At 47.8% G+C, this 144,179-nt stretch overlaps 3 protein-coding genes across 3 annotated transcripts; 1 reads left to right on the forward strand and 2 right to left on the reverse strand.

Moving 5' to 3' along the window:
- Positions 1-18,742: 18,742 nt before the first annotated feature.
- On the reverse strand, positions 18,743-21,900 carry mc4r (melanocortin 4 receptor). Its single transcript, XM_037279362.1, has one exon. The coding sequence runs from the start codon at positions 21,805-21,807 to the stop codon at positions 20,851-20,853; it is 957 nt and encodes a 318-aa protein (XP_037135257.1). The 5' UTR covers positions 21,808-21,900; the 3' UTR covers positions 18,743-20,850.
- A 3,906-nt stretch (positions 21,901-25,806) lies between these two features.
- On the forward strand, positions 25,807-68,964 carry drosha (drosha ribonuclease III). Its single transcript, XM_037279360.1, has 32 exons — positions 25,807-25,969; positions 26,335-27,151; positions 27,233-27,301; positions 27,391-27,664; positions 27,734-27,875; positions 27,971-28,131; positions 28,220-28,300; positions 28,494-28,580; positions 28,659-28,745; positions 29,726-29,797; positions 30,041-30,122; positions 30,267-30,341; positions 31,254-31,423; positions 32,271-32,395; positions 34,707-34,806; positions 36,674-36,781; positions 38,975-39,082; positions 43,357-43,495; positions 43,573-43,633; positions 44,168-44,227; positions 45,828-45,927; positions 46,840-46,942; positions 51,758-51,828; positions 55,704-55,748; positions 58,790-58,947; positions 61,494-61,599; positions 62,711-62,852; positions 63,735-63,817; positions 64,908-65,011; positions 65,858-65,950; positions 66,442-66,488; positions 68,646-68,964. Exons 2-32 carry the CDS (start codon positions 26,337-26,339, stop codon positions 68,774-68,776), a joined length of 3,999 nt encoding a protein of 1,332 aa, XP_037135255.1. The 5' UTR covers positions 25,807-25,969; positions 26,335-26,336; the 3' UTR covers positions 68,777-68,964.
- Positions 68,965-69,163: 199 nt separating this feature from the next.
- cdh6 (cadherin 6) lies at positions 69,164-98,425 on the reverse strand. The gene is made up of 12 exons (XM_037279361.1): positions 98,225-98,425; positions 81,015-81,373; positions 78,360-78,654; positions 77,629-77,748; positions 76,034-76,201; positions 75,480-75,667; positions 74,653-74,906; positions 72,966-73,102; positions 72,695-72,810; positions 72,237-72,354; positions 71,911-72,162; positions 69,164-71,371 (listed from the first exon to the last, which is right to left on the reverse strand). The coding sequence occupies exons 2-12, from the start codon at positions 81,246-81,248 to the stop codon at positions 70,869-70,871; spliced, it is 2,385 nt and encodes a 794-aa protein (XP_037135256.1). The 5' UTR covers positions 81,249-81,373; positions 98,225-98,425; the 3' UTR covers positions 69,164-70,868.
- Between the last annotated feature and the right edge of the window lie 45,754 nt (positions 98,426-144,179).

The following is a 144,179-nucleotide window of genomic DNA, read 5'->3' on the forward strand; positions in this document are numbered from 1 at the left end:
TTCCCTAGTCGGAAATCATCAAAGTTCAAGTACTGGAATTCAGTCATGACTGTATTAAAGCAAAATGGCTGACATGGAGACCCTCAGAATAGCAATTTCTTCCAAGTGATGTTGGAGTAGGGGTCTACAAATAAAGCTCCTGTTTCTGCTAAGTAGGGACGAGCTTCTTAGTGGCCCGTGTCCAACGTCTTGCGTTCTGCCGCATTGTCTCCATTGTTCTCAAGGAAGCTCCCTGGAGTCGCACTCGGGATGTGCTAGCAACGCACCGTTAGCTTCCGGGCTCTGCGCCAAGTCCACTTAACGACACCACTCAGGTAAAAATGGATGAAGGTCTTACTTTTGCCAACATGTACAAAAAATGTTTTGACAATGGAAACAAAAAAGAAAAGAGCATCAGAACTGCTCGGAATAAACGTCAGGCACAATGTCCAAATTGGTGATTTTTGGATTGTGGGAGGAAGCTGGAGTAGTCAGAGAAAGCCCCCGCCGGCAGGGCGGCTGAAAATAGCCACAGCGCTGCGCTATATCAGCATCACGGAAAAATTCGATTGCTAAATATTCCATCTCAACAGTGACCCTAAACAGTACAACAGGAAGTGAACAGATGGATTTTCGCCAAGAAACTTTTACGGAACACAAGTTGGGCATTACAGACGTGCCCTGGAGGATGCGGAACAGTTTGGGCATCCATGGCTAGTTTTCCGTGACGCCAAGCCACAAGACTTCTTCCCTCAAGTCCTAAGGCACAATACTAACATGTTGGATATCGATCGTCCATGCTCTCATGTTGATTTTAATCGCCTGCCTGGCAACTGGTGGAAGCGGCGCGTCAGGAATGAGAAGGAATTAAGAGCAAAAAAATAAAAAATACAATGTGCGCCTTAAGCGGACTTGTATTGTCGGCAATCAGCTTGAAGCACCACAGCAAATCGATAGACACAAAACACAACCACGGGCGATCCAGCCTGGCGGTGGTGATTTTTTATTTTTTTTCTTCCTTGAATGTTGTTTGACAAAAACAAGTGTGAAATGTTGGCGAGTATAAACTACACAGCTAGAGGACATCGATGGGATTATGTTAACAAGGCGGCCATCTGCATGCTGGCAACCCTTTCTCAATGGAAGCAATTCAAATAGATCACAAGGCTATGGATTTTATTTTTAAGCCTGATGTGCTAAAAAAAACAGACGAAGAAGTGAAAAAAGGTCTCGGGATTGGACTTGATTCCCGTGATGCTTTGTGACTAGACTCCCTTTCATGCAGTCAGCCCGGTGAGCCATTGATTTCTGGGCTTTAGCCTCAGGAGATGAGACAGTTTGCATGTTTGGCCTCCAGGACCCATAAATCACATTGATCAGCTGCCATAATAAGGCCATGCCAACACAACCCCAACAGAGGCTTTAGAAAACAATTAGAGACAAAGAAGAAGAAGCATTAAGGAGGTCAAAAGGCTTGTGACTCTTAAGCCAATACATTCATTAGTATTACTCTAATAATCCATAGGTGGCTTGGAGAAAAGTATTGGGACATCTCCATGAAGACTAAAGGAAGAATATGTGACAGCGTTTTCTATTTTTGGAAAATCTTTAATGTCTGGTCACCAAACTCATCCAAATATACCTTTGCAATAGAAAAGGAGCTCGGCCAAAATCTCTAAATTGGAAGCATACAATCGTCCGAGACTAAATCGATTTACTCGAGCATGTCGCACCGAGTTTGTTCAAGTTTTTTGAATTGTTGTCAAAAGTTTGTCAAAGGTGTCAACGCCGAATGCATGATTGATGTGTTTTGACCGTCTTCTCGGCCAGCGTGGCATTTATTTTTAACAATCACTAAGTATTCTGTATGTTGCTCTTGCCCTGATGAATAATTTGAGTTGCCGGTGAAGCGAAACATTGAGAACTTGACCGCGGGGCGGCGGAGCCTCCGAAGAGAAGCGAGCGGTTTGATCTTGACCGGCTTTTACAGCTAATCTATCTCCAACGCGAACGCGCAATTGCATGTCAGTCAGCGGGTTGGTGGAGTGGATTGTCTCGTAGTTGCTCTGTAAAAGACGCGTGAGTGCTTCCCAGGTGGGTTTTTTGCGGGAGGATGCACAACAAATCCCACGCGGACCAATGAAAGAATGCAATTTAAAGCTGGATTGAAAGTACAGATCTCCAAGTTCCTCCGATTGTCGAACTGCATCACAAAGAAGCACGTTTTATTTGTCCGCCATCATGAAAGCAGATATAGTGACGACAAGTCATGCGGATGACCTCATTAACTGTTTCCGGATCTCGGTTTTCGACCACAATCCGTTCCAGAAGGCGGTTCGAGAAGCGAAACGTTCGAATTCCGAATCTATTCTTCCCATTACAAATAATGGAAAGAATTTTAACCCGTTCCAAGACTAAAAAAAACAGAATTCTTTAAGCATTTTTTCATTTGCGCATTTTTGTCCGATCGCGCAACTGCAGCGCACCGCCGAACGCGCAACCGTAGCGCGCCGCCGACGCGCAACTGCACCGCGCTGGTCGCATTATTGTGACATAGTCCTCACTGAAATTTAGAAAATATTTTTTAAAGTCCTGATGTACTTTCCAAAATTTAAGTGGACCTCAGTGCGCAGGGAGCTTAATTTGGTCCGATCGCGCAACCGCAGCGCGCCGGGCGCTCACTGTCGCATTGCTTTCTTTGGAGGCATGATTAGGGGTTAATACAATCCTCAAAGTAACGAAAATATAATAACAACGGAGTCAGTCGGCATCCGGGCCGCGTGGTCGGGTTTTCTCGGGTCCTCTCGGCTCATCTCGCGAGGTTCGACCTCCGAAATTTGTTTGACAACCGAAGCAAAAAAATCGTGATTTTTTTTTTTTGTTTTGTTCGAATTCCGATTTGAGAACCGGGACGTTCGAAAACCGAGGTTTGACTGTAATTAAATTCTCAACCTCAAAAAGTATTGATGCTGTTGTTCAGCCGAATGAATACGACGGTATCAACACCCTATCCGACCTCCCCGCGGCCGACCGGCCCCCTCCTTCTACTCCCCCTCCAGTTGTCGTGTGGATATTAGAAGCCAACAGGATTTGAGGGCGAGTTCGTGGTTGTGTTGAGCTCCTCCTGGGATTACCCATCTTGGCTTTCTGACGCCACTCTGGAGAGCTTCTGGCTTTTACTCTGCCACTGTGTGTACACACATCTGCCACTTCCTCCCAGGGGAAGCGTAGCACACAGGCTTTAGCCTCTTTGCAGTGCCAAACGAAAGCCACCAGGGACAATTTGTTCGCACAGAATGATTTTTTGGCACCTTAACGTCGATTGTTACATTGTGACAAATAGCGTTATTTTAGAGATTCCGACAGCTAAAAAGGAGTCGTCATCCGATATCGGGCCTTTGCTGAGTTTGATCAGATTTGAGGGAACTAATATCTATCAATCTTGGATTATTGGATGTGTGTACCCAGTTTACAAGGCAAAAACAAGCCTTATTCAGATGGGTGAAGATATTTTTTATTTTTTACTGAAGCCGCCATGATGGCTGGTTATAATGATGGATTCTTATCAGGCGCTCGGCTTACGATCGATTGGAAGTCATCAGATGTGAGGAGATTCGAGTGTTGCAAAGCAAAGTCACGCTTGGCGCCGGGCTTTGATTTGAAGTTAGAGCATAGTTAAGGAAGCAGCGCTCTAACGAGGCCGAATAAGAGAAGCCGACGATGCCGTCGATATTTGGTGTAATTACATCCTGAGAAGCATCCGTGCGGCGTTCTTCCCGGCCAGAAAGACGAGAAATGTTTTTCTTTCTTTCCATCCGCAGTTGTAATTATTCGTAAACTCTTTCTCGCGCCCCCCTCCCCCGTGGCAAGAGATTGACGGGAAATTAAAGGTTGTTGTTGTGTTGCCGGCGTGCTTCTTGTGCAATTAGAACAAATGTCAGACGTGTAAGAAGAAGAAAAAGGAGGCGCTAATTGAAAACATAAAAAGATTCCTCAATTAACTGCGGAGGCGAGCGAGCGAGCGCGCGGAGGCGAATTATTTGCATTGTTAGGCGGCGGGCAAATGGCGGAATGTGCCGTAAGCCGAGCAGAAAAACCTCGCGGGGAGTTGCACCCGACTTCAAAAGCAGAAAAGCAGATAGCACCGCCTGCCATCAATAGGCGCTAATTCACCCAAAGCTGACGCTTTGAAGGAGACGTGAGCATTTTTCTTCCAACGGTTCCTAGCAATCCTAATAAGGCGTCTCTTCCATGCTTTCTTCAAAATAGCCAACGATCAACAATTTGAGACTTTGAGATTTTTTTTCACATGGGACAAATTAGCTCATTGTAGGCCACTGGTGTCAAACTAAAGGCCCGGGGGCCAGATCCGGCCCGCCACATCATTTTATATGGCCCGCAAAATCATGTGTGTCAATTCAATGTTTCTTAAAATACCAAAACTGTGAGATATTGCAACATTTTTTGTTATAATCCTCATTTTTTTATAATAAATTAGAAAATTGTTAATATATTAAAATTGATAATAGCCACCCATTCATTTCTATTTAAGTCATTAATGGCCCCACGAGGGAAATCATAACCCCGATGTGGCCCGCAACAAAAATTAGTTCGACACCCTTGTTGTTGTCGGATTGATCTGTTTAATAATTTAGTTTTATTTCATCAATGAAAATATATTTTTTATTTTAGTTCATTTTGTTTGTTTTGACTATAACCTTGTTACATCACTAAAATGGAATTGCATCAATGAGTCACTAAAATACACCAAAAGCAGTTAAATGACATACATGTTTGGGGATAACTACCGAAAATGTGCAGACTGAGAAAGCTCGAGAACTGAGTTGTGGAGACACAGGATTAAAATAGTTTTTCACCAATTTTTTTTCTGATTGTTGGAAATTGAACTCTCTAAATAAAAGAAGATGGATGGGGAGCCATGGAAGGAGGACACCAGAAGTAATAAAACAGTCGACTTAAAAAAAAAATCTACACAAGGCAGAGAAAATAACTACTTTCAAGAAACAACAGCAATTTGTCTCCCACCATTAAAGAGTTGCATTTTCGTAAAATGTCCCCTTTAAATTGCCGTGGCCATCGGAGGAGAACCTTCTCCTGACTTATCAGGCGAGACCTTGTCAAGAACACAAGCCGGGAAAAGCAATTTTCGTCCGTCTTCCAAGAAACAGGAAGTTGCTCACCTGTGGAAGGAAACAAAAGAACAGACGTTGGCGTCACGTGACTCCTATCACACGTTTGCTCGTCTGTGGACTCGTGTTCACCTCACCAGAAAAAAAGCAAATGATGAACGCCGGCTTTATTTGAGCGTGTCATTCATTCTCCGTGTGGATCTTCAGTTTTAACGGCACCGCATTTGTAGGTGACCTTTCCCAGGCGAGAATAATTGCAATAATTTTTTTTTGTATTGACATTTCCTCCAATGAGCCGCTTAGCGTTTGACATCTCACCGTGGCGCGAGTGACGACGGCAACACCGGCGATAACGAGCCCGAACACTCTCGTTCACACGCAAATGACAAGAAATGAAGAACACACACTTCCCATTATACTATAAATGTTACCATCTAGTTTGGCGAGTCCTAAAAGGGACATCGGGATATTGGGCTTCGATGTGAAACTTCACGATGGACTTAAAATGCTAAGCAAGTGAGCTAGTAAAAAAAAAGGGAGCAATCAGCCAATCAGAAGAATTCCTGCTGTCACCTGTCACGCTGAGACGCTCATCAGAGGAAAAACTTTACTGTTTGTGATGGAAATTCAAACTTAGACTGCACTCAGCTCATATTCTTTCCTCCTGCAAGTCCACGGAATGTTCTGTACGCTTTTGAGTGTCACTGCTGTTTGCGTGGAGCTCCACAGTCAACTTGCATCCTGGTCTTACACTCGAAGCTCAGTGTTCTTGGCAGTTGGAGCGCATCAGAGTGGACTTTGCTGACTCGGAGCTTGGCAGGGAGAACGGCCAGGCTCTCTGGCATGACAGCTGAGGCTTGGAGGTCTGCGTCCGAGATGATCCCAGTCCAAATGTCTCCCTTTTGTGTAAACAAAACCCGGCATGGAGGGAAGGAGCTGCACAGGCGGCACATTTCTCCCACTAAAGCTTTTCTTCGCCTTGCCTGCCACTGGAAGGACATGAAAGCTCTGCTTGGCATCATTCGTGTCCTCTTTCTTGTTTTCTTCTGGTTTTCTTTTACCCTTTTGCCCAGGGAGTTGCTTTTGTCCCGCCCCAAAATGTGTGGCATGGAAGTTTGAAGTCTTAAAATGTGCATCCAAAGAGACACTCGTGTGGATCTGGTCAGTCATCAGTGTGGACTCATCTCTGGCTGCTTGATGAGGTTTTGTAACCTCTAATGTAGAAGCTTAAACATCTAACAAACATCAACACTCACCCTTCCATCCAACCCAACCAAACCAAACCAAACCAGAGGAGCTACCAATCAACAATCACACAAAAACGTATCCAACCAACAACAGTAAAAACAAATTCCCAGAACTGCCACAATGTTTGCTTGGTGGCGGTAACAATTGTAGTAATCATTGTCTAGCGTTGAGAGGCTTTTGAAAGATAAAGCACAATCAAGACTCCGGTCAGAGGGGATTGAAAATGTTCAACTCGATTTATCATCTTTGCAACTCGCTCACGTTCAACGACCCAACACACACGCGGAGACCTCTCTGAAGCAACTGAAATAATTGTTCCTTTGAGCTGCTTCGTGTCCCTCAGAAATGCCGACTTGCTGTCAAGTCTGCTCGATGGCAACGTCATTGTGGGTTTGTTTGGCCTCTTGAGCTGACGACACGGGATTCATTCTTTGGTGGGCACTGACTTTCAGGTTGGAGAATAATCAGCTCAGCATTGACTGAGGCAGGGGTGTCAAACTATTTTTTTTCACGGGCCGCATTGTAGTCATAGCTTCTTTCAGAGGGCCATTATGACGGTCACCCCAAATAAATGTATGAGCACCTCATATACAGTAAAAGCTACAAAACAAACTGACAAATAACTCGTTTTTTAAATCAGACAAGTAAAAACTGGTCAAATATTTAAAAAAAAGATATTAAAAGTGAAGACAATTTGCAATTCTAGTAATGACACACGAATTTGATGCACAATTTGTCTTCACGGGCCACATAAAATGATGCGGCGGGCCGTATCTGGCCCCCGGGCCTTGAGTTTGACACCTGTGGACTGAGGGATTGAGAGCATGGTCCTCCTCACATTGCGCTTCACTTGTTAAAATATCAACTGGAATGATGAAGGCGTCACACACAGACACAAGTTAACGCCCGAGTCTTGTCACACTTTTTTAAATTTAACTTTCTTCTCTCCGTGCGGTCAAAAGGATCAAATCAATAACGCTGTGAAATTCTCTCTCTGGAACCTTCTTTAATTGTCCCCATGCAGGAAAAGAGCACATTCATGGTGCTGTCGAGACGAGTGCAGAGTAAATAGGGCCAGCCGTCACCTTGCACTCACGCGCAATTTATTCGCCTCGCAAAAGCACTCGCCGCCGCGCCGCTCTCTATATCGCTCAAGATTTTTTTTTACTGGACTTAAAAGAGGTTCCCAAGGGGGCAGCGACATGGACAGTATTTCAAGCCGCCACGGTCCTAGTCAAGCCTGCACGGGGCTGCTAGCTTTGAGAAAAAACTTGAATGCTTAACAAGAATATTCATATTGTCTTGAACAAACCATGTGACTTACAAAGTTCTACCAACTTTGGGTAAACGGACACCCGGGTTTTGTCAAACACGCTTTCTGAGTGCTTAAAGTTTGAAACTCATCTCAAAAGAGCTCATTTCAGCCGGAGTGGCTCTTTTGAGAAAATGGAGGGCCTCCAAGAAAGGTGGGCGACGGCTAATGAGACGAGGTTGTAACCAGGAGAGGTCACGCCTGTGCTGGAGAGGAACTCATTAGCGTGGAGAGCGTCAGCAGAGTGTTTGTCAAGATGGAAAAAATATGTTATTTTGCATTCAGGTCTGCAGGCCACCAAGAAACTTTGCCGTCAGCGGGCCCGCCGAAAAAACTTCCGGTAGTTTTATCAGCGGGACCCGACAATCGCTTGTCTCTTGACGAGTGACATCATGTGCCCGCCCAGCATGCATCTACTGACGGAGCACATTTTGTCTCCCCGCTGAAGGAAGTCAAGTCCAAAAAGGACGCGACGTTCCCTGGCGCCGCTCCAGCGGGATCAAATTGGGTGACAAAGTCATTCCGCTAAGTCAGAGCAATATCCTCTGACTCACCAAGCCAAGAAACGAGTCATTTTGTAGCTCTTGTCGTGTTTTATTGAAAGGTTGAGTGCTTGTGCCTTGATTTGGAGGCAAATGAGAACTTGTAATGCTCCCTGCAAGAAAAATAATACACTGCAATCATATTCGTGTATTTTACAAAAAGACAGCTGATGTTTTGGTTTTGAACTCCGGACTCTCATGAAGAAAAACGTTTTGCATTATTAGCACTAAGCTAGCAGACTGCTTTCATTCTCTTTTGATTATTTGTCAGTTTCTCAATGACTAGAACTAGAAAAATCAAAAGCTTAAAGCAAGCACGCTTTGCTTCTTAATTCTCACAATCTACATATCCATTACTGTATGTCCGAAGCAAAAAATATTTCTGAGATGTTAGAAATCAAGCGTGTCGAGCATTAGCATGTGTTTGTTAGCACGTCAAGTCTGAGCGGTTTGGAACATATTTTCATGGCGGCGACACCGCATTGTATCGTCACCTCATTAGCGACGTGAGGTGGCAGATAACGATCTTCTCCCCACGTGGCCAAGCGCCTCTTTAGCCGCCACACGTGTCATATCTTAAATGACATCTGATTGCGGGATTTCGCCGAAAGGCTTCAGCGTCAGCCATTATCACCATGGCGGGGAAGCACAAAAAAGCCCCGTGGCAATGAGACAAAAGTGGACTTAAGTACAAAATGGGCGAGCGAGGCAAATAATGCTGAAAAGTCGGCAGGCTGGACGGGCGTGAGGACGCTATTACGTGGCATTGCTGCCTCAGTCGGCTTTTATGTGTGACTTGAAGGCGCAGGAGAAGATAATGAGCGCACTTATTGGCCATCCGTGCCATTAACGCGGCGGCCCACAGCACTGCTTTCTTGCCGCCACAAAGAAGAAGATTGCATGACGACAAAGGGAAAAAAAAAGAAGGAAAAAGAGATCTTCAACAACAAAAGCTTCAAAACTGACAGTGGGGAGAAATAGAACTCAATATGAGACCTAGTTCTCGAGCAGCCAAAATCCTTAAATGAGCGGTCCTTAATTGTTCAACAACAACTTGTCAGGGATCAAGCAAGAACATTATCAAACTGTCAAAGCTGTCCGAGGCAAAATATTGATCAAGCTTAAGGTCCAAGGGAAAGCTGACCAACAGTTCTCGTTAGCACTTGAGCAGCCAAACGATCAAATAAAGGTCAAACTCTCCGGGATCAAACAAGAATATTTATTGCACTTATTTAATATTATTCAAGGTTTGAGTTGTCCGTTTTGTAGCCATATGCTAAGCTGCCAAACAGTTCTAGTCAGCCCTCAAGCAGCCAGAACAGACTCATGACCCATCTTGTTCAGAATCTGCTCATCTTCAGTCTACACCAGCTGTCAATCACCTCATACCATGTGATCCCCATGAGACCCGAGGACCAAATTCAATCGTGAAATCGATTTTTTTGCCCACCTCGTCAGATGTCATTAGCTTTGCGGGATCCCTACCTACCAAAGTCTGCTTGCGCCAGAGGACTTTCATCACCTCTGACATCTTTCTCCATATTTCAGCCTAATTGCTCCCTGCGTTAGCCGTGCAGAAGTCGGCAGCCGAGCTTTGATGCCGGCGTGTTCGTATTTGAAGCGCTAATGCTAATTTGGCACGTTGCACTAATGAACGCGGGGAAGATTAGCAGCGGTGGATTGAGCTAAGCGGATTCCTTCAGACCACCCCCCCGCTGACAAAATCTCTCACCTGGAAAGATGAAATCAAAAACGTGTCTACGCCAAAACGTAAAGTGACACATTGAGGTGCGATTGCGCTTTCAAGTCAACTTTGGCTCAACTTTTACTCGCTAAAACTTGGCCAGTGAACTTCCGAACGACAGCTAAATCTGCTTCATTTCCCTTGCAAAGTACCCAAAATGTGACAAAATTTTGACCAAAAATGGAATTTGTGAAAATACGGACATACTATTATCGATTGTCATTTGACGAATAGTGCCATTAGCTAGCTAGCTTGTCACTGTGAAAATATATTGAGTCAATTTGTAGTTTTAATCGCTGTCATGTCAACACGGCGGGTAAACAGCGGCATCGGCACGCTACGCTAATGAGGACGTTTGCGTTTTTTGTTTGCGCGAAGGCCAGTCGCGGCATTGCTGAGGTTATAAAGCCGTCAGCGCCTTTCGGAGAAAACAATGAAGATGAAGAGCAAAACAACGGTGGGAGGAGGAGGAGGGGAGGAGGAAGAGCAAGCAGCGGGGAGCCTCTCAAGACCCGCAGGGCTTTATTTTTAGACCCAGCGCTTGATTGTTTGCTAACCTCGAGATGGAGATGGAGCGTCTGGCGGGATCTTGACTGGAAATTCATTAGGACAGGAGACACCTGCCCGACTTGCAGACACCCTTGTGTATTGATTGGACATCAGATAGTACACTTGATGAGCAGTGTGGCCTGTTAATGACTTGAAACGCTTTCATTAGTCGACCAGACCCCTTTATCAGTTTGCCCACGTAACGAGGTGTGTGACTACTCGATTGATTCCAAATGCTTCCATTCATTTTCATTAATTTACCTTCCACCCTCCCATTAATTTATTTGCATTCATAGGCCAAGCTCCTCATCAAATTGTACAAGGAGCTATGAATTCAAATTTGTCATTAATATGCTTGCAGCTAATTTAAGTTTTTGCTAATAGGCCAAGCTCCTTACAACAGGTCTCATTGAATGTTTAGCGATGACATCGTCAGCGAAACCTCACCCGGCGAGTTCAGCTTAGACATTTTTCAGATCTGGGTCCCCATTCTTCCACCGCCACCCAAGCAAATGAAACTCCCAGCAGCTCAACAAAGAGGCGGGATCAGCACCTTTGTGTTGGCGCCGCCGCCGTTTTTGACAGGGGCGGCGCCAAGTCAGCTCACGGGGTAGATGGTGCATTCAGCGGCGATAATGGAAGCAGAGGCGCTCGCTCCACCAAAAAAAAAGCCGCAAACATATTCCGCCCCCTCCGCGGTCAGGATGAGCCAGGATGAAACGCTCCAGAAATGGCTGTCGGGCCCAATGTTTACCCTGTGAATTATTGCTGGCATTATCGGGCCGGAGGAGACGCGCGCGAGCAAGGAAAAACCATCCGAGCCATCGCGGCGGCAATCTCGCCTTCATGCATAATCTCCACCTGATCCGGGAAGAAGCGCTTTCAATATTCCGTTGACGTGCAAATCTCTGCTAAATTGTTTATTGTAAACAAACCACGCCTGCTCCTCACCAGACTTGAAGAATGTTGCTAATAAATAGTAAGATGAAGAGGAGGAATTGCGTGGAATGCAAGAAAAAATAGACCTTGAGTGCAGACGACTCCTAAAAGCAAATACGCAGCACATGTTGTCCGTCTTCGTCTTCCTGTCACATTCAAGTGAAGAAAAAGCACAGCGGCGTCGTGCATATTTTAACACGGCTGTGACAGGACATTAAGTACAAGAAGCTTGTTGAGTATGTACTGGATACCATCGTAAAATCACACAAAAAAAAAGATTACCGTACGTCTATGGCATAGGTGTCAAACTCAAGACCCGGGGGCCAGATATGGGCCACCACATCATTTTATGTGTGTTGTTCATCGACTTGGGTCAATACGGAAATGACAAATTGTCTTCACTTTTTAAATAATAGAGATATTGCCAGCAATTTTTATTACCATTCATCTTTTTAAAATATCCAAACAGTTTTTACTCTTCTCTCATTTCAAAACTAGTTAGTCATCAATTTGTTGTGTAGTCTATACTGTATATACCGTATTTTCCGGACTATAAGGCGCACCTAAAAACTTAAAATTTTCTCAAAAGCCGACAGTGCGCCTTATAGTCCGGTGCGCCTTACATATGGACCAAATTCCTAAATTTAAACTGGCATTGTGTCATGAAATCAATCATAACTGGCCGCTGAAGACTATGAATCATGAATCAAAAAGACTATGGATCATTATTTTGAGATTATAAAGTAATTTGTTGCGTCTGAAGTTAAAATAAAAAAGATAAAATGGAGAATGATTTTATTTGGATTAAAAATCTGACATGATGCATTAATGGTGCGCCTTATAGTCCGGTGCGCCTTATATAAGGACAAAGTTTTAAAATGGGCCATTCATTGAAGGTGCGCCTTATAGTCCGGTGCGCCTTATAGTCCGGAAAATACGGTAATATAAGGCGTTGACAGTCATAATGGCCCTTTGAAGCAAACTGACTACAATGCAGCCCGTGAAAAAAATATATAGTTTGACACCCCTAGTCTATGGGAACCGGCATTTTGCGCACCGTTCTCATGCCGGGCCACAAAATGGCCGCTTAGGCGCCAGCGTTAGCTCGTTGCGGCTCATTGAGCGCTCTGTGATGAAATTGGCCAGACCGAGGTTGATGAACTCCGGATACCACAAATATCAGAGCCTCAGGCCCCGCTGACTTTTCAAAGGCTGCTGATGAATTCCTGCACCTTGGGGAAAAAAAAAGTGTCAGTCGCCTTCACGCTGGAAGAAAAAGGCGCTCTTTGGCGCATCGGGTTGAGGGAAGAGGATGCTCCAATAAGAACAAAAACAATCATAATAATCCTACAGACTTTATGGAAGAAAGCGCTTCCCCCGGCAGGTAAAATTAATCGGTTTATTTTAGGTGTTTGCTGCTTTGCGCTCGCTCGTGCCCTCGGAACATGTCGGAAATATCTTTTTAAATGTTTTTTTAACACAATATATATCCCAGCAGCCCGAGAGCAAAACAGCATAAAAGAATCTTGAAACTAGTTTGTCCTCAAGAGGCATTTGAGGTTTAAAAAAAAAAAAAAAAAAAAAAGTTCAAGAAAATAGTGGAAATGTAAGTGTTGAATCCATCCATCCATCTGCGATACCGCAATCGGTTCAAAACGAGCCATGATTTAATATCAGGCTAAGTAAGGACACAAAAAGCGAGCATTGACTCGAGGCTGCAAATGACCTCACATGAAGCGAGAGGACACTTTTTGATGATGAAATGACAAAGTCTTTCTTTGTTGTACCCCACCAAGAAAGCAGCCAGGCTCTTACGCCATCAATTCTGTAGATCTTTGTCACACAAAGACCAACTCTTGTCAAAAAAGGCAGTTTCATATTTTCACGTGAATTTCACTCACATACATGGACAGAATATATTTATAGATATGTACGTATTTATAAAGTGAGGGCTGTGAGGTCACGCACCATCAGATGTCCTTCGGCGCCTCTTTCATCCCGTTCGTCTCGATCCTGACTCAACGGCAGACAAAAAGGTTGCTTGTGGCAAATGCCCCGAGGCCTTCCGCTTTTCCCGCCCCCCCAAAAACCTCGTCATCCATCTTGAGGAGACATCTTTCACTCGGGTCGGCCTTGAAACTTTTTCAGGCGGGATGCTCTCTTTTTCGCCGCCTCGGCCGACCTCCTGATTTACGAAGGCAGACGAGCGTGGCGCACGGCGCGCATGAATCACGTTTAGATGACAAGCGGCGAGGCGCCCGCTGCGGCAAAATACATCACAAGTGCTTAACTACTCTGCTCTGTGATGGCCACCTGACGTGTACTTCCAAAGAATTCTAATAAACACAAACACCTTTTGGGCTTGCTTTCATTCAACAACCCGTTCACCTTGTCCGGGGCCATTTTGTTTGCTTCTTTTATAGCTTTAAGAGCCTTCCCATCATGCATCTGAAGCGGTAATCAAGGCTACGTGACACGACCGCATGCTAGCACGTTAGCGTCCCAGAGTGCCTGAGCACGCTAACGGCCGAATTTGGTCAAGGGAAGACTGCACGTGGCGTCTTCCTAATTGCTCTTTTTGCTATGATTGCAAATTAATGAGTCAGGCACGAGCGACCGCTCCCGTCGCCACAACGCGGCGGACGCCCGACAACTACCCGTAAGGCCGAGCGGCTGTCGGGCTGATTGATTACCCGCGTAAATGTCGAAAGGTTGAACTTCTCACCTCGCGACATTTCACGCCTTTTTCGTTTGGAAAACTTTTCTTATGGGAGAAAAAAAAAGCAAAGTGGGGAAAAAGCAGAAGAAATGCCACAATATGTAATAGTCCAGGCAACAAGAAGACTTCTGAGGACAAACCAAAAAGTCTTGAACAGGAAGTCGGCCATGTTGCTTTGAAGGGAGCAAATTCCCGGGGTCAAATTTTGACTTCACAGCTTTGACTGCATGTCCCTAAACCTTTGTTGACATATATTCATCTTCACACAACCTCAGTCATTTTTTTTCCGTCCCCGTCTCGTCCACTATTTTGCAATCAGATCACACTCCGGTGAGGAGACGGAGGGGCTTATTCCACGGGACGTCGGCTCCCGAGATTGCCGAGTGGGAAGTACGTACGAGTAATCCCGAGTCACCTTCATGAGGTGTCAGAAACCAGTGATATTCTCCAGCCGTGCAAGTCCCATGACAACATCCCAAACCAAGGGCCCCGCAAACTACACTGCTTTCTGGGGGTCCCCATACTGCAGTTTGAGACTCACCCCCTAAGCTAGATGAGTACTGGACGTGTCTGCAAGCCGTTCAGCCTCACCCCGGTTGCCGTGACGACCCGCCAGCATCTTCATCCCTCTCGGACGCGTCACAACACATCGTGTGCCTTCACGACTGACTTGCTGAGTAAAAGTGAGTGTTGTGTGATTACGCACACGCACACGCACAGTGAGTGAGTGTCCGTGGAGGGATGCATGCTGGGTAATGAATAGTTTATTACCCCGTGGAGCTTCGCCCCCGCTTCGTCAACACACGCCGTGTGTGGAAAGCTCCTTCAAAAGATGGATGTTCAATTCTGCTGTGTTTGGTTTGCTACTGTGATGTGCTTGTTAGACACTTTTATTCACGACTTTCCATTGATGACTGTGCTCTCCTGCCTCCTGCTGGCCGTTAGAAGCGCTACAAGTCTTAGTCAGTGCAAGCCAGTGCACGACACAAGACGCGGTTCAAATTTTGAACAATAGAGGTCGCCACAACACATATCTTGACGTTATTGTGACTTCATCGGAAATAATAATGATGATGATGATGATGATGAACCTACTACTAATAAATAAGAATAATCAAAATGATACTCATGGCAAACTGTGTCAGTGTCATGAATATTGAACTTTTTATACTTAATTAGTCTGGATGTCAGGTTGTCGTGATCACGGAGGTTCAGGTAGTTGACTGCGGTGCCACGAGCTCTTCAAATCAACAACCAGAATGTTCTTGATGGCCTTCAGACTGACGTTGACATTTTCTTAAAATTGTGCCATGCATACGGTTAGAACTTCTAACAGCTTGAAGATTGTTCCGCAACATCTTACTCTTCCACTTAGTATTTTTGCATGGCTGTGTTTCCAATATTTACATATCACGCAGATGTTTGTTGCCGCGTCGCTAATAGTTAATTACAAAAAAATTACAGTCGAGACTTCTTTTCAGGGAGAAATCTTTATCCTTTCCCGCAGTGCTCTTGTACGTTTCCATAGCAACTCAGCAGGACCGAGTCTAAATTGAATTATACACGTAGCAAGCACACAAGCGTATAATGATCGAATCCTGTGGAATTATGATGATGATGATGATGTCTGATAATTGTCCATTGCGTCTTGCGTGTGGTGCGCCGCTGCAGACACTGAGCAGTGTTCCTCTCCACATTTCAGTATTGGTTTTGTTATTAGCTTATTGTTGATCAAAAAGCCAAAGATGTCAGACTCCCAGTGTTGTTGTTATTATGAGTCAAGCTGTCGGCCAACAACGCTGCTACCACAATTGCGGTTAGCTAAGCTAGCAGAGGCGCGGCCGACGATACTTGATTCCAATTCCTTGAGCAGTATGCAGGTGTTTGTTGTGCCCGGCGATCGACTAGTCCAGGGCGCGCCCGAAGTCATCAGGGATCAGCTCTAGCTTAGCCGCAAGTCCAAAGAGTGATAGAAAATGGGTGTTTGGATGAAGGAGCCGCTAAGGGACGCTGACATTTCAAATGAACAAGCTGAGGCTTTTAAGCACTCAGCTTCATAGAACGTGACTTCACTTGAAAACATAAAAGCGTTTGCCATTTGCCACAAACACTTGACTTGTAACAATCATTTCCATCTAAAGCGGTGTCAGTATGCATGGCGCATTCTTGCACTTTCAATTTCATGCTTCCAAAGTTTTAAAAGGTTCCACTCCATTAATCTTCACTTGCAGTGTCCATGCCGATTCTGATCCTGGTTCTGACCCCGATTGTGGCTAAGATGGTCATAACAATTCCGATACTGATTCCGGTTGTGTTTCTGATTCTGGTTCAGTTTTGTTTTAAATCCCGATGGTTCTGAAACGGTCTTGATTCTGATCCTTATCGCCGTCCTGCTCACCATCCTGGGTCTAGTTTGACGTGCAATCGGTACACATGAATGTTTTATAATCTGTATTTTGTGCCTGGAGGGCTCACAAAGTGTCACGTCAGCCCGGGCCTCGCGTTATGTTTGTTGTGCCGACTTTTTAGTTCAAAAAGTGCAAGTGTGTGCGCTCCGGTTGTCTCTTGTGTGATTTGCGCGCCATGTTGATAGCTTGTTTTTCCCCCTGAAATGCGAGCAAACCTGAGGACAGGCAGGAGCCGGCCGCTAATCAGGGTGAGCACAGCGGGCCCATGTCAATCAGCGCCTATTAGCCCCTCTCTGGCGCACTGGACGCACGTCGCCATTTACCGCATTTATGAAACGGGCCGCGCTCATGCATTAGCATTTGATTGGTTTGCATGGAAACAACACACCCGCCGACCCAGAAGGTCACGTCCACCGCTGGCACATCGCAAATGCTTGGGCGAATTTTTCAGGTACAATACTTGAGCATTGATATTTTTTACTTATACTCTATCTATCTATCTATCTATCTATCTATCTATCTATCTATCTATCTATCTATCTATCTATCTATCTATCTATCTATCTATCTATCTATCTATCTATCTATCTATCTATATACACAGTGATCCCTCTCTTATCGCGGCTTCACTACATCGCAGATTTTTTTTCCAAACTAAAAAACAATTTAAAAGTCAAAATGAAACTTCTAGATTGAGGAAACATGTGTCTAACCTTTAAAACAATGTAGTATTGCTCCAAATGTTCCTTTACAGTCCTTTAGAAGTCTGTTTTCGCGTGTTAGCACGATCGCGAATTAGCATCTGACCTCCACTGATGCGACGTAATATGCTAATCTCAGCAGACAATTGTCACTTTAATTACCTTTTGGGCCTTTTATTTTCCCAAGTTCTGACTGAGTTACTTCACCTCCCAGTGACAATGTCCCCCCAAAACTCATCAGCTTGTTTAATTAAAAGTTTATTTCACTAACTTTGGGCCACGAGCAGACAAAAGGAAAAGAAAAAGTCCAGATGTTCTCTGCGAAAGCTTTGATGAATTCCTGTTGTTAATTAACTTCTCCATCTGTCATAATCAATATTTTTTAATGCGCATTCTGTCCCCGATTGATCATTTGCTTTCCGCCCGCTGGTCGCTCAGCTTTTCTCTGTCGCCGTGGAAACCAAAATATTGCAAGGCTGCAAGCGTCATTGCGGGATCTCATTCAAAAGGTTTGACGATTCCGTTCAGGAAAAATGCATTTTGAAAACCCTTTTAATACTTTCCTATCTTTTATGTCAGAGTCCTGTTTGCCTCACTTCATCTCCGGGCAAGGTGAACCTTTTGTTTGTTACATCCACATGTCAAGTAAATGGCTGCATTTTTGATTTTCATAATATTTTTTTTTTTTGCTTTCAAATAAGTTTGGCCTTTTAATTCCTCTTACTGAGATTTGCTCAACTTTGTTCTGCTGCTTTTGTTGCATTTCTTCTGGCTTCCAGAAGGCAAAAGTGGATGGATTAGTTTCTGTCCAATCAGATTTCAACTTGTACGTGTCGCCACGTCAATCTAATCTGCCGAGCCTTGAGAATCATTAGTACTGTATCTTCTGCAATGCGACCAGTAAATTAATTGCAAAGCTACATCTTTATTGTTTTCTGTGCTTTGTTGCAGCGCTTTATAGAGAATATCAAAGTCAAAGTCTGCTTTATTGTCAATTTCTTCACATGTCAAGACATAAAAAGAGATCGAAATTGCGTTTCCTACTATCCCACGGTGACAAGACATATTACACATTCAAGTAAAGAATACAAAAAGTAAAAACAAGAAGGCACATCCAATCAATAAATAAGAGCAATGAATAAATAAGAGCAACTTGGTGGAAATGGTGCAATTGTGCATACAGCATACGGTCAAATCGAATTACGCAACATTTATCTTCAATGTGCTGCATACAAGTGAAATAAATGAACTAGACGAGCGTACGTGACTGGGATTTGATCTCCTCTGCCCTGCGCTTATTACTTTATTCGTCTTAATAATAAAAAAGATTGATTGCCCCTTAGCGTAGATGTACATTGCTAGCAATAAATCATAATTGCCAAACAACTTTTTAAAAAAAAAAAATCTTTGCTCAAAAGAAGCCGACTCAAAGACTCAGGCAAGAAATATTTCGAGACACAGGCGATGCTGTATTAAAGTTTCCAGCAGCGGCTCACGTTCAGGAACACTTAGCAAGAAAACACCAAATACAATTTGACAACACGTTTGGACATGACAGAGCGGGTTAAAGGCCAAGATACTAAAAGCAACTTGTAACATGCCAAAAAGTCTCCAACAATTCCCAAATTTCAAGAAAATCCGCAATTCCCGTGTTAGTCACGAACTATTTCCAAGTCTTCGGCAAATCCAAAACTCGTTGTGTCCAATCTTCCATCAAGTCCCAAGTCTGAGGTCAGGGAATCTTACGTAATGACCAACGAGTCCAAGTCTCTGATGTACTCAAATATGTTTGCGGGAAAAATCTCAAGTCTGGTCTTTTCAGTTTCTCTGTTTGCCACATCAATCCCGAGAAAGTTTTGACATCCTGGTATTTACAGATGCGATTGACATTTATGCGATGCGGACTGTTACCATAGCGACCATTCAGCTTGACAAACTAGTTTAACACCACATGAACGTGACACGACATAATCAACACAATTACACTTCTTCACAGTTAGAACGATGTCACTCAAGTCCGCTTCAACACTGACACTGCGGGTGTGCGCAAGTAGATCATGTACACACTCAAGCCCCCCCACCACTGATTGCGAGCGTTTTGGAAGGCAACGGATGGTGCGATCTCGTCAGAGTTTATCAGGAGAACATTTACTGGCTTCGAAAAACGCTCGCAATTGTTGGGAGAGGCTCTTAAAGCTCGGATATCATTCAAATGTATACAATCGCATGAATGTGACATTATTTTTAAGGTGTATAATTATATTTTTTAAATTGCAAGGTGTTTATTATTTTATTTATTTATTTGAAAAACAAAAAGCATATTCATCTGAGACTCGTCTTTTTTTTTTTTTTTACAGAGTAAAGGCGTGTTTTTCTTAATAAAAGACGTAATAGTTACAGAATAATGTATTTTTAAAATTCATATGTGACTTTCTCTTGTTAAACAGCTGTGATTTAATCTCGGAAAAATACAACTTTATTTTCAAAATGTTGCAACCGCTCCCCCCCCCAAAAGAAAAATAGGTGAATTTGTCATGGTAGCATGAGAACTTTTTTTTTTTTTTCAAACCAAGGCAGTCATTTTAAATTCTTATTTCACGTGTTTAATTGACGTTTTGATTATGAGAGGGACCTTGGAAAAATGTATTCCTTGTACGGGGTTCCTGAACCCCAAATGTTTGTGACCCCATTGTTTTTTTGATGTTGACTTCATCAGGCTCAGTCGGGCGCTTGACAAAAACTTTACATAAGTGCAACAATCTCTCAGTTGTGCGCTCTCTGGTCTCATGATTGCCCGAGAGCATGTTCCTGTCTTTTTTTGGAGCTGCAGCAAAAGCGGGGGGCGGCGGGGGATGGCAACGCCAGGGACACTTCAAGTCTTTGTGGTGAATGTATGTTTGTGTTTAGATGTTGCGCCGATTTTGGCGGTCACGTGCAATCAGCCCTTTTTTTTTTTTTTTTTCTGCCATCAGATGACTCGACATCCCCTCTGTCCTGTTTCTTCCCGCACACTCACTCAGGGCTTGGGGGGCAAAAAAAAACTGAAGGGTGAAACTGTAATCTGGACAAAAGTATTGCGACGCAGTAAATCAAGCACGAGTCGGAGTGGAGCTTTTAGATCTTCACGGCTCTTCTTTTGGGAGGGAGGATGTTCGGAAAGGAGATAGAGTCTCCTTACCAATGTTTTCTTGGATGAATGTGAATTTAGAAGAAAGTAGAAGACACACATTTGCAGGTGTCTCGGCAGTGGGGGTTGATGACATTTAAGGCCGTCTTGTGCAAAATATATCAGCATATCTCTGTGATCTTCACTTTATAAGATTTAGGATTAAGATTTGGGAGTCAACAGTCGTCCCCGACTTTGAAGGAAGGCGGCTGGTTCCCTTGGAGAAATCGACCTTGGTGCAGTCCAAGTTGACAGGCACAAGCATGTGGAAAATCTCCTTGAAGATCTCTCTCTCATCTCCTGAAGGCATTGATGATGGCGTTGATGGACTTCATTTCAAACTTCATGATGAACGCACGTCAGTCTCGGTGAAAGGCGCCCACGGCTCAAAGTTCAGAGGCAGGCGAGGCCGTGCGAGCAGCAGAAGATCTCCTTGAAGGTTTTCCTCATCTCCTGGCTCCTGAAGGCGTAGATGATGGGGTCGATGACCGAGTTGCACATGATGAGGATGAGGTACATGTTGAAGTGCGACATGAAGCAGGTGCAGTAGGGGTTGCGCGGGCAGCTGATCATGAGGATGAGGTGCAGGAAGAAGGGCGCCCAGCACACCACAAAGACGCCCAGCAGGATGGTGAGCGTGACGGCGCCCTTCATGTTGGCGCGCTGCCTCAGCGGCGGGCGCCCCGGCAGCGCGGCGATGCGCTTCATGTGCAGGCGCGCCAGCAGGAACATGTGCACGTACAAAGAGGCCATCAGCACCAGCATGGTGAAGAACATGCCGATCAGGCAGACCAGCACGCCCGTGCTCTCTGAGTAGACGATGAAGAGCACGCCCGACGCGATGCAGCAGGTCCAGATGCCGGCGATGACCATGGCAGCCCTCCTCAACGTGACCATGTTGTGGTAGCGTAGCGCGTAGAAGATGGTGATGTAGCGGTCAATGGCGATGGCCAGCAGGCTGCAGATGGACGCCAGCAGCGAGCTGCAGATCATGGAGTCAAAGACGTTGTCCAGGTTCTTGATGAGCCGCACCGGGATGCGCAGCGTGCCGCCGTTGATCAGGGCGATGACCACCGTCTCGGAGGCGTTGGAGACGCTCACCAGCATGTCGGCCACGGCCAGGCTGCAGATGAAGAAGTACATGGGCGAGTGCAGGTTCTTGTTCTTGACGATGGCCACCACCACCAGGACGTTCTCCAGCAGGCTGATGATGCCAAGGGTCAGGAAGACCTCGGTGGAGATCAGCAGCTGCTCGTAGCATCCCTCCGAGGACTCTCGCTCGGGAGTCCGCCGGTCCTCGCTGCGGTTGCCGTAGCCCGCCGTCGGACCTCCCCGCCCCGTGGCGTTCATGATTCCTCCTCCTTTGTCTTCTCCACTCCTAAAAACTCTCTTGCGTGCCCATTGTCAGGGGCCGCCTGGAGTTCTACAGCGAGCGATTCTGCTCTTCGTTTGTTCCTCACTCAGAGCAGGCAGGAGGAGGACAAACCAGAGTGAGGGAGGGAGATCCTGCTGCTTGCCACTATTATACGTCCTCGATACGCACGCACGCACACGCACGGAGGCAGCGAGCCCGTGCTCGTCTTTCCCATTGGCTGATGGTGGAGGTGAGGCAGGACCCAAAAGGAGAAGGATATTCATGAATGAAACCAAGCGCTTATCGAGGATGTCAAGACTCCAAAGTGCTGATGAAGCCGTCCACGGTGGTTGTCAATCATCAAACCGCTTTGCGAGGACAAAGACTTTTCGCCTCTTGAGAATGCATTCAAGGCCCCGCGGGGGATGAGCATTTCCTCCATCGGCGGTTCTGCCTCCAAGGACGAATTATTCAGTCAAAGGCGCAACTTGACCAAATTCTCATCATCCTTCCTCATGAGAGCCAAGAGCAGAAGAGTGAAACAAAAGCCGCTGGCAGAGCGAATCGACTTCACATTCACTTGGAGTTATATAACAAACAAAACAACTCAAATGAAATGGTTGAGGAAAAAAAAAATAGAATTGAAAAATCAAAGCAAGACTCTTTAATGTCAACTTCATTTTCAAAATGTTCCGATGACGGCATTAAGAAGTCCAACAACAAAATCTTGCCTAAGGAACAGCAATTCTATTCCAAGAGTGTGGGTACATAAAAAAACAACAACAAATCGGCCCTCCGACCCCGATTGGCCGTGCGCTGTCCTTGTGGTGGCGGCCTCCTGGGGGTTAGTGGACGCTTGCGGCCAATTAGAACGGACGTAAATAATTCTTCCGTTCACACCCAAGTCAGGCCTTTCAATTACTATTGGCAGATTGCATGGCTAGGGCTAGCATCTCCGAGGACAGGAAGCACCGAGGGTAATTTGTTCACTCGTCTCATTCTAATTTAATAATAATAAAAAAAGAACAGCCCCTGTAACCTCAGCTGGATAAAATCGAGTATGCACAACATATCTATCAAGTGTAGAGCCACAAAAGATGTACAGTAATCCCTCGTTTATCGCGGATAATTGGTTCCAAAAACCACCCGCGATAAGTGAAATCCGCGAAGTACGGTCACCAACAAGAAGTACTGGGCAAGCTAACGAGTTAGCGGAAAGATGCTAATTCGCGATCGTGCTAACACGCGAAAACGGACTTCTAAAGGAATGTAAACAAACATTTGGACCAATACTACATTGTCCTAAAGGTTAGACACGTGTTTCCTCAATTTAGAAGTTTTATTTTGACTTTTAAATGTTTTTTTAATTTGGAAAAAAAGTCCGCGATGTAGTGAAGCCGCGATAAACGAAACGCAAAGTAGCGAGGGATCACTGTAATCTCATAAAGCCATGCCAAGTCCGCCATTTTGCTTTGAAGCAGCCATTTTGAAGGGGGTCTTGCAGGAGTCCTTCAAAGATGAATGTTGTCCTCCAGATTTTATTCCATTGCTACCGAGTTCAAACCTCGTTTACTAGACAGATGGATGAAACTGAATAGCAACAACAACAAAAAAAAAAAAATTTATTCACATGGAGCACGGGAGTGAAGTTTAACGACTTGCTGTAAAAGAGTAACGCCTGACAAGCGCTTGTTCCGAAGGCTCGTATATTGTTGCTTACCTGATTGCTTTCTGGTGGCCGCCCAATTTGTCATGAATTCATCACAATTATTGCGTTTTAAGGACAAACAAAAGCAATCGGCCGGCGTTCACGAATTACAGTGAATCGGGATGGCTGATTCGGATCTTATTCAAAATGCAAATTTCCAAGCAGCGTCACTCGCGTTAGTGCAAAATAACATTTGTTTGAAAGATGTTGTTCGAGGCCAGGTTGTGCTAAATGTTCTGTCGCTCACTAACAAGCGCGTGGCAGCTTTAAGTAGCGGTTCATGCATACGAATTTTATGTTCCGTGGCAGGAAATAAATTGGTGTAAACTCCTTAAATCATCCCACAAATAAGTGCAAACCGGCGAATATGAGCCAGCGCACATGCGAGACGCGGCTTGATTATCCTTCACTCGCTGCGTTGGCGGCGGTTGCCGGGTGACGAAAAAATCAAGACGACAATAACACCGAGATACCACGGTTGCATTAAAAATTCGGATCTTTTTTTTTGCCATTTGAATTGAAACACAAAAAATCCACCCTCCCATTCAATGAAAGTTTGCAGAAGCCCCATGATTGTTTTCTGTTCTTTCATCCAAGATGTTCACTTAAGGAACTCTTCACACGACTCAACCTTGTAAACACAACGTTGTCACGATGCACTTGCACGCGGCGGGCACAGTGTGTTCCGGCTTTTACTCGGTCTGATAACAAAAAAAGAAAAAACATGGGGCGGGGGTGTTTTGTAAACGATTGTAATGAACCCGGGACTCAGGTTGGAGCATCGCCTGGAACATTGGGAAAATGTTCAACAAGCACATGTTTGTCATAACAAGAGCTATTTTGGAAATTGAGCAGGAAGTCCCTTGAGGGAATTTGGCCAAGTGAGGCCCGCCCGTGTGAAATCATTGATCTGTGTGCTGACTGAAAGGAGGAAGGTCCTTATTTCACTTGGAATATTTAAGTTGTAAAAATAGCCGCTAAAAGCTTAATTGTGTCTAATTAATTGTTGAGTATGTGTGAAGTTTGCGCTTTGGCAACATGGCGGTAAGACAATTTCCAACGATGACGCACATCAGAGGATGAGCAATCTCACATTTATTGAGAGGCCTTGAGATGATGATATTTTGATGGTGGTCAATATTTCTGGGTGGAGGGGATAATTTCCCAGTATCTTGAGTCAACCCACAGAGGAACGCTTTGATTTTTGTTCTCTTTTTTCTCTCGGGGAAATTAATTTCCTTTGCTCAGCACTCCAGTTGAGTCATTATGGGCGACCATCTGAGAAATATAATCCAAAGAAAGCTCCAGAATTGAGTAAGCACAAAAAAGCCTGAACAACAGTTTAAAAAAACAACAACAAAACATAGGCTGCACATGTATTTATTTGACTACACGTGTTCATTGATCAATTCATAACATGCAATAGAACTAAAGATTAGATTGAATTGTTTTATGATTACACTTATAATACACCACACATTTGAGTTTTTGTGAATGTCTCTCTGTCCTTGACCGCCCGGGGTGCAGATTGACTATTCTGCGAGAGACTGCAGAAGCTCATGACTCTTTTTTGGGTTTCCTCATCTTACCTATCTTTAAAGATAAATTACTTTGATTTGTTTGCTTGCTTTTGCTGTGTACTTTTATGGTTGAAGTAAAAGCGCACAAAGATGCATGAGACCGTTTGTGACATCATCATGATTTCCACCACTCTTCAAGATTCATTTTGTCAGAGTGTCTGCCATCCGAGTTAATGCTGTGAGGCGGAAATTCAGAGCATCACCTGTTGAGATGGATCAATACGGAGCACAACGAGTTAGATTTCCGCTGCAAATAATATGGGGCGCATTAAAGCCATCTGAGTACATCAAGATTGCCCAAAACAACTTTAGCCTGAAGAAGTTAATGGACTCATCTGCTTTTGTGGAAACCATGGGAGTTGCCATGGTAACACAGCTTCACGGATGCAATATTTCTCTGCTACCCTCTAGTGCCTACCAAGTGGAACTCCAGCTACATGACGTTCAAATTTCAACTAATGTGCGTCACTGCAAACATCGTAATTATGTTGATAGTTTAATTAGAATTATAAATTGTTATCGTCAACTAGGTGTATCCAAAGTTTTGTCCGTCGATCTAAAATTCAGTAACAGGGATATCATACTGCATTTACACTCTCGATAAAAATACAGGAAGTAAAACTTGACAACGCATTTTCATTGGCCAGTTACCACAACCTGTGATTGGTCCAGCTATGTGTTTACCGTAACTATTCCGACTAGAAACACGGACCGCTCGGCATTTGCACACACTGTTTTACGCCTCGGATTGTCAAACATTTTCATATCCTGCTTCATTTAACTCTGTATGCAATTGCAAGTTAGACGTGTTACGACAAGATTTTGATGAGGCGGAGTTACAGCTGTTCGTCGTGATATTTAAATTTGAAGGTAAAGTATTGCACGTATTCGTGTTCGGTGGTGCGGCGAGCCTGCTAGCATGTTGGGTCGCAGAAATACCAAAGATGTTTAGTGTTATTTTATGCCACTGCGTTGGAGCAATATGTCAGCGTTTACCCAAATAATGTCATTTAACCACTGCTACGCTTGATTATTTACGTATTTATGGCGTTTTGATGGTGCGTATTAATTCATGAATTGGTCGGTGCAGTCCTCCTGCCACACGTGATTGTCAACTAGGGACGCTCAAACTATTTACCTTACAAACATTTCTATTGCTGTGTTGCATGCCTGACATTTATGACTTGCTGTTAATTAATGTATATTTCAATTTGCCCCCCACCCCCACCCGACAGTCATGTCTTTTCACCAGGACCGCGGGGTTCCCAGGGGTGCAATGCCCCCCGGGCAAAACTACCGCGCCACTAACCTGAGGCCCCCACCACCTCTGCAAGTTGCACCCCCGTACGCCTACGATTCTCAATCTTCCGCCCCGCCTGGGTACCATGGGAACAGTAGCACCTACATGCCGCCGCCGCCGCTGCCGCACTCTGACTTTGTGTCATACCCGCCGCCAGCGCCACCCTCGACGCCGGGCTCGCTTCACCCATGTCCGATGCGTCCGCCCTACACCAAGCCACCTAATTTCCCGCCTCCGCCCTTGCCCGGCGCTCCCATGCCCAGCTCACCGATGCCGCAGAACGCCTACCACCCTTACATGATGCCGCCCGTGCCCCCGCCGCCTTTGCCACACCCTCCCATGCCACCTCCAAATCCGCCTCCGTCTATGACTTACCCCCCTCCGTACCACATGGGCTACCCTCATCCTCCCCATCCCCCTTTCCCTCCGCCTCCCTTCAACCCGGGATACACCCAGAGCCCCGGCTCATTCGCACCCGATCAGAGCTTCCACCACGGGGGGCAGTACAAATACGAGAAGCCCGGCGGTGGCGGCGGCGGGCGGTCCCCTGAGCGAGGATATCGCCATGATGACCACCGAAAGCGAGGCTACGTTGGCTACGGGGACAGGCATCGCCTGGACGTTCCCAGAGAGCGCAAGGACCGCGGCAGGAGCCCGGACAGACGCGGCAGGACTGAGGGTGGGCGCTACAAGTCCGAGTATGACGCGGGACGCTCCCCCTGCGGCGCACGTGGAAGCCGCGATCGCAGCAGGTAAACGAAACCTCCCCCGGGACTGAAAGGTACGGTCACTTCATCAGTTGCTTCGTTTTTGTGCTGTTTGTGTGCACACAGGGAGCGCTACCGCTACCGTGACACTCGAAGATCCCCGTCGCCTGATCGACACCGAAAGAGGCCTCGCAGGTACGCGACATCTGCAGGACTCGTCATCGCTCTCCATATTTGAGAATCGGCTTTGATCTGGGATTGATTTCATGTTTCCGCCTTTGCAGTCGCTCGACCAGCAGAGACAGGAAGCGCAGCCGGTGGGAGGACGAGCGGGACCGCCGGTCCGAGTCCTGGTCGGCCCTGAGCCGAGATCGCGGCTACTCTTCCGCCCGTAGCCGAGATTCCGAGGAGTGCGGTGGCGAGAGAGAGCAGGCCGAAGCCGAGCGGCACAAGGACAGGGGCGAGGATGAGACGGAGGAGGACGACATGCTGAAGCCCGCCTGGATCCGTTGCACCCACGCTGAGAACTTCTACTCCAACGATCCCATGGATCAAGTGGTATTTACTCAAGCGGGAACCGTTGCGTCTCTCCCCCCCCCCGCCGCTTTGACTGTGATTCCCCTCCAGGGAGACTCCACTGTTGTCGGCACGAGTAAACTACGAAACCTCTACGAGCGCTTTGAGGAGGAGCTGGGAAGGCGGCAGGCGAGAGCCAAGGAGTCCCGACCCAAGTGGGACCCGCCAAAGACCAAACTGGATGAGGACCCCGGTGTGCTAATTTAAAAAAAAAAAAAAAAAACTCCCAAGCACTACACAATCCTATTTTTGTAAGTTCTGCCGTTAATACTAACTTGCGCGTTTCAGGCGCCAGCAGCAGCGAGTCGGAGTGCGAGTCGGACGAGGAGGCAAGTTCTTGCTCCAGCAGCTCCGACTCAGAGTTGTTTGACGTCATCGCTGAAATCAAGAGGAAGAAAGCGCATCCCGACCGGCTTCACGACGAGCTGTGGTACAACGACCCGGGACAGGTCCGCTGCTCCTCCTCCTGGATTCTGTAATCTTGTTGGAACGGTGGTGGGGCTTGCGTGACGGGTTCGGTGTTTTCCCTTCTTCCAGATGAACGACGGCCCCCTGTGCAAGTGCAGCGCCAAGGCCCGTCGCACAGGCATTCGTCACAGCATCTACCCAGGGGAAGAGGTGCGAGGAACATTTCACACCTATCACACTTTTTTGTCAGTGGTGTGGCAGCTCCCCCTAGTGGTAGCCCGACAGAGGCTTAATATAGGGCATCCTTTCCACAGCTGCTCATGGATTGATTTAATTCCGCTATCGGGTCAGTCTTGTGTTGACTTCCTCCCGTGTGACTTTGGTCAACTTTTGTGTCTTGCAGCCTGTGGAAGTATGTCGTGGGATGAACAACAACACCGGCAAGTTGTTCCACTATCGGATCACCGTGTCTCCGCCCACCAACTTCTTGGTACCCGCACACACAGCTTTTCCATCGCCGTTCTCGAGTCCGACCCGTTTGAGACGTAGTCCCGTTCTTGCGTTCCAGACGGACCGTCCCACTGTGATCAACTACGACGACCACGAGTATCTTTTTGAGGGCTTCTCCGTCTTCTCCCACACTCCCCTCACCAGTGTGAGTGTACAATGTGGAATTACACTTCCTGTGCGGTATGTTGCGGAAATGCACGAGGTGATTTTATTCCTCCTGCTGCCAAACTGGGTGATTATTGTCTTCCAAACTTTATATTCCCCTGTAGATTGGCAAATTCACCTATTTGCAGATTTTTTTCTCAACCTATTCCGTTTGTGCTGGGCCAAAGCTCTCTGCTGTAAAAGTAGATCTTTGGCGCCACCCTTTGGCATCTTGGTGAGGGAAGGAACTTCATTTCTGCCAAACACAAAAGTAGTGCTTTGTCGCTGTCGTGTGCAAACAATGTAAATCTTTTTGTCTGTAATGATTTTGTGATATTTTGGTATTCGCGGGGAACACGATACTGCTTTTTTTTCTGACTGCGAAGAATTTTGTTTTAGTGATGACTCCAAATGTGTGAGTGCAAAAGCGTTTGATGGAGAAGCCTCTCGATCACGCGACTGAGGTCATCTGAGTACGGTAGAAGTTTATAAGCTGGCGTGTTTGAGTGGCAATTTGAATGTTAAACCTTTCGGGTCAAAATGTCCGGCACGTCCTGCGCATTAGCCGCCATTTGAACTGGATCACTTCAGCCGTTGCGCTTTTGAAACGCTGGCTAAACGCTTCGTGGCGGCTCGGGGATTAAAGGACCGGGAGCGCCGCGTTATTCGCCCGGCTGCCGGTTTGCGCCCCGGATGTGTCTCACAGGTTAATCTCTCAAAGCGCCCCCGCTCGGACAAGAAAGCGGCTGTAACCGGGAGATTAAAGCCCCGGGGGCTGGGTGGGGGGGGGCTGCTTATCTGTTTAGTGATATTTGAGGTGTTAAAACGCCGAGCGTCTCTGCCCTCGGTGGCGCGCGGCGCTTTGCCCAAGTGGAGCTTTTAATGAGTTTGCCGGCAAAGCCGTCACCTCGGCCTAGCGCGGCGCTAATGAGTCAGCGCCTCCTTTGCTCAGCCTCTCTTCTGCTCCTTTCATCACGGCAGATTCCATTGTGCCGCGTGATCCGCTTCAACATAGATTACACCATCCACTTCATAGAGGAGATGGCGCCCGAGGTCAGTGCAAGCTCTTTTTATCCCGCCGCTCCTCTCGCAGCCTTTTTTTGTTTTTATCTGGAGCGTCTGAGCCACGCGTCCCCCCTCACGCCTCCTGAGCCGAGGTGCTAATCCTTTTGAGAAGAGGCGAGAGGGACGATGGCGCGGATAAGGCGGCTCGGATGATAACGTCGGAACGTCGCCCTCGGTTGCGTAACGGCGCTCGTCATTGCGCCGGCGCTGACGCCGGTGTGGCTTCTGCAGAACTACTGCGTGCAGGGCCTGGAGCTCTTCGCCTCCTACCTCTTCCAGGACATTCTGGAGCTGTACGACTGGAACCTCGCAGGTATCTCCGAGTTGGGCCTCACATCGTGGCCTTCAAATGACTGTGGAGAAGCGCCACCAAACGACTATCAAAACAGTCGTTTTGTGTGAAGCTCTTGTGATGCTTGCTTTCTAATCGTCCTTCTTTTTCGCAATGGCGTTGCAGGCCCAGATTGGGAGAATAAAGGCGGCGGATGCCAGCGCTTCCACTTCATGCCTCGTTTTGTGCGATTCCTACCCGGTGAGTGGCAAACGTCACGTATCCGTCTTTGCGGTACCCCGAGCCTCAATCCCGTCGAGCAAACGTGCCAACAGTGCTACCCTGCAGATTTTCCAGTTTCAATTCCTGAAAAGGCTGCGTCGCCTCCCTTGTACACCAGATGGCGCAGCTGTACTGCCAGACTTCTTTCCCCCACTGGCTGGTTGTTATGGCAGCAGAGCCACCGAGCTCGCTACCTTCCATCGATAAACAATTTGCGCACCCCCCCTTTTAGCTGGATTTTCACTTGTATATGCTTCTTCCCCCCCCCCCCCCCCCCCCCCACCAAGAAGCACAAAACCACTCCAATGCAGCATTCCTCAGTGTGTGTGTGGTCATGTATTTATTAGTGTGCTAATGCATTTCCAGTAGCCAGTCTCCAGCGTGCAGGCTATACACTGGATGCAGGTCAATCAATGTTGCATGAGTGTCTATTAAGTCCGTTCGACTCGACCCGCGTGCACGCTGCGAGCATTTTACCACTCCCCCCCCCACATTTCATTTACGTTTGTGTGTGTGTGTGAAATCATCATGAGGTTGACATTGCGCTTGAGCTCACACGTGCGTGCGCTTGTGAATGTGCAGCGGAATGTTCCACTCTGGTGGCAGGCAGCGACATCAGCCTTGATTCGGCAAAGTAATAATATGTCGTAAAACAAAACAAATGTGAAGAAAAAGCAAATGCCGAAGCCTACCAACTATTTGCTCTTGTTTCTTTTAAATTCAATACGTTGCTTCTCACGCTGGTGATTTATCTCAGCCTCATCATATTTGATAGCTATTTGGACAGAGGAGAAGTCGACTTTCTATAAGTTGCACTTTTTTCGCCTGCTGTGTGTCTTTGCAAGTTGCGCCGCCGCGTTGGGATTGCGGCTAACGCTTGCGATTGTGCAGATGGTGGGAAGGAGGTGCTGTCCATGCACCAGGTGCTGCTCTACCTCCTGAGCAGCAGCAAGCCGCTGGTCCCCGAGGAGCAGATCGCCGACATGCTGCAGTGGGAGGAGCTGGCGTGGCAGAAGTATGCGGAAGAGTGCAAGGGCATGATCGTCACCAACCCGGGCTCGGTGAGTCAGGCCTTTCCCCCCTCCTCTCCATAGGACGGTGGTCCAAGGGCATCCGCAACCCCCCGTGTACCGTTTGGCACGCTCACCTAATATCCCCAAGGGCGTTGCTTGTCACAATCCTTATGCACCCCCCCCCCCTCCCCTTCAGCCACGTACTCATGTCACCGTGACGCCGGCTCACCTCTGTGTCGGACCCGCCTTTGAGAGGCCGTACAGTAATTGTGTCCGGGTGAAGGTGATGCGATGTCAAGCGCCGCATAGCAACGACCTTTAGCGAGCGTGACTTATTGAGTCGGCTCCTCCCCGAGGCAGCTCTGAATGGTCGCTGTCAGGGTTGTCAGGTGGTGGTGGGGGGTAGATCATCATCAAACCAGCCGGGAACACACCCCATTAAGTCGATTGTATGAAGACATCACTTCCACTGCTTCTATTTGTCGCCATTGCCAGGGTGATAGTCATCCGTTTTCCATGAACATCTTTCTTTTCCAACTATCGCGACAGACACTTTCTAGTAGGCGTACCTACCCTACTTTCTTTATCAAATACACTCGCGCCTTAAAAAAAAAAAAAAGTATTTATTTTTTTAATTTGTCGCGAACGTGGCTAATGTCAAGGTGAGCGACGGGCCTCCAGCCATCTGCCACCGAACCGAGCACATGATGTCGAGGTCCTCGCGTCCGATCCCGCCAAAGGTGCTACCCGAGGACGCTCACGTACGAGTGTCTGCAGATCCGCTCGCCGCCGGCGTCCCGTGCGGCGAATGATTGAACGACGGCGCCGGCTTGTCGAGCTTGTTTACACTGCTAATGCGCTCACCCGCCCTGGCTTCCGTGTTGTCGCTCCCCAGAAACCGAGTTCGGTGCGGATCGACCAGCTGGACCGGGAGCAGTTCAACCCAGACGTCATCACCTTCCCCATCATCGTTCATTTCGGGATACGGCCTGCCCAACTCAGCTACGCTGGAGACCCTCAGTAAGATCCGTCGCTGTGAATATCTCGGATCGCTTTGTATTCACTTGGAGGTCCTCGATTTACAATGGGGCTGCCCCCCTATGTTGGCATGCAAGGGTCGCTTACGAACACGTGGTCACACGGCAGCGGCACACGCTGCCTTTTCTCAAATTCCCATCCTTTTCAAGTCATTTATTCGGAAGGGTGAAAGTGGACTCGAGGTGATTCCATAAGTCATTCATGATCATCATTTCACGGAATCCGAGAAACAATGTGGTTGGACCCGAGATAAATGTCATCCAACTCCTTGTAGCCCCCCCCCCCATGTTCCATGAGGGTCTCCCGGGCACGTCCCCTTGCGTGCCACGCCGCCGCCAGAAGCTGAAGAGTTTGCGCAAGGCAACATGCGGGCAGATTTATGGATTAGAAGAGGGAATAAATGGCGGCAAGGACGAGCGGCGTGACATTTTCGCATGCGTCGTCACGGGTTCCTCTGTCGGGCGGCTCAGCCACGGGAGCCCGCGTGGTTTATTTCCTGCACATAGTGATGCTGCGCACGCCACGCAGGGCCCGCAGGTGGGAATTGTGTATTGTGCTGCTGCATAATTAACTAAAGCGATGTCGAAGATCATCACAGTTGCTACCCCGTGGGAGTTTGGATCCAAAAAGGTGTGCCAGTTCATGTCTTGGCTTTGTAAGGAGACAATTGTTTTCCTCAATTGAAAACAGCTTGCGGGCATCTTGACAGCATATGCGGAATGTGGCGTGAACCTCAGAACTGCGGGCCAGACGTGCTGACCACTAGGTCACCGTGCTGCGCATTCTCTTCTTTATTTATAATGAACGCAATTTCTCCACCCTGGCCGCAGTCGGGAGGCAACATGAGGGTGCAAACAGAAGGTCCAGGAGTAATTGTCGCTCCCACCTCGCCAGTGTCCTCACCCCTCGCCGCCTGCCCACCGAGCGCTTTCATCCGTCCCACGCCCGGGGCCGTCATGCCAAACGGCTCCAAGTGGCACGCGGCGACAAATTTATGGGCAGACTGGGATGTCATTAGTGGCGCCGGCGCATCGGCTTTACCCGCCACTGATAATGATCTGCGGCGGGCGCTGTGGAGTGCGTCACAGTCGATTGCGGCGGCGGCCAGTCCGTGGACGCGGCATTTGCGATATTAATTCACTCGGCTGAAGACGCCCTGGTGTGCTGTCACCCTCGCCGGACCCTCGAGCGCCTTTGCGGCGTACGCTGAGGTGACGAGTTAGAGGCCAGGGAATAATGAGGAGGAGGTGGCGGCGGCCGCGTGGGAGCATGAACATCTAACATTGCAATCATTTAAAAAAAAAAAAAAATCTGCAGCTTGATTCGCGGAGTCATACTTTCTCATAAAACACGTCCTATCTGATCTCTGACGTTACTGCCGAGCAATACTCAAGATGTGTTCCACAGCCTCACCTCGTACCCAATAAGAGTGGACGCGTACAGGGAAAGAGTTAGCACATGCTAATGCAAACCGAGAGGCCAGCGTGCCGCAGAGCGATCACGTCGGATCTCCGGGAAAGGTCACCGACGCAGACTGGGGACGCGTGGGCCGCGCAGGTTGGATATTCGACCCCTCTCTGGCTCCTCCTTCGCGCAGGACGCTTCCGCGCGGGGGCGGCGAGCTGATAATCGTAGCCGTTAAGCCGTCTCATTCCCTCGCCTCGCTCTCTAATGAAGTCCCCGGTATTAAAGCTCTATAATTCCTCTATTCTGCGGCGGCCCCCTCACCTCCTCTCCCGTCCCCGCCTCTCTCTCTCTCGCTCACTCACGCACACACTCGCAATATCTCTGCGTACGTCTCTCGCCCCTTTCACTCAGTCCGATCGGCCGAGCCGCACCACCTTAACTGGCCACCCCAGCAATCATAATTGAATAATTCTGGCTAAATGAGGAGAAAGTCTACTGAATGGGAGCAGAACGGTCACACTCAGTGCATCAATCAGAAGGCCTGATTGAAAATGTGGGGGCACGGGGTGTGGTGGTGGTGGCGGGGGGCTCCGCGGCGGCTCCATGTCACCTTGCCGATAACACCCTTGGCCCTCTTTTCACATGCAAATGAGAGCAAAGACAACGGAGAATGAAAGCGAGGAGCAGGCGAGGTGGAAAAAAAAGAAAGTCCGAGGCAGGTGAACCCGACTTGGAGTTCAAGCGCTCATATCTCCGACGTTTGCCGCCCCGAAACAAAAGCACCTAATGGAGCAACGTCTCCAATTACGCGCGATGAAATATTGACGTGTTTTTGCAGACTCCGAGTCGGAATCCTTTTAGCCTCATTTGCTTCTCTGCACGGCAGGTACCAGAAGCTGTGGAAGAGCTACGTCAAACTGCGCCACCTGCTGGCCAACAGCCCCAAGGTCAAGCAACTGGATAAGCAGAAGCTGACGCAGAGGGAGGTGAGTTCGACAACACAACTAAACAAAACGTGCCGGGGCGCTCGCCCAGAATTTTGTTGAGTTCCATTGACAACGAGATCCCCCCCCCCCCCGAATAGTTTTACCGTGGTGTCATTTGTCATTTGCGGCGGTAACGAGCTCTGCGGCGAAGGAAACGTGCTAAGTGCCAGCCCCGCTGCTTTGGATGAAGGAACAAATGAAGGTGTTTGCTCTTCCGTGGACTTTTCCAAATGCCAGCAGCTCATTTCCACTCTTCTTCTCTCATTTACACGCGACAAGCTTGGCGCACTCGAGCGCATCTCGTAAATATCGCTTGGCTCTTTTCAATTAATTGTCGCTGCTCCCCCCCGACTTTCTTCATTCTCATTCATCGCGTACGGCTCCGCCAAGTGCCTCGCTCACCGGCTCGTCATTTTTATATGCGTTTAAAGCCTCCTGTGCCAAGGTCACGGAGATCGTTTAGTTTGGGTGATATTCACAGAACCCCCCCCACCCTACTCCTCTTTCGGGGAGTCCTTCAGCGGCGCATACACATCCCGCTTGACTCAAGCACAACCAATAAGGAGTGAGAAGTTGGACTCAATTAGTTGCTTTCCTGTCTGGCCAACTTGGCCTGAATGTCCTGTTGTCAAACCGCAGCAATTACACACATGCACACACACACTGTGCTGTGTTCAGCTTGCGTGCTTTAGCAGCCCTGTCTGGACTCATTACCTCCCCCAAGGAAGCTATTTTTGGCCCAGTGTGTTTCTTTGTCACAGTATGTATTGTTTGGATATGTCAAGAAGTAGCAGGCAAAATTCCATCTAACATTGTGAGCAGGGCAAAAGAAGAACCCGTTAACCTTTGCTGACGCATTCTCTGAACTTCACAAGCGATGACTGTCAACGCGAAGAGACAACGAAGCGCTCTGTAATGTTTCATGTTTGGTTTTCTGTGTCTCGGTCTTTGTGATTAAAGTTGTTTACGTTCACCTTGTCGCCACAATCGGGTTGTGAATGGAAACACGTTCTTATGGCTTCTTTTCGGGACCGCAAATTGGGAACCCGCAGTCCAAAGACTTGATGGTTTCTCTTGCAGCCTTGCGCTAAGTAATGCGTCCTCAGCACCTTGGCCCTGACCACACAGCGCGAGCCTTCCCGCGTCATTTGCAACCTTGCGGGCTAAGCGTGTGTGTGAGCGCGCGTGCTCGCGGCGGCGTGGGCGAGCGTGTTCACTTTGATGCACAGTTCAAAGTCGGTCGACATTATTTATTCATGCCTTTGTTGTTCTTATTTCCTCTGTGAGGCAAAAATTCCTGGCGTTCCATTTGAGGCGGCTCACCATGAGTCGATTGCGTCTCGGTTCTACGCGGCGCGCACACGCACGTAGATGTTGACATGCTCGTGTGTTTCCCCGAGGCTGGCGGCGAGGTCCGACGACCCAGTCGTGCGTCCGACCGCCTCCGCCGGCGGTCCTCAAACTTTTTTCACCGTAAAGACTGACATTGATGCACTGGCAAAGTTAAATACAACTGAACTCTATTCAACAAAGATATTCTAAAAAGTTAAATCCACAGTTGAAAAAATAATAACACAAAGGTGATGTTTGACATTCCTCACCTTACCACACTTAAAAATCCTAATCCAAGTCAACTGGGGACTAGGAAAGCAGAAGGCGCCTCCGCTCCAAAGCCCAAATATGAAGCCTCGGACGGGCCGAGCTGGCGAAAGGCCAGGTCTCGGTTAGCCGCGATGGGTGCGCCACCCATGTGGCACGTGCCATCTGTCAGCCCAGCGGGAGGGAGCCGTTTGCGTCTGGGTTGCTGTCTTGTCTCCACCGGCTCGGCTGCCATTGATCAATAATTGAGCGGCTGCTTGTTTGGCAGGAAGCTCTTCAGAAGATCCGTCAGAAGAACACCATGCGCCGCGAGGTGACGGTGGAGCTCAGCAGCCAGGGATTCTGGAAGACCGGCATTCGCTCCGACGTCTGTCAGGTAACACGCCCGCTCGTGTTTACAGCTTTCCAGTGGAGCATGTGACACGAATAGGAAAAAATACAATCGTGTGTGAAGGTCTTGACAACAAACTGGTATTGCCATCAAAACAACTCCAGAGGTCCGGTGGGGCGCCCCACGCTGCAAATAACGTCACGCTTGGTGGCAGTGAGACGAGGTGACGCGGGCGGGTGGCCCGAGGTTGACTGCACAGCCGCATCGGAGACACTTGCCATGTTGTTGCCGTGCGTTGCGTCATGCCCTCGCTCGATGTGCGCGTGGCCAAAGTGGACTGCCCGTTGCAACCGTCCGCCTCCATTAAGGTCCAGCCGTACCTCACACATCGACGCGGGTTGACTCCGCTCGAGTCCGTCTCTCGCCGACTCCACAATCTTTTCCAATTGTTGTTCGATGGAGTCGACAAGACTTGTGGGAAGCTCAAGCGGGTTTGCCATCAAACCGCTTGAAGCTTCAAATGTAAAAAATCTTCATAGTCCGTCTTCGTAGTGAGAGGTCACCACCCGGTCGCGTCGAGCGTCACTTTGATTCCAAACTGTTTCAGAACAAAAACCGACAACAGCTGATGAATTTACACGTGAGCTGCGGCGGCGCTTTTATTTTGGACCGTTCTCTCCCCGGTTGTTTTTGTCCTCCGATTGTGCCGGCCGTCAAGTGTAAAGCGATAATTGGCAGCCCGGCGCATCGCCTCCAGCCACCGCTCGCGTTTGGAGAGGCATGACAGGAAAGTTCGAGTCTCATAAGCCAGACCTCTCTTGCAGCAAGGTCTAGCAAAGAGGATCCGATCCATAATTGCCACCCAATTATATTTGCTTCAAGCTGGACTGCTGCGACTAATTGGTTCATGAATAATTTCAGGCGCTCCACTCTGCACCGCGCGTCGCAACGCCGCCGACTGATAGCGGCGGATCTCGAGCCCAAACTACCTTTAAAAGAAAAAAAAAAAAAAGAAAAAGGAAAACTGTCCGCTTGTGAGCGACGTGGCTTGACACCACCAAGGTCGTTTCTTTTGAAAGTCAGAGCTGGGGAATTTGCAGCGTTATTCACCGCCGTGACCTTCACAGGCGCAAATGCGAAGGCTGTTTGGCATTCACGGAAAAATGAAAGAAAAAGAAGCTGTTTAGTTTTGTTGCGCAGGCTGAAAAAGAGGCAAAGATGTAGCCACAATGTTCCGTACATGAGTTTCCCGTGTTTTACAGCAACGCCACTTGTATTTACAGCTCGTGTTGAGCTGGATGTCAGGGTCAACCTTAAGCGTATCGGTTAAGCGGTCGCTTCGAGATGGGAATCTGGCCTCGTCCAAATGTGTCGAAACATCCAATGAGTATTTCTTAATTCAAACCACATCACGTTTTCCGATGAACTTTCCGCAACGCAGAATTCTGGTTACGGTAATCCGTCTTCAGATCAAAAGAAAAAATGTTGACGTCGGAGGCAGAGCGTGTGGTGTCGTCCAGGTCTGGCCAAAAGCTCTCTGGATGGACACCACATTAGAAATTCAGTTTTTGGGCCACCAGACAAGTTCAGGAACCCGTCGCGGCTTCGTTAATTGGCTCTTTAAGCGTGTCGGTGAAGCGCGGCACCCACGCGGTGCTCCCTGACGCCCTCCGGGTTTCCTTGTCAACACCTCTCGGTGCGCTCGGGCCCCCGGCGTGGCCTCGCCCCGTAGCGCTAATTAAAACGAGGACGGCGGGCTCCTCGCTCGGGGTTAACGTTGTGAAGAGCGCCTCTGCCATCTTGTGTCGCGCGGCTAATGACGGAGCCCGCCGGCCGAGCGCCGTTCTTCCCGCGCTCTCCCCGCAGAGGGCTGTCAGCGCACGTGGCAAAGTAAGTGCGTCAACACGGCCAAATGGGCTTCGATCCCCCGCCGCCCTGCCCCAAAGTGAATTTTCCCTCCTGTCCGTCATTCTCCTCACGCCGCCGCCGCCATCGGGTTTGTGATGATTCCATCTATGTGTTGCCTCGCGCCACTTAATAAATAATGAGCGTCTGATTGATTTCTGCCCGCTATCAGCTCTCAGCCCTTGCTTCTGACAATCCCTTCATCACACATTCCCCTCCAACATGTTCCCGTCACTCCTCTTTCATATCAGACACGATCCCCGCTCAGGTTGCCTACCCCCCACCCTCCCGAGCCACCTCCTTGAGAATTCTCTTTGTGCCCCCCCCCCGCAGCACGCCATGATGCTGCCCGTCCTCACCCATCACGTCCGCTACCACCAGTGCCTCATGCACCTGGACAAGCTGATTGGCTACGTCTTCAAGGAGCGTTGCCTCTTGCAGGTAAGACGCACGCCACAAACAACATCCACAAACAGAAGCGTCGCCGCAGCGGTGGTGTCCGTTCATGTCCCGGCCATGGATGCAAAAGTTCAGGCCGCAACGACGCTATCTAGCTATAGCTAAGCCAAACGCTCCAGCTAGCTACAACAGTTTTTTCCCCTCGCAATTTCTTTTTCTCTAAGCAAAGGGGCCAAAAAAAAAATACAAAATCGACAAAGAGGTTTATGTCGGTTCAAAAAGTTCTATAAGAAAATGCCAGTCCCGCTTCATGTTTCCAAAGGCCACTTCTTTTCATCCATCTCGAAACGTTTGGTTTGCATGGGGCGGGTCATTCCCGAGCGCGCTCCTGGCCCGAATTGCAAATTCCACGTCAATTCCATTTTACTGCAGGGTTGAAATAAAAGTACCTTTAAAGCCATCTTGTGGTCGTCGAGTAGTCGCGTCGCGTGCTCGGAATGCGCTGGAGTGTGGCCGCATTGGCCTTGCGATGAAGTTGGATGGCCGGAGTGACATAGTGATGTGACACCGACGTGCCAGCGCTGTATTATTTAAAGGCTGGCATAGTTAAGAAGCGGGAGGAGACAAAGCGCCGCACGCTGGTTTGAGGCTGCCTGCCTGCTCGCCTGCCCGCCTACGGTGAGATGTGGGCTTGTGGGAGGCAGCAGACTCCTCATTACGTGGACCCGCGCCGCCTCTACTCCGACAGTTCAGGCGGAAAGAGCGCCGCGGGAGTCACTTAAGGTGGCCGGCGCCGACCCAAGTCACAACTTTGCCGGCTCCGCTGTGACTCGCGCTGACAGAACAGTCCTGCCAAATGCTAGCTCTGCCCTGTCACGGCCTGGGGGGTACCCCCCCCCCCCTCCCCCAGCGAGAGTAGGAGCCGCCATCAGCGAGGCATTAGAGTTTTGATCGTTAAACTCGCACCTTTCTTTGTGTGTTTGCGCGAGTGCTCCCCGGCAAGCCGGAATTTGCACATATCGATCGGCCATTTGTCAAGCGTAGCGTGACGAGCTGTCATAATGAGCGACGAAAAGGAAACACCGGCCCGCTACGAGGCTCGCCGGCGGCTGACAAGCACTCATTCGGAGCCTGACATCACCTCCTTCTCTCGCTCTGTCAGGATCGTCGACGGCGCATCAATTCATAGTTGATAGAATGCGGAAACGTGGCCCTGAATTCATACAAACAAAGTCATCCCGAAGCAAATGTCGTTCCACTTTTGAGGTTTGGGTCTAATTACTCGTGTTCGGGGAACAGCCGATTCCAAAAAGAACAAAGTTGAGTCATAGCGAGCGCGCCCTGCCGCTGGCTATTTGTGTGGCGGCGGGCAGCATTGTCAGCACAGCGGGGAATAAAGTGGACAGAAAATCACCAGCACACGCTGCTAGCAGACCTTTTATTGCTGCATAAAGTCATCTTTTTTTTTTTCTCCCCCGTCGAGCCTTGTTGCATCTGAAATGGCGTCCCGAGGCGGCCCGCCTTCCATCCGGTCTTCCGATGACCGACAAGAGCGGAGTCGCGCCATCAAAATGACTCAGCTTGAATTATTAATGGCAATTTCATCTGGTTAATGCGGGTCATTCCAAAAATTGTAATCAGATGAGCAAAATTTAATGAGTGTTTTGAGAGAGTCCAATATAATTTTTAAATTTCGGATTATTTTTTCATAATGTTTTTTTTTTGGTCACGTTTTGCGGTTTGGCGAGCAGTGCTTTACAATTGCTAGTTTTGGACGATCCTCACTTGACTATTTCCTCCCCCTCAAGTTGTAAACAATCCGCCGTTAGCTGCTAGCGTGACTTTTTTGTCGCAAAGCAATCTTTCAATTGGACGTACAATCAATTGAAAACTAAAAGGATGGCGGCGTGTTGACAAGAGCCTTTAAGACCCCCCCCCCCGTCCATGTCCCCCTCCCCAAACCGCCAGTCACCCTCTGTGGGCTTTGAATCTCCTCTTCTGAGAGGCCGTTAAACATTTAACATGGAAAAAGTCGGGGGCGGTTATCGCAGTGCGTTGATGGCCGCTCCAAGCACGAACGCCAGCGCACCCGTGGAGGACGGCCTTAATCCTGCCCCCGCCCCCTGTTGATTCAGCCCCCGCCCCGCGGCCCCCCCTTTACTTTGTAGCCTCGCCGCCACAACGAGAGGCATCACAGAACATCTCAATAATTCAAGTGTACAAGTCCCCCGGCCCGCTTGTGTTGTCACACGCCCCGGCCCCCGCCCCGCCGTGCGTGCATCACTATTTCATTTGTTGTCTTCTTCACGGCCACGCCGGCTCTCGCCACGACATTCCGGCGGACCTCTCTTTTGGCCCGCATTACATTTTACCGCATTCCGCTCTTTTCTCCGTCTGTCTAAATGATAAATGGCACTCGACGCCGTTTCTTCGCCGAACCCGGGCGGCGTGTGGTCGCTATGGCGACCATGTTACATCGGCCGCGCGGTCGTCGCCGGACTGCGCATCCTGTACGACATTGAAGAAATAACTAATTCATAGACATGTCAAATTGTTATTGCGAGCGTGGATTCGCATGGAATGCGCTCGTGGCTACTCGGGATCTAAAGTCACGGGAGTAGTTGGGCGCTACAGTAAAATACTCAAGTCATCCATATTTATGCGTGCTTGTGTTATTAAGTCATGAACTGACAAGTCATTGGAGCAGTCACGTCATCCAGTTCTAAGGAGCGCATGCCTTTAATGGGATGTTTTGCTCAGAATATACAATGTCATCAGCATCACAAGGAATTTCCAGCTAGTAGCTACTCCCTCGAGTGCTGTGGGAAGCACAATGCAGTGGGCGCCACTTCTCCATTTTCCCAGACACTCAATTCTCTCTAAAAAAAAAAACAAAGGTGTCAAGTTATTTATCGTGACCCCCCTATTTAAGTTTACGATCAAGCTAAATATAAAACACAGCCTTAAAGTCTGCTAGATTAATGCTAACACAAAATGGGGAATACCATAGACAGGCTAACGAATACAACAGCTATTTGAACACAAGTGGTGTCGCAACACATGCAGACAAGCAATAGAACAATACTCGCAGTTTGTTCTTACAAAGGGTGACGTTCCGTGTGAAGGTTGCGAGTAAATACGATATGACTGACGAGGGACCGTCTTGTACCATCTAGTCCACCCGTCGCTCGCCATCCGTTCCGATTTCTTATTCACACATTTGCCTCGATGGTTAAGTCGAGTGGAACGCGCGTCGGCGGCCTGTCTGTAAAGGACAGCGATGCTTTGAGACGTCGTCCTTAAGTGCAAACAAGGCACACTGACTGATGTGTTTTGTTTGTGCGAAGCTGTGACATGGCTCGGCGAGGGGGCGGACGGCAACTTGGGACGCCAAAACAAAAAGTGTTTTATTTTCAATGGTCAATACAAAACCGAGGCGCCAAACGCATCTGCTCGTCTCGCACGACAGCAAATTCCACAGAAGTACTTTTTGTCATCTGTGGAATTTGTTGTCGTGCGCGTTCACAGTTGGGAAGCAGAAGGCCGATCGCGCGCTGCTAAATATTGAAGCAGCCGTGTTTAGCTTTCACATCTACATCTCATTGGAGCTTGAAATTGATCTGAAGTTGTCTGAAAGCAGACGTGCCGACGGAGGAGGGCAGCTGCGGCGTAAGTTTGCCAAATGTAAAATTGATAAATGCTCATCGCATCTTTTTTCTTCTAAGTCTCACACGCTGGATCGCTTCGGTTTTTGTCGCTGGTGGATAACAAATGAAATTAGGCGGATAAAACACAAGTGCAGTCAGACAACAGCAAATTTCTCTTTTCATCCCCATTCTGTGAATCTTCCTGATATTAGACACTGTGCTTGAATTCTTGAATTGCAATGACACATTTGTGTGTAAAGTGACATTTCCAATCAAGGGCCCTTCGTAGGTCTCATTTGCCAGAGGAAAAAAAATGGCTTCTGTAGCGAAGCTCAAGCTCCGAAGAGGAAATGAGTCGATTTTTTTTTGCAGCCGGTGTGCTTAAAACTCATTCCTTTGCCATCAGCACATTCGCACGTGTCAAAAAATGGAGCTACAATTTGTTCCATGACTATATTCTGCCCCCCCCTGTGTCATTTTGCATTTCTTCCACAGAAAGCAAGTCGGCTAGCGTTTCTTTTTGACGTGGCTCTCAGAAATGCCGGCTTGTGCACATATCACGGTGTCCGCCCGTTTCTTTTGTAGACGCTTTCTCCAGCCTCAAAGCGAAACGGAGCGGACTCAAGGCTGGCGTGAACGTAAATTCCTGTTCCTGTTGCTCTTGTTCAGTTGGCCATGACGCATCCCAGTCACCATCTCAACTTTGGGATGAACCCCGACCACGCCCGCAACTCCCTCTCCAACTGCGGCATCCGGCAACCCAAATATGGCGACAGGAAAGTTCACCACATGTACATGAGAAAGAAAGGTGAGGCGCTTTGTGGCCTTTATTGCTCCTCCTCCCTTTCCTCGTCCTCCTTGACTGAGCCACCCTGCTGCTTTCAGGAATCAACACTTTGATCAACATCATGTCCCGCCTGGGCCAGGATGACCCTTCCCCCTCCAGGTAGCCCGCCCGCCGCCACACAAATGCGTCTTCACGCTATCGCTAGCCACGGGAACGATCGAATGTAGCCAGCCGCCTCGTGATTAAGATTCCCTGCAGGCCCGCTGAGAGGAAAATTAACTTGTAATCACGGAAGCGCGGGAGATCTCGGGGCAAATGAAATGAACTCGTTTCCAGGACGTGCCGATGCCTGCTCGGGATTACCTTCGCCGCCGAGTTTTGCTTTTGCGTTCGATTGCAAGATTGCAAACAAAAACATTCCAGTGAAACCAAAAAGTCTGCTTCTGCGATTATTATTAATTATTATTATTATATAATATTATTAATTATTATTGTAATTATATTATCATTATTGTTAGAATATTATATATTATATTATTATTATATTTTTAATTTACGCAACATTTAGGAAGCAGCCAAACTTAGTTATTCCAGCCACCTGGTAGCAACATTGGAATGGTGTTGAGCATCCATGCGCTGCTATTCTGGTTGCCTTTTTTTCATGTTCTCTCTCACCCCCCCCCCCGTCCTCAGGATCAATCACAACGAGAGGTTGGAGTTCCTGGGCGACGCCGTGGTGGAGTTCCTCACCAGGTGAGAAGAAGGTTGCGCCGCCGCGCCTGATGGACGCGAGCGCTAATTGAAGTCGAGCTCAATCCCGTCAGCCGTTTTCTTCCCACCGCCTCGGAGCACTCGGCTCCCTCGTTCCTCTCATCGTCTCCGTCTTTGGGTGTCTGTCACAAGTGTTGGAGGTGCGGAGACAGCGATTTCCTGGTAATTGGAAGCCTGGATGGAAGTTCTCCCTCCCCCAAGCACGCGGCAATCTTTTTTTCGACGGCCCCGAAAGCTGTCATGACAACTCGCAATTAGCTGTCGGCAACGCTCAGCGTGTTATTGACCGCGGCCCGTGCGCCACTTAGCCTAGCCCGGGACTAATTATACGTGGACATTATTAATTGAGCGCGCCGCCAACGTCCAGAAAGCACCCCGCGCTCTCGTGAGTCCTCCCCGAGTAGGATTGAACCGCGAGGAACTGATCTGGTCCGGGGCTTTTGTGGCAAAATCAAATCATTTTTCAACAAACCGATGCTCGGAAAAGGATTGAATTGGAAAAATAATGGAATCTGATTTTAAGACTAAAATCGAATCAACGTTAGCAGTGCGAGGCAACACAATGCACATGGATGAAGGAACCCACATAAGAAATAGTCTTTTTTTTTTTTTTTTTTTTTCTCCTGTGCCCGGCTTAAGTGCAGACGGGGGGAAAAATGAAGCATGTCTGATTGGTTCACAGGCTCTCACAAAGAATTGGCCAGCACTCCCCCGTCTTGCCATCCTCTGCCCACGTCTTGGATTGTTAGCCTCGGATGAGACACGCTCAGCCTGCGTTCTGCCTCTCTGAATTATTTATCGGCCTCTTGTCCAGTTAAATGGCTACAGCAGATCCAACCAAATGCCAGCCCCCACCCCACACAGCAATCTGCCCCCTCGGCGCTGTCCGGCCAGCAGAATATTCTGCGCATGGGAGCGGCAATGTGGAGCTGGCCCGTGCGCCGCCGCTTCTGGTGCTGCGAGAGGACGCCTTTAAAAGCAGATGATGTAAAATAAATAAGTCGCCCCGCAATATTTGTGAGTAAATATTTTAGAGGAACCAGCAAGTAAAATTCACTCACAATCTTGGACGAGTTCCTGTGAGCATCCGAGAGCCGATTCATCTTTTGCGAGCTCGTGTGAGTGTTTCGGTTTGAGCTTATTCCAAAAGCGTCCTTCTGCACTAAAGTCATCCGAACTTTCTAATCTCAACAACACGATTCGTTTCAGGCTCTTCGTTTGCCGCTCGAATTTGGGCACGGGAACGCCACCTGCGTTCCTGCGCCCGCCATTCATTTCAAATGGCGCAATTAAACGGCTGTTTGTGACTGGGATGAAATCAAAATGACACGCTTCAGCTTTGGCCAACGCCGGCTGCTAATGAAAATGGAAGCGGGCGGCGGCGCAAGCCAGCTGCCAAATCGCTCGCACGTCCACTGGTGGGCTCCAAACGGCTCGGGCCTGGAAAGGCCTTGAAAAGTTCAATGAATGATTCATGAGGGAGAAGAACTCATTCGTCCGCCTCCAAATGGCGCGCGACAGTTTTGTGTCCATTGCGAATTCCGAAGAACTAGTTGCTCATCCGTGATGTTTGTGTTTGCAGTGTCCACTTGTATTACCTTTTCCCCACTTTGGAAGAAGGAGGCCTGGCCACCTACAGAACAGCTATTGTGCAAAACCAGCACTTGGCCATGCTCGCCAAGGTAAGCCCCCCACCTCTCGTTTTTTCCGCTTATCGTTTTGTAATTGGAGTTAGTCGTTTTAAAGGATGAAACCGCGGATCCCGGCGGGCCCCCGGAAGTCTTGCGGAAATCGCGCAGGCTTCAAACCTCGGCGACCCCCTCGTCCCTCTCCCTGCTGGCTGAGCTTGCCGAAAGAAAGTACGCAACGGTTCGAGAAACCAATTAAAAGGATGCGTCTTTCATGCGGCTCCCCGCCGAATACAAAAGACGCGGCCGTTTGTGCCGCGGCGCTGTCGGCCTTCACCGCGAGCGCCATCCAGCGCCTCGCCCGTGCCAAGTTGTTGAACACTCGTAATTATCTCTTCACAAATAATATATGCGTATTTGTCGACGCAATTGGACTTGAAAGTGGGGAAGGCGAGGGAACGCGCTCTCAGAGTTGGAGCCTCGGTGGAACGCGGCGCTTGAGTCTCCGGGGGTGGCGTACCCCCGACAGTTATCAGCCGTAATTAAGTGGCACCCTGGCTCTTTGTTTGCACGGCTTGGACTTTGGATGCACTATAGAGGAAGGCAAGTTGCAGTTTGCAACTTTGCAAAAAATGACATCATCTTGTACGGCTGAGCTCTTTGTCATTCCCACCATTGAAACGAAAAAGAAACTAAATAAACGACTTTTTTGTTTTCTGGATAGCTTTAAAGGCCTTGTGAGCGACCTCAGGAGCTGCTTGCTCCTTGCGTGTCTGTCTACATGTGCTGTTCCACCATGTGTGTTCAAATATCGCTCGCTTGAAGGGTTTTGAAACTGTTACGGTAACTGTTAGCATGCCAATAGCATTTTTCATTTCAACCCCTCTTCAGATGGCTAAGCCATTTTGTCTGGCTTGTAAGAAGATTCCAGAAAATGCCCTCTTTGATTCCAATGTTCCATTCCAGAAACTGGAGTTGGATCGCTTCATGCTCTACGCTCACGGGCCGGACCTGTGCCGGGAGTCGGACCTGCGGCACGCCATGGCCAACTGCTTTGAGGCCCTCATCGGTGAGACATTTCTTGAATGTTTTGAATCAATGTTTTTTTTTTTCTTATTCTTTTAAGATCTTGATGGAAATGGAATTAAGTCAAGGAGGAATATGCACGGTAATCTGCTCCAGTTTGCTTTTGGCAGCAATTTCAGTCTTTGTTCCCTCGTTACAAGCTCCGTCACATCGTGCTGTTGTCTTGATGTCGGATCTTTCTGTTCCCTTTAAAACCTTACTTCCTTTTCGCTATTAAGATCTTTATCTGAGCAGAGGTTCCCGCCGAGGTGTTAGATCCCGGACGCGGTACGGACCTTTATTGACCTCGGGAGATGGCCAACAGCCGGGCGGGCAAGCCCCCTTATCGGCCTTACTCTGTTGCCTCGCACGCACACGCTTTGTAACTTTGCCGTGCGCCGGTCCCACCGAGCTAAGCCCCGGCTCGTGCGGAGCTGCAGCGTCTGCAGCTTTTTCTTATCTTATCTCTATCCTGATTGCCACGCTCGAGAGAGAGCGCAGCGGCTTTCAAGAGATCTTCCTCCTCCTCCTCCTCCCGGTGTCAAGCGGCGGGCGCAAAGTGCTGACTGGCACCGTGGCCCCCCCCCCCTGTCGGCCCCGGGGCCCCCGCACTTGTCACAGGTTCATTATCGGCCTAGACAAAGTAGTAATCTATTCTGTCCCGTGGCTGTCGGCGCCGTTCTCATTGTGGCGAGAACGCCGTGCTGGAAGCCTCCTCGCTTTCATCACCCCCCCCCCCCCCCCCTCCAATTTCAACTTCATAAAAGTGATGAATAAACACGCTGTTCTGAGGGAACCTGCGCGAGGAAAAGTGCTGTCAGAGACATACTGCCAAACAAAAAAACAAAAAAAAAAAACAGCAGACGCGAGGAAAAAGTGACGCGCCTTTGAAAGCGTCACTTTCCCCGTCTGATGTCGGCTTTTTTCTCTCGCCGGGACTTTTTTTGTCATCTTCATTTCAGTTTTGGCGCTCAAACGGCGGCTTCAAGACCTTGTTAGCAAGCCGTCTCCGACTGGCTCGGCGTTTCTTTTGCGCTCCGGCTCGGATCGCCTCGTTTCCGGCTCTCTCATCTCGTCTCGACTTTGGCTGTTATTAGCCGAGAGACTGCCATGTCGGCCTCGAGTCACGCTGTCACTGTCGCCGCCCCCCAAATAACAAAGAACACTTCCCCAAGTCTTGGTGCAAGACTTATTTATTTTCCCAGATATCTGAAATGATTTTTAATGGCGGAATGTGCTAAAGTATGTCGCCATGCGCGTCGCTGCCCCCTATAGGAGCTCGGCATAACCCGACTGGATGTTAACGACCAAAATTTGAATTCCATTCTACACGATGGACACGATTTCTAATTCCTGCATTGATTTGTCAAGCCTGCCCTGGCTGCCAGGCAAATAACGTGAAGAAGTGGAAACGCGCCTGGCACTTTCCTCCTCTCCGTGTCTGCCCGAATATGACGCAGTCATAATATTGGGAGTTGCCTGGCGGCGCACGCTAACGTCTTAGCGTGCTTGTTTTTTGACCTTTGTTTTATTTGTTTCTTTGGCGCGGTGACCGCTGAACCTGCGCCGCCTCGCAAGTGGCGGATAATCTGCTGCTTTGCATGGGCGCAGTCGAGAGCGCGTCTATCTCCCGAGCCGGCGGCGGGGCAATTCTCTGGCGGAGAGCGAGAGAGCGGCGGCGAAGGAATGGAAAGGCATCTGCAATGCAAATGGCTGCCCTGCAACCCTGAATAATTCCAAGTGTTGAATGGAAATCTTGCTTTTCTGATCCTCTGTCATTAACTTGTGCCAGAGTGGGCCATTCTCATTTGGGCTCTTTTGGCCTGCGCACCTCCTCTTCTCGGGCGCCCACTTTACCTCTTTGCTCTGCAGAATGATAACGAAGAAAAAACCCACTCGCCGTCTTCATAGAAAGCGCGGCCCTGCTGGTTTGCCTCTCAGGTCCTCCCCCCTGAGAAGCCCGCCGCGACTTCCTTCCGACTGAAAGGAAACGCAGGCCAGGCGGCGAGCACCAAAAGAGGGCCTCTCTCTGTTTTGATGGCCCTAATTTCCTTGTACGGTTGATCTGCGGATTATACGCCGCCGGCAGCCGTGGGGATGCAGATGGTGAACCTTTTGTGAGGCTCTCTCTAAGCTCTTCCTATTAAAAGAACGCAGGGAAAGGATTATCTCCCGCTCGCTGAATATCAGATCCTCCCCGCACAATGCGTGCGGTGTGTTGGCGGAGCGAGCGCCCTTTCCTTTTGTTAATTGCCGCCATTGCTTTTGAAAAAAAGTTTCTGAAAAGTAAGATGTTTGATGTCGCCCCTTTTGTCGCTCGCTCGCAAAGTTTCTCCAATGTGTTGTTTTCGCCGTCCGTCTGCCGCTTCAGCCCCCGTTGAGCTGAGAGGGAGCTTAATATATTATTTGATGGATTAGAGTCTGAGCGTTTTTGAATAATTCATTCCGGGTTATTAATGTGACTGTCAGCCGCCGGCGCTCGCTACGCCCCCGACACGCGCATTTTAGTGGTCACGCAAGGCTCTCAGACGTCGCAATTCCGCCGCCGATCATCTCGCGGCCAGACGTGGCTTTCGACAGATGCGGACGTTCGTTAGAGGCTTCAGCCGGCGCCTGGAAAAATTGTGCTAGCTTCTCACTGACTTCCATCCAACATCCATGCTGCACTTGCTGTACTCTACTGACGTTGCTAGCTAGCTAACCGCACGCATCGGGTTCTTGTCGGACTTCCGAGTGCGCTGCCCCCCAAAATAGGAAGCAAAAGGTGAAAAGTACAAATGAAGAATGTTCAATCTTTGAACGTCTTTCAGCAATTTCTCCTCAAAACAAAGTTGCAAATATTTATGCCGGAGACATTTGCTTGCTAACGGCACAAGCAGACAGTCGCGACCTGGTCGCGTAAGGCAACGCTTCTCGTGTGTTTAAAAGGATTTTTAAATCGGGCGCATATTTCCGCAGCGCACGAATGCCAGGGGAAGTCTTGTGGCGCAAACGCGTGCGGCGCTTTGGCCCGGTCACACCGCCGTCGCTGCGCCATCTTAATTGCCGGGCCTCTTTTGTGGCCGTCGGCAGCCTGCCGGCCCGTCCCGAACGCTTTTAATGATTCCACCGAGTTGTGCAATTTATTGGATGGCTTCGGGGCACCCTTTTTTTTTTTCTTGCACCGAGAGCCTCCTTGTCAGGCCCGCTCATGCGTGAATTAACTTCATATCTCGCTTTCTTCATCCAAAGACTCTTTGATTGACACCAAAAGTGTTGCTTTGAGATTTTTAATACCTTTGCAAACCCTCGCGGGGTCTCTGCTGATTTCTCCCTGTCCCCCTTCTTCCAACTTGCCTCCCCCCCCTCCCTCTGGGAGAACTTTTGAAAATGTAATCAGCGGCATAAACTTTGTGTTTCAACGACTTTGACGCATCCGTTTGGGAGCTTTCCAAATGCGCCGTGTCATCATATCGTGAAGTGAAGTGCCTCCCGGACACACCCTCATCGTCTCGGCCCCTCCCGCACACATTTGGAGCGGGTAGTTAAAAGCCATTGAAACGTCGCCTCCCAGCTGCTCTCCAGAGGCAACATCTGTCACGTAGCAGCAGCAGCAACATCTCCAACTCACAACTTGCACAAACCGCAAATCCCCAGCGCCGGGAAGAAGCCCCGGAGAGCTCGCTGCGCTCGGCCCTCACGCCCTCCCCGGCGGCCGCAATTACACTTGACTCGCGCATCTGAAAGGACTTAAGAGTGAGCTGCCGCACGTGCCGCACGACTATTTATAAAAGCAAAAAACACGATTTTTCCTTTCGAAAACTTCAGCCCCGATCCAGTTTTCCAATCAAGAGACCTCAAAGCCGAGGCCACATGACAATTATGCTTTTCAAGACGGGTGCCGACGCGGTGTTGAGCATATATAGACGACACGCGCTGACCAAAATGAGTCGTTTTGCCTTTGGCGTTTTCTTTTCTGGCTCCCGGCGACTGACTCGCGTCCGGCGCGCAACCCATCGGCAGATTTAATCACATTTGAGCAACATTTGTTCCGCGCCAGCGAAGGACGCGGCGTGCACAGGCGCGGGCGGGCGTGCGCGCCTCTATTAGCGTTTGCTGTGGTGCCTTTGCCATTTGTTTGCATTTGTTTCTGTGCTTTTGCAGCAAATGGCCCGTTTGCCATCTGAAAGCACTTTCCCTTCCCAGTTGATGAATCCCTCATATGTTTTTGATGTCTTCCATGAAAGCCGCTCGCGCCTTTCCACTCGCCTCATTTATGCGCGTAATAAAAGGGCCCGCGTGATTGTATACCCAATTTGCCAGGTGGTTATTACTTTCCAAATTGAATGAGCCGCCCCGAGTGCGATGCTTGCGAGCGGCGCGCCGCTTAAAGGCACTTTGATAGTTGCAGCCAGTTGAGTCAAAAGAACAAAAGACGCAGAGGAGAGCGAGCCGACTTGCTGCTAGTAAAAAAAAAAAAAAAAAAGAGCCAGATGCCGCAAATCATTCCCACAGAGAGCCAACGAGAGAGCGAGCGAGAGACGCATTTGTGATGTCGGCCCTGCCGGCAGCGTCGCTGCATTCTGGACCGCTCCTTTTGTCCAATTTATTTTCCCTTCCTCATCTTTTTTGTGTGCTTGGATGTGCACCGCTTGCATAAAAAAAAAGTCTTTTGTTTCCAACGCGGATAAACAAAGCTGTGTGACCTGTTTCAATATTTGTTATAGTTTGTACTTGGACAAAACCACTGTGTGTGTGTTGGGGGGGGGGTTATGATTTCAACAATGTGCCTCTTGATGAAGTTGTCGCGAGAATAACGTGTAGCTGTCGTTTGACGCAGGTGCCGTTTATTTGGAGGGCGGCTTGGATGAGGCCCGGCAACTATTCGGACGACTGCTCTTCAACGGCCAGGTGAGGTTGGACGCCCCTTGGTTTTCTCTTCATCTTGTCCGCCATGTTTGCTTTCAATCAAACCCGACGGACAGACGGACGTAGCCCTGTCTAGCTCACAGAACCATCATCAACATTCCGAGTCAAACTTCACAGGGAGACGAAACGTTGACGCGCGCTCCGATTTGTCTGCTCTTATTATTTTAAGCAATCTGTCCTGACATGAAACATGCCTCGTATTTGCATATTTATTTTCAACCGACGCCGTTCGACTGCTGATGCGCTCGGAGGAAAAAACAACCAGGCGGCTGAAATATTCGCCACTTTGAGATGGAGATTTCATTTAGCGGGCCCTGCTTTGAGTGGCTTTCAATGCGCTTGTCATTAACGCCACAGCACACCAAAATATTAGGCACGGCTCGGTCGAGTCTACGCGCCGGAAATGCACGGGGACAAAAGAAGTAGGACGCCTCCGAATGGTCAGATCGGCCCGCAAAAGGGAAAATGCTGATTCGGGTGTGTTTTCCCAAACACATTTGCATCTTCCTCATAAGAGACCGATTAAAGTTCTGATCAAGTTACCAAACTGGCTTCAGGGGGGCCCCAAAAAAAAAAAAAAGATCCCGGTTGCAAAATTTGTTGAGCAAGCGTTCAAAAGGCAGTTCGTAATGAAGAGCAAGAAATGAAACGGCCAGATCTGGACTTAATAAATGATATGAAACTATGGAATAGAACCTCCGCACGAGCGGATCTCATTAGATGGCGCCTGGCTCGCCAATCTCGCCACTGCTCGCTGCAGATTGCTGCTCGTGGCTGCAACGCCCTGGCTGCCAAAGTCAAATGAAAAAACAAAAGATTGTCTCAGAAGCAAATAGTTGTTTTTTTCACCCCCCTCTTCCATTTATCCTCGCTTGCTTGGACTTCCTTGCCAAACTAAAACATCAAAACGGGAAGGAGCACAAGAGTCAAAAGTGAAATATAGATGAAGTGCAGCGAGAACATTGCCAGACACCTGCTGGTGCGCGCGCGCAGGTGCGGGTGGGTGCGCACACTCGTCAAATGAATCATTAATGAATCCTTGAGCACTTGCATTTATGTTGGCCACGAATGTTACGGGTCAATTAAAAGACCGCAGCGAATCTCAAGCAGGCACGCGCACGCTAAGACGCAGGCGGGGCGGTCCGGCCCGGTCTTTTGATCCAGACCTGAGAAGATGTTTGACGGAGCACATCAAAAAAAGTTTGAGGACTAAATATTTGAACATCTCACAGCTCCAAACTACGGGGGGAAAGTGATCATGAATTATGGATCCACAAAAGTCAGAGGAGTTGGAGATGGCTGCAAGGATTCTAAGTCATCAAGGCAAATGCTTCAATTTACCCGGTTCAACTCCCCATCTTCATTATTCGCTTCTGGCTCGACTTTTCTATCCGCACGTTTGAAACTTTCAACGATTCAATCTGCGCCGATTGACGGCGTTATTGTTCCGCTTGCCTCCGCGCTGTCACAAAGGTAATCCCCTTTTTAAAATGGCCGCTTTTAATCTGACGGCGATTAGCGTGAGATTTACCGCGCACAGCGTTTAAAATAGTTTTTAAAAAAAAAAAAAAGGCTCTTTAACCTACTTTACTGAGATGCCGTCTTCATTTTGAAACAAAAACGTGCGCTCAAAAAGCCAGGTGGGACGCAATCGATTACGAATCGTTTTATGCGCTTGCTCGGTTCGTAAAAAATCGTGTTGAGGAACTTTGAAAGTTTTGCGTCCGCCCCAGCCGGTGGATCGAAATAGCTCGACTTGTAACCCGCAACCCCTCGCCGAATCCTCCCGATGGCCGTCCTGCTGCACAAAGCTGCGAGGAGGAGACAGATGGAGGCGGCGAGCGAACAGGCAAGGCGGCCGGGTGGCGCCACGGGCGAGGCGGCTGGGGGGGAAGGGTGGGGGAGGGCTTGGTTGGAAGAAGAAGCCGACCGTCTGCAAGATCTATTGTATTTTTTAAAATCATCCCAAACGATTCAGCAGCTCTCATCATTGTGCGTTCAACATGGCGTCACCATTTTGTTTCCAAGCAAATTTTGCGAGGCGCTTCGGTCCGACCTGGACTCTCTTGCTGCTATTATTGCAGAGGAGATGTAAATGCCAGCATGGGCTCCTTAGGGAATTCCTTCTGTGGAGGAGCAATCATCATCCTGATGAATTCACTTTGTGCCCATTGGCCAATCTGGCCAAGCTTTCATTAATTCTCACACACACAAGCGGGGAAAGTTTTCTTCGACAACTCTGATGTACTTAATGACACTCGCCGGCTATGCCCCTCAGACAGACATCTTCTCCGTCGGCACCAAAATCACCTTTAAAGCCGTCTCGGGGGAACATTTAGACGACGGCCACCTGGGAAAAACAAAGTCTTTTTAGTCTTTATGACGGCACATCATAAAAAAAAAAAAACATGGCGACATTTTCTTGCGTGCTTACAAACATCTCGTTTGTTTAAAATAGGACTTAACACTTGGGCCGAGTGGAAAATTCCAGATTGCGAAATGCTTTGTTAGTGTACGTAGGTTTAAATGTGAGCAGCATTTTAAAAACACCTTCCAAAAAGTTTCGCTCGACTTTGGTGCTCATTTATTAATTACCAACCTTAACATTTGTCCTGTGATAAAAATCGAACATTTGCACAGTCGCAGTGAGAACTTGCGTCCTTGCTTTTGTAAAAAGAAGGCGAGCGGCGTCATCGGCCAGCCATTCCTGTTTCCCCGCCTACGCGGCGACGCAAAATCGTTTTCACCTTGATCATTCGCCAGGGGTGGCTTTCATGTGCTTATCGATCAGCCGGGCTATCTCTTATCAATCGCTCTGCCGTGCTACTATATTTGATGGATTGATTGGCAGCGTGCGGCTCGAGAGCAATTTGTCAGCGAGCGCGGGAACTTGTCAGAGACAAAGTCCGGCCTGCCTGCTCATCCTCGCGTGCGGGCAAGATCTCTGATTAAAGACTTCTTTGATTGAAGCCCGACTCGACACGTAGCGAAATTCCAGCTCCTATTGAAAATGCTGTTGAAGCACACACACCCACACACACACACGGACGGACGCTCTTGTTTCTTCTATTTTTTTGTGTAGTGCGTCTGGCAGCTGCAGATGATTTGTGCACCCGGTAATTACAGCAGTCGCAGAGAGGGAAAAAAAAAAAGAAAAAAAAAAGAAAACATGTTCTTTCTTAAATCCCCACTCCACGCCGGCTTAGTCATTGTCTGCCTCGTCTTAGCGAACGGCTGTAATTGAAACATTAGCTGTCGGAGTCCGCGCTACCACTTCATTAGGCACACCTACGCAATGGCGTTCCCGTCGCTAAGCCAAGTTTAGCGACTCCCAAGCTAAGTGCCGGTACGCCGTCCAAAAAAAAGAATCTCGACACGGTATCGTTTTCGCTCTCCCACTCCCCAAAGTTAACCAGCGACGTTCGAAAATTGCGTCTCACCTTTTCGGTTCTCACGTGGATGCTTGCAACCTGCCGTTGTCCTTGGCAACAGTCTTACCTCCTCGGCGATGGCGACTTTTCTTCGGTCTTCGATACGGTGTCCGTCGGCGTACCTCCACTTGCGCTCCCCCACTCCGTTTTTATTCTCCTGCCCTGACCGGATTTGAAAATGAGCTGGCGAATGCTTTGTTGTGGTTTCGCCCCCACTGGCACCCGCCCACCCATTGCTCCCGACGCTATTGCTCACCTCATCACTTTTGATACAAGTTGAACCCTCAGAAGGTCAAGCAACACATTTCTTGGGATTGACTTCTGCATATTTCTATACTCTGATGATTCATTGGCCGCATCCTTTCTATAATTTGACGTATTAACACCGGCGAGCCTCCTTTTGACTTCCTCTTCTTTTCCTTGCAGGACCTGCAGGATGTTTGGCTCCACTACCCGGCGCACCCTCTGCAGGTAACCTCATCCTGCCATTTTTTTTCTCTCAATCTGCTTTCCAAAACGTGGCCGTGAGCTGGTGCCGACCCCCGGCTGACATCTGGTCTTCTTTGCCGATATCACGGGTGGCAACCGTCCTGGCTTTTTGCATCATCCGCCACGTCGAGGGTGTTTGTTTTGAAATTAGGATTGGGGAGAGCAGATCAAAGATGCGCTAACGGGATTACAGTCCCGAATGGCGCCGACCCCACGGGGGGCGGCTGGGCCGGGCTTCCTGCTCTCTGATGTGCCGGTGAGGAGCGAGCCTTTCTTTGTATCTCTGCCGAGGCTCGTCTTTAAGCGCCGCGTTCTTCCTTTCATCTCGCCGCCGCGTGCGTTTTTCCGCGCTTGGCCCGGAATAACACGACCAATCGTGAAAACCGAACGTTTCTTCGCCCAAATAATCTCTTAAATGGCAAAAGTTGGTTTCTAAGCCTTGAGAGCCATTTTCAATCTCGGCTGCCGACTTGCAGCGTGTTGCTCGTCCTGTTCCATTTTGTTCCCTCAGATCAACTTCCGCAGCTTGTCTTGTTGCTGAACGAACCGATGATTTATTGAATAATTGATGAAGGCCTCGCCGTGTTTGCGGTTGAACGCGTCCGCACCTGTTATGAGCGCCGAGCAGGCGCGGCCCTCCTCCGGCTCTCGTCGGGAATTAAGCGAGACAGGTGAACGAGGCTTTGCCTTAACGAGCTTTGAGGCTGCTCGCCGCGGCGTCAAATTACGCCGTACGTTAGCTTAGCATAGCGACGTGCTCGACGTGTTCGTTCTCATCAACACGTGCAGCTCTCCAGGAGATGATTAGGCGCCGACACGCTTACCTGCGCCGCCTTTCCAAACGTCTCCTTCGCTTTTGGAGGCGCGCAAGCAGCGTCGGAACTTCTCAAACGTGAGCAGAAAATGCTCGGCTTTTTTTTTTTTTAGCAAGTTACGATGACATCCTGTCTCAGATTGACTGTCAAGCAAGAGACAGTGACGGCTTTGACTGTGGGCCAAAAATAGTCGCTCTCCCTTCAGTTTTGATCAAGTGCATTTTTTTTTTTTTCCTCATCGTTTCAATGCCGTAATGAAGAGTCCCGGTTTCCACCAAAGTCCTTCAGGTGCAACGAACTGTTGCCGACTGTCACAACAAATCCTGAAGACGAAATGACTCGGAATAAAAATCAATTTAGTGGTTTCACATTCTCTCTGAGGAGATGTTATGAGCCAAAAAGCTCTTCAATTTGTGACTCAGATTGGCGCTCACTCACGAGATGGACTGATTTCATTTTCTGTTTAGCCCTTGACGTGGAACTCTTTGCTAAATGCAAACAATAACGTTTTGGCTAACCGGAAATCAACTTGGGCCAAAATTTTATTTATTTGCTCAACTTTTGCTTTAATCCAAACATCTCTTTTGACGAGTGTTGCATTTTTTGGAGCGTGGCTCCCAGTCTGGCCAGATTCTGGGCTGAGCTGAAAGTGAGGCTTTGAAGCCCTTTCAAAAGTGTCTTTTTTTTTTCCTTTCCCCATAACTGCCGTTCGCCCCCCTCATCCGTACCTCAGCCAACGCGTTTGAAGCCTCGGTGCCGGCCATTACCCCGAAGGATAGCCGACGCCCACGAGCGCTGAACTCCTCAGATGTCCTTAGTTGTGATGCATGACATTTCGACGCGTTCCGTTAATTAACCGAGGGTGGAAAAAAAGTGGCGGGAATGAAATGTTTCTTCCGACGTGTCGGAAGATGGAGTCGTGACATCATTACCGGCAACGTTCCAATTAAAAATATGCGGTGGGAAAATACGTCGCGTCGTTTACGCGCAACTTCCACCTGAAAACAGAAAACCCGAGGATGAGGACGAGGGGAGGCGCCGGGCGGCGTTTTCCTTTCCATGGCAGCGCCGTTTTACAGCTAGCGGCTAATGAAGCGAGCCAACAAGGTCGCCAGAGTGTGCCTTCTCGGATGTCTCGGTCAAACTCGCCGTTGTAGTACGCCGAGACCAATTAAACGTCTCTCGTAGCCTAATTAACGCGCCGGGCATCTTGATAAAAACAAACATGCATATGCATATTTACTTAGCATATGACTTCTTTTTCTAATGAGTGTGAGCAGCTTGCTTTTCCGTCCAGCGGGCCCCCAAGCGGACGTTGAAGAACAATCCGCAGCGGCGGCCGGCAAAGCGTCCTTTCAAGGCCGACCAAGGCTCTGATCTCCTCGCTAACTGAGGCAACGGCCATATTAATGGAGCGCTTGCAGTCCGTGGCTGCGGCCAAAGTGGAAAGGGAACGGTTTGCTATTTAATGAGTAGCAGATTCCATCTGCTGCCGCCGCCGATCTTTGGAGTTTGTTTTGAGGCGGAGGCAAAAAAACACACTCGAGGCGGCGCATGTTTGATTTAAGGACACTCGTAGGGGGAATTAAGGCACTGAGGAACTTGCTTCATCGCCGAGTGGCTTACCCGCTTGTGACGAGACACTTTTTGGCCCCGTTGGGGGGGAGGGAACCAAACTTGAAGCACAGTGTGGTTTGCCGGAAAGGATGCGGGATCCGCGTTGTCTTCTTCCCCTCGTCTTGTAAATAGTAGCTGCCTGATGACTACCGTATTTTCCGGACTATAAGGCGCACCTAAAAACGTAAAATTTCCCTATAGCTGACGCCTTATAGTCCGGTGCGCCTTATATATGGACCAAATTCCTAAATTTAAACTGGGCCGAAGGATTGTGTCATGAAATCAATCATAAGTGGCCCGCTGAAGACTATGAATCGTGAATCAAAAAGACTATGGATCATTATTTTGTGATTATAAAGTAATTTGTTGCGTCTGAAGTTGAAATAAAAAAGATAAAATGGAGAATAATTTGATTTGGATTAAAAATCTGACATGATGCATTAATGGTGTGCCTTATAGTCCGGTGCGCCTTATGTAAGGACAAAGTTTTAAAATGGGCCATTCATTGAAGGTGCGCCTTATAGTCCGGTGCGCCTTATAGTCTGAAAAATAGGGTAAGTGTATCTTGTTTGTGGACTCAAACGCCCCCAGGTACAGGAGCCCCAGACGGACCGGCAGCTGATCGAGTCCTCGCCCGTCCTGCAGAAGCTGACGGACTTTGAGGAGTCCATCGGTGTGCTGTTCACGCACGTCCGCTTGCTGGCCCGAGCCTTCACGCTGAGGACGGTGGGCTTCAACCACCTCACGTTGTAAGTTGATCTCATTCGCTCGCTATAATGGCAACAGTTACGATTATTCACCGTTAATGAACATTTCCTGGTAAGATGGAGATTTCTACAAGCACCATGTATGGATTGCGTAGCGTGTTGGAAAACTGATAATGAGACGGTTGGCGCTTGTTTGCATCACAGCGGCTGCTTAAGTTGCCGCGCAGTCGTGACTTTGACAGCTAAAAGCAAATTAGCGTTCGCAATACACCTGAAATCTTGACAGACGGCCGCTCTTCTGTGTAATTGCTTGCCTTTTTTTGTTCTCCGCTCTGCTACTCTGACGCTACCTGCATCACACCTCGGCGGGATTTTCCGCCAGCGAGAACCCCGTGTTTCCTCTTTACACGATTATTTTGTGTTCATAGGCTGATTATTTGGCTAGGTGATATGTTCTTAAAATCTCAGTTTTTCTTTTTTAATTCCTCCACATATAATAGTATAGTATGAAATAGTTGAAGTAGACAACTGAGACCATGCGGTTGCACAAGTGTACACACCCTCTTACAACTGGGAGCCACAAATAAAGTGCAGCTGTTCGAATAGGCTTTTCCTGATAATTGTTTGCTTTCAATTAGAACCCGAAAGATTTGCTGCTGGCCAAACGTACCTCACGGCCAACAAGTTCAATCTTGGTTTCATTCCAAACGATTGATTGGAAAACAAAGGCCCTAATGACTTTAATGACCATTCTTGCTTGACACCTCTTACAATTTTCCTATGAAGCCAGCACTTTGGCAACAATTCGTGCCATTTTCCGTCTTCCACAGAAAAAATAAATCAGGCTTTGTGAATCGTAAAATGCGAACGGACATGGCTCCACTTTGTTTCTTTGTGTTCCTTCGCACTCACTCCGTTGGCCTGAGCTAGGTCGACCTAAATAGAGGAAATTTTCTTGAAGGCTGCGCACCTCCCAAAAGAGCAAAGGTTAGCGTAAAGTGGGTCGAGCCGCAGTGCAGGCGAGCGCAAGATGAAGAAGAAGAGCTAGAGAGGTGAGATGAGACAGCGAGAGGTCAGACAATCAGGTAGGCGGCAGACGCAGAGACGGGACGCCGGCTGACCCGCTGACCTCTCACCTGGCACAGAGGACAAAGTGACCTCGAAAACGGCCCCGTGGGCAGCTCTTCTTCTTGCCAAGGGTCTTCCGAGCTCACCGTCAAGCTCCGTGTTGGCACCCACTCTGTAATGTTTCTTGCTGCCACCTACAGGGCTGTGGTGGAACAGCCTGACCCGGGTCTTGGCGGGCTTCTGCCATCTTTTTGGTTCCAATTTATCATCAAAGCTCGTCGTCTTCCTCAGCCAACTTGTAAAAATGGCGACGACTGCGGCGAACCGCCTGCCTTCTCACCGACTTGGTCCTTTTCTTCTTGTTTTTCTCTTCACCCGAGCTGATGAAGGTGTTTCACATCAAAGCGGAAGCGGCGCACTTTCCCCCCATCTCTCCCCTCCAGCTCGCTTCCACATTGAATAAAGGACGAGCGTTGGCGCAGCAAAGCCTTCCTCTCTGATCCCCCCCCCACCCACCCCCTGGTATGTTGCTGCTGCGCCTTCCTCTCCACTCCATTGGAGACATTTTGGCAAAGTGGTGACAAAGTTCCAAAGCTCAACGTATGGCCCACTCCGTCCGTTCTTGAAAATGCGATATTACTCTAATGAACAACGTAACATTTTATCAGTTTGTTTCCCTAAATAAGGCCTTCACTAATTACAATTGAATAATTAGAACGAATAAAGATAAGATCAAAATTGAGCAAACGCGTGGCTAAAAGCGGAAGCCTCAAGGTGATGACGAGGATGAGCGTCAACCTAAAACAAAAATGAAAAACAATTTGAGGGTCTTGCGAGGCGCGACTCACCGGGGACGTCGATATGATACAAAGTAAATCATTTTGAGCTGTTTTTAATTAAAAAATCACGCCGCCCTTAGGAAAACTCAGTTGATGGTCGTCCTCCCCCCCCCCCCCCCCCCCTCCCCCTTTCTAAAATAATAATGGACATTATCAGACTTAATTAAAGATGTGGCAAGCAAATGGAAGCCTGGCTATTTGTTGTCAGATTCAAAAAAAAAAAAAAAGGAGTAGAATTATTCATATAAATGCAGAGGGTGCTACATTTGTTTTTCCCGAGGTAAACGGCGGGAACCTCATTTGCGGGGGATTGAATGAATTCCATTTCTGTAACGGAAGTCATTTACATACGATTGACACGGGTACACGGCTAACGGCCGACCCGAGCCTCGCCACCGCTACCTTCGCAGTGTTTTATTGAGCCGAGGCCCATATCCGAGATCGGGAAAAAAACAAAAAGCAAATCGTTCACCATGATTTTCAGCTGCTTCCGATGTGTCTGTCTGGTTGCAGTGCTTGGTGTCCTGCTCACATTTGGACAGCCAACAAGCACTTCTGACATGTTTCTCTCTCTGATGTTAGCTTCCTGTTCCTCTTCCTCCGCATCCTGTTCCTCTCATGCTGGAAACGTTTCAAGCCAGCCGATTGTCTCGTTTATGACTCCAGGTATTCTCATTTCAGGGGCCACAACCAGAGGATGGAGTTCCTGGGGGATTCTATCATGCAGCTGGTGGCCACCGAGTACCTTTTCATCCACTTCCCCGACCACCACGAGGGACACCTAACCGTAAGCCGCCCGTTTGAGTGTCTGTAGCCGCCATGTTTGATGACATCACATACTGCCAGTCACGGTCTGTTTAACGTTGAACTTTCCGTCAGATGTCGGGCGCGGGCGATTTCGCTAAAAAAACGCGTTTTGTCGCCTTTGTTGATCTGCCGACATCTTGTCGTTGCTCACTTCTCGACATCCCGTCAGTCTTTTTGTTGTCACTCAGGTAAGCGTTCTTCCTCACCGGCGTGCCGTGTTTACTTAACTCGTCAATTGTGGCGGGACAGAAGCCTCCCGAGGTTCGCGCGTCTTTGTCGGCACTTTTTCCCTCGCCGAGGCTGTCGAGTGTCTGGCAGATAAAGTCGACACAAAAGCGAGCAGTCGCACCTTTTGAAAGGCGCGCGAGGCCATTTTTATGACGCAGCCTTCTTTTTACGGCGAGCATCAGCATTTCTCTTTTTGCTTGCGCGACGTCGACTATCAGCCGCGTTGGCGTTTGAAGTGGGCTGAGAGCGGCGGGCGAGCGAGAGCTGTCGTTGGGAGATAGAAAAAGGCGTGACGTCAGCCATGTTGAAAGGCCCGATAGCCGCGGCCATCCAGATAAGCTACATCTGAAATGGATTTCAATAAAACCGCCCATTCAACTAGTGCGAGAGGGAGAGAGAATGAGCGAGCTTGACATCATCTCGCATTCTCTTTGCTCCCCCGCCACCTCCCTCCCTCCCTCACTCCTTCCCTCCCTCCCCCCTCCCTCTTGTGTACGCATCTTGCAGCTATATTTAACATGTTTTTTTTTTTTTTTCCTTTTGGGGGCGCGCAACACGGCAGAACACGACGCCGTCCGCTCTGCCGCGAGTCAAGCATGCAATATTTACCAGAGCCATGCAAAACATTTAATGGTGGATTACCATTTCTGTCAGTGATGAATTATTTCACGCAAAGCGTTGTTCGACTCTTCCGCTCGCGCACCTTTCCCGATTCAGGAGCCGAGCCGGTCGACACCAAGGCCAAGTTGGCAGAAAATTCGTCCGGGCTGCTTTAGAACGCCACGTTGTCCGCTGCGAGCATTTTGCAACTCCAAACTGGACCAGAGTTGCTTTCTCGTAATCGCCCGTGTGTTTTGTGGTAGCTTCTGCGCAGCTCGCTGGTCAACAACCGCACGCAGGCCAAAGTGGCGGAGGAACTGGGCATGCAAGAGTTCGCCATCACCAACGACAAAACCAAGCGGCCCGTGGCGCTCCGGACCAAGACCTTGGCCGACTTGCTGGAGTGTACGTACACGCACACAGACACACACAGTTTGCAAGCGACAACTTTTCTCCATTGTGTGTGGAAGGAAGGCTTCGATGCATTCATTACTCCATTTTTTTTTCCACTCAAAACGATTTGGCCGGCGCAATAAAGGAGATGCGGCGGGTGATTCGCGGACAAATAAGTGCCCAATTTATGCCGCTGATGAGAAGTGTTGTTTCATTTTTTACCGCATGTGAGACTTGCGTCACGTCGACGACGCCGTTGTTAGTTGTCTTGCTTTCCTTTACAATTGCGCAAAAAGAGCAATCACGCTAATGACGCGCTGTCTAAAAGTACTTTGTCTTTGGAGTGGGAATAAAATACAGGCGCATCAGCAAACACTTTTTCATCATGCCGTACCGAGCTTATTATAGATGTTCTCGCACGGTCCCTGCGAAAGGCGAGGAGAAAGGCCGTCATCAAGCGCCCTGCTGAGAAGCAATCTCTGGGCAAGTGCGGCCAGAGAGAAAGTCGCTATCAGCCATGCGGGAAAGGATGCAAACAAAACACCTACGAATCTCCCGCCGAGCGGGAAGGAGACCTCGCTCGGCTGGGAAAAAGCGGCGTGCACGCGGCCCCGCCTCAAATATTACCCATCCTTCTTCTAATGGCTAAATGCAGCTTCCCTTTCAAGTAGGCCGTACAATCTGACTCCGCTTTGAACTTCGATCGAAACGCTTCAACTTGCTCCGACGTTATCAACAATTGCATTCCACCCATCAAAAGCAAAGACAAGCCGTCCTTTGTGGCTCTGTTCCCCCCCCCGGTAGCGGAATCCCACCATCTTTGGCGGGGGCGGCAGTTTCCATCTTTGGCAGCGAAAGCCCTGCAAGAAACATCTTTGCCATCTTCTCTTGCAGCTTTCATCGCAGCACTCTACATCGACAAGGACCTGGAATTCGTGCACACCTTCATGAACGTCTGCTTCTTCCCTCGACTGAAGGTGAGCGCCTCGTGATAGCCTTCCACCGCCGGCGCCTGATCAATGAGCCGCTGAGGGCGACCAATTGGGTGAGGGGCTTCATGGCGCTGGCCTAATGGCGCGAGCATTGACGCACAGGCTCCGTGCGGCGCCCAGATCGCTATTTTAGTCATTCTCGACGGGGATCGCAACGGTGTCGGCATTCTGCTATCGGCTTGTTAGTCGCCTTCCCCGCCATTGATTCACAAGAGTGCTTTGGTGTGCCGTGCGAGACGAGCCCCCCTTTCGTTGGACAAAGTCACATTAATAAGATATAAGCTGGACGTTGAAAATCTTCAGCTACTCACGTCGCGTTTTGTCCGGAACCCAGACGTTGGGGACCGAGCGTCACGCATGAGCACCGGCGGAGGCCGCCTCCGACTGTGACACCTCCGCCGCCGTCTGATGCGCCGACCTAATTGCCGTCTCGGCGAGCTTCTCCAGGGAGGAGAATCCCGGACTCTGGACGAGGCCGGCTCCGCATCGCCGTCGCCTCATTTCCACTTCCGAGAGAAAAAGTTGCGCGTTTCATCCAATTTGGGCGGAAAGAGAGACGCAAGGAAGGGGCCCGCCCTCTTAATGACTTTTTCGTTTTCCCCGCACTTGCGCACGGAGCCAACGTCGTCCGATCTGCCACGTGCCGCCCCCAGAGACCAGGAAGTGGCGAGGAGGAAAAGGGGAAACAAAGTGCGCCGAGGCAACGTCTGAGAGGTTGCGAGCGATAAAGCGAGAGGGCAGGCGGCAGAAGCACTCTTTGTGGGAAATGAAAAGCGGCAGACAGTTGCGGCCTTTTTATGACAAGGCGGCTCGGCTGGGCTGTTAATGGAAGAGCTTTTAGAAGTCCCCCCTGGAGAAGGGAAATGGATCGGGGCGGCACACCTGGGAGCTTCCCGCCCGCTTCCTCCGTATTTCTGGACGCCGATTGGCTTTTGTCTTAAGTAGTCGCCGATTTGTCCCGCTCTCGGTTGCGGGGCAGAAATGAAATAAAAGCCTTGGTTATTTCTTGCGTGTGGAAAGCGAGGCCGCCGTGATGAAGCTTTCGCCCTGCTGGCCTCGTGCCGGTGTCTTGCAGGAGTTTATTCTCAACCAGGACTGGAATGACCCCAAGTCGCAGCTGCAGCAGTGTTGCCTGACGCTCAGGACGGAGGGCAAGGAGCCCGACATTCCGCTCTACAAGTAAGACCTCAAAAAGCACACAAAAAAATCTTCAGTGAATTATTCAACAAAACTTTTTATTTTTTTATTTTTAAACGGAGCTGTCAAACAAGTACAAAAAGGCTTTTGTATGATGAAGGTCCCCGTAGCTTTGATAAAACAACACCCCTCCCATCCCTTGGGGGAAAAAGGTCAAGGCGTTGCTTGACAAAACCGACGCTTTCTGAGCGCTGCTGTCGGCGCCGATTTGTTGCCATGGTGATGGACAAACGCGGTTTATGCTCGCTCCGTCAAATTGCATTTCGTCAGCTACGAGGCTCCCAAGTTCTGCTTTCAAACTCGCCTCTTGGGGTTTTAAAGCATTGTGAGAGACTCAAGTTTGTTCCTTATTTGAAAAAGAGGGATTTGAAGAGGTTTCAAAGTCGGGGCTTTCGAGCTTTGATTTCGGCCTTCGTCGTGAACGCCCTTTCCAACAAGCGTTATGGCCGCAAAACGACATTCGGGACTTAAAATGTGCTTTTAAGGCAGCTTTGAAACAAATATAGAGGCTAGTTTTGTGCTGACGCGGCATTTGAATTATTGAGCGGGTGTCATAAGCAACCAGGTTGCATTCGAAATTGATTGCCCGCACTCCTCCAATTAGTCAATTAGGCCTGAATAATTCAGGTAGCCGCGCGGTGCCTGTTTATGCAAATGTTAACATTTCAAACATCGCCTGAGTTTATTTCGTGCAGAAGAAGCAGCAGCGTAACTGACGACTCTTTCCTTTTTTCCTCCCGCCGGCGTCTTCACACCTTTTGTGTTGTGCGACAACGGAGCTCGGCTGACCGTGCCCGTTTTGGCCTTTGTGTTTTTTTTTTTCTTCAGGACGCTGCAGACGGTGGGGCCGTCGCACGCGCGCACCTACACCGTGGCCGTCTACTTCAAGGGCGAGCGCATCGGCTGCGGAAAAGGACCCAGGTCAGTCAGTGCAAGCGCCGCGACTTAGCTTGCCTTAGTTTGGAGCCCCGTTTCAAAGCCGAGAGCCGTGCTCTTGGAAAGCGGGAAGGATTGCGTAACTCCGCCTCTGAGGTTGAAGGTGAGGACCGGAGACTTACTCCCTAACCGACTTCCTCCTTCCCGCCTCCGCCGTCTCCTTCCTAATGGGCCGCAGAGTAAGCGCCGCCGTTTATTACGCCAATTAAGCCCTCGTCGGCCCCATTCTGCGGGGAGACACGTTATGCACAATGAAAATGAATCGATTCATTATTGATTTGACGTAAATTGCGTTATGGAGAAACGGGAGCGGCGGGCAGATGGCGAGAGCAGCCGGCCCGACTTGGCTTCGTCTTTCCGCCGGGCTCCCGGAAATGCACAAAATCAGCCTTTCGAGACCTGCTGCCATTTTTCCCCAGCAAAGAAGAAGCACCTTGTTTACAATCTGCTAAACACCTTCCGTTTTCTTCTTGCAGCATCCAGCAGGCCGAAATGGGAGCTGCCATGGACGCACTTAACAAATGTGAGTTTTTTGGCACACACACACACACACCTTTGTTGAGTGCGTGTGACATTTTTAAAGTGCCGGTTTAGGCCGTCAAGTTTTTCCAATATTCCCCAAAAGTCAACGGAGTGTAAATTCTTTTGCGATAAGCCATTTTTACTTTCCACTTGCAATCGTGCAGGAAGCATTCCGATATTAATTGGAGACTTTTACTGCATGCATCTTTACGGCTAAGATTTCGGGACTGTACCACTGGACCGACTTGACCATCCGCGCTCTCGAAAAGATTTCCTGCCTAACGGAGCGCGGCAAGCACAAACATGTGATGTCACACGTTTCATCTTTGTTTGCTTGAATCATTAACACGGCGAGTCGCTAATGAGCTGCCGGTGCACGCGGCCCAAATAGAGGTCAAGGTCTGAGTGGATTTGTCTTGTTAAATGAGGCCTCAAGCCGCGTTTGATTGATGCCGTTTGCCTGCGCTCCCTTCACGCCGTGCGTTCCTTTCAGTCGGGCAACGTGGCCACGCTTAAACATGACAGCGTGATATTAGCGCTCATCACTTAGCAACACCACCGAAGTAGCAGAAGTAGCCACCCTGCTAAGAGTGTTGTTGCGCAATGTTACTGCATCGTTTGTGTGTGCTCGTGTTGTTGGAGGCGTCATTTGTCAGGAAAGCGTCTCTAATCAAGGACACAGGTTTCGCTGTCACCGGGGGAGCCGACGTCCGCCTCACCTTACACGCCGGATCGACCCAAACATGGCTGCTCGGCGTATCAGGATTCATTTCCATGTTTTATTTAAGCCGTCTGAGTCGGACTCAAGTTTTTCGCCGGCTGACAGGATATGCCACCGCGGCCGTGTCAAAGGTAGAAGACGGGGATGAAGAAGAGGCCGACAGCTGCGGGCTCATTAAACGGGCCTTTCTCTATTTTCGTGCGTGTGCGCGCGCTCAGCCGGTCCACCGGTGGCGCCCTCCGATCCATGTCTCGTACTTTGACGGACCGTGTTTTGACGTATGCTGCCCGCACCCGTCAGGGCGGAATTAAATGTTAACCGGGCCGACAGCAACGTGAGCGCAAACAAACGGAGGCGGAAGGCCGGGCGGGCGGAGAGCTCCGAAGGCCCGCCGAGAGCGGCGAGCCTCAAAATAGGCGACGGCTGCGAAAACAACAAAGAGCGGACTTGTAGGCGAAGCGACGAGCGGCACACCGCGCCAAGAGCGGCGAGCTATTCTGGCATCAGGCGAAGGCGTTGGCGCCCGATCGCGACGAGACCCTCGGGCTCTCTCCGACTTAAGATGCCGTGAAAATCACACGAGATGCTTAAGCCGCTGCGGTTCACGGCTCGCCCGCTCATTTCCCGACAATGCGGTGACGGACGCAAAAGGGGCGGCGGCGTCTCCGTGTCAGCCCCGAGGTAGGCGCGTTGGCAGCCAAGCTCCTAATCTGCAGATGAAAGCGGCTGATGTAAGGCCGGCACCGCCGAATACGGAGGATCGCTCTTTGTTTGCCCTCTGCCGTGGAAGTCAATCCCTGCGTTGTGCTTGCCGTGCTTTTGCCCTGCGTGTCTTTGGCTTGCGGCAGCGCTAGTGGAGAAAGACGGAGCTTTTCTCGTTTCTTGCCCACACGCGTTTATCGTCTCGGGAATGAAGTACGGCCATTATTTGTTTTTATCAGCTATCAAGCTAGTGGGGGCAGCATGGTACCTCGGCGTTCTTAGGCCCAGCTTTAGAGTCTCATTTCCAGACTTGCCGTGTGGCCTATTTGTCCGTGCGGACTTATTTCCTCGACGCTCACGTGAGTTGTCGTCGGTCGGCCAAAAAAAAAAAAAGCTCAGCCGAGTTTCACCTTCACACGTGGTCATCGATTTGGATGGAAAATCGTTGGTCCTCTTCAAGAGCACGAAACGCACGCGCAGCTGGCATGACGACATCATGCGGCGAATGAAGAAGTCTTCCCTTGTTAATTAATGATGTCTGACACCAAACAAGCTCGTCTAATTTCACGGCGCCGTCATTAATAAGCAAAGAACAAGGTGGCGGCGCCGCCTCCAATCTTTTTGCTCACTGGACCAAAGTGAGAGCGCCGCTTAACAGCTCTTTCTGATTTTTTTTTTTCTTTTTGGCACGTTCCTCTCGGTCACCCTCGTCTCTGTTCTCTCTCGCCGCGGCAGATAACTTCCCGCAGATGGCCCATCAGAAGCGCTTCATCGAGCGCAAGTACCGGCAGGAGCTGAAGGAGATGAGACGCCAGCGCGAGCGCCAGGAGAAGGACGCCGACGAGCCCCACGCCGGCAGGAAGTGAGGCGCCCGGGCCGTGTTTGTTTTGGCGCCCAAATCTGTGAGAAACCCAAAAAGACACGGACACTGCTTTTTCAGCCTAATGCCGTTTTTGCTCAGCAGGAGCGAGCGCAGCCACCACACCCAAACAAAATGTTTTTAAGCTTGAATGTGGACGTAAATAAATCGAATGATAATGAAGATGTCTGCAAATCAAGTCAATAATTCAAGTTGACTGCTGCCGAGAGTTTAACAGGCCATCAAATGGCCGACAAGAAGTCTTCGGAAAGCTGACTCGCATCTCCGATTCCCAAAAAATGTGACCTCTTGTGACTCACCTTATTGTTTTTCCACCTATAAGTATTTCAACTAGAGCTTAAACGTCCCGATCGCTTCGACGTAAGCAGAGGAGGCAGCTTTTGAAGATATTTAATCGTGTCATATAAATATCCAGTACAAAATGTCACGTACAAAGCAGAATTGACGGAGGCCCGCCGGGGTACGGCGAGCCCTCCCGACACATTTTCTACGCTCACAGAGACTCCACCACGGTTGTCACCAACGGCCCAACGGCGTCTACACATCGACAAGCACACGTCTACTTGATGGCGCCGCGTTTGCATCGGGAGGGGGGAGGGGGGGACCCAAATGACCACGTGCTTAACACTCCACGTAACAAAACGCCCACTGTGTGTCGCTTGGCCGCGTGGCTAATGCTAAAGTAGCGCGCGTGTCTGCTTCATTCTCGCAGTTTTCTTTCTTCCGTCATCTGCTTGGATCGTACCGTCTCTTTAAGGCGGTCACTTTTTTTTTCGGTTAACTTGCTACTATGAGCTGAGGAGTCTCTTTCAGCTCCTTGTTAGCTGTCGACACCCAAGGTTAAAAGGCTCATTGACGAGCGTTTTGTGGAAAAAGGCTGAAGGAAACGAAAGCTGCAGTCAGGACTCGGTGCCTGCCACACGACTGGGTCGTTGGTGGTCTTTTTTTTGGACCAAAAACAAGGTCTACAAGGTCCATCATCAGAATCTGGACCGCTTCCTCGGTGGACGATCTGGCTCGTCCTCAGGAAAGATCAGATCAAGTCTGTGAAAGCGACTTGATTCTCCATCATCTGCACAAGTTGAATGGCGACAACCTCTTGGTTGTTGAAGACGTTTCAACCTTTAATCCAAAAGGCTTCTTCATTTTGAGAGTCCTTCTATTTATATCTTTGGTGGGTGTGTCCCCTGGGAAATCATCTTTGTCCTCACTGCTTGTTTTCAAATCTTGATGGTGGGATTCAAGTGTTTTGTGGAGCTGGTACTTGTCATCAAGAATTTGAGAACCACTGTACTAACACCATGATTAAAAGGAGAAGCCTTTTGAATTAAAGTTCAGCAACCAACAAGAGTGCAGATGCCTCCATTCAACAAAGCAGAATTTTTCCACCTCCGTCGATGACATTGAGGAAAAAACATTTTCTTGGCTTTAGTCGCCCGCTAGTCGTGACAAAGTGGACCGCAACTCGGCGCCTTTCAAGCGTGATGACAGCGCCGCTCCTAAAGGCTAGGGGGCGCTGTGAGATGACCAAAATGTAGGAAGTGGCTGTACAGTGTGTTGTCTCGTAACGTACACAAGCAGAAGATCACAATATATGCAGCGGGAGTTCGGCGCGGAAACACTGAAAAGGACGCCATCGCACAGCGTCTGTCGCAGGCAGCCGCACGACAAAAACAACAAAAAAACAGCGGTAGATATATGCGGGCGTGACCCTAACACAGGGGTGTCCAAACTGTTTCTATGGAGGGCAGAAAAATCCAAGAATGCCAGAGCACTTTGACATTATCCAACACGCTAAGACTATTCCATCAAGCAATTTGTGCCATGTCACAGCTTTCTGCTGAATGTGATTTTTCAGGATTTGGGGGCGAGAATAGATCAGACCCCTCTCATCTTCACATTCAGAAGCAACGCAAGATCGGTCTCTCGTAAAAGAAGAATTTTTCAAGCCGCGTTTGCAAATCAAACAGCCCTCAGCCCGCAGTTTGGACACCCCTGTCCTAACACTGGACGGGACACACAAGGCTCCAAAGGCTTCGCCCGTACATCCTCCCGCCACGGAACGCGGCGACACGTCGTTAGGAATCCCGGTCGCTGTCGTCGGCGCCGTACATGTCGGCCAGTTTCTTAAAACGCGGGCCCCACTCGCTCAGGTAGTTGTAGTCCTGCTCGCCCTCGGTAGTGGCCGACTCCAGCGAGCTGAGCGATTCGGCCACCGAGCCGTTGCCTTCGTAGGCGTACGTGGCCAGCGAGTCGTAAGGCGGCGCCGTGGGGTCCACGTCGTTGTCCTGGATCTTCTGGTTGATGAAGTCCCGCACGTCGCCGTTGTTGTCCCGCGCCGGGGGAGGCGCGGGCCGGCGCACGGGCGGGTAGTAGGTCTCGGGCACGATGTCCCGCCTCTGCTTGCCGTCCTCGATGGCCTCCGGGTTGCGCAGCGTGCCGATGTCGAAGGCCTGCGTGTCCTCCTCGCCGCCACCCTCGTCGTTGTAGCTGACCACGTTATCCCGCACGTCCTCTTTGGAGATGATCAGAGGCTCCTTCTTGCGTTGCCTCCTCAAGGCGGCAAACAGTACCACGATCACTGCGGGCACAACAGAACAAACTCAGAGCGGCTGGCAGTCCCGCAGGACGCTTGGCTTGTTGATGTGGCGACTCTGGTGAGCGCTCACTGATGTTTGAGGACTTTGTACAGCGAGCAAGCGAGCGCCAGGATGCATTATGGATTTGTCAGGCTGCCGCTGCTGCAACATCACGATTGAACAAAGCGCTCCTCTGATGAGTACGAGTCAAACACGGAACATCTTAGTTCTGCTCAACTACTGCACACGCTATCAATATTTATGATGTTTTTTTTTTTTTAAGAAAAAAAAAAAGCTGCTGCGCTTAAATCTTGATTGCTCATGAGAACACCATGTGGGTGTGCACTAATCTTTTTATTTTTTGTTTCTACTCTTAATTTATAGTTAATGTTAATCCCACCCACGATTACTCTTGGAAAAAGATTGACTTAAAAATAGATCAATTATAATTCTCACAAGACTCTGACTTCGCTTTTTTTTTTTTAAAACTTTGCCTTTTGTGGATGCGGTCAGCATTGAACCAAGTGTGCTGTGTACTCACTAAGCAGGATCATGACGCAGAGCAAGATGGCCACCAGCGCCCCGGTGCTGAGCCCGGCCCTTGCCGTGAGTGCCTCGGCGTTGCACAGCTTCATATTGCCTTCGCGGTCGCACGTGCACACGCGCACCGTCAGCGTGTTGGTGCTGCTCTGCACGGGGTACCCGTTGTCCGAGATGACCACTGGCACGTGGTAGACGCTCTTCAGTAGGCTGCTGTAGCTGTTCCTTCGCGTCAGGATCCACGCCGTGTTGTCTGAAAACACGCAAGTTTGCGACTACTACAACGAGCTCTTTTCGCGAAATAAGAGAAGATGGATGGCGGCCTACCTTTATTGTCGCGGACTGAGAAGTTGGCCTTGCCGCTAGCTTCCTGGGGCAGACTGAAGAAAAAACGATGTCCTCCTACTGGCTCGTCCGGATCTTTGGCGCTCACCGTCTGGATTCTCTGGAACCACAATGAACATGGGTAAGAATATGGGTGTCCCTCAGGGATCAACCTTGGGGCCTCTTCTTTTCTTAATGATCTTCTCTGTATTTTCTCAAATCGCTCTGTTTAGTTATATTCTAATGATGCTATTTATATATAATTCTTTGTATCCTCCTCTTAAGCAGTGCCAACTGCAACTTATTTGCATCCTCAATGATGTCTGCAAAAAGTCTGAGAAAACGTTACGACCAAGTCATGCTTATGTTTCCACGCTACAATATCACACTGTCACACTGACTCCAAACCTCACCAAAGTGTGTATGCGTAACCGTGACGACGGCGAGGGCAGCGTACCCACCTGGTTAGCTTTGGCGTTCTCGCACACAAACGTCTCATAGTTGGTGGCGAAGGTGGGCGCGTTGTCGTTGACGTCCAGAACTCGGATCGACACGCGGCTCATCTGATACAGGTGGTCTGCCAAATGCACAAACTTGTTGGGAGGACGTTTTATACTGTGGCACGAGCCTGCCGCGCGGCATTTTACGTTGAATTCCCACCATATGCCGAAGTATCGGCAATAGTGGCCTCGTCTCATTTAATCATTGAGTCTTTCTGGAGGTCCTACTCACTGAACTCGGAGGCGATGACTGAGATGTTGTGCCAGGCGTTCTCCTCACGGTCCAGCTCCCGAAGGAGGAACACGGAGCCGTTGACGGCGTGCACGCCGAACACGCGGTCCAAGTCGGTGAACCGGTCGATTGCGTACCTGCCGCAGAAAGCCAGTTAGAAAAGTAAGAAACTGAAGTTTTTTTTGAGAATTCAATTTTTTTTTTTCAGCACGAGCTGGAGTCGAGGACAGCCGACGTTGTCATGAAGTCAGTTGCCAGTCAACGGCGGAGCACAGATTCCAACCTTGAACCTCTGAACTGTGAGTTAAACATGCTAACTACTTTTCACCCTGCCACCTTAACATTTTTATATATATAAGATATTCCAAAGTCCCTTTGTCCCATATGATGTCCCCTTTAAACGTGATTCACACAACCTTGCCTTTTCTTTTCTCCCTGCCGATTTCCGAGCGGAGAAGCGAGAATACAAAGGGAAAAAAAAAAAAAAAACGAGAGACTTTGTTTGCATGGAGTCATCTTTGAAAGGAGAGGCCATGTTTGTTGAACAGGGCGCAAATTGCTTTTTACAAGTTTAAGTGGAGCTGCGCAAAAGACTTCATCAACACTTTGCTGCCTCCGCCGCTTAAACGCTTGCAAATTCCAAACGGGATGCTTCAATTACCGAGCGGCTGGAAACGCACACGCACACACCAACGGGTTAGTTATGCAGTCCACTTATTTCTATCATTTTAATTTTGGGAGGGAAAATGGGCCTCCGAATTAAAAAAATATATATATAGCAGTTAGAGAATAAGATGGATGGATGCTTGAATTGAAATCGTATGTGCTATGTCCTATCTATTCATCCCCCAAGCAACATGTTAGTGAGCTGAGCGGTGCAAAAGGTCAGCGTGATAGCTTTGTTCAAGTGCGAATGATGAAACAGAAGCCAACTCTGTGACACCAGTGCGAGCGAGCCGATAAAGAAAACGACTCTAAAGAAGCAAAAGTGAAATTTTTCAAAGTGGGAGACGAGTGTGGTTTCTTAAGCCTCGCTCGTCATCCTCGTAATAAAGATAAGGTCCTCTGCGCCAGGCAGCCGTCCCCTCCCCAAGCGTCGCAGGCCCAGACCCGCCCCCCCCACCCAAATGCCACGGGCCAGCTAGCCTGCTGATGATGGCCGATAAAAGAGAATCATATCCTATTTGACACTTGCAATAAAGTGTGAGAACTTCAACCTTGAGAGCCAACTCCCTCAGTGCATCATAAAAAAGAAAAAGCCGAGGTGAAGATTGCCGAGTGCAGCCCCCCCCCCCTCCTTCTCCACTATTTCCTGAAGTCAGTGAACTCTAAGTCAGTCGTGTCCTTCTGAAGCCTTTATTTGGGCGCACTTTTCATTTTAATGACTCACTGATTCATTGAATTTTTATTGAATTATTTGATGAAATTTCCCCTCGAGGGTTCAGTCACACTTCTCAATTAAATTATGCATAGAGACGTGCACACGGCCATCTTCTGTGTCTCTAAGAAATTTACGGACCTGAGCCAAATATTGCAGTACCTCCATGTAACTGCGGAGGCAGCGTTGAGGTTGGATTTACAAAAAATCCTGCGAGCGAATGGAAGCACATTCGACTTATTTTGACTTAGTTGCGTTTATGCTCTCCAACTTGCGTTTTCTATGATGACGTAGGAATTGAGGGGCTACCTGATAGGACTCTGCTTGCCGTCCGGGTCGGAGGCGCTGACGCTTCCGATAATTGTGTTGGGGGCGGCGTCCTCGCGGACCTCCATCAAGTAGCTGGGGCGCTCAAAGACGGGCGGCTCGTCCACGTCTTCCACCGTTACTTTGATGGACGCTTCGTCCCGGAAGGGTCCCATGGAGAAGAAGCGAGGATTGACGTGGAGGTTCTCCACCTGAACGCGGAGGCTGAATTGACGTTTGCGCTCAAAGTCCAGTGGCTAGGAAAAAAAACAAAAAACAAGGTTAGCTGACGTCTTAAGAGGAATCCATCAGAGATCAATAAATCCCAATAAATGCTGGATGAGTTGAACTGAATATCACGGACCGTTCTTTGAGCCCCTTAATCTGACTTCATTCTCTCAACGGGAAATATGCACAAATGTCTTTCTTTCTGAATTCCCTTCCAAATCCATGTGACAAACAGATGTAAACACAAGCTTCCTGGTGGAGGTAACTGCAGGCACTCTTGGCACGCCCTTTATTTGGCATCTTTCAAGGTCCAGATGGGACTTATTCCCACTCCACCAACTAGTTTAATTAGCGGGTTGAGGTGCAGGGACACACGCGAGCATGCTCTGCCCGCAGTGTCGCCATGGCAACAGAGGGCAATTATGTCACGGTGCTCTCACGTCCGCAAAAGAAGACAAATGCAACCGACTGCATGCCTTACATAAATGGCCGCAGATCATTTATTCAAGAACAACACAAATCATGTCATTATTATTAAGCAAATTATCAACAAAAATGCGCAACCATGTTTGGTCTTGATCAGCCAAGAAAGTGTGGCTCACCTTCCTGAGCACGATGACGCCCTCCTGCGTGGTGCGATTGGTCACAATGTCGAACATCCCGGGCCCGTCGCTCCCGATGATGCGGTAGTCCATTTCGGCATTCTCGCCGATGTCTTTGTCTACGGCGTGGATCACGCCCACCGCTGAGCCCACCGCGGTCGACTCGGGCGCCTTGAACTCGTAGAGGGCTGACAGAAAGGAAAAAAATGTTTTCCATATTCACCATTAGTACTCGTTGATTATTATGATTCAATTTTCTCATCCGGGTTGGTGCTTGACTAACTTATGTATTTTTGGACAACGGAGGTTCGCGCCACTTTCGGCACCATCATCATCTCGGCTAGCCTTGTAAGACGCTAAGATTGATCTTTGCCGCACAATCAATTTTGTCCCAACATGTGGATTGATTCTTCTTTTATTTGGACTTTTACAGGAAGCGTTTGTGCTCAAATCGATGGCCGCCTGTCAACCGCGTAAACCAACAGCAGTACCGGCGCAATCATAAAGCGCAGCTGATGGCCGTCCGGGTGTTTGCAGTCGATATCGGAACTCACTCTTGGTGAAGCGCGGCGGGTTGTCGTTGACGTCGGCCAGGGTGATGCTGACCGTGGTGGTGCCCGAGAGGCCGCCGTTCTGTCCGGCCATGTCTTTGCCCTGGATCACCACTTGGTACTTGTCCTTCACCTCCCGGTCCATGCCCGGCAGTGCCGTCTTGATCATGCCTACCACAAAAAAAATAAAAATAAATAACAATACAATACTTTGTTTCATTTGCAAAGAAAGTTTTGTACGTAAAATCAGGCTTGTAGCCATATCCCGCAGCCCTCCTGATTAAGAGCAAAATAAGAAAGCGTACATAAAGTCAGGAGCTTGTTGTTGCTCGGCCCCCGCCGTCAATTTCGAAAGAGTCATCGTAAAGATAATGAACTTCCTTTCCGGCGCATCAAACATCCCAGCGCGCACCTCAAAATAGTCATCCCGAATTAACGACGTTTCAGCCGGGAGATTTATGCGCTGCGTAATGAAGTCGCCCAGACGCCGGCGAGGGCCTGTAATTCAGGGGTCGTCGCCGAGTGATCGATGCGCCTCGTTATGCGGATCGTTCCCACAAATTAAGATTTCGGATCGCTAATTACTTTTTATTGTCACGCCTTTATTTGACAAAAATCAAAAAAAGCTTCCGAGTTCAGCAAACGTGACCTGAATGCGCGACACTGAGATGATAGCTTGTTATCATGTTGTCATGACAGGGAAAGAAAGAAGTCAATAAATAAAGGAATGTCGATTTTGTTTCGATTCCCCATCCAGTAAAGCAAATGTGGGCGTGTGGAAAGCGTTTGCTTTAAAACTGGTTTGCGTATGAGAGCTGAGGAGTGGCCAAATCCGGCCGCAGTTGTGCTGCTTGTTTGTGTTGTATGATGTCATCCATCTTTGAACACAGTGTGCATGCACATCCATGTGTGTGGTTCATGTTGGTTTATACGTCACATGTGGCCTAAAACATATTAATGCTAATCCGGTCGCTAATCTGCAAATAGCTCCCCCCTTTTTTTAATTTTTTTTTATTCCAGTCCTTTTGTTTGATCATCAGGATGGGATCCAAGCGCACACAAATGATTAAATGAAGCAAGCGGCTACGTTTCATTCGTGTGTGTATGTGTGTGTGTGTGTTTGCATGCTTCAAATCTCCAGCATGACCTAATCCTAACCTTAATCCTAACCCTCAGATGCCGTTTTGCTTCCGCCTCAAGGAACATGACAGCCACTTGATTTCTGAATTTTTATATTCCTGTCATTGTTTATTATTTATTTATTATTTTATTATTTGTTTTTTTATTTTCATTTCTATATTATTTTTCAATTGTTTTGTTATGTTTATTTATTTATTGTTTTTAATTTCATGATTTGTTTATATCTTATATATTATCTATGTATTTATTTTAAATTTGTACTTTTTATTTAATTTTATTATTATTTATGATAGGGTTAGGGCTAGGGTTTCTGATTTCTTTTATTATTATTATTATTAGTTTTTAATTTCTTTTATTATATATATATATATATATATATATATATATATATATATATATATAATTTAAATTACTCTACATGGTCATTTTCTAAATCCAAGTCATGAGAAGCTACAGACCGCTTTCGGGGTCCACCGAGAAGTAGGGCTGCCCCTCTAGGATGCTGTAGACCACCTTGGCACTGTTCCCGTAGGTGGCGTCGTCTGCGTCCAGCGCTGTCACCTGGATGACGGGAGTGCCTGCGGGATGAATCAAAACCACGTGGCGTCAAACAAAACGATCACATTTGACATTTGTCCATGCGGGCCCAGCTCGCTTACCCTCCTTGACATCGCCATTTCTCCATCCTCTGATTGGATAGTCGGAAAAAAACTGTTCGACTAGCAAAATATACTATGTGCACATAAATCGCGTCTCTGGTGAATATGATGGATTTGACTACAATGTTTTATGTCCTGAATGAGAAATTTCACTCTTATATTGTGTTGGTATGCTATTGACAGTTTCTACGATTGCAACGAGATCGAAGTCCCCGCGAGGGCCCCGCTAGCCAAGTGCTAGCTCCCGCGTGGCGCCACCGTGTTGCCTCATTACGCACGGCGCTAAATTAATTGAGGGGAAACATTTAATGGGTGAGAAGTTCAAAAACAGAAGCACGCATGAGCGCCGACATCTTGGCTCATTTGTTGAAAGTGCAAGCGTTCAATCCATCAGGCGAGATGCTAGCAAGCGAATGAGCTCGCGTCATTTGAAATGACAAAATGGACGCAAGGTGTGGGAAGTATATACATGTATGAGTTAGGCTATCTTGGTCCAGCACTTAAAAATGCAAAGATGCACATTTCCTTACCGATGTCGGCCATCTCGGGCACCCTGGCGACGTAGGGGTCTTTGGTGAAGCGCGGCTCGTTGTCGTTGATGTCATGGATCTTGATGATGAAGTCGGACTCGCCCTCCAGGGCCTCGTTGGTGAAACGGTCCACGGCCTTGGCGTGGAGCATGTAGTAGGCCTTCTCCTCGCGGTCCAGACGCTTGGTGGCGTGGATGTCGCCCGAATCCTCATCGATCCTGAAGAGCGTGCCGGCGCCCTCGCCTGTCAGCACGTAGCGCACGCTGCCGTCCTCGCGGTCCGAGTCCGAGTGGAGCTGAGAACGAGAGCGTAGCGCCGTCACCACTTCCCGCAAACTCCGCCGTTTTTGCGTTGAAATCCTGACCTCTAATTTGAAGGCCTACTTTGAAAGCTTGGCTCCGCCCCGACGCGCTCTTCTAAGTTCAAACGAGCGAGACTCAAACGAACGTCGGGCCCCCCCTCTGCACCGGCTGCTCCATCGATCCCCTCGATGCCCCGCTCGGCCAAAAGAAGCGGCACGCAAATCAATGCGGCCGCGTTCGCAAGGTCGCCGCGGCCAACATCCGATCAATTCCGATTGAAAATACAATTCGAGTGGCACAGCTGTGCAAGCGCGTTACGGGTCAGGCAAAAATGTTTCTCAAGGATGGTGTCCGATTTTGTTCGAAAATTTCAGAAGTGTGTTGCGAGAATGTCAAGTGGCATTGAGCCCTTGCGTTCTGTGCGGCAGCCGTCTTTGTTTGGGGAGCAAATGTTAGCGGCCGATCGATGTAGGCGGTGCTCAGCCATGCCGGCCGGAAAGATGGCGCGAGAAAGGACCAGTTGGGGGGGGTGGGGCTCAGGGCAATTAGCCAGTTAGCCTCACAGGCCTCGTGGAGAACTGGCCTGTGGCCTTAGAGTGGCCAGATGGTCACCTCGCTCACAAATGGAGTGAGCAATGTGTGCTGATGTCGGAAAAAAAGGAAACGAGGTGCAACGGAAGGCTTGTTCTGGTGAAGCGAGATGAGTTCACGTAACCACAGTCGGAACCCGGAACAAAAAAAAATTCAGGGCCCGGTTTCCCAAACCTTTGGCCCAGCTCGCTCGCTGGCGTCACCGAATGTGCATTTTGATGACGGCAAGTTCAAGCGCGTCTGATCTTCATTATGATATTAATATCACGTCGGCTCACGGGGGTCGTGAATCCTCATCTTCCTTGTGCTGCAAAGGAGATGAGCGTTATTACAAGCGAGCGCCCTCCGTGTCCCCCGTTGACTCCCCCCTCCCCCCACCTATTCTCTCATGATGAGCATGTTTTCGAACATTCGTTAGGTAACAGCACCCCACTATGACAATATACTGTAAGATGGATGGATGGATGGATGGATGGATGGATGGATGGATGGATGGAAGATGTTGAGGCTGCTGCGGGTGGTCATAAAGTAGTCAGAGGGCCTGGCCTGCACCATCTCGCTTGCCAAGATGAGCAGCTGGTACTCGGCCACCCCGCTCCATGCACACGCACGCTGGCTTTGGGCAGTCACAAGACATTGACGTCTTTGCTTCGGCCGCTGAGTCGTGCAACGCTTTCATCCACGGGCATACTATAAGCGGATGGCAAAAAACTGTCTGTCTCTTACGATTGTTTTTTAAAATGGTCAATAGAACGGGCCTGCTGATGAATGGGTCAGGCACTACGCGTTAGCCCGATAGCGTCTCTGGCCCCGCCCACCACAGGCCTCACCCCCGCCAGCCCGGCACCACGCAAGGTCCGCTCGGCCGGCCGGCGAGCCGCGGGGGCCTATCAGGGGCTGTAAATACTTGATGAGATATGATAGCGCAGCACAAACACGGGCACTCCGCCACGGGCCGTTACGCGTGTGTGCGTGTGTACGCCGCGCGCAAGCACACGCTTGCCCCTTGGTGCGGCGGCCCCATAATGAAAGAAACAAACATTCTTTCCCCCCGGTGACAGGAAGACGAGGCCCCGCGAGGCCAACGTGCGGCTGGCCTGCTAATGAGCGGCTGCGGGCGGCAACGCCGTCGGATGATGCGGCAGGATTAGTTTGAAAGCCCTAGTTTCAAACCCTAACCCTAGATTCAAACCCTAACTGTGGTTCGAAACCCCAATGAAGAACCCCAACCATTGTTTATATCCTAATTTAACCCTTGCCGGATTTTTTTCTCTGTTCTCCGTCTTTGCCAAAATAGGCCGTGCGGCGAGCGCCGCGCCGCTTTTGAGTCGAGCTTTGTTTCCTTGGAGGCCTTTTTTGGACGCGATGCGTCTTGGGCGATGTAATCCTTTCCGAGGCTCGTTCAAAGTCACGGTTGGCCTCGTCTCATTTGCTGCGTGGAGTCTATCCTGAGTCCGACCGTGCCGGCGGAATGCAAAGTAGTCGAGTCCATTCAGAGGCACGCACAAAAGCGCTTTTCTCCCGTCGGCCTGACCTTGTCGCCGTCAAACGGATTAGGAGGCGATTCTCTCGGGACGCACCAAAACAACCGCCAAACAATCGGCATTACCGTCTTGGCCTCTTTCGCATTTGTCGTCTTTTTTCAACTCGATACAGAACATAAGCGAGCCACGTTCGGCGCTTGGACGCCAATTTCTGTTGCCAGCAGAGGGCGGTAGAGCTGTTTTCCTCCTCCCCAAAGAAGCCGTCATATTTGTCTTACCTTGCCGACATACTGCATGTCGTTGCCAGTGTACTCCTCCAGCAGGAAGAACTGATTCCACATCCATCCTCGCTTGGAGCGCCTGAGCGGGACCCCGTTGGCGTCCTGGCCCGTCAAGCCCGCCGACATCTTATGTCCCGCCGCCGTCCTTCGCGCCGGCCTCAGTCCCGCGACCGGCACTCCGCCCAGCTGGGCGGCTGCCCACAGCGTTATCAATATGCACAGCGTCTCCATGGCGACCAGGCCTTGGGTCCTCAGTCCTTCCTCCCTTAGCGCTTTGTCCCTGTTGGTCTTCGGGTCAGAGTGACGTGTCCGTCGTCATGCTTAATTGCAAGCAGGAAGTGAGCCCTCGCCCGCACCTAGAATCAGGAAGAGGAATTTCAGACAAAGCAGTCAAGCGTGTTGCGATCAATCAATAATAAAGAAGCCATTCACGCAGATGTACAGTCTTTAAAGGGTCTGGCCTTGAATAAAATAAGATACTTCATTTGTTAGCCCTTGGAAATTTTTTTAATTCTGGGGTAAATTTGACCTTTTAAAGCACAGGTGTCAAACTCAAGGCCTGGGGGCCAGACACGGCCCGCCACATCATTTTATGTGGCCCGCCGTTTTGTCGCTTTTACTGTATATAATCTGATGTGCTTATACATTTATTTGGGTTGACAGTCATAATGGCCCTCCGAAAGAAGCTATGACTACAATGCGGCCCGCGAAAAAAACGAGTTTGACACCCCTGTTTTAAAGTGTTATTATTATCATTCATTCTAAAATATGAATCCATTTGTTGTGCTGAAAATACATGAGGAATAACTATCAGGATTGTGTTTATTGTCATCATTTTCAACAACATTGACGGACACTTGTGGGACTCGCCATGTATTCACGTATTGGCGCTTTGATGGACAGGCCTGCGGTGATAACAGCAGATTCGAAAACCCACACGCGCTTGTACATGGATGCCTCCGCACTTGATCTGCGTTGAGTCTGGGAATCATCACATCATGGAGTGGCGGGCGCTTTTCGGGGGGCGGGGGGGCGGCTGGGGGGCTGTATCTGTGGTAAACATCTCACTTTGTTGTGCAGAATGACCACTGGAAGACACACGAGGGAGAGGCCACGTGGGCGGCCAAAGGAACTGGCGCAAGATGCAAGGAAGAGAAAGAAGTCGGCTGTGGAGAGGCCTTTTGTTCATTCTATTTCTCAGTTTAGAAGGGGGGGGGGTAGTGGCGGTGTGGTGTGGTGCATGCTGGGAAACGAGGAATTGAAATCTTCGGACACGAATGAAGTAGCCTGACCTGCAGCCCGAGACTCCGCAGGGAAGGCGGGAAATGGAGCAAGAAAAACAGGGCGAGGAGAGGTGGCGGCCCAGGAGGGGGCAGGCGTGATGATGTCATTGCAGCGCAAATTTTCCTTGTTTAAAAGTCACCACTTGTAGGAGCAGCAACAAAAAAAGAATAGCGGAATGTTTGTAAATAGGAAGCGCCGGGCTTCGTCCAGGTGCCACAAATTGAGCTGACGAACCAAAAATGATGACAACACTTTGCTGCGTTTGGGGTTGTGTTGCCAGATATTTCCCCAAAGGTTGATGGGTTTTCTTTTTGAATTCCCTCAAAAGAAAAAAAACAAAACAGAAGAAACTGTGGACCACAAGCATAAATCAAGTGCCGTATTTTCCGGACTATAAGGCGCACCGGACTATAAGGCGCACCTTCAACGAATGGCCCATTTTAAAACTTTGTCCTTATATAAGGCGCACCGGACTATAAGGCGCACCATTAATACATCATGTCAGATTTTTAATCCAAATCAAATCATTCTCCATTTTATCTTTTTTATTCCCAACTTCAGACGCAACAAATTACTTTATAATCACAAAATAATAATCCATAGTCTTTTTGATTCATGATTCATAGTCTTCAGCGGGCCACTTATGATTGATTTCATGACACAATGCTTCGGGCCGGTTTAAATTTAGGAATTTGGACCCTATATAAGGCGCACCGGACTATAAGGCGCACTGTCGGCTTTTGAGAAAATTTTAGGTTTTTAGGTGCACCTTATAGTCCGGAAAATACGGTATATGCTGTAAAGAGCTGGACAGAGAAAAATTGTAAATGAAATGTTAGCCCAACGCCACACCTAACCAGAGTCCCCCGAATATTTGAACGGCCATATTAGCGGTCAGACTCCCAACGTGAGCGTTGAAGGAAGTTTGTGACGGCAGATGAGCTCCTGAAGGGGACGCCGTCCTGTCAGAGCAGCGTCAGCAGTCCGACGGGGACGCGGGTCCATCCATTACTGTCTCCGCCAGGCCACCGTGCCCTCATTTCCCCTTATGAGGCAAATTGAAGCTTGCACTTTCTAGCATGTCCTCCCTCTCCTTTTACTCCCCCCCAACCGCCTTCTTTGCTTGCACAGGCCAAAGCTGATATGCATGACGGCTCTGCTTGGCTCTGAAAGCCACTCGCTTTGCATGTGTCCTCTGCTGGGATCAGCGGCCACTGCGGGAAATAAAAAAAAATTTTAAAAAAAGGAAGGAGAGGAGCTCGGGGTCAGTGACGGAAGCAGGTGGAAGTGAGCTGGTCGTCTAATAATGCCCGTGGAGGGACTGACTCCGCTCGCTCTCCACTTTGGCTACTTGATGAATTACCATAATTGAATTGACACTGCACTGGGACACCAAAAGTGGAGGTGGACAAAAATCTTGGGTCACTCTCAAGCTAAAATGACCGGAAAGGAAATTCAAAGTAAGCGACAGGAACAAAAGCAATTCCGTCGCAATTTTCCTCCTGCACTCCCGCGCCGGACTTTATGAATTGACTTAATTGACGGCAGCTCGGAGCACATGGGACGGCGAGCTATTGATTAGCTGTAGGCTTGGACTGGCTGGAAAATACCAGCGCGTCCCCGGGGGTGGCTCACAAAGCTTTGGGTCGGCAACGGCGCGTCCGCCTTTTTCCATGGATTTCTTCATAATGTCACCGGCGAGAAGCTAATGCCTGCGCCGCAGTCCCCGAGGAACCCTCGCCTCTTGACCACATTTGTCAAAGCCCGCAGGCCGTATTCCTGCCCCCATAATTCTCTCGACCGGGACCGGGAAGAAGTCAGCGAAAGCTTTATTTTGCCACGTCAAATAAAAAATAAAATAAAAATCTCACAGCCGGTGGCGAGGACAAAACGCCTGCCATGCTATATTTGTGCATTTGTATTGGGACACCTACAGGAAGTGTAGAAAATGTGGAGCAAAAAGTATTGGGACAAGCAGATAACCTCTTCTGGCCGAATTTGACCGTGAGGCCGTCTAAAGATTGATTGTGTCAGCAATCAATTGAGCTGACATCGCTATGACAACCAAGGATAAAGAGTTGCAGAATACGCTCTGCTTTTAATCAGAAGAAAAAAAAAGCTGTGTGAGAGAGCCTTTTTAACGCACCACTTCCCCTCTTTGGCTTTTACTTCCACTTGAATGCAAGAGCATCGGCTCGATCCTAAAGTGGCCTTTCAATGAATAGTGATCATTATTATCGTTGAAGTCTTTAACGGTCTTGCGGGAAAGCAAAAGCGAGCATCAGCGCGTTCCCCTGACCTCCGTCACCATTTCGGAACGGCGTCACAGGTGTCGACTTCCCGCGCTCGTCATAATGAAGGCGCCTAATAGAACATGACGGCGTCGTCATATTCTGGCTGTTTACACCGGGCGCCCTTTATTTTCTCGGCCCGGGCAGAAACAGCGACCTCATCATGTGCCGCCTAATTGCGTAAAAAAATGAAAACGAAAAAAGCAAATTGCTCGAAATTGCGTGTCGCGGGCTGACGAGCAATAAGACCCTAGCCTTCACGCTCGCTCGTAAGCAAGACGAATGTGTCTGCTGACAATTCGCACCCTGATGACGCTCAGCGACCCGCCTGCACATTTACAATCGCAACAATTAGCCATTAAAGGTGACGATCGGTTTTATCGAATGCGGTCGCCGCCGCCACCACGCAGACAAACGCGTTCATCAATACACGCCGTTAATGGGGCCGCTTTACATTGGGAAGCGTCTATCTGCCTCCCAGAACACCCCCCACCATTCCCCGGCCGGCCTTCCTGTCACGTCCCCACGTCACCTGACTTCCAGCCTAGCCCGACTCATGGAATTGCCAGCACCTGCTACAGCTCGTTAGGTTCCCTATTTAACCTCTCTGTGTTCTGCCAGTAGTTGTCAGTTCGTCTGATTACCCTGCACGTGATACTGCTGCCTTTTTGTCCCCGGACCAAACTTTGTAGCCGACTACTTGCCTGACCTTCGACCACGCTCCAGATCGCCGCCTGCCCTGACTACTTGCTCGTTCTACATCCCCGTTTTCCCTCTCACCATTAAAGGATCGTGCTGCACTTGGTTCCCTGTCTTTGTTGCCTGACACTTCCTCTGAATTTGTATTTCTCCTCTAACGAGCGACGTGAGCGACATGGCGAAGCACCCTATGGCGCCCGGCGAGCCGAGGCTACCTCGCCGCAGCCCCGGGGGTGCAATTAAAAGTGAGGCAGGAGAATGTCAGCCAGGTGGGCGAGCCAGCGCGATGGAGGTAAGAAAAGAGGGGAAGGAAGAGAGGTGTGTGTGTGTGTGGGGGGGCACAGTTCAACAGGGGGAGGGTCTTAAGACCTCCATACTGGATGGACCCTTTGGGTCAACTTTGACCCGTTTGTATACTTGTATCGAGCTCACATATAGGTTTGGGGGCGGGGCAGGAAAAATACTTCCAAAGCTGTTTTACAATCTGCAGAGAAGGATGCTAAAGCATGTAAGTTAGTTTGTCGCGCATCAGTCGTTAATTTATCACAACGACAAGACTCTCTCAGTTTCATCATCTGCGCTCCTCTTGCTATGCAAACAGAAATAACTCCCAGGGAACCTCATCAATAGGTATTGATCGATTGCAGCGCCGTCTAGACTCCCCGACGCTTTGGCGCAACAACGCCAACGCCGTTTTTTTAATGTGATGTATGAAGGCATCGTCGCATATCGATCACTTGCCATCCCGCCGGGCCGCCGACAAATGTTGACGATATCAAGCGGGAAAGTCGGACAACACGAATCAGGCTGCAAAAATGAAGATAAATGAAAGCAAAAGTCGGAGACATTGCAAGCATACTGAATACACGGAGAAGAATTAACGCTGGCAAAATGGCCTCATTAAGACACCTTAGGAGGCTTTCGTCATGTTGAAAATGTAGATAAAACCTCAAATGGCCTTTTGTTGAACCTTCTCTTGCTGTGTTTTTATTTTTTTGGAAACAGCACAGACATCAATAATGGCTGACTGCTACTGTATTTGCCTCATGCGCTCATCCTGCCACATGCCAGTTAGCGAGCCATGGGGGTGAATATGTTTGCAGCCGCCGACTCGCTCCTCTCTGACTCTGGCCGCCGCATAACAAATAAGTGGAATGAATCACACAATCTGGGCCAAGTCCACCAGAGCCCCCAATTTTGCCTCCTTTTCTTTCCCTCCTCGCATCCGACGCAGTAGCCGAGTGGCCCACTTTGGAAGCCGCAGAGGCCTGCCCTAGTCACCCTTCATTTTATGCGGCGTTGGCTGCAGCTCGCCTCTTGTCTTCTTCCTTAGGTGGAAACGGTGCCGACTGATCAAGCCACAAGAAGCACTCCCCCGCCCCCCCCTATAGATTTCGAATCTTGGCCTTCCTGTGTGGATGAAAACACAACAGTCTGAAAAACTTCAGTTCCTGTTCAAACTGTCATAGAGACACAGACGACATGGCCGCTGAATGAATAGAGGCCGTCTGTTTACATCAAAGGCGTTTTTATCTTCTGGAGTTCACCACCAGCTTGCACATGACGGCCTGACAAAGGTGGGAGGTGTCCGGGGGGGGGGGTGTACTGGCTTCCTGCTTCCCCCGCTGTGGTCTTTGCGCTCACCAGCCAGTCCCGACGCCCGCTCGCTCGATGCAAATCAATAAACGAGACGTTTGAATGCAAAGGCGTCCATTTGGGGATCTGCATGCGACTCTTAAGGATGATTTGTTGCCATTCAGGACAATTAAGATGACATCACGCCACGCTCAGGAAGGGGAGGGGCTTTGACCCCGCACAAAGTGGACTTCTGTTCTCACGTCAGTCGCCACGGTTACCGGGGTGGAGCCAAAGGCAAGGAGGCTTATGTATTCATGAGAGTGCACGTTAAGTGTAGCAGAGGGTCAATGGCGAGAAAACACAATTGTCGCACAACGCTAAATAATACATGACGCTAAAACAAAGCCGCGGCCGGCTAAAATACGGCCGCAATAAAACCAGCGCACAGAGGAAAGAGTTCCCCCCTCGACGGAGAGTAACGACCTTTACGCCGCCGCCTCCATAAAACAAGGCGCTGACAGTCGGGAGCGCCTGTTTTTTGCGTTATTAACGACCTCACGTGGGGCCTTTTTACGCCTCTTAAATTGGAGCAAATTTCTCCCAAACTGCGCGCCAGCAGCGAGGCGAGCAGGTGCTCGGGAAGTCGTTTGTCACCGGCCGGCCGGCCAGCCGACGACGCACGTGCCGCCCGCACAAACAGATTTTTTTTTTTTGCTCTTCCTCATATTTGCATCTGCTAGCCGTTTCCTCGTCATCATAGTAAACACCAGTTGACAATTGTGTCCCCCCCTTCCATAAAATGTCTGCCAGTCATAAGCACACAACCATAAATAACAATGACGGTGCTGTAGAAAGCAAACAAGATTTGCATACAAATGTTGACATTAGCCAAAAGTTCCTCTCGTGGCCGTTTAGTTGGACGTGAGGCAAGCATTGTCATGTTTTGTACAAATTCTGCTATTGTGATTTGTTCTCGCTTCTGATTGGCTGAGGCATGTGATTCTTTTAAAAACACACCCAAAGCAGAATGATCAACATCCGTCAGCATTTGCGCTTCTTCAACCTTGTGGTTGATTCACCTTTATTTACCTCGTTTTATAGCCCCCCCGGGGGCGTCGCCCGCTGGACCAAATGAGGCCTGTGATGGGCTGTTTTGCTTTTATCGCCACCTCGCCGACCCCCACGGGAGTGAACGGCTAATGAACAAAGAAGGCCGATTGATCGCCGTTTGCCTTTGATTCCCGAGCGGCGACGAGGCGCACGCTTGGCTTGGCTTCTCTGATGGCCGCGCTCGCCTTTTCTCCGGGATGCTGAATTGCCGATTGTTTGCAAAGAGGGAGCGACGAACCAAGGGAGTGTTCAGAGAGGCAGGAAGTGACCCTATCGTGGGGGGGATCGTGAACCGGGGCGTCAGAGGGTAACAAGATCAAAGTGGACTGTGGGAACCAAAATGCTTACGTGGTCCGAGGGGTCGGAATTTGCCCTCAAATTTGAAGTGAAATATGAACTGGTGGAGTCCGGGCAATGACAGTGGCCTCTTTGTTACCGATACCGGTTCATTGCAGACAGACTATCTATTGACGTACGCTCCAAAAAAGAGATTTCATTTAATTTTCTTTTGTATTTTTATTTTATTGTGTCATATACTGGCAAAATGTACACCACCCGACTTTTGGATGACCGAGTTGTAACCCATCAACGCTCCTTTCAACGTCGTCCACCTCCAGTGAAAGTTCAGCAAGGCTGCAAGCGAGCACCCGGGCGCGCTCGCAGGAAGTTCTCGTTCCGGGCCAAATGAAAGATTGAATTATTTGTCCTTATCGCGTGGCCGGCACATGGCGGCCCGGTTTCTATTTCCCATTTCACACCTGGAATGTTGCGAGATAGCTCGTGTTCCTTTTGGACCCGATTGACAATCGGCAGTCAAAAGACGGAATTATCTATCGCAAGGCTACCGCCCACACGCCCCGCCCCCGCCCGGCTTCCTCCGCGCTGTTATTCGAGATAAACAATCAATAGTGCATTAATGCGTCCCGCTCTCCGAGCAATGTCACCGGCTCACTTTGAGCTGCTAATCTTGCTCAGCAACTGGAAAAATGATAGATTGGAATTTGACTGCCTTGGGGCCGTCATTCGCTCACGTTTGAGGTCAGCGCGTGTTTCCTTTGCTTCCTCTGGCGGCGTTAAAAGACGTACGCTCGCCTTCTTTACAGCAAAGGTGACCACGTTTATTGCAGAGCGAGGGAGTAGGGGGGGGTGAGGCGGGCGAGCAATCGATTTACAGCGAGGACTGGACGTTTTAAACATGATTCCCAGCCAGACATTTAAAAGCATTGCAGTGCTCTTGATTTGATGAGCGCTCCCCTTACGGAATTCTGATGACGTTCCTGTTCCTGCAGGAGGGAGGGCGAAGGAGGGGAGGGAAAGGTCGTTGGGCCGCGCTATGGTCCCGCTTCCTCTTTGCAACGTGACACATTTGCATCTGCATTCCCAAAGCTGCCATTGAGGGGAAGAAAAAGGGCGGCTTTTTGTTGGGAACCTCTGTGAGAAAAAAACAAAACAAAGGCGCACTTATGAAGAGGCCCCACTCGCCTTTGCTTCCCCCTCGACGCCAATCAAACACTCATTCGCTCCCCTTTCATTAGTGTACCCCTCCTCACGACCCCACAGCCAGACAAGAAGAAGACTCCGCCAAAGACCGAAGAAGACCTTCAATTCAAAAACCTGTTTATTTTGCAGCACTGACTCGCTCTGGTCATGTGAAACGTCTTTCGTTGTTTTAGGGAAGCGTCCTTGTCAAGTGCCAAGCTTCCAGTTTCGAGGAGAAAGAAAGAAAGGCAAGGAGTTGGCTAGAAAGTAATGTCGGGGCAGAAGGAGACCAAAGTGGAGCTCTTGTGTTGGATTCAAAAGAAAATCAGCTTCGGAAGATGTTAGCGTGGCACTTCCCAGCCGCAACCCGGCAAAGTTTAGAGAAAACAATCAAAAACTACAAACTAGAAGACATCTGGAAGATTCGACTTTAAATTAACCCCACCCCTAAGACTAACCTTAAACCTACCCTCGTGCTTGTTTGATGCTAATGTGAAAAAAAAATATCCCAGGAACAATATCCAAGATGGGGTCGCATTGTTTGATCCAGAAAGTCTTCTTGTTTTTCTTGCGTTGGCTGGCAAGCTCCCCGTAGAGGCGAGCTCTCGGCTTCCGATTGGTTGCACGGTTCAAAAAGTTCTCCGGACTTGCACAATGGGCGAGACGCAAGCTCAGCCACCCACACAAATAAAAGTGTACACGGCCCAAACGCGATACAGCGAGAACGTTGTGAAGAACGTGCTCATCAATGATGCAAGATGGCTGAGCAGATGTCAGCTTTTCCGTCAACACGGCTTGCGTCAGACGAGCCGGGTTGAAGCAGCGCCCTCGCGCTCATCTGCCGATTTACGAGGTTGCGGCAATTCATCTCGGACAAGTTCGCCGGGTAAATTAAGTCGCTTGTCCTGCTCGTGCTACCAGAAGTAAAAGCAGCGGCGTGTTTGCTATCCTCCCCCCCCCCCCTGTTGGAACAAACAATCCCCCAAAGCCTCTAAGGCAGCATGGTTGGTGGCGAGGAGGAAGTAGCTCGCACCCCCAGCCGCACGCATGTGTTGTTGACACCAATATGGTGGACGTCACTTGAGGTTAGAGTAAATAACATGAAACCTTTTTTTATTTTGTTGGGAGAAAACAATTTGGGAATCCCTTCTGTGCACCACTTGACCTTAGCATCTTGGCTATTAGCAGCACTTTTTTTTTTTTTTTTTTTTTGTCAAGCACCACCTGCCGCTGTTAGCGTACCCTTTGACCTCTGCTGTGTCACCTAATCTCGCTCTCTCCGCCATCTCAGCCCGCTCAGACTCTCTTAAAAGCCACTTAGAGGCTCCCAGACCAGCAGATTGAATTAAAGCTTTGGTAAATCAAATTAGCGTTAGAGTGAGCGAAGCCTCGTAGGAGCGTCCCGTCTGGACGTCGCGTGTCATGGGGTGACATCATGGCCGCCTGTAACATTCTAATTGGTGGGCGGGGAGCCGCCCATTCACAGGCCTTGAATGCTGAATCAATTGGATTTGTCCGAGTGGGGAGATTGGTTTTATGAATTTGCCATTTGGAGATGTAGCAACAGTTTTACAGCCCAAAGCAGATCAGGATTGAGAACGACAGCACTGTTTTACCACATTAATAAAATATATATAAATATATATGTACTTATAACCCTCAGAGCAGTGATGCTAATGAGATTCTAATTCTAATTAATACAAATGGAATGTTTAATGCAATTTTTCCATTTCAAAGAAAGTCCAACGGCGGCGGCGTTGTTGCCCGAGCACACAGTGGGATTATCCTCTGGCAAACAAGAACCCGAGTTTGCCTTCATCGCCTTGATTAGATCAAATTGGCTCCAAGCTCCTGACACTCGAGGGGGGCTTCGTAGCGGCGCCAAGGCTCCGCTGGCCAGACCTGCCCCACTTCCCGGGCCTTCCTGGCATATCCGTTGAGTTGTTCTTTGTTTTTCAGATTCGATCTGCTCTGTGGTTGAGTCGCTGCTCCACGCAACCATCGGAGCCCCCCCGTACTGTCCGCAGCCCCACCCTGCCCTAGTTTTCTCGGGAAACTGGAAGCTTCACAAAAACAAGAAAGAAGGCCACTCAGGGAGGCTAAATGACGGGAACGTCCTCCACATCCTTCACGGCATTATCGATAGAGTCTTCCGTGTTGCGTCTTTCTTGGGGCATTGAAATCGATAGCAACCGGACTGCTCTGTTTATTTTCTAAGACGTTCGACCCGTCCAGTCACATGACTTGATGAAGCCTTCTCAGATGAGAAGAGAGTTGTGAGCCTTTGGAGCTTCCGTATGTCGAGTGGAGCTTCATTACCTCTGCACCATTTCACCCCCTTGCGCTGCCCAAGCATAATTGGAGGCCCGCGAGACCCCAAACGTCCATTTGTCACGTATTGCCGTCAATGCGGCCCGTCACGGGATGACCTTTCCTCAAAGTGGACGGCTTTTGCCGCCCCCGCCAGCATGGGCTTGTACACTAGCGTGCTATTCTTAGCGACGGCGTCCTTCCGGCACACGTCGGCTCGCTCCCGTTCGACAGGTAGTTTGTTTGGAGCGCCTTCCATTTTATTTCTTTCCCGGCTTGTCTGAGGAGCGCGCTAATGGTGGCGAGGGAGCCCACAATGACGCCTGCTTTGCCTGTTTCACTCGAGGGGGGGATCGTCGGAAAAATAGCAGCTTTGCTGATGTGCCGCCTGTTCATTTACAGAAAAAAAATGATAAGAAGAAAGTCAAAAAGGCTTTTTGTGCACACAATGGAATCCAGATATCATTCAGCAAATAGACAGGAGACCATTATCCACAGGAGGAGGGGTGACAGGCCCGGGGGGAAGAAATGTGCGCACCAAGACAGCCAATCCCCCGCCCCCCCCACACAAGCCTCAATCCAAGCAGCAAAGAGACTTTTTTTTCTCTTTATTTTTAAAAGCCGCAGTGTTGCTGTCATCTGCAATAACGCCCATCATTCCTCCTGCAGGCTGCTGGAGAGCACAAGCGAAGCACACGCGCACACGCACGTGCGCAACGACTCTGTGGCAGCTGAAGGGACGACCTTCAGCCTGGTGCGCAAGAAGCATCATGACTGCAAACCAGGCAGGCATGACTAATCGATCATTGATTCGTCAATTTTGAGGCCACGGGATTCAAAGTTAGCTCATCGCAGCTCGACGAATATGCAGCCTCAACGGGCGGCTGCAGAAACGTACGGGCAACGTTTTGGAAAGGTTTGGTTTGAGCCACTAGATTGCTTTCACACACAAAATGGCAGCAAGCGGCAGATCGTGACACAGACCCGACTAATCGATTTTTGATGCATCTGCATTTTGTCCACCATGTTAAATTTGTAGTGTGGAAGATGGATGGACAGACGGATGGATACGTTCCCCTGCAGGGCAGTGGCAAGGTCAGTGCAGCCTCAACGGGCGGCTACTGCTGCTGAAATTTGAGGAGCATTTGGAGGTAAACATTGTGTTGTCATTATGCTTTCACACGCACATGATTGCTGATTCATCATCTGTCAAGGATTTTTTCTTTCCCCTCTGTCAGGCCAAAATGTAAACCATGTGTTCTCTTTTGGAGTTCGACAGCGCTTCACGGGCCTGCGTTCAAATCTCCGGATGGTCCACCGGGTTTAGTGGTGAGGTGAGATATAAGTTTGCAGAAATGTTTTGATGGAGAGCTGTTGCAGTGGTGCATCTCTAATGACTTGCTCCCCTGGTCACATGACTCTTGTTCCGCTCTGTAGCGCAGCTGTGCTCATAGTGGATCCCCTATTAGCCCGCTGTCATCCCTCGGTCAATATGAGCCCACGCTCGCCCCCTCCCTGGTCCAAACCTCCATGTCGGCCGGCACCTCCCGCCCGACCGTGCCCTTGTGCCCGCCGCGCACTCGCTTATTAAGCGGCTGTCACGTTGAGCGGCCGGGCCCCAGACAGCCGTTAGAGGCTCACTGCAGGGCCGCTTAAGCTCGCGGGGCTTTGTGCCGGAGGGGGCGGGGGGTCTGCTGTGGTCCCAACAAACACACACACTGCAAGGACAGCAAGAAGAGAGTTTAAGGACGGATTTGCGCTGCCATAGCACAAATCATTTATTAAACCATAACTCTGGTTTGAAGTATGAATTTAAGAGCAACATTTAAAACGCTAACTTGCCTTGCTTGAATCCTTTTAATGGCTGACTAATGTTGCTTGGATCATAAATGTCAATATACATGTGTACATATATTTTCATATGGTAGGTAAAGACAGGCCTGAATATGGCTGACACTGAAATGACTTTGAAAAAAAGAATAGTTTTCAAGGCTAAGGAAAAATATAACCGGTCTATTTCCGTCATGTAAACTGTTCGTTACAGAAGCAAAATGTTCCAATTTGGGCAAGTAATTTAGCGAGTTGATTTACGCGCGGTGGCAGCGGTGACCTCCGCCGCTCAGCAGGAAGCGGCCGCATGCAAACAGGAGCCGCAGACGCGCCCGCAGCCATGCGAGACTTGATTAGATTTTGATAGCGATCTGGATCCGTGATTCCCACTATTAGATTATTACCGTGCAGCTTCACGCACACACACACACGCGTGCTGGATCGAGGGATTTCATTCCAAATCCAATCCCAAACTCCCCCCGCGTGCCGTCGCTGGGTCAAAAAATCGATTTCACCTCAAACGGAAGACAGACGGACAGATGGACGGACGGACGCTCGGTATCCTTGAGGGAAGTGACTCGAGTTGGAAAAGAAAATGTCTTTAAAAAATACCAACGTGAAAATATAACCTAATCTCTTTAAGTCTTTAATGTAAAAAACAAACACTTTTATCTTATCTCTTTTGCTTTACAAAAAATAATGCCACTTCACCCCCCCTAAAAAAAAATTGTTTTTCTTCTACAAGCCTTTTTGCTGAATCAAGTAGGGAGAAGATGGATGAGTCCATTGCGTGAGAAGGAGTTGCGCGAGTACAACCAGAGTAAATGAAGCATTTTGATGCGTTTCAAAACAAACAAGCATCAAAAATAATTAATTGGCCACGATAAACGTGTTGATTAAGACTACAAGAATACTGAGTGTTAAAAATAGACAAACACTTGAGTCATCAGTTGGAGGAGATGCTGGCGGGCGTTTGCTGCCGCCTCTTTGCACCTGAGAGGACCAACAGCCCGGCTGCAAGTTGGAAGGCGAACGCTCCTAATTAGAAACGCCGTGGCGCTCGTCCTGCGCTTCTGTGTGTGTCGAAGGCGGGGTGGGGGGAGGGGGGGGGAGCGGTGGCGATTGGCAGCCGCTTCTTCAACATTGGCAGCACTTTGTCGCCTCCCACCCAAAAGAACAAATCCAAAGTGATTTCATTCTGGAGCGCCAAGCGACTGTGTAAAGATGGACTTTTTGCTCATCCTCACTTGTGTGTTTGTAAACTCGCGGGTTCCTCAACAGGGGGCGCCGGGCCAGATCTGGACCAACTGTTCAACTCGTTGGACCCGCGGCTGTCACTCAACAAGGGCGACAACTCGATTTTTTAATTTTTTTTTTTTACAAATGTCATTATTACTACAAAATTCCGATTTTAAAAATGAGATTTTTATTTTGTAAAAAAATAAAATAAAAATGCTTATCCTCGAAAAAATACCCACCCCTTAAGGAAAGAATTGTTAAAAAAATAATTTAAAATGTTTTTTGTTGTAAGATTATGATTTACCTTATACTCGAAAATATATGGATTTGCGATAATCTCTCAAAAAAATATGAGTCAATAAATAAAGGTTTTCAAGTTAAAGAAAATCCACTCCATTCTTATTTCAAACCCACATTCAATCCTGGAGGACCTTTTTTATCAAGTAGTTTCTATATCAAAAAATGCACTTTATATGTTCAAACTTAATCTTAAACGTTCTAAATCAATCAATCTAGCTTTTTTATCAAGTAGTTTCTATATCAAAAACTGCACTTTATATGTTCAAACTCAATCTTAAACGTTCTAACTCCAGTCAGTGGATAGCAACATAGCGTACGGAGTAAAGCACTCCATTATCGAAGCTGATTGCCTTCTGTTCCAGACGTGGCCTTTGCAGACATTTTCCTCAAGTGGAACGCTTTCACTTTGAATTGACAACATCTGCTCTAGTCTGCCAGCTTTAGCCACTAAGAGCACACACATACACACACGCACACACAATCACTATGCAGCCTGTTTGGAAGTAGATTTAGGACTTGAGTGGAAGTGCTGCACAAAGCAGGAGAGCTAATGAGGCATTGTTCAGCGAGGTGTGAATGCAAGTTTATCTTTATGCCACACGGTGAGACAAACGAGGCATTTTTGGGGGGGTCATTGGGATTTAGGAGGACTTGCCACTGAGCTGCCATTCTGGCCCACATCCAGCCTCAAAATCCTCTCAGCGGAGACCCGTGGAAAAGTCACCGCGTCGTTGTCAGTCGTCGCGGCAAACGCAAAGTCGTAAAGACAAAGTCATCCGAGCAGCGCAGACGGCGGGCCTAACGGAAAACAGACGTTTTCCAGAATCGGGGGCCGGGAGCCTTTCTGCGGCTTGCAAATGTTCTCTTGTGGTCACATGATGACAAGTTAAGAGCAAACAAAGATGGCGGCCGCACAAAAAGACAAGTGTGCCCGTGTTGAATGAAAAGAATGAGAAAGATTTTAGCCAAGTGTCCGCTAAGTTGCACAATTTTCAGACCGCACATTTTCTCTCCAAAATATAATCACGATTTTTTTTTTTGGTTCAACAATTTTGACACCCCACAAGTGAAGATGGCTTGAAAAAAATATTTTTCACATTTCCCGATTCCTCTTGAACCGGAAAGTTAGCGCCGGTGTGCTATGGTCATACTGTTTTGTTTTAGCTGCAACATTCAACCTTGATGAGGCAGACAAGCTTGACATTTCTCACACAAACCCGGCCCAGATGTTTTCCTCTTGTCTCAGCAATCGCTCATACGATGCTGACGTTTTTTTTCTTTTTAATGCCAAGCTTACACAATTGACACTTCATTCGTCAGCCTAACGTGGAATCTGGGCTGTGCTACTCTTTTCCTCCGCAATCAGTCAAAAGCTTCTAATCTAACACAATTTCAAAAATAAACAACACAATTTTGAACTTCCACAAGGCAGGTAAGCTTGAAGTTACTTACTCACTCACATGGTGGCGCTGCATGTGACTTTTGCTTTGACCTTTTGTCTAATCTCTGTCAGACTTGAACTATGTCTAGAAATTACACGTGTCTCTCGAAAGGCCACACCCTGAAATAGTCTTAATACCGAGCAAATTGAGCGTGACGGTTACGATGCCAAGATTGAGTCTTTCTCATTTAGTTTCCAACGTGGACCGATTTAGTCGAACAAACAGACAAAACAAGCTCGCTGCCTGAAGGGGCTATTTGCGTTTCCAAATGTCGCCAGTATACATCCATTACAGTCACCGGAAAGTGTGAGGGGAGGAGGGGGGGTGGGGTTGCGTCTGCTAGGAGTTTTGCCATTATGAGCTGCAGTGGCGGAATGAACATCGGCCATCATCGCCAGCGACGTGGCCCATCTGGAGCGCACGTAACATCATCAAGTCTGGATCAGCGGTCAGCCACCATCGCGTGACGTCACGGCCCCACGGGGGCACGGGCCAGATGGAAACCTTTTCTTTGGAAAACCTAATCTGCTGAGTTGGTGACTTGACAGATCAAAAAGTGAGGTCTTAGGATCTCAACGCTGCTCGAAAAGATGCAAATGCCCCCTGATTGCGCTTAGTTGTTTTTTTTTCTTTCCTGTCCCTGCTTGTCACAGCAGTTCTTCTCACTTACACACATCTCCCGCACCCACACACACACACTCTGGACCCAACATATGAGCTCGTGCTATTTGCAGCCCCTTTAAATATTCAGCACCTGCCGTGTTCCCCGCTCGTCTTTGATCAGCCTCCGATTCCACTGTGCCCGCTTTCATGTGCAGGCATCAAACCGGCGCAACCTGCACCGTGAGCCTGCCCCGCTCACTCGCCCGCGCACATTTCTTCCCCTCTCAACGGGATGCTCGCCATCGCCAGGTCCACAACAGGCAACTTGTTCACACCAGGAGGAGGAGGAGGAAAGGAGCTGAGTATAGTCCAGCATGTGTCCTGCCCTCTCCACTCCTCATTAGTGTGTGTGTGGAAAAAGTGAGTGCTAAATCCCAATGCCGTCTAAATCTAAATCCTAAAATGCATCTTCATAATCACAGCTCAGCTGAGAGCTAAAAGTGACAAGTTTGCATGCCGGTTAACTAAATCTTCCAAAAGACACCCAAATCGAAACATCACTTTTCAGTACTAATGTGTACATTTTATTCTCTTCTAATTTTGCCTAATTTGCAAATCCAAACTGGACGGCAATAAATAAACAAACAATAAAACAAACAAAGCAACAAAAAAGGCCCTAGCATCTCGCCAGTAACCGCCCCATTCATGCACTGAAGCATCGTACCTGCACGTACCCGAGCAGCGGGGTGGGAGGGGGGAGGGGGTCGTTAGATGCGCCCCTGCCTGCGCGTGCGATATGAAGTTTAACCCCCCGCGATAAAAGCGCACAAAGTCGCGTGTCACCGAGGATCTGCGCCGCTACTCTGGAATGAATTCCGGGATGGGGAGGTAAAAAGTTTAAATCAAACTGGGAAAAGCTTTTTTTTTGGGGTGAATAAACATGAACGCATAAAGAAGTCGTTTGTTGCACAAACCCGATGATGCGAAACCCAGAAGAATCAGCCAGCGCACAAACAAAGCCGAAACGTCAGCCTCTCCTCACCTGCAGGGCACGACGGGAGCGGCGGCTTGGTCTCCGCGGAAAAGCGGCGGCGGCGGCCGGGATGGAGGGGAGGCTGCAAGATGCAGCGAGAGAGGAGTATCCGATTGAGAGCAGCCAGCGTACGTCGCCGCGCGTCCGCAGCAACTGCGTCCTCGCTGGCTGCTTGACACGGAGGCTGAGGGGACGCCAGCCGCCCATTGGCTGTCGAGTCCCCGGCAGCGGGCGGTGGGAGAGGGGGGTGACTGAGGGGGAGGGAGGGAGGGAGGGTGGGGGCGCTTGGTGGAGGACGGGGGGAGAAAAATAACGGCGTTTAAGTTAAACGCCTGTGTTTAAAGTTTCAATCCGTTTGAGCTCCAAACACTTTTGATGAAGTCACAATTTTTGCGAAGAAAAATCATTTCATTTGTGGTGTACGATCTGGAATTTACAAAGTTTGTTTATTATTTATGTTTGAAAAAAGTACATAATTATTGTGACATTATTTTTAATCAGGCAATTTCCTACCATCCACTCAAAACGTCAAACATACAACCCACACCGCTATTTCTTACATTTTAATTTATTTCTGCTTTCTGTCTAGCATTTTTTTCTAATTTCTATTCCATGCAAAACATTTGCAATTTATTCAACATAAATAAATGAACATGTCACCGTTCTGGACTACGCACAAAAATGCTCAGGAAACATTTTGGCGACATTTTCTTCCGTAAAATGTGAAACCGCTAAAAGAGTAATTTTGCATTTTTACTTTGCACTCAGAATTGACATTTGAAGTATGTAAACATCTTAATTAATGATAAGTCTGTACAATATGTGCTGTCCATCAAAAGTATGGACTAACCCAGAAACCTTCTGCAGCTTGATGAAATGGAATTGATGTATGGCGTTCCTCAGGGCTACGTAGCCTGACTCTTTTGATTTGACCAATTTCGCTGCTTTGCTCAATCGTGCTGATGTTTGGGGAGGGGGGCGGGGGTCGATGACTTTGTTTGTGTCTTTAGTGATGTTTACAGTCGAGCTGCTTTCATTTTGGGAGGCCGATGATGGGGTGAGGAGGCGCGGGCGTGCCGGCCAGAAATCAGATTAGAGGCCCAACATGTAAACTGCGGGGATGGAGAGTAATCAAACTAATGCAGCTCATCATTGCTTCATCCGGCGCACATTGCCTCCGCCAGATTACTGCCCTCTAATCTCTTCTGCATGTGTATGTGTGTGTGTGTGTGCGCGTTTGTGTGTGTGAGGACATATACATGGAACAAACTCTTAAGCGCTCTCTTAGTGGACTACAAATAAAATGTTTACGAGCCGAACAAGTTGGAATGGAAATGAGGTTGGGGCCTCTCGTGACGTTTCCAATAATTTGCAACCTTGCTCTTGTGTGCTCGGATATTTTCTTGTTATGCAAACATGGAGCTGCGATCTTTGACAAGGGGAAAGTCAAACATTTTAGTGTTGATCAACTCAGTAAGCCACGCCCGCCAAAGCCGTGTCGACGTTCTAACAAGTCTTAAGCTTAATTAATGCAATGGGATCAAAACAAGCTACGACAATTTTTTTTTTAATGAAATTCTAAAATGTAATTACATGTGTGCTTATCGGCGGAGAGGATCAGACGGCGAAGGTGTGATTCTTTTGGAAAGTGTTATTTCTCGATGACAAGATAAGGAACGCTATTATCGCAAGAAAGCAAAGTCATTAAGTTGTGTAATGCGTGCCATAATGAAGTCAAGATTTAGAGATGCGTGAAAACAAAAACAACTCAATTGATTGTTTGCCAGAGTCGCTCGGGGACGTTACCTTCTACGTTCACACCAAAATCAAAACATTTGATCATAAATAGACAACCTCAGTCCGTTCGAGGCCGAATTTCGGGGCTGATCCAGATCGGTGAAAAACAATAAACAAATTGTCCCGGATGAAATCAAGCAAACACAAATCATCTTTTTCAGGGTCACCCTGCCGCCCGCCATCTTTCCTCTATTGATGGCGCAGGCAGGCCGTGTTTTAACCTTCCCTGTTGTGTTTGTTTCTTAGCAACGGCGCTCATGGGTCACCCACAATCCCCCAAAAAATAGACCACGAAAATTAAATTCCTTTAACTTTTTTCGTCTTTTTCCCTGAAGGACAAATAAGCGTCTTCACCAGGGTCACTGTAAAACACTTTCATTTATCAAAATGTTCTTTTCTTTTAACAAAATACGGTTTAAAAAAGTTAAATAAAGCCAGAAGGCTAATTAGAATCAGATTTATAATGCATATACTTTTTTTAAATTTTCCAAGGTGTCAATTTGACGACGCATTTTGTCTGCGTGACATTTAGGCTTGGTGGAATCGGCTTTGGGAATCTTGGGAGGGTGTTGTCTTATTTTGGTGTTCCACTTTTTTGCTCAGGAAGAGGTTGGGATGGCGGCGGCCTCGGCGCGCCCTCGCGGCACAATTGTGCCGCCTGCCGCGAGCGGTGTGATTTATGATGCCTTCCAGATGCACACACTTACATTCTTTTCCTCTCCTTTCTTCTTTCTTCCAGCGCCGCCTCACGGGAGGGTCACCGTGTCGCCCGCTTGTCTTGACGGGAAGTGCTCATCTCCGGCGCCCGGCTGGCTTTTTACTTTCTCTCCCCGTGGACGGCATGTGCACGCTGAGCACCTTTGGCTTGGGCTGGATGAACATGACTTCATCAATAATTAAGTCAAAGGTACTTGCTCTCAATGCTAACGTCTCCTGGCTCAAGAAATGCAAATTTTAAACTGGGGATCTTTTCAAATTTGATGGATATCCTGTCTGGTCTGACTTCAAGATTCCAGACTTTCATTCAACATCTGCCAAAACTATCGTCATCCAATACGGCCTTTCCGACAGCAGGGCCAAAAATTTGGATCCAATCTGGATTAAAAGTTTTGAGTTGATTCCCTTCGATGAGATGAGAGTGGCTCGATCTTTTCCTTTGGTAGGGTCGTTGGACAAATTGAAACAAATCCAGATTGAATCTGGTTTGACATGATGATCAAGGAAGCAAAATGGCCATCTGCTTTCAGTCGGTTCTGGCTGACGTCTTTAGAGACTGAAGCAGATATTTGCTAGACTGGACAAAAGCATTCTCGCAGACGTGATGTCAAGGTCAAAAGCTGCGTTCCTAATGCAAAAGAAAGAAGAAAAAATGGTTAACTGGCTTCAGCTCTTATCTGCTCCATCCATCATCACGCAGCTCGTAGAAAAATATCATTGGCCTTTTTGGTCTGGTTTATCTCGTGTCTTTGCAGACCCCGGAGGCGTCCGGAGGACAAAAGCTTTTTTTTTCTTTCTGCTTCCTGCATTTTCGGCATATCGAGGTCAAACCTGCAAGGGATACTTGTGATCATCAGCTGTTGAAGCGGGAAAACACAGACTATTCACGAGAGACGTGATGGAAATGACGCAGGTGATTTGCTTATTTTGGGGATGTTTACATTGATCGGCGTCGGCGCATCGATCTCTAAGCAGACTGTTAAGAGCGCCGCTCGGCCGGCCGCGGCTGGAAGGAGCTCCTATTGATTATTTCCCGTCCGCTTCTAAGTCTTCCAATTAAGCGCGTCATAAATTGAGTCACATTCATCACGCACCTAATGAGACCTCATTAAAATAAAAAAAGTCTTTAGTCTGCGACATTTCTTCTTGGGAAACTTCTCCCTCATTGTGACTTCACTAAATGAGCCTTGAACAGGTTTCAAGCCCTAATTGGCTTGAAAGTGATTTGAGAACCAAAACCCAGTTTTGAAAGTATATCCTGACACAGCCATCCCTGTTTTCAAACTCCAACCCTAAACCAGACTTGAACCTCAAACTTGTTTGAACCCCTAATCGTGGCTATAACCACCAATTTGAAGTTGGTGAGTCCGAAAAGGTTTTTAGACGGCGTGATGACCTTCGTTAGGAGTCCGCGGAGTCGGGTTCGAGATAGCGGTTGGGGATTAGCGGTGCAGATGGACGCCGACTGGACGCTGCGAACAAATCCCTCTACGATGTGGTACATTCAAGCGCTTGTCGTTTGTTCTCATCCGGTTGGACATCAATTTAGCGACATGCTTATCTGCGCGGCTACCACTTGTACTTGATCAAGTGACATGATGAATTCCGCCAAATGTTGAGGGGAGTCTGGGGGCTTGGCCTTTTTTTCTTTCTTTTGGTTTTACATAATTCTCTTCCTATTAGCAGCAATATTCAGTGTTTTTTCATTGGGAGTGGGGTTGTAATGATAATTTGAGGATCCGAGGTTGCAGCGCTAATCCGGCAGCATTACACTTGACAGAGGGATTAGTGAGTGACAAGTGGAAGTGAAAGGAGAGATGTAAGGGCCGCTTAAGCCGTGTTCCTATTAAAAGCCGCGCGGCGTCGTGACAGTGCGCAAGGCAAGCTTCGTTGCACACTCGCCGGATGCTCGGGGATAAATATCACCAACCCCCCCACCGGCGCCGCTCCCCTCTTTTATCCTCCCATCATCCCCGCCCCATCATCGCCCCTCCGGCCATATAAATTCTCCCTGGCTCCAGGCCAGTCTTTATTTTATTATTATTATTTTTAATCCCTCATCCTTTGGCGCTCCAAATTCCTTCCGCTTGCCCTCGTTTGCTCGACGTGCGACTCCAAGACGGCGTATAGGCTGAAAAGGATGTGACCGTGTCTCCATGGCAACGGCATAACTTGTGATGACTCAGCTCGGCTTTTATGCCGCTCACTTAAAGAATGATTACATTTGATGACCGTTTTGCTCTTTTTGACAGCATGCTATCATAAACTCAGAGACAAGATAAATCACAATGTTCACAACATTACAAGCATTTTATGAAAATGCGATGGAGCTCAAACTAATGGTATTATTTGACAGCAGGATCTTCGCCCCCAGAATTATTTGAAAACCTTTGTGTTTCTGGCCTTATATGTTACCCGGGCAACGTTTGCTGATTAAATTTCATAGCTTCACCTTTGCCGTCCACCACAACCCGCTTTGACAACGGCAAAAGTTGTGTGCTGGATTGAAATTATATGCGGGAGCAGCAAACATGATTCAAAGTGAAATAATGCAACCTGACAATAATTCTGAGATGAAATTCTTTATATGATGCATGTTTGCGAGCGGTGCGCGTATACGCTAAGGTCGTGTGTCTTTCCGGTGACTTCCCTGCTGGAAGTCCTCTGCCCGTATGCATGACTCACACACGCACAAACACACGCGGGTTTAAATGAGGAAAAAGTCCAAACAGGTTATTTGTTTTCCTGCGGCACTGACCTGGATACGCGTGGCTTCTCTCTCCCATGTGCATCCCCAGAGAGCCGGAAAGTAACTGTTCAATCGCAGGTAATTAACTTCAGGCCGACCTAAGGAATGCCGGCACCAGACGCCGCCATCTTTTAAGTGCGATGCTCCATTAAAGGGCCGTCCCGCAAGGAACCTTGTCAACGTGAGGACGCTAGAGAAAAAGCAACACCGACACACGGGGGGCATGCTGGGGGGCTTGTCCCGTTCTCATATCATCAATGGCACGCATAGTTTCAAGATGTCCAGTGGTTGTGACACTCACGGACACACACACACACACACCGAGCGCTTTCACCGTGTTGCTTGTCAGAATTAACGTGGCAAAATGATTAGTACTTTCTGAATTATTGTCTATTTTAGTTTCCCATATTCCATCATGGAGTTACAACAAATAATTGCCACGATTCGTAATACAACAACACAAATTAACAAATAGCAGTCACGTAGTTGTTTGGGTTTGCTTGTTGCTAAGCAGAATTAATGTGGCACAATCATAATTACAGTCTAATGGAGATAGTTTTTTGTTCCCTTCTAGCTTCAATAAATCTTTGACATGATCCACAACACAACAACCCAAATTAATAACACACTTTATGCTAGCAACAACAGAACAGTTGTCACTCATTAGCAGCTGCTTGTTACTAGGCAGAAATTATGCGGCATAATCACATTCACGTCCCCGAAGCCCAATTAAAAAAAACAAACAAACTGGGCTGAATCTGTACTCTCACATAATTATAAAATAAGCCAAAAATGTTGAGCTTTTGTCCTCTTAGCACCCGCTGTTGTATGGGGCACTGCAACATTTGCCCCATATGCAAAATGACCCCAAAACATTGCACAGCACATTTAATAATCCTTCGAAAAACGAACAGGACGACATAGCACATATACATTGTTCACGTTATAATACATAGGTGCACTCATATCGTCAGATGGTTCACAATTCGAGTGTTATAGCGTCACCGACTCAGTGCCACCTGTTCACACACAAGCACATTTGCTCAACATGTGGGTGTGTTTGGTGAAAAAACACACTTCACCATTGCCAACCAATAAAGGAAGGCCGTGTTGAAATCCCACCAAAAAAATTAAGTGCGTAATTTGTCACTGAATTTATCGCCTAGGAGGGAAAACAAGCTCTTATCTGACTTAACATAAAATATTCATGCGGCAATAAAAAAAAGTTAACACATCGCAAAGAGGCTTCAAAAACAGCTGACAAATACTTCCAAGTAAAAAGTACATCTCCGTTCATATCTGCTCCCAATTGTGTCAATCACAACGAATAGCAATTTGCTAGCTAACTGAGCTAGCTACAAAAGTGGCTATATGTTTAGACCAGTTCAACAAATGTGGTGCATCTTTGATATAAACGGATTATCGTGTATTGTTGGATTGTTTTGCGTCATATAGATCAAGAGAGCAAACCAAGGAAAATCGAACTGAAATACAAGTCCGAGTCATGTATTTAGTCCAGGGTTCCCCAACCACCGGGCCGCGGACCGGTACCGGTCCGTGGGTCACTTGGTACCGGGCCGCCAAGCCGCACAGGAAAAAAAAAAATAATTTTTTTATCGACGATCAATTAATTCAGGTCAAGACGCTCGTCTCGCCTAAACAAAAAAAATCATGTCGTTTATACTTGTTTTTATGCCAGTCGTATCAGTTGTCCAGCTCAGTGGCCTAGTGGTAGAGTGTCCGCCCTGAGACTGGAAGGTTGTGGGTTCAAACCCCGGCCGGGTCATACCAAAGACTATGAAAATGGGACCTTGCCTCCCTGCTTGGCACTCAGCATTAAGGGTTGGAATTGGGGGGTTAGATCACCAACTGATTCCCGAGCGCGGCACCGCTGCTGCTCACTGCTCCCCTCTCCCCCAGGGGATGGATTAAAATCACACGGGGATGGGTTAAATGCAGAGGACAAATTTCACCACACCCAGGTGTGTGTGTGACGATCATTGGGACTTTAATCTTTAATCTTTAATCATTTTATTTCATCGTATTTGTATATTTAATATAGATGTATCATTTATTTTTATAAATGTATTATTTATTTATATAAAGGCCGGTCCGGGAAAATATTTCTGACACGTAACCGGTCCGTGGCGCAAAAAAGGTTGATTTAGTCTCTAGACTGAAATGATCTAATAGGCGTATTGAAATCTGACAACGACAAAAGCCGGCTGGCGCTTCTAATGAGAGGAGAACAGAATGCGTGGCGTGCCGTTCTGCTAATTATCTGACTTCACAGTCAGATAATTAGTCCGCAGGTGAAGGCGGCGGGCGGGCGGGCAACAAGGATGACATTGTTTAGCCTCAGATAGGGCTGGACTGGCACAGAAATTAGGCCCCGGCATTTTCTGGCTCAGAGCGAGCCCTCATCATTAGCGACGTACATCTGATTCCTCATTTATGGACACGTTCCCTCAAGGAAAGCGTTGTGTTATGTTTCCCAAACCCAAGGCTAATTATTGTGATGAGTATGTTATGTAATATGAATGTGTCCTTTCTCCACAACAACCTGGGCAGAGAGAAACGGGTAGCTTGTTACAGTTCAGTCATACTACGTTGAGAACTTACTCATCTAATGACACCGATCAAGAGAAGCTGGCGCTGGCTTCGGGCGTGCCTCGAACCAAATAAATAATTGCAGCATTATAAATACAAAAAACAATCAACAGTTCTAACGTGTTTGCCTTTCGGCTCATTACAGTTAATTGTTATTGAAGAGGTCTTTCCAATAACCTTTGTGGCGAATAAATAAGTCAATTGTGTACTGAGGTGTGTTTAGTTTTAAGCGTAATGTCTCAACAAGATCCACAATATCCCAGGTCGATTGTTAACGCCTCCACTCTTTTCTGCTCTGCTAGGTCAAGTGACGTTTTTATTGAATGGATATATTCAATTGGATTTTTAAAATGTTATTTCAATATTAAATTATGAAATGAGATCAATTACAATAGAATGATGAATATTCAACGATTTAAAAAAAAAAGATGTAGTGCAATGAAGTGCTGCCTCCACCAATGAAAATAATGCTTGCCCCTCCCACTCAAACACACATTCTACTTTGCTGCTATTTTGCTACTCCAAGTGCAACTTCTCTTTTATAAACAAGACTTCAGCACATTCTCGTGTCCCTTTTTCCAACAACTTCAGATTGATCCTGTGAGTAAAAAAAAAAAAAAAACGTGGATGGAAACAACGGTACAAGGAAAGCAAGAATTCCGCAGCATTAGCTTCTAAATTAGCACTGTCGTTGGCATGGCAACCAATTAAGCTTAATGGGAAACATTGTCACCGGTGGCACGCTTGACTGATAAATGACACGTTGCCTCGTTGCTTGCGTGTTGTGCAGCCATCGGAATCTCAAGTAACGTAACGTCACGTGCAGCCGTGATTGTGTAAATCAAAGAATCAAAATGTTTATCAACGTTTTTGGCTTCCTGTTTGCGTGTGCTTTCATCTCGGCGAGCCCGAATGCGAGGTCATTGGAATTTACTCCCAATCGTCATCCAATCAGCCGGTTAATTCTTACAAACGGCCGCCATCAGCTAAATCGATAGCGTGCCGTGTGCATAGCCTCGCTAGCTTAACGCGTGCGTGTGTCCTTTCAAAACACTGCGGCGGTCTTTTGCTTATTTTAGTCGGCAAATACACGACTTGATTTGAACAAGCTGGCCTGATTTGCTCGCCAAAGTGAGGGAAATTGGCTTCAATTTGCTCCGCCACACGAGAAAACACTAGCAAAGTTGATTTGCTGCAAATACAGGAACCGAAATAACTTGACTGCCGCTCAATCACTTGTGAGGCCAACGCAGCAATTGAAGCTGGTTGAGAACGTCTGATTGTTGGACTCAAGCATTTTTTTTTGCCATTTTGAGTTTTTTTTTTGCCATTTTGAGTTATCTTCAAAACAGCACTCTTGCCCGCTCCAACGCCGAACAAAAACTACGATAACATTCGCCAGCGCTTTGCCGAATGGCCGGATTCAATATCTTGCTGGTAGAAGATGCCAAGTAGGTCGATGGCCTTTGAAGCCTTTAAAAGCAATTCTAAAAAGCATGTATTTATCCTACAAAACTGGGTTCTCGCTCTGACATATGAAAAAATGCCGAAGACTTTAGAAAGATTGGCCAGTAATCGTCTGCTGACTGACCTTCGATCCGAGCACTCCTCTGCAATTTTGGATTTTATGTCAACAGGTTTTCAAAGATCCCTGAAGATGGGAAAGAGGCTTGGCAGTTCCGACTTGACAAAATTCTTATTTTCTCTCACTGACAAAGCGACGTTGCAAAATTGCAACTACTACTTTCCTATGAGCCAAGTAGGTTTGACACTCATACTCTATTTTTCGGTGTCGCTCTCAAAGGTGTCTAGTCCAGGTCCAGAAAGTAAAAACGAGCCCCCCGACTTTTAAGACTTTCAAAACTAAATGTAGGCCAAAGTATGATCCTGATAAACTTTCATCTCATTTCAAATTCAGGTTCCCCTTAAAAAGGGCTTACACCATCACAATCCTCGAAGCCATTCAATAACTTTTTGACTATCAAGTTGCCTGCGGAATAGTGAGACCCCCATCCGGCCAGCGATGAAGCTTATTAAGCGTCGGTGTGACATCATAAAGTTCACGAACCCTCTCCGGCGGCGGGAAAGAAAGTGGCGGCTTGTTGTGATCCTGAAGCTTCAACAGCGAGCATCTCAAGTGTGATGGAGACAAAAGGAGGAGGGGGCCGGAGGACGCTAATGATGAAACTCAACAAGAGCTCTGAAGAGTGGAGAAGATGAGAGGTTTGTTGTTGAGAAGATTACGGAGGAGCCTTGATCTTCTTCAAACTTTTTCCATCACTAACGGGCGATTCCACCATCAGAGGTTTCAGAGGCAATTCCAGTCTTTTGTACAGTTTTCATACAAGAACATAGAGGGTGGAAAATATCCCAGACAAAAAAAATGTTCTTCCTATCAGGAAGCCTCGTCGTCTGTGAGCCCCAACATTAATAAGAACACGTTCGATAAAAACCGGACAGCTTTTGGCAACCCACAAGTCCAATCTGTGGTTTATGATGATTATTATTATTTATGCTGCATCGACAACAGTGCCAGAGCTCCAGAGAGGCAAGGAAGGTGGTCTATTTTTTGCCCTGCCTCTAATTGTCTGCTTGCAGTCGGGCAAGCGTGGCGGCTAACCTCAGTGACGAAGGCTGGCCGCAGCAGACGCCCTTCGGAATTCCCGCGGTGGGCTGCAGATGCCGTTAAGTGACGCTTGCCGACCGATGAAAGCGGCCCCGGCGGAGGCCGCGGTGGACCACGGAGAGGCCTCGCTGGCGGGGCGGCCATGTGGAGGCCACGTGCGGGCGGGTTACGCGCCTGACAAAGAATATCATTGGGGATAATTGCCGTCTTACGGCGGCGGTAATTGCGTGCAGATTGCTAGAAATGAACATAAAGGCCCCCGATCGCCGTTCCCGGAAAATGCGCGGGAACCACAACAATGGCGACATTGTCACCGGCGCACGGCGGCAACCTTCCTCCTCCTCCTCTTCTTCCACCTTCTTCCGCCTTTGAGAATCAGGTGCAAAAATAAAAAAAAACAAGAAAAAAGAAACATGAATGGCATCAGCTTCTGCGCGCTTGGAGAGCTCAGCTGCTCAGCAGGAAGTTTCAGAAGTATTCCTTTTGTTGTACGCATACAATGCCGCATTCCTCCATGAGGAATTTTCAGCATTATTCCCCACAACAGCTCCAAAGCGCTTGTGGCAAACTCAAAATCCGGAGCAACAATTCCAGACTGCCACCATTTTTCTTGCCCTTTCACCCAAGTGTTCCTCCACATGAATTGAATAACAACTTCTGCTTTCAAACCAGATTTGTGGCAATTTTCATAGTCAGAGGTTCACTACTGGAAAACAAAACTCCAAGGTAAAAATGAACCTCCTGTTTAAATTCGGGCCCTATTCTTGCTGAGGTCCCTACCAGATGTCGGCGATGGTGTTCCAAACAAGTCATCTGTGTTTGGATGGCTTCACCATCCTCTTTTGTATTCCAAACAATTCCCGTGAAATCGTTTCTATGAATAATTCCTACGGTGTCGGAAGTTGCGGGATGCGGCTCATGCAAAATCATCCGGCGCCTACGAAGAGTTGACTTCCATTTCATCTGAAATGATGTGATCATTCCGACGGTTTGCAGAGTTGTGGGATTCTGCTAGCATAGCCATGTAGGATGATGTCCACTGATTGGCCCAAACACCTGACATGTCATCTCGTCGTCCCGACTATCTAATTTCATCTTATCAAAACACGGCCGTTTACTGGCAGTGTCTTCCTCGGACACAGACTCGCTCCCGCAGCAGATTTCCTCTGCTGATTCTCCTTCCCTTAAAAGTTGCTGCCTTGGTCTTCTTCTTCTCCAGCCAGCGCTGGTCACGCAATATTCGCTTGAAACAAAAATATGATGGAAACGCTGCACGGAATGGCAGTTGTCAATTACGCGTCCACTCTTGGTCACGCTTCGCGATGCTGAGGCGTGCTGAGAGTTGTTTCTGGAAAAAACAAAAACAAACAAACTTTTCTCTGCTTCGTGATCCGGATGATTTTCAATGAAAGAATCTTCAAGAATGATTTTAATGCATGGGCAGAGCAAAAAATAAATAAAAAAAATATATATGTATGTGTATATATATATATATATATATTATATAAATATATATATATATATTATTTTATATATATATATATATATATATATATATATATATATAAAATAAATAAATGGATGGCTCGGTAGCTTGTAACCTTGGGCAATGAGCCCCATGCTGCTTCACCAAACCTTGAGCCATTCTTATGGGAGGGTATGCAACTCAAGGACACATCTGCCTTCACTTAGCAACATCTGCATCTGAGGAATCTTCCTTTGGGGATCCGCCTCTGTAGATTTTCACTGCTCTCATCTTACATTTGGGGATCAGGAAGCTCCTGAGCGGGAGGGAATGCCCTCAAGAGTGTAATGACAGACTGAGGCTGTTGGAGCCAATTTAGTTACCTTAGATTAAATTCTTACTTTTGTTTAAGATTCGCTGGCCTTGGGCCATGGACCTTTATTTGACAAAGCATTTGGTCACCTGATCAGTCACCTGATCAGGGAAATAAATAGGCTGCTTCCACTTGGTAGTTAGTCTCAGTTAGACAAGGAAGGAAGACAGTAGTGACATAGTTTTTTACCGCTAAAAAGCCCGCTTCAAGCTACTTCAAGTCTGCTCCAGGCTTGTAGTTTTTGGAACTTGAAACTTGGAATTTAGGAACCAAACTTTAGTTTACTTCTTTGAACCCTTTATGTTGGAACCTTAGTTGATTTACAAACAATTTGGATTTGTACCTGTGTGCCACCTGTTTGCCTGCCTGCCATTCCCTCTCCCTCCTATCCTTGCTTGGCCTACCACCTTTTGCCTGCCTGCCATTGCCTCTCTCTCTCGGCCTGCCTGCCTGCCATCGCCTCTCTACCTCGGCCTGCATGCCTGCTTGCCTCCATTTGGACATTCTACCTCCACCTTCAAAAGGGTATGAGCAACAGCTGTACACAGTGTTTTAAGATAAGCGTGTGACAAGAACTATACAACATCTAACCTTTGAAATTTAAACTGAACTGAAACTGACACTCACAGAGGCGGACTGCAAACGCAGTCATCGTTCCCGTTTCTGATCAATTATTCAAAATAACAAAACAACCTGAGGTTTACATTCATCCCAAATTGCTAAGTTTGTGCAAATATTTCCACTGGCTTGTGTATTTTTGCTCTGGCTTCCCAATTACAAGTCAAGCTGTTTTTCCCAGCACCCCAAAAAAAAAAAAAAAAAAGCAGCTTGTTATCCGGACAGCACTCCGATAACCTGCCAGGTAGAGATTGGATGTTTGGACTCCCAGCGAGCTTTGCTGCAAACGAATTTTTATTTTCTTTCTCTCGAGACACCACGTTATTGTTTTCGCTACCATTGTGAGAATACACTGAGGGAATTTGTCGGAATCATCCTCTAAATTGCCACCATCTTGGGGGGGCGGTTGCGCCATGCAGGTTTTGGCAAAAGACGGACGTTTGTCACAGGAGCAGTTTTATCAAAATTGACACACACGCAATGTTAATTGAGTTGCTTTGTGGAATGGAAAAGGCCGCTTGGATTATTCAGACAAAAGATTCGCCTCTTTGGGGGTCCTCGGCATATCTTGCCAATTTTGGCTAGAGTGGGTATTTGAATTCATGTATTTTTTACGAGTTCCGAGTCGTTGCCACTCTGAAAATCGATAAACACTCTGTCAGTCAACTATTTTGTTTTATGTTACCCTTGGAGATGCTTCCTTCACAAAAGAATCCATCATGGAGTCACATTTTGTAGCCGAGACCGAGTCGTTGTAGAAGGACAAAATCTTTGTCCCGAGTTGAATTTTGAAAGTGCTCCTATCACAAATCCATCTGTGGCGTCAGGTTACTTTGCAGCAGCGGCAGCAGCAGCAGCAGCTCGCCCATAAAGACAAAGCCGCCTGCGGGTCCGTGATGGATGGCTGGCATTATTTTTATCACGCTAACATCATCAGCGTGTGTCTTTGCGGGCTGGCCTCTCTGGCAACACAACTATAAATACCCATGCGCCGTATCTCCAGCTATCATGTGTGACGGGAGGAGGCCAGAGATCGTTTGCCGCATGAAATATGCACAACTTATTAGGCCATCCGCAAATGCATTGGTGACATCATCGCAAAGTGTCAACATCGCTCTTGGGGAAGCTTTGTCACTTTTTGCGACATTAAATGACAAACTTTGTCCTGTTCACAAAATGTGATTGCGGGAAGGAACCTTCCAACGAGCCCAGTGGGAATCGTGTCTTATTACTTTGGAGACACATTTCAGCACTCTCAGTTCATTTGTTACTTTCTTTAGGCCGCTAACGTTTCCCGTGGTGAAAAGGTCACGTCGGTCGGATGAGTCGGCCAGACAAAAGGGAGAGCGAGAAACCGTGCGCCAACGGCTTGCATCTCGTTGAGAACCATCAATTGAAGCCATCTTCACTTGGGAGCATTTACTTGGGAAAACAGGAAGCGGCCCATTTGGACAAATAAGGGGGTTCTGGAATTTGTCCGATTGGTTTGGGAATACTCGTACATGTGGCTCTGATTGCACGCAACACCTTCCTCCCGAGTGAGATGTCTGGACTTCCTCAGGGCTAATTGATAATTGCGCTGATCGCTAACGATAATGACCAAGCATTTGTGTGAACTTGTACAAATAAAACAGCGCCGTCCTTCACCCCGAGTTTGCTGCTGGATCGGCCGTGACCCACTCTCCAGTTTTCCAACTCCCCCTCGGTGGCCTAGTCTATTAACAGACACAATCGCGGGCTCCATTTTGGCGCTCCGATGAGTTTGGCCTCCTCGACCCCTCCCCCTCTGATTCAACACAATGCCTCCACTAGCTGATACCTCCTGACCCCTTTGGAAAGTCTCCCTGTGCTGAGATTGAGAACTCCTCTCTGCATGAAGACCCCCTTCCCCAATTCACTGACCTTTCCAAGGCCCCCCTGCATGGCCCAGGTGGAAAACGGCTGAGGTAGCGGCTGGGAGATTTGCCTCGGGTTCAATCCCCACAGTGGACTAAGAACAAGGTGACTTTCTCCCGCTAAGCGACGGGACGCTGCCAAGTCATCGGCAAGTCGAGAGAGAGGAAAGAGAACGTCCTCATTCCAGCACATTTGCAGTCCAATAACGTGAGGAGGTGACTTGAATTTCCAGAGAAGGGCACGAAGCAGCTCCCGTTTTTCTTCCGGACTAATTATCCCGATGTTCTCCACCTCGTGATGGCGGGCAGCAGGACGTCGACTCGCCGGTTGCAGAAATTGTCAGGACGTTTTCATGCGATGTAATTGCTTGTTGATTCATTAGTCGAGATTCTCTTTCCGCCGAGATTGGATGCAAACATTTGATTTTCTTGCCCTTCAGGCAATGTCAGTAATGATTAACGTTGACGTCTTTACCGTGACTTAACCCTTCCGTACTTTTTACTTTCGTATTTCTGTTTTCCAACGTCCTCGTAATAACTATTCAAATCAAATAAAAGTTTTCAGATTTATTCAAAATGTTTCTTCTCTGAGCCGTCCAAGAGCAACGGCTATTTTTGTGAAGGAACCTGCACATGTGGCGGGAACATGAGCTGAGGTCGGTTCAAGCGGCGTTCCCGCCGTCTCTTCCTCCAGTGTGAGCCAAAACCTAAGGGATGTGGTTTGGGATTTTTGTCGGGTTTCCATCGGTTGCTGTCAAATTAAATCCAGCCGCAGAGCTGAGACCTTCAGCAAATGCATTTGTAAACATTCTTGATTTTCTTATGACACCATATTGATAATTTCCCTTCCCATCTTTGTATGAAAGACACAGGCAGCTCTGATACGCTACGTCTTTTTTTTTTTATGAATCTTGTCAAAGCTCATCGCTCCTCATAGCGAGCGGGGGTTAGCCGTGAGCCGCCATTAGCATGAGGGGCGCTTGGCGTGACCCTGACAGCTAACGCTCCCTCCAAGGTGAGCGGCAAGCCGAGACCCCCCAGAGGCCAAGAGCCGCGTGTTTGATGCCCTCCTGTTTCCTTTGTGGTCGCCGGCCCGAGCTTTCTCCAAACAACCCGCTTCCCTGACACATGTAGATGACTTTGACCTTGTCACTGCGCCTCACCGCAAGTCTCCCTTCACCTCGCCATGCCCCCCCCCGACACCTTCAAGGCTGCAGTAAGGCATGTCATCTCATCAAACTGTCATTTGAATAAAAATACAATCCTAAATACATGAATCATTTTTATTATTGATGACTAATGAGCTAAAATCTATGAGCTCATACCGTCTTGTTTGAGTTAGCAGTCGCCCTGTTACCAAACATGCATAATCCAATTTTTTTGGTCCAATTTTTCTGAATGAGATCCATTGTAGCAAATACAGCTCCACGAGTGATTCAATCATGAAACCATTGATCAATAAAGCCTCTCTCTCTCTTGACCAAAAGCCAGTCATCATTGAAAGGCCTCCTCGTTGTCCGTGATGTGATGTGGCAGACGCATTTGGGCAGTCGGGACTTTGGCAGCCAGAGCTGTACATCTGCTGCACAACATCAGGCCTTATTTGCCTAAACAAAGAGCATGCAAACAACCGTTCGGGCATACTCATTCATTTGCTGGCCACCACTAACATATTGTCATTATGGTCCCCCCCCCCCTATTCGATGTGAATGATTAACTCCAGCGGCCACACACACATACATGGACGATTCCAACAAGGACAACACATTTTCATGTTTCACTTTATGCGTGTGATGGCTGTTTTGTCCATGTGTCAGCGAACCGCATGAAGGCTGCCCGGACGTGTTCATGAGGTAAAACTCTCACATAACACATTCGTCACCACCTGCTATCAGCGTTCCTAATATAATGACTCTCTTGTTCGTATACCAGAAGCCTTTAAAAATCCATTCATCCATTTTTAAAATTTACAAAACTCCTATGCTTAAATGCCACTATTTTATGGAGTTTCAGAAGTTTTTATTTAATTATATATATATATATATATATATATTTAAATTCTTATTCTTATATATATATATATTATTCTTATATTATTATTATATATTATTAATTAATATATATACGTATATATATAAATTAATAATATATAATAATAATATAAGAATAATATATATATAAGAATAAGAATAAAAACTTTAAAATAGTTTTTATTCTTATATATATAAATATCCATATATATAAATATATTATTTTATTCAATAATATATGTATATATATATATATAATATATTATTATTATTCAAAAATGAAAAAAAAAAATTTGATTGACTTTGTGAGAGGGGAACGAAAAAGCTCATCAAGCCACGGGTGCTGCTCACTTCACCTTTGAATCCACCTGCAGTGGCCCTCATTTGCATTCTTTCTGCTCATTGACGTGAAGGAAGCGGCGCGGTGGATGATGTCCTGTCCGTTCCCATGGCATCAGAGATGCACTATATTCCCGGCAGCCTGCGCATGTGCACATATGATCAAATACTCTCGTCAAAGGAGCCGACATATGACCCGCCTCGGGCGCCGTCTCCTTCGGGGGACGCGAGATTCCACCTGGCAAGGTGTTGTCCGTGTCCATTAGGCCAACAACCAATCAGGATTAATTGAGACGTACCACCTCATGCGGCGCCTGAAAGCTTTTTACGCATTTCTTTCTTTGTGTGTGCATCAATTTATCTTTGAGTGTTGCGGAGCGCTTACAAGACGAGACGTGTCGGAACAAGAGCGCTATTTTATTTTTCCCATTTTGTTTCTCTCTCAACGTGACAGTCGTGAATATTAATGCGTGTGTAGGGAGGCGGCTTCTTAATTCATCTGCCATCTGTTTGTTCTTCCATTTTGTTCAGCTTGCATTTTATTTACCTACTAACATGCTTTTTATTATTTTTGGATTGACGGCCTTAACGCAGCCGCCGCTGCTTTTTGCCTTGTTTACCTTTTCTTGTGCTTTTCTTTTCACGTGCATCTTTAAAAGGAAGACATGACACGAGAGCCGAGCGAGTCAACCACTTTGAAAGTCATTTTCTTTGACCCGGCGGACTATTTGATTTGATGGACTGCTCGGCCATTTGTTTGTTTATCGAGTCAACACTCGAAGCAGTTGACTGGCCTTCGTCCACCGAGCCAATCGTTGAAGGTAAATTGCCACCGAGCTGCTCTTAAAGGCTCGTGATTTTGGAACGCCGTCAATCTCGAAAATATTGTCGCATGGGATTATCTCCGTCATTATGTCATATGAAAAATCAGGGGCAACGTGACTCTACAATCATGCTTGAAACAAAGTGATCTGCTTTTGTTGCAAGGCTGCTCGATGGCAAGCATGACCTTTATTAAGTCAAGGTCACACAGAGCAGATGGCGCTCTAATTGGCTGCTTATTTATTGACGACGTAAGAGCGGGTCAATTACGGTAATGGCTTGCTTGGCTGGCAATGCGCTTTATCAAACTTTATCTTTGCACTTTTCTACGGCGAGATGGACGTCATCATAATGTGACGTATTGCTTTGGCGACAATTCTAACCAAAACACAAAGTAACAATACAAACAATACCAAAAAAAAAAAAACTATTGGGACGCGTACAAACACGTTTCGTCTGAGTTGACTCCAAGCTTCAGCATCATCGTAGATGACTTGAAGTCGGATCGACCGCAATGACAGAAGGTGTTTCCAGCTGCAGCTCTTCCATGGTGCCAGCGTGCTTCCTGGAACCTTGTCCTAATGAACAACTCGCTCTTGGCGCCTCCCTCCACTTGATTTTGTTTATTTCTTCATTAAGTCTTGTCTTGCTCACTCGGAGCGACGGGAACGGCAGTGCAGTCTCTCGCCGCCGTTGAAGGGTAATGGGCCCACCCACTGGCTGACGGATCTAAAAGGGTGATTAACGAACACCCTGGGGAGAGAAGCGGCAGGCAGCCGGGCGGGCGGGCTGCAGCGCCGTTCGGCTTTGTTCTTCTCGCCGCCGTCAGACTTCCTCCTGCTCTGCTCTTTCTCCTTTGAGAAACAAAACTCATCATATCACCCGCTATCAATGGAAAAGTTTGGCCCAATGGTGGAAGAATAAGGCTTGCAGTTTTAATAGCTTTCCCTGGTTTATTTTCACTGGAAACTGAACAAAAAATATCAATTTAGCAGGGGTTCAAAATAATTATAATTATTATTATTAAAGGGTCTCACGGGAGCAACAAAGTAGGATTTTCCTCAGATTCTTCTTGCCAGGAAAACAACAATCTGGATGAGGCAAGTCCGCTACGTCCTCAAGATGAGAGTGGAGTGAAACAAGGAGCCCTATTTCACTGTGCTATATTTAATGTGCAGGTTGATGGCTTCTAAAAATATGAAGCTCTCACATTTCTTCACCTGCTGCTCGTTCCACTTTGACGCTTGGGATAAGCTCACTCGCTCAGGTCCGATGGGAGAGCATCTTCCATTAGCTTAGCACCGTCACCTTAGCATCCTAGGCCCCTCATTTCATTCATGACATCATTCAGCATGGATGGATCTTGGACAAAAGGTCCAACCCGGAAGTATGACTTTGTTCATGATGGCTGTCAAATGGAAGTCAGAGGAGATCAAGGGTTAAAGTCCAGATGGGTTCCAGCCTCTTTTTTGTAAGATGATAAACAAGCCCACCTAATAATCCCCCCCCGCCCACCGCCGCCATCATCTGCAAGCTTTCTCCCATCACGACAGGATTACATGTGTTTGTTGCGAGGACAAGCATATGCAAACGTGACATCTGTCACGCCACTTGAGGGACACGCCGATTGTTCTTGTTGTTCTTATTGTGCTAATGGCGTTAAGATGCCAGTGCCACATTGATCCTCACAAGATCAGACGCTTGTTCCAAACAACTTCAGATTGACAATCACATCAATGATATAGAACAGGGGTGTCAAACTCATTTTTTTCGTGGGCCGCATTGTAGTCATAGCTTCTTCGGAGGGCCATTATAACTGTCAACCCAAATAAATGGATGAGCACCTCATATTATATACAGTAAAAGCTGCAAAATAAACGGACAAATAACTCATTTTCAAATCAGATGAGTAAAAACTGGTCAAATATTTTTTTTAAAAAGATATTAAAAGTGAAGACAATTTGCAATTCTAGTAATGACACACGAATTTGATGCACAATTTGTCTTATCGGGCCACATAAAATGATATGGCGGGCCGTATCTGGCCCCCGGGCCTTGGGTTTGACACCAGTGATATAGAATGACACTATTATTGTTCTTATAGTCTGTGATTATACCAAAGCGACGTGTACAGCTTCCCTTTGAGGTGAATCCTCTCATCTATTTCCAGTCCATTTGGTACAAGTAGGAAATTAAATCGGCAAACGTCCGAGGGACAACACCAGAAACACATCAAATAAAAAAAAAAACATCTCCAGTCACAAAAACCATGACCCATATACATTTTCCATCAGCATCGTCATCCAAAATGACAACGCTAAAGAGCAAAAAGTCCAACAAGCCGCTCTCACCATCATCAACTAAAGCAACATATAATAAAGCCTGAAATACGCAATTGACATTTGTGTGGGTTGACCGTGTCGCATTTTCAATGGAAGCAGAAAGTGCCCATTGTGTTCTCTGCAATCATGATGCTAATGGACTGTTTATGTCAAGCGGGCGCTGCTACGCCGACACACAGCAGCTCGGTCAACACAAACATGACATTTTGCTGTAGAAGAAGAAAATACAGATCCACGTGTGTGTTTTTCCCTCAATGACTGCGGTGGGAGGCCGCTGGAGGCGATGGGAGCGCACCACGGAGAACTTTCAATTCACTTAGCGGTGGGAGAAAAATGGAATGTAATTTGTCGGCTGCAAATTGGCCATTGTCTTGTGCAAAATTGCTTCATTCAAGCGCTGACATTCAAACGACATTGGTGGGAGTCGCGCAAGGACACCACCGAAGAAAAAAAAGACATTCTACTGAAAAAAGAATCTGATTTTTTGCACTCAGAAAGAGCTAATGCAGTGAAAGGCTCGGGCCCATCATTTTTTTTTTTTTTCCCATCAAGTCTTGCTGTCTGCGCTCTAATATTTCCACATTTCTAATATGTGCTCATTGACATTTGGATTTCCCTGAGAGTTGCACGGGCAGCTTGCCATGTTCTCTCCCTCTGAGCATGAATCTGAAAATTGAAAAAGCAGGCAAAAATGACCTTAATCCGCAACGGCGTTGTGCGGCAAACGTTGGAGCGCCGCGGGGAGCGGGTTTACCGCCGCCATCTGTTGCCGTTTTTTCATTAACAAAATCTATTTCTTCATTTAGCCGTCCGCGCACGCTCAGACAATGCCGCTAAATCCCGGATCGGAAAAGAACGACCATGCCAACTTGCCACCGAGCGAGCTTTCAGATTAACGCTGTAATTGCAGGTATAATTCCGGCTCGCTCGTCTAAGCGCGGTGCGGACGAACGGACATCTTCATCCCGAGGGACCATTTTGGCATATTTGTGACTATACAACAAAAAGCAAATAATTCCTCAGCTAAAGGTGTTTTGGCGTGTAGCTAACGTAAGTGCTTTTTGAAAGCTGAGTCCACTCTCGGAACACCCGCCGAGTGAACTCCACAAAGTTGAAAAAGCTCCTGACCCAAAGAACCTTCCTGCCGAGTCAACAAAAACAAGCGCTCCGACTTAAAGGCTTCCGCAACACTACATCTTACTCAGTCTTTATGCTGTAAAAAACGACAAGTAGAGATCAAGATTTCTTTTTTTTTCCCCTCCCCTGATGATTTTTCTTAAAGTAATCTACATTCACCTCTCCACAGCCACTCTGGTAGAGTGAGCATACATCATGTCAGCATTCCCTGATAGCCGTATTGATTCCGAACTCCCTCAAACTTCTGCACAGCGCTACTAACTGAGACGGATATTTTCCCAACTCCTCCGAATGGATCATTAGCCAATCGGAGAAGATGGACCGTAAGCCGGGCTGGATCCATACGTGAGATTGCGGCGGAATGGATGAGGGACAGTAAGAGAAAATCCTGACAATCTGTGCTGTGGGTCCTTTTTTTTTTTTTTTTTGTCAGTGAGAGTGCAGGAACACCAGCTGCTGCTTGAAATGTTTATGATAAATACAAGGAAGCTGAGGGCTTGGTAATAAGTCGCAGCTGCTCCGCCAAAGCAGATGACGGACGCCGCGCCATCCCAGCAAAGCGGAGCTCTAAATCCTCCAATCTGACTGTTTGCCCTCTGAGGATCTCTGGATCCGTATCGCGGGGGTCCATCTTCCCCCCGGGATAGGCCGCCTTCCTGATGGCTTCCTGCTTCTCGGGACAAAGAGGCTAATAATTCCATCAAGAGGCGAGCAGGAGGAAATAAAATACGGCGGCGCGCAGATGAGCAGGCCTGCTAATGCGCTTGGTTTTGCTCCGATACAATTACAGACGGCCATCATGTGAGCCTTTATCTCCTCACACGCCCAATAAAATCATGCGTCACAATGAAGACCTTGAGACAAACAAGTGTATGAATTGTAGCTTTCGGATTGCTACACACAATGTTCATCAACAGTTTAGACCAGGGGTGTCAAACTCATTTTTTTGGCGGGCCGCATTGTCGTCATAGCTTCTTTCGGAGGGCCATTATGACTGTCAACCCAAATAAATGGATGAGCACCTCATATTATATACAGTAAAAGCTACAAAACAAACTGACAAATAACTCGTTTTCAAATCAGACGAGTAAAAACTGGTCAAATATTAAAAAAATATATATATTATTAAAAGTGAAGACAATTTGCAATTCTTGTAATGACACACGTATTTGATGCACAATTTGTCTTCGCGGGCCACATAAAATGATGTGGCGGGCTGTAACTTGCCCCCGGGCCTTGAGTTTGACACCTGTCGTTTAGACAATTTTTTAATCAACACAAGCCTTTGCTCCTTAATTTGCTTTTGTGTAACTGTTCAAGGTTAACAAGGACAAAAGATAGGTGGGCACTCAAACGTTAATTTTATTAAAAGGGAACAAAGGAGCAAACAAAAGTAATAAAAAAAAGTAATAAAAAAACAAGTCCAAAATAAAGTAAAAAAAAAAAGAAAGGGCAAACAAGGAATTAAAAACAAGCCGAGGCAACGAGGAACGAGGGAAATTCAATTTAATCCAAACTAAAAATCGACAAAAAACAAAATCACGACAGAATTACCGTAATTTTCGGACTATAAGTCGCGTTTTTTTCCATAGTTTGGGTGGGGGGGCGACTTATACTCAGGAGCGACTTATATATGTTTTTTTTCACAAATTTTTACTTGATCATTAACACAACAACAAGTATAGTTGACCACTTCACATGTTATTTTTAGTATAGTTGATCACTTCACATGCTTTGATATCTTTATCTTGAACATATTCAAAACATGAAAAATAGAGAGAAAAAATCAAATAAAGTAATTAACACTTTAAAGCGCCATATCCTCTGGACATGTCCTCTGTCACCAGGATGACATAAAGGATGAGAAATTTGATCGATGGATTTAATGTTTTGGAGTGACACAAATGGTTTGATAATATTGTTGTTTATGTGATAGTTATTTAAAATATAGTTTATATATCGTTGTATGGGCCTGTGGAATAATTTGAACTGCGGCGCGGCACACGGCATTGTTGACAAAGGACGATCGATGGATTTAATGAATTGGAGTGACACAGATGGTTTTATAAACGTGTTATTTATGTAATAGTTTTTTTTAAATAACTGAATGTTACGTCAGGCCCGTTCTCAGCTCCTCGTTTGTGTTTGTCACGTGAGCATACCGTATCGTTTAGCCTGTTGTTGCTCGTTCATGTCTGTTCTTGGTGTTGGATTTTGTCGAATAAATTGCCCCCCAAAATGCGACTTATACTCCGGAGCGACTTATATATGTTTTTTTTCACATTTTTGGGCATTTTATGGCTGGTGCGACTTATACTCCGGTGCGACTTATAGTCCGAAAATTACGGTAGACTGAAATATATTTTTACTTCTATTCAAGAAAACAAAACAAAAAAATAATGAGAGAATGTGTCATGAACACTAAAATCCAAGTTGTGCATATGAGAGATTGCAGAGTATGTCAACTTTTGTTCTATGATTATAGATCTGACAATTGCGCTAATAGCAAGACCACCACTTAATGACTTGCACAATGAAGCTAATGAAGAACTCTGTCAACACGCGGTGCGGTCAATGACAGGCTGACCCCTACCGCTAACCCACACGGCTAACGCCGTCCTTTAAGCTTGAGCGTAGGACAAATAGCCAATCAGACGGCTGCAAATCGCCCTCCGATTGTGGCGGTTACGAGCTAATCACAACGTGTTGTTGATTAGCCCAAATTAAATGTCTCGAGGTGGCTCGGCGCTGACGCACAATGCGCTGGAAATTATAATCAAGTGTAAGAGTGGGCAGTGAGACCTTGCAAGCCGCTAATCAAACTCCTCACGATGACTGTGATAAAACGCCTTTGATGGGCTGGACGCACTTGGACACGTGTGCACTTTAATTGGAATACTCAAAAACTTCGCTGGTGACTTCAGTAATTACTTTCATCAGTGATAACCCCAAACCAAATCCTACCTCCGAACCCTAAACCTGAGTTCATCAATAATGTCAACAGTGACTTCAGCAACGATGAGGTCACGAGTGGGCTCACTGACTTCTCATCGACTTTATTCATGACGTAGACCATTGGTGTCAAACTCAAGGCCCGGGGGCCAGATGTGGCCCGCCATATCATTTTATGTGGCCTGCAAAGATAGATCGACTTTGTGTCAATACTAAAATTACAAATTGTCTTCACTTGTAAAAAACCCCAGAAATAATGCTTGCAATTTTTACTACATTCGACTTTTTAAAATATACAGTTTTTACTTCAAAACTAGTTAGTCATCACTTTGTTTTGTAGCCTATAGTGTAGATAGAAAACATTGACAATCATAATGGCCCTCCGAGGGAAACTATGACTACGATGCGGCCCGTGACAAAAATGAGTTGACGTAGACCCCTGACGTAGACCATGAGTTTTCAATTGGTTTAGTCCAAGGGACCACCATTATAACCTAGAACTCGGGGACCACTGCTTTGGCGGAATATTTTATTTTGCACCAAGGGACGATAGGCTATTTTTTTGCATCTGTATGTTTATTTTGGGAATCTCAGCAACATTTGACATAATTTGGATGGGTAAATGATTCACAAAATTGGCTGGAATATAAATCAAGTCTAAATAATAAATCAATTTTATTTTTAAAAATGTCACAATTATTTTCCATTTCCAATTTCGCGGATCACGTGCAATACTGCCACGGGCCACTAGAGGGACACTGGTTGACTTTCTCGATAACGCTTCACTGTCTTCATCACTAAAATATTTGTCTGGGCAATGACATCTTGAATTTCTTCATCTGTGATGTCATTAGTGAATTTATCAGTGACTTCATGAGCGACTTACTCGATTACGTGTCCCTGCTGACTTCTTTAGTAAAATTGGGGATTTTGACACACTGTGCTATTGAAGCTTTTGTGAGGTTACAGCGAGAGTTAGCTTTACAAGAACGGGGCCCAGTAAATCAGTTACACTTGCTGAGTTGTGGCTCTGGAACACATCAAGCTTCTTCTTCTTCTTCTTCTTCCTTAGAGGCGGATGAAAAAAGGTCAAGCGAGCAAACAGGCAGCAAAGCCGGCCAGTGGGCGGGGGACATAGTCTGACATCAGCAACCATAAATGGTCTTATTTATGAAAATACACCATCAGACCAGACGGGCCTGGGGCAGTAAAGGCGGCCGAATTATTTATGGGCTACATTTTGGAGGAGAGCGTGATGCATGTCCACTGGCCTTCTTCCGCGGCAGCGCTCTAATGCTTTGATGAATGGCCCTTATCTGCAGCTTGTGGACTATGACGGCCATCTGCCGCCGACTCCTTCAGGGCCAATTGGAGACGTCGGCCAATGTGGGTCAGCTCAGGTGCAAGCGTTCGAGCGGCCCGAGTCGCCGATCGCCAGGAGTCGGCCCATCTCGGCAAGCGGCGCTGACCCCCTTATCGGCGCCGGCAGAAGTCTGTCGGCATTTTTAGAGATCGGCTAGCACTAAGGACACACTAACTTTTCTGCACACTCACGTCTGGCAGGAGCCTCGGAGGGAAAATCCGGGCTCGCGTTGATCGGGAGCTGACTATGCCACTCGACTACTGAATTTAACGTAAGATGAGCAATCATTTCTGATGACTTGAGTCTTATCTCCTTCTGACTCTCTGTCGAACTTGAGTTTTTGTATATTGGTCTCCTCGCAGATACATCATTTCACATGAAGGCTGTTTTGTCACCTAAAAACAACATTTACGACATTGAGGAAGTTTTCTGTGGCTTGCCTTCTCATCTCTATGGAAAGATTTTGCGTGTTAGAAGACACTTCCTGGTGTCAGGTGTGTGGATGGAGTGCTACCTGCAGGCGCTAAATGGTTAAGCTGCTTTGTTTGCTCCCCGGGGGGCGTCCAGAACCTTTTTTTTTCCCTCCCTGATCCCGGCCAGCAATTAATCATGCGGCGGTGACACAGCGGCTGCTGGATGCACTCAAGGACAGCTTTGAGACGCATTAGGCCAAGTAACTGCCAATCCCGAGACGGGATTGCCCACGCCCCTTGGGGAGGGGGGCAAGGCGGTGGCAGCATCGGGTGCTGATCACTCTCGCTCTTCTCATCTCGTGTCTTTTACATGACTCTCAAAACCGTAGCCAGAAGGTGCATGAGATTGTGGTTAGCATCCGATGCTAAGCACTCAAACCACTGTCCTTTGTAACGATTCAATCACGATAGGGATAAATACCAATCAGCTGACCACGTAGGACGCATGAACACGTGCTGCTGATGGCCCGGCCCGATAATCCTGACACACGGCCACTCAATCACAAAACGACCAACTCCCCTTGAACCCCTACGCCGCGACGTCCTGGCTAATCAGCTCCGCCATCGGGCCCTGTCATCACAACCTCCTCCGTGGTTGTCACATGACGACTCAATCGTTTTATCGGCAGCGCAAACAAATCAAGGCTACTTAGCGCAGATCGGATGAGGTTTCCCGCCGCGCTCCCAAATTGGGACTGAGTGTGATGGGGAAGCTGTGGAGGGGGGCATGAGTTCGTGTTGTGGTAAACAGGTGGCGGCGTGGGCGGCTTGCCAAGCTACGTGGCAGCAAATGGACTCAAATGTCCAAACAGATGTTGTGCAGCGCGGCGCCTTGATTGGAGCAATGCTCAGCTTTTAAAGTGCACTCGAGCGGAGCGCAGAGCTGCCCGAACACAAACAGAATGGCTCAATACCGTCATGTGAAACCCTAATTCCAAACCCTAACCCTGGTTTGGAAGTTAAATTTGAAACCCGGTTTCATTAATTTTAACTTCCGGCCCGTTCTTGAAAATTCATTTAATTTTGTTTTGTCTGGTAAGAAACCCTAACTGGGCTCAAACAATAATTGAGCCTTAAAACCCTACCTCAACAACCTACCCCTGACTTACCAAGTCCCCCTTAGGAGGAGCACCGGCATAATTTTCAGGAAGTCAACATGCATGACAGAGAGAGGCCAAATAACAAGCTGCAGGCTGACAGTGTGAGGACGATGATTGCGTGATATAATTGCCATTTGGGGATTTAGCTATGCTTTTAAGTGTGTGTGTGTTGTGGGAAGAGGCAGCAGGTCTGCGGATGAAATTGATGCGACCTTGAGCGCGCGGCAGGTAATTGCGGGGAACAGGCGTGTAACTAACGAGCATGTTGGGCGCCGCCTATGAGCTGAGGACGCCCCAGCGAGACGCGCTCGCAATTACCAACAATTGCCACCGCACACGCCCTGTATTTTCGCCTCCAAGCGACCTTCACGGCAACTCACCGCAACGTCAAAACGGCAGAATTTGAACCCTAATTTGAAACCCTAACCACATCTTTTGAATGGAATCCAATTTCTTGTCCTTACAGATCTGATTGCCTAAAGTCTTCCCAGAACAAATTCAGCGGTGGGAGGATTTTTCTCTTTCTGCTGTCTAACCTGCACCAGCACACCTTCATACCTTGGTTGGTGAGAGTGTGATAGCGACCAATCTGTTCATCAGCAGCCTCCATCCTTCCATCAATTGGCTCCCCTGATGCCAGCCAGTTCAATCCAGTGCATTGCTATGGAGTCGAATCAAAGATTGGATACATACCAGACTTCTGACAATATTACAGAGTTACTTGGGTTCACTTAGAAAAACTGTTTCTGAATGAAACATTTGATTTGGAGCGTTGTGGCCAATGTGTTTGGATTCAAAGTCCAGCATGAGGCTCATTGTGTGAGCTGTTGTAGTAGCGCCACGGGTGCAGATGGGACGCGCATGAAGCTGAGCTCCATTTGGACATCAAACGGAGGATTGGGGGGGCGGCGGCCCGTGGGCCCGACATGTCAGGAAAGAATGGTGTCCTGACTCCATTTCCACTCCTCCCACGCGACTCCCACGCATGTCGCAACAATGCGGCAACAGACTTGGTTCAATTACGAGCTGCCACCACCCCCCAAGGCTCTTTACCCTCAATCTGCTCTTGTGACGGAAACTGGAGACTCAAAGTGCTTGAACCGATTCAAAGGGTTACGGAGGTCCTTGAAATGTCTGGGAGGCTTGGAGTACCAATCTTCAGCATGGCTTGGAAGATTTAATACATGCAACCATCTGTGGACAGAACAGTTCTAATAAAGGACTCACCGTCAAGAAAAGACGGTTTTTGGACTTCCGGAAGAGGAAAGCGAATTTGAGAAGAATTAAATGTGGGATGAAATTTTTAATGACTGTGATGGCCTAAGAAGTGAGCAGAGTTTTGGTGAAATGATTTTAGAGATACATTCGGATAAGATGTTGATAAACTGTGATCTTTTTGAAGAACATCTAGTCATGGCATTGCTGATTTAAGGAGGAAAACAGAGTGGTCCTAAGATTGAGCCCTGAGGTTCACCCCGGAGAAACCTAGATGCATTCAGATTACAAACCGATACAACATCATATAGACTGCAACGGAATTTATCCGTGCAAGCAAAGTCTTTGAGTTTTGGCTTGCTTATCTTTTCTTGAATCTTTCGGAATGCTAACAATTGAGCTAATATGTAAGCGCGCGTGAGATCAATGGCGGCGAAATCTACAAGCGTTTTAATGATTGCTAAGTCATGATGTCCGGATGGAGATGAATATGGAGAAGATCTTGATCTGCCGGCGGATCCAAGGTCACCGCCGCCGTCCCTGAGCCGCTTAGCCAAAATAATTCACAGCGTGCGTGCGTGCGCTACCTGCTGCTCGTCTCTGCTTTGCATAGACAGCATGACACACTCACACCCACACACACATAAAACATATCATTTAGTATCATTTATCCGAGTTGGACGCCATCTCCAAGCGGTCGGGTGCTTTTCCCGCTGTCACCTGCATGTCTGAAGACGCCCTCGCAAAACCGTCAGTTACCAAACTGATTTACTGCCTTCATCTCCTGGCGTGTCCTCATCATCTTTTTAAAAAGCTCCTCAAGTGTCATTTCCTGCTTAGAAGGAAATGAAGCGTCCAGGAGAAGTTAATTACCTTCCTTGACTTTTATTATTATATTTTTTAAATTAATATTATATACCGTATTTTCCGGACTATAAGGTGCACCAAAAAACCTAAGATTTTCTCAAAAGCAGACAGTGCGCCTTATAGTCCGGTGCGCCTTATATATGGACAAAATTCCTAAATTCAAACTGGACCGAAGCATTGTGTCATGAATTCAATCATAAATGGCCTGCTGAAGACAATGAATCATGAATCAAAAAGACTATGGATCATTATTTTGTGATTCTAAATTAATTCGTTGCATCTGAAGTTGAAATAAAAAAGATAAAATGGAAAATGATTTGATTTGGTTTAAAAATCTGACATGATGCATTAATGGTGCGCCTTATAGTCCGGTGCGCCTTATATAAGGACAAAGTTTTAAAATGGGCCATTCATTGAAGGTGCGCCTTATAGTCCGGTGCGCCTTATAGTCCGGAAAATACGGTAATCCTTTTTTAAATGAATATTTTTTACAATTATATTACATGCAGTATGATGGATATATATTTGTATGCCTCCCTTTTGTTGTGCAAGTTTTATATAAAGTAATCCGCTACGTATTCACCAATCACTGTTTTATAAATTCACTTAAAGGCTTTTATTTTTCTGCACTAAATGCGATGAAACCACGTGCCACTAAACTAAACTAACAATCAGATACTACAAAAGGGAAAATGAAATCTATGTTGTCCCTGATTTTGAGACCAATAGACGCCATTAGGTTATGCGGCACTACCATATGCAAGACCCCCCCCCCCACACACACACACACTCGCCCTGCCTCCTAATTTGCTGGTTAACCTTAAATGTCAAGGTGAAAATGCAAATGAATGGCATTCAAAACATGCTCTCCTGACCCCAATCTGTACGGTTCATGGTCTATGTTTGGATTTGCTTTTCACATTGCTTATCTTTAATTATCAGCAGCAGTTGGTTAGTTCCTTGTGTTAACAATTGGCCTAATAGTTGACTAATAAAAGGTCTGACCTGCGCCAGTCGACTGGGGGAAGGAACCGAAAGCACTGAGATGGGATATACGGAGATTGGATAATACATGTAAAGACGATGGCATCCCTGGCGGGACTGAGTCAAATGGAACTTAAATCCCCGGAGAATAATATGGAGATCTGCCGAACATAAGATCCAGCTAGTAATGCAATTTAAGTTGGAAGAGAAAAAAATGTCAGGGTAATCTCATCAGTCCGTCAGAGAGAGAGATGTCAGACGTAGCCTGCGGCGTGCCTCCAGCGGGGCGGCTTCTATCCTCCGCTGCCGTAGCGCACCGCCGCGGACGCCGTTGCCGCTCGCCCTCGTTCTCCGCGTAACCCAAATCCTCAGGATGTGGAAACGGAAACAAAAAGGGCACGCGGAGGCAGATTTGCATGAGCAAAACAGCACGGCTTGTCAAAAAGTGACGAATGACGCCCGGGGTAGCATATGCAGAATGTCACGGGTCACTACGGTACCGACTGAGCACCGTTCGCACAGGAAGCGTGAAATGACATGCCGGCAAACATCCTGTCTGCCTGATGGGGCCTGAAAGGGCCCAATAGGCAGCCGAATCTGTAAATCGCTGGCCCCTGTCAGCCCCGTGGGCACGGAGGCGGGAGGGGCGGCGGGGACGAGCTGACAAAACCACCTAAAGGTGGCGGCCGACCCTCAGGCGGCGTCTGCTCAGAGGTCACCGTTCAAAGAACAAAATGGAAGACTGGTCGGAAGTGGACGGTGCTTATCAATTCACTTTTCACTTTATCCAAAACAGTCTGGAACATTTTCCGCTGATTGACATTCGGTCCACCGAGACATGACATTTGAGGCTCGGGAACACCACGACTTTCACTTCATTCAAAAGTTATGACAAATAATTTAGAAACCGCCCCTCGAAGAGAAATTCATCTTAAAATAGACTTAATTCACACAATATATGCCCGGATTTGAAGCTTGAATTGACTTTCACAGGAAGTATCTGTATTAATATGAAACAGATGACGCCAGATTGCAAAGTATTGATTAGATCAAGTCTGCTCTGGTACAAGCTGCTCTCCCTCCCTCCGGCCAGAAGGCGACCACATGGCGCTTGAATCTGAGCTCGCGTGATCTGCTTCATGTTACAACAATAGCACGACTCATCGCCGTGCGCAAGCGTCAAAGTCATTAAATGGAACATCAGGGTCTGCGGGTGTTCTTCGAAAGGATAATCGGGTGCTGGGGGGGGGAGGGGGATCTTGCCCCGAGCCCTGGGTTTGTCCTTGAAAGCCGGCTAGCACATAATAAGGCCAGGTTAATGTACGATTTTTTTTTTTATCTCAGGCAAATGGCATTGAAAATAAAGCAAACAATCCCAAATATATTTTTTTTACTCAGTGAAGAAAGAGAAGTAGTCTGTTTTTTCTCGCGAGTCACCGAGTGACCCAGAAACATGGGCGTCTCTTCTCAATGCTTTTGCAGCTTTAATGAGCGTTTGCTATCTTTAGCCGTTCGTTCACTTAAGTGAAGCTTTTAGCAGCTTGAATGGATGGAAGGATGGATGAATTTCCAAGAAAAAGCTCAAGTAAATATAGAGGAATATTCTGCCAACAAAACAAATATAGATTCTTCAATTGGCATTTGCACAAGTCAGCAGTGTAAACAGACAAAGGGAATTAATCGTTTGTGCTGCTTGGGTACTCAAGTACTTGTCCAAAACTAGCTGGTCATCCATTTGCTTCTAGTTCCAAATCAACATAGTCTACACAAATGAATGTGGAATGAAAGTTTCCTGGACCTCGAGACAATATCGTATGAAAAATGCTGTCGATTGTTGTTCCAAAAAACGTTTGTCAATACTACAATTTAAGAATGCAAATGAAGTTAATATTTCGAAAATCTACTTTGACGCCACCGACGAAATAAACGGGCGGCATTTGCTCGATACACAATTAACCTACTTGGCGGCACGGAGACGTTTGACGTCTAAAAATGGCAGCCCCCCATGCTCCCCCTCCCAGTGTGGAAATCAATCCCCTTTCGCCTGCATTGATTCCATTAAAAGCCTTTTTGCAGATTGATTACACTGAAAGCATCCCCCACGCCTCCGATTACACTTTGCACAATCTCATTTTTTTCCCGCCCAAAGATAGCTGCCGTTTATTCTATTACGTGGTGAGGTGCAAAGTGGGCCGGCACCAGAGACCACCCTCTTTGTGGATGCCCCTCCCCCCCTTCCCCCCATCAACAGGCATCTGCTGGCCTGCTGCCTGTGATAAGCGCTATCGCTCCTCTTAAGATGGCTTTCGCTCCATCAAGATCACGACGACATGAAAACGAGCCTGCCTCCTGTTTTTCTTTTTTTTCTTCTTAGCCGCCGCTGATAATAATGCAGGCAATTATTTCCCACCATTGTTTTATGCTGTAGCAAATAGCTCACCGGCTGAAGGTAGCGAACGAAGAAAGTGCACGCGGACATATTAGCATGCGGCTGCCTTATCTGCTTAATGGATTGCTTATCAGCGAGTAATAGCGGCAAAATAGTGTCGCCTGTTGTCCGGCAATGCATAAAACATTCTGCTATTTCCCGGCCAGATAAATGATGGCCGCTGCCAAGGTGTGCGTACAGAAAGAGGCTCAGGCTAATCCTGAGTCAGCACAATGAAGCACAAAGTCAAACCACCTTGGTTTTGTGTTATCGTATCGTAGGAGAGGAGCAAAGAGTGCGGGGAGAAACTGTGACTCACACGAGGATAAAAAAAAAAGCGTCGAAAGGCCTTCAGGAGAAGAGAATCCAAAAGTCGCCTTTGACTTGATCAAGATTTTTTGAAAATGGTTAATGTTTGTGCGGCTGGAAAATAAGAAGCATGGCAAATTTGTTGAGTATTCTGAGCATTTTATGAGCATCTAAACGACTGCTGCTAATCTATTTGAAGGCCTTGCACGAGGACAAATATGAAAAGCGCTTCTTGTTTTGCTTTGGACCTTGGAGCGCTTGTCGGGGAGGTCACGGGTTGGGCACACGCACGAACAATTGTGACTGAGGCTGCGAGATTACCGCCGTCTCTGCTGGCTTGCACAAACCAATGAAAGTGTTTCCAGCAGGATATTTGCAAAATTTGTCAGCCCCTTCACAATTTCAAAAAAACAAGATGCTCTCATGATGCTATAAGCGTCTCCATACGAGTACTCCACAATATCTTACAATGGAGAATTAATTTCCACAATTCGCTTCTCCAAACTCTTCAAAATGACTTGTGTTAAAGTAGTGTAGTCTACAAGTGCCGAGTACTTATTTGAAGAAAGTACACTCTTAGTTTGCAAATGATTATTCCCGAGACAGCGAGTCATTAAAACCGGAGCCCGAGTGGGATTCTAATGAGAAGTTGCATCATTATTTGGGCAAAGCAGCTTCCTCTTATTAGAACAGCTCGGATGATGAGAAGATTCTTCTTCCTCATGCGCTGCTTAAGAACTCATCGTCTGCAATATCTCACACTCACTAGCTGCTGGGTGTTTGGGGTTTTTATTAGTCCTATAGTATTTTGCGTTAAAGCGTCAAGCACGTGATGAACCACCTGAGTCGCGCACCTATGAAATTGTGCGTGAAGGCTCCAACCGGGAACCGTCAAAGTGCGAGGCGGATGTGCTAACCGCCGGTCCAACGTGCAGCTGAAGCAAATCCATGCAAAAGAGGTGGAAATAAACAACATCCTGGAGGGGAAGAAACAATTACTTGCGCTTGTGGAGGTGACTCGCTCCAGATGGCAAGACGGGCAAAGGTCCTCCATGATGAAATGTTTACAAGAGGTTGCACGTACGCACACAGTCATTCATTGCTGGCGGTGTAAGTACGTGTGGCAGTGCAGGTTAATAAAGTTCCTGAGGGCCTTTTTGCGCCTGTTGACAGGTGCTCCTCCGACTCGGGGCCAACCTCCGGGCTTGAGAATGTCAGCATCTGCTGACGACCTGTCGGCCTCTAGTCATCAAGTGGAGATGGAGAGAGATGAGGAGGGGCCGGCTCACTTATTGCACAGGTGGGCCCTCATCGAGTTTCACTCGTGTCGGGGGGAGGGAGGGACTCGCTCCACTTGAGGCGATCCCTGACTGGATTTCACCTGCAAGGATTTCCAGGGAGAAAGTCTGAAGGCTGGCGTGGAGTCATCAAAGCGTACTCGGATCTTCTGGTTGCCTGTTGGCTCTCGTGGCAGTCTTGGGAACTCGCCAGGGAGTTGAAGTGGCATTGTAAGTGCTTGCTTGGGACCCAAGTGCAATAAAAGTGCAATAAAACTCTGTCCGCTATGTGCATTAAGGTCCCCCAAAATACTTTTCATGTATTTACATGTCAGTGGCGGATGGTCAATAAAAGGCGCCACGTCACCGCACCCTTGTATAAGACCACTTCAGATGGATGGATGGAACGTTGTTCTCCGGATATAAGTCCAGTCGTGTTTATCTGTGTAGAAGGAGAGGAAACTAAAGCAGGCAGCAGGCTTCTGGCTTTCTACCGCTCTACTTAAGCAAGCGAGTTTATTTGTTTTGAAGCAGACGTAGTCGCTGGGATGATAATGACTTTTGTGTCTGCCAAGACCCAAGAGACGGCAACGTCGGCGTCGATTTTTGTCGTCTCGCGTCTGCCGCTCTTCGTCTCTGGTGGAATTAGATCACAAATGTCTGACATGATGAGACCTCGTAAACAAGCTGCCGTCTTGGCGCGCTTTGGCTTCTGTTTCGGAAGTTACTTAACAATGATATCGACTTCAACCGATGTGGTGGAGATCGGGCCTTGAGAGTTGAAAGGGTTTGAGTTTCTGTTTTGACCTTTCTTCGGCTTGGTCCCTGATGCCAAAATCATGGATGTTAGGATTGGGTTGGACGAATCCAACTCGGACTTGGAATCTCAGAACCAAAAACTGACCCATTCCACCTGGTTATGGAGGTGAGATCAATAAAAATTGATCAAGAACAAAAGTTCACACAATTTAGCAATCAAGCTGAGCCCGCTCCCCAAATTCAATCTCGTCTCATTTGCATCAGATTAAGCGCCTTTGATTCTTCTCATCGCCACTGATCATTTGCCACCTCTTATGTTGTCTTTGTCGTCGCCATTGATGCCGGATAAAACTAGCGTTCAATAGGCTGTGAGGCCTTTGCGATTCTCCTTTCAAACTCTTTTGGATGTACGATGGCTCAAATGAGAGGCGAGTTCCCGGGAGGCCTTTGCTGCTTTTTGTCTGTTCAACGAATCTTCACGTGAGTTAGCGATACGTTTGAATCTCATGCGGCCCGTTGCTCTTCGTCTCGAGCCACTGTTTAGTTGGACTGTTGCCAAAATGTCACTTTTCCTAACGCCTCAATCAACACTCGACTTCGCCTTCAGAGTATCGAAAATACTTGCAATCGGGTGAGTAGTCACATTCTCCATCCTTGGTGATACAAAACCACGTCACAAATGCTTGTGACTGTTTTGAATCGTAAAAAAAGGATGCCAAGGTATGTGTAAAACGTCAAATGATGTTTTATTTTTAATGGTATCATTAAAAAATGGCTGCCACCTTTGACGATTTCTGATGTCAGTCTGAGGAAAGAAAAAAAATTTCTTGAGTGCTGGCTTTCAACAAAGGTTGCTTTCTTAAAACTATTATTATTGCATTTCTTTTCACATTGGTAAATCTTTTATCCACTATTTCAAATAAAGCTTTTGATGCGAGGAAGAGTGTGCATGTGAATGCTCTCATTACCGAGCCGAATTTCCTTTGTGGTGGAAGCAGCAGAAAGTGGCAATTTGGAGATGAGATGGAAAAACAGATGTGGACAGCCACTAAATTAATAAAAAATGAATAATCCCCATGTGAGGAGGAAATCGTTTTTTGCAAATAAACTCCCTGTGACTTTGTCATAAAAAAATAAACACCTCAAGTATTGTTGTTCAAAGGGACAAAAGTATTTTATTCTGCCGATGCATTTAACTGACTAACTCGGGGACGAACACAATTTGTTTTCAAAACGGGTTTGAAATCAGTTTCGGAGCCGATCCTAGAAAGATGCTAGAACGAGCCCAGAACCTTTGACGGCGAGGCAGACCGTGCCACATTTCCACCACTGTCGAGTGTTTAATGAGCGGGGAGTGAGAATGTTTGTGTATATCCCGACCCTAAGCAGAAAAGCAAACAGGCTATAAAACTCGATTAATCCAGCGGCGCATCCGCCGCCGATTACGCGGGCAATTACGCTACCTGTGCAATCATCTCCCCCCCTCCCAACCGTATCCTGAAAAAATACGACAGAGAGTCTGCGGCGAGTCGTTTCGGTGCCGATCAGACATTCAGAGAAGACGGAGTCTGGTTTTTTTTCCCACCCCGCAGTGGCACTAAATCACCTCTAATGGGCTTGTGGAGGGAGCGCATTCTGTATCACTGTATAAATCACTCACTCTGCTTTCTTGCTGGCCGCCGCTCAGCCGCTTTAATGAGCCGTTACGACCGTCGTCAGATGCCACCCGAGCCAGCCCACCTACCCAGCGTGGGCCGCTGGAGTGCACAAACGTGATGACGTAAGATTGTAGGTCACAGTCAAGCGATTAGACCGAACCTGGATGCAAATAAAGCCGAAAAGATCCGCCCCTCCTCCGCAGTTAATCATTTTATCGTATGGCACGGCAGAGCTTTTGTGAAGGTGAATGTGTGAACGGTTGAATCATCTGCAGCCCGCAACGCGGACCCATCAGACGGTGGGCACGGATTCGGGTAATTGCGCCGCTCGGCCATCTCGCTGGCTTCCCTGCACCCATCTGTCTCTTCAATATCCAGATAAGTACTCTCGACCTTGACGCATCCCTGACAGCTCCGAGCCGCGGCCGCGCCAACACATCTGTGGCCGACTTTCCCCTCAAATGTCAACGAGAGACGGGCCAACATACGAGGGGAGGGGGGCGGCGGCGTGGGGGGAAAGCGGGAAGGTGGCGAATGTTGCCGAGGAGACAAAAGGTGAAGAGCAGAACGTGATGGATGGAGCCAGCGCGCCGCAAAGCCGAGTGAATCAGACGGAGACGCCGTCAAGGTCACGCGTGTTTCCTTTCATTTTCCTCGTGTGATTTACAAAGCGCTTGTTCGTTTGGAGTTCCTCGAAAGCGCCAGTCGAAAAGTTATTTTCGGTGTGGCGTCCTGTACGTTATGTTGTGGTACACAACGAAAAGTATCCGGCTTACTCAAATAACACGGATCTCGTTTCAATTAAGGGACAAAATGGCGACATCACTGGCATTTGAAGAGTGAAATAGAATCATTTCCTGTCAGAGAAATGTTTTTGGAGCAGGAGTGGCAAGATGTATCCCGCCGGTGTCGCCTGAGAGAAATCCTTCATGCCTTTGAGCCACGGTGACGAAGGAGAAGACAAAAATCGACGCCTGCGAGCTGCAGCGTTTCAACCTGTCGTCATCACAAATGTTTGGATAGACTTAGCTTTCTTTACCTCCTTCAAGGCAAGCTCGGGGGGAACGTCGAGGAACAAGGCCTGCCGCCACTCCTTTTGCCAAATTCTGCGTCTTGGTGAAAAAAAAAAAGTCATATCACTATGGACACCAGCGCTAGCATTAGCTTCAGAGTAGCAATTGAAAACTTGTCTTTGGCGTCCTGACCTACGCTTAACAAGCAGGTTTCCATCTGGAAAGCCAAAATCAAAACCCTGAAGTTAAACCCTGTCTTTTTCTTGGAAACTTGAACCCACTCTTGGAGCACTTACTTGAAACCTTACCACCAGGCTGGAAACCTGAACGCCTGGCTAAGCATTAGCGCGGCCGCTGGGGTGCTTTTAAAGAGACGTTGACAAACAAGGTGTTGTTTAGAGCCACCTGGGATACAGGGAGCACACCGCCCTTGCCAGTTACCCCCACCCCCCCTTTCCCCAGCTGCCAGTCTGTAATTTATGGCCTCCTCCTCCAAGCGCATGCACGCACGCACGCCTGACTGCTATCAAGTCAAAGTCAGGTGCAAAGGATAAGCGTGCTTGAGGTGTACAGGACAATACGGTGCTTATCTTCATTGACTTGTAAAGGATGAACCAAGTGATGGATGCTCTTGTCTGAATCTGCACACTCGCTAATTGCTAGCCGACACTAGCCGAGACACCCTCGAGTGAGGTGGCGAGTGGAAACCCTCATTTGAAACCCTGACAAGCTTTGAAATGCAAAAATTGAAAGACAAAACTCGGACCTTGTCTAACTTATATTAACTCCATCCTTGTTTCAAAACCCTGCTTTGAAACTCAAACCTTAACCTTGTCCTCGCACCACAGTTTGAAACCCTCCCCCAAGATTAAAACCCCAACCCTCTTTTGAAACCCTAAAACACGTTACAATCCATAATTTGAAATGCTAACATTTGTCTTAAACCTTGAATTTGTCTTAAACCCTGAATCTGGCCGCTGAAAGTCCCTGAGTATCTGTTATTTTCCCACACAAGCGCGGTGTGTAATGGCGCCTCGTACAAGTGCAAATAAGGTGCTGACTCATCGCAGGAGCTATTACGGCGCTGACTCGCTCACCCGGGTGACTTTGACACTTGCCGGGAGAATGTTGACATGTACTCAACAGAATGAGGACGCACAGAGACGCATCTCTTGTGGAAAACACTCCTTGTGTGTGCAGGTGTGTGTGTGTGTGTGTGCTCACTATCTTGAAACGAACCTCGATATTGAAACCCTAATGTGAAACTGCAACTCGAGAGTGAAAGACAAACCAAGGTTTGAAACCGTCAATTGAAACCCGAATCCATTCCTGGAACAACAATTTGAAAGCTTGAAACTCTTATTTAACCGTAGTAATAGTTTTAAACCTAAAAAAGCAGGGGTGGTGTGACAAAATCCAAGTGAGCGGATAGGTCGCCCGGGAGGGTCCTCATTGAACTAATGATGCGATCGAATGGCAGCCCACCTTCCTGCCGGCCTAGCGCGGCCTTGCCGCTTGTCACTTGCACTTAACGCTTCTTGTCTTGACGCCCTTCACATGCCGACAAAGCCCCGAAACACGTAAAAATCTTCTCGTGGACTCTTAAAACCGCTTTATCATCTTTTCATGACGCCAAAAGATTTTAGGCTTGATTCTCTTGCCCTCTTGCGACTGATGATGACTGATGGTGCCTTAAAAATGCAAGTTGAATTCATCATCAGCTCTTAACGGTGATGGATGCGCTGTTCTCGTGGCCTAATGAAGAGCTGCAGCCGGCGGGGAGCCCGGTACTAATTAGTCACGTGAGCAAGCCGCTCCGTATCCCACGGGGGGGAACCGAGAAGCATCCTTTAGTGTCAAAAGGTAACGCCGCTTGGCTCCGGTGTGGATTTTTCTTCTTTTTTTTGTGTGGTCTTGACAAGCGTGCCGGCAGAGGTCGGCGCGCTTGATGCATGTGTCTGGGCGTCCGTCATGACGCCCATCCATCAGCCTCTCGGATGAGGAGAAGACGAGCAGGAGAGGCGCCGTGGCAGAGGTCAGGTACGCACGGAGCTCGTTCGCACCATTGGACGTCTTTGCACCGCGCTCACCTTGTGATTCGTCTCTATCTGCTGCTTTTTATACTTCGAGTCTTCATGGATCTGAGTGCCATTTAATAGCTTGGAAACTTGTGTAGGACTAAATGGAACGATCGTTTGAATCTGATTGAATCGCCGTGACGTGGGGTCCCTCAAGGCTCAATTCTTGAACCCCTTTTGTTCACCTTGTATATATGTTACCCTCGGGCAAATATTGGTTATGCAGATGAGAGGCAGCTATATTTAGCAATGTCCCCAAATGACAACAGTTGATTTAAGATGTTGTGTCACGGTCTAAAATAAAGTCATCACTGCCTGAACTCAAATTTCCTTTGAATAAACCAAAACAAACCTGAGGTGATTGTTTTGGCAGCAGATAACTGAGAGTGGAGTGATTTTAATAAGCTACTTTTATTTCTTTAGTTTGCATACAGTATTAGAATATATAAAAACAAAGAATGGATTGTTTAATTACCATCTTTGCTCCCTTGTTAGTTTTGACAGTAAACCTGAAGTGGGAGTGGCACTTCGAAGCGAACATTTGGCCTCATTTTGGAAGAATGACGAGAAGCGAGAGGCCTTCGCCTGAATGGCGGAAAACGGCCGGATTAGCGGCCCTCCAACAATTCAAAGCGAAGATGGAAAGCCTGTTTGGGAGGCTCAATCGGCACCCCAACGTTTTGCAAAAGGGGGCTGTCAGTCGCCCATTTCACACACCGGCAAGTTTGCTGAATGGAGTCTTGCGAGAGGCAAGTCTCCAGTGCGGCGCTATTAGCCAAAAGCTTTGCTGCGGATTAGACGCAAGACACAAGCTTTCATTCCTCCACTAAGTCCGTGTGTGAATAATTTAGGCAGACGGATCCCCTTTGAGCTTGGCAAATGTTTTCTTTGGATGTTTTGCTGTCAAAAGTCATCCGGCATTCCGCGCCTCTGCCGCCGCCGCTGCCGCCTCCGCTAAAATAAATCATCGTTTTTGAAAAACAAGCTAAACAAGTATGTGATGCGCGAGGTTTGTTGTCACTGATAATTAGTTCTCCTCTGGACCGAAACTGTCCCGCATTCACGGAATGATTGCTTTCCACTTCATCAAAGCGTCACTTTGTGCTTTTTTGTCTGCCGTCGTTGTGCAAATAATTGCCCACAAAGTCACACAAAATGGAAGTCTCCTTCGGATGGCGTCAAGGTGATGTCAATCTTGATTCCCGTAAATGTTTTGGGAGACGATTGACGAAGTCGATTTATCCTTAGCATTTTTAATTGACCATATTCTATTTCACGCGGATAGCATTTTTCCTTCCGACAGCCTTTTTACGTCCAATGTTCAATCATTTCCATCTTACGTAACGTCCTCAAGAACAATCATTTTTTTCTTCACTATATTTTAACATCAAGTCAGACTTTTGTTGATGTTTGCAGCCATGTTAACTTGTCCTTTGGTAAAGACTGTAGGGATCATCAAGTAGAATTATTTACGCCTGTCGTTCACATCTAATACCCTCGCAGCTTTCTCCCCAGAAGCGTTCGCTCTTTGTCGCCTACGCACACACACCAACACAGAAGGGATTGTGAAGGCAATGTGAATGCTGGCTTCATCCCTTTCACACCGCTTGCCGTCGCTCTCTCCCTCGCACACATAAACGGAGGACAAACGCACATGACAGATGCACAAAACATCTATCATGTTCTGGAAGATGTCATGACAAAATTGCCAAGAAAGAGCCTACTAGAACATCGGAACTCGATACGGGGTTAATCGAGGGGACTCTGAATCATCAGCATGCAAACACAATTTTTTACTTCCACCCATGATTTATCTTGACCTCACAAAAAATGATGTTTGCGCAGGCAGGGGTGTGTCGACTTTTTCTATCTGGCTGGGAGGTGAGGTGTGGGGGGGGGGGGGGGTCGAGCGGGATAAAGGTCGCGGCGTGAAGACACGATGAGGCGGGAAGAACATGACGCCGTCACGGATCACAGACGAGGAAAATGAAGTCACGACACCACCTGTCTGCCTGCGTGCGAACGCTTTCACATCTCAATGCGGCGGCAAACCTACTGCCATGACGCACGTCCTAACGCTGACTTCTGATTGCCACCATCAAGAGGTACTGAATGTGTTTTTAATTCAGGTTTCGTTTGCTGGAAAAGTGAGTCTGATTCCAATGCGAGCCTCATTTGGGTGACACGGATTGGATAAACGTGAGCACATCTGTTTCCGTCTGCTTTTGCCGTGTCTTCGGGGAGTTGACATGATGAAATAGCGTCCGTAAGGGCTGCGCTGAGTAATGGAAGCTTTGAAGGCTCCACATGAAATGTGTGAATTTGTCACCATTATTTTGTCACATGCTATCAGCGGCTAAACAAAATCTCTTGCGTACTAGCGCCATCGCTTTTGCTAATCAATACACGTTACATTTTGGCATTGCTTAAAAGAACCGGTGGGACCTCAGATGCTCTCGGAAGGTTGCTTTGAATTCATTTCGGGTCGAAATGAACTCTGCGCTTGGAAATTATTGCGTTTTCTTCTGGTTAAACAGACAAAAGTATACGGACACAGCTTTTTAATCTTCTTCCCACACTGGGTAGACTTTGGTGAAAGAAGCGGGCGGAGCGCCTTTTCTTGTTCCTCTTGTTGGCGTCCGACTCCTTTCATCCCAGATTGCTTGGCGTTTGCGTGGCCTTTGCTGTTTCTTCCGCGTGGACGCCTGCCTGCATTTTCTCCGGCATGGCGAGACAAAATGCGAGAGGGCACGAGCGGTCGGTGGAGGAAATAGGAGGTAGCGGAGCGGAAAGGTGGCGGGCGTGAAGCTTTGGAGCGCCACCGTAAACACAGCTGACCTGCAAAGTCTTGGCCGGCCACCAATGAGCTTGCGGAAGCCTTTTGGAGACCTCCTCGGGGGATTAGCGCCGTTTCGCTGTCTCGTGAGCTTCTTTGTGTGACCGACTGTTGATCACGTGCATGCGTGTGTGTGTCAAGGGCAGGCATTGCGCAAGGCGTGATGTCGGCACACAAATTTCTCTGACAACTAGCTGGACAGAAAGCTATTTTCCTCTATTTTCTTTTCAAGCGCAGCGTTCAAGTCAGGAGTGCAGAGGTCAAGGCTTGTTTGTTGTCGACGAGCCACAGCAATTTGTCATCGCGTTGTGCCGCCACAATAATGCCATCACGGCTGAAGAATTAAAAGACCCAACAGATATTCGTGGTATCCTTGAACCTGATGTAAGGTCTTTAGAAAACACCGGAGTTGTGTTTTTTTTTCTTTCCGAGATCTCCTTGGACATTGTTGGGACGACGTTGTGCCCTTTTTGTTGAGTCCCCGGCAGATCAGCACAGTGGACGCAATTCAAAGTATATGGCTAAAAAAGTTTGAAGCTCCAAAACATTTAAGTCATCTGTCAACTTTCCAGCTGCAACTGTCTTGTTTGTAGTAATTGCATCCAAACATCCAAAGGCAAACGTGGCTCAACGATTCACTTCTGACAATTTGTTTCTCTGCCTGTCGACCTTAATGGTCGTTCCCCCCGCCCCCAAAAGGTTATTGATCTTGTATTCTGGTACCCTTCACAATGTTTGAAAACCAAACTATGCTCCGAAGAAGGTTGATAGATGAAATTTCAGCATCTAAAAGTCATTTGCCAACTGTGCAGCTTTAGCTGTCTTGTTTTTTTTTGTCGGTGTTTACAAGAAGCACTTGTTTTGATGCCTGAGGACAAAGAAGTGTATGGATCTGATTTTCCGGTACCTTCATCTTGCATGGAACAATCCAAATATCGATACCAAGCCAGTATCAATTACGGGATCGATACAGCACCTTGGTACCATAGTTTCGATTTCCATCCTACGTTTGGTTTTGTCTCGACTGGTAGCGTTTGGAATCGATACCCTGGTATCAACAATTGACAACTGGAAACAAAGCAGACAGGAAAACATTTGTTCCTCTCCATTTTTTTTCTGCGCCTCAAAGGTCACGATACAATGAAGACATTTCTGTACGTCCAAAACCGTTTCAGATATTCGGCGCTATGACCAATGTGAGCACGTGCAAAAGCAACAATTTAGAGATCAAGAGTTCTTCTCGCAGTCTTTCGTTATGACACAGAAGACGGTAAAATGGACGGCGGCGAATAGGCGCGGTGTGACAGCAGAACAAAAACTGTGAAAAGGACGGCGCGTGGCTAGACTGACGCACACACGACGGGGAACGCAAACGCTGTCAACACGCCGCAGCGGGGAGACAAAGCCAGCAGACGCCAGCTGACAGCTCGCATTTGCTCCTCATTAATGGTAGATTGTCAATGGAAATAATAAACAAGGAAGCCCATTCACGCAGAGTTTCTATCTGAACTTTGTCTTTTTAGCACGTGCGGGACAAAGAGGCCACTTGGTGAATGCAAAGTGTCCTTCGCGGATTGTTTATTGATTGTTGACTTTAATCACCTTCATCATGTATCATTATTTCAAGCTGGCCCAGTACGCCAGTTATTTTAAACATTACAACACAAGTTCAATAAATTCGAAACTCTTTGGGCCACTTTCCAGCAAAGAACTAGACCAATTGCTGCTCATCTTCCTTCCTCTCGTCCACAAACTGCCCCTCATCTTTGATTTTCCAGTTAGTGACAGTTTGGTGCTGGGCTGAAAATAGCTCGCGCTTATTCCGAGAACGTTTCAGAGTTTTCCGTCATTTGTCACGGACCTTTTGTCTGTCCTGACGAACCGGTGACACCACGGTATTACTGCCAATCTCGGTTAATGTCATGAAGCTAATGTCAAGGGGTGTGTGTGTGAGAGCTTGGGGACACCATGTGCATGGCTGCGAGGCAGTATATCAAAAAATGAGAAATTCATTTCAATAGAGTCAAACGGGAAGGTGGAGTCAAAAACCAGCAAATCAACAAAACAGATTGATAGCTGCAAACATTGTGTCAAGACGACATGACTTGATTTTGGAACGTGACAAGGACTGAACCAAAGCAGGGAATTTAATATTTAATATATAATATAATTTAATATGAACTCCCGCGACCCCCGTGGGGACTAAGCGGTTCAGAAAATGGATGGATGGAATTTAATATGAGGCAAACGACAAGACAACTATGGCTGAAGACACGGCCTTGAAGAGCATCGATGGAAACTAAAGACCAACAGTCACAACGCGCAAGAAAACAAGACAAAACCACAAAGCATAACATTTTATGCATTTTTTTGTTGAATAGATTATGGAGCCAATTCTCATTCTGAGTGAACATCTCATAATGTGGCATGTGTGAAAGCTGAACCCCACGACACTCCCCTCGGCAACATCTTCAATATTTACAATCACAGTCGCCCCACTTGGGCCGATCCACAGTGTGATTTTAACTTGAAACGCAACGGCCATTAAAGCGCCGCTTTATTAAAAGCGGCAGGTCTTTTTTTTCCCCTCTCTTTAATGGAGAGAGGAGTGACTATAAAGTGCTGTTTGCAGCCGAGTATCTCCGAGGTGAGATATTCAAAAGAGATTGTTAGCAATAAAGAGCGCTCTCTTACCGGAAACTCTCACGGGAGGTGATGGGATGCGTTGCCATGGCGCCAGATGTGGCCCATCTGAGGTGAAAAGCCATTTCATTCCCGCTAAGGCGGCCGCCGCGCCTCACACACATACACACACATACACACTCATAGTAGGCGTGCCGCCTGAGGGCATCTGCTCCATTAACGCGTTTGAAGCTTGTAAGTACACGACGACGTACACTGTGCCGCTGAGCTCCGTTTGACTTCTGGACCTGAAAGATTGAAATTTTACTTCTGGGAACAAATTCAGCCGCCTAGCATTAGCAGACTTAAAGAGGACATATCATGTAAGTTAGAGTTCAAAGTGCATCACTACGTACGTTACAGAAAAAGCTAAGATCCTGTCGTGGATAACCTCAGCGTTATTTCTTTCAATAAACAAACCGCAATGTTAGATTTCGAATCAAAATTTTG

The sequence above is a fragment of the Syngnathus acus genome, chromosome 20, assembly GCF_901709675.1.
Source record: "Syngnathus acus chromosome 20, fSynAcu1.2, whole genome shotgun sequence".
Lineage (NCBI taxonomy): Eukaryota > Metazoa > Chordata > Actinopteri > Syngnathiformes > Syngnathidae > Syngnathus > Syngnathus acus.

Bases quoted from the DNA above. Each gene is read 5' to 3' on its own strand.
- drosha (XM_037279360.1), top strand. From the start codon at position 26,337: ATGTCTTTTCACCAGGACCGCGGGGTTCCCAGGGGTGCAATGCCCCCC. The intron at 27,665-27,733 runs GTATTTACTCAA...ATTCCCCTCCAG, and splicing joins ACGATCCCATGGATCAAGTG to GGAGACTCCACTGTTGTCGG. The intron at 44,228-45,827 runs GTGAGAAGAAGG...TTGTGTTTGCAG, and splicing joins GTGGTGGAGTTCCTCACCAG to TGTCCACTTGTATTACCTTT.
- mc4r (XM_037279362.1), bottom strand. From the start codon at position 21,807: ATGAACGCCACGGGGCGGGGAGGTCCGACGGCGGGCTACGGCAACCGC.
- cdh6 (XM_037279361.1), bottom strand. From the start codon at position 81,248: ATGGAGACGCTGTGCATATTGATAACGCTGTGGGCAGCCGCCCAGCTG. The intron at 74,907-75,479 runs GTGAGCCACACT...TTTTTTTCCTAG, and splicing joins GCGTCATCGTGCTCAGGAAG to CCACTGGACTTTGAGCGCAA. The intron at 72,355-72,694 runs GTGGGTACGCTG...TTGTGGTTCCAG, and splicing joins AGAACGCCAAAGCTAACCAG to AGAATCCAGACGGTGAGCGC.